The sequence below is a fragment of the Echiichthys vipera genome (assembly GCF_963691815.1).
Source record: "Echiichthys vipera genome assembly, chromosome: 22".
In the NCBI taxonomy this organism is placed as follows: domain Eukaryota; kingdom Metazoa; phylum Chordata; class Actinopteri; order Perciformes; family Trachinidae; genus Echiichthys; species Echiichthys vipera.
Genome location: NC_139847.1, coordinates 21,264,396 through 21,390,109, shown reverse-complemented (window position 1 = coordinate 21,390,109; position 125,714 = coordinate 21,264,396). Strand labels below are relative to the sequence as shown.

The following is a 125,714-nucleotide window of genomic DNA, read 5'->3' as shown; positions in this document are numbered from 1 at the left end:
AGTTACAGTAACAGTGATGCACTATTACTATTCTGACAAACAACTTAACTGTTGTCAAGAGTTATAAAAGTTACCATCTTTTATTTTGAAAATGCTAGTGTTGTGTCTGTCTGAGTTTGTCAGTCATGAAGGATCACTGCCCTCCAGAGGACACAGTGAGGAGCAGCAACACAAGTGTAAACTGATGCTACAACTTTTGGCTGGACTACAAATGCCTCACACTGTCTCTGAGTGAGTGAGTGAGTGAGTCAGTCAGTCAGTTAGTCAGTCAGTAAATCAGTCAGTATTTCCAACCTATGTTATCCTGTTCGGCCATTTTGTTTATTATTGGTGGAAATGCTTTAAGCATTTCAAACTATTGTTATCCTGTTCGGCCATTTTGTTTTTATTATTATTATTATTATCATTATTATTATTATTATTACGTACATGTTCAGCTCTATCGTCTCTTTCTTGGTCATCTTCAACTGTTTTCCTGCCTTTCATACTTTTTCAGATATTCAACTTTTTCCATATTTTTTAATAATGCAAACCAATGGAGATCAGCTTTAAGTCCTTTCATAAATGCCTCTCTTTAAACCTCATCTAGTTCGACATAATTCCACATACAGACTTCATTCCAACTTTAAACGGTTTGCAAGACGTTGACCTATACGGCTATGTCTTTTCACTTTTCATGCAGAGTGAATAGGAACCCTGTGATCTCTCCCCCACTGCAGCTCAAGTGTTCAGTTCACTTTCTGACTAAATATCCTATAGCTTTCACTATGTTCAAATCTCAGATATCATTTCTTGTCTTCTTTCAGAAAATGCGACTTTTGTAGCACTAGGACTTATAGTTTTTGAATTCTGTAGCTCAAACCACCAAGAAGTCCATTTCTGCTCCCATTGACTCCAATGTTAAAGTGTGTTCAACCCAACGATGAGAGAGAGAATAATTTATGATTTTACAACTATGATTTATCAGTAATACAAGTCATATGAGTTAGCTATCTCCCTGTCTGTCTGTCTGTCTGTCTGTCTGTCTGTCTGCCTGCCTATCTCCCCGTCTGTCTGTCTGTCTATCTCACTGTCTGTCTGTTTTCTGTCCGTCTGTTTGCCTATCTGCTTGTCTATCTCCCTGTATGTCTGCCTGTCTGTCTGTCTGCCTAACTCCCTGTCTGTCTGTTTTCTGTGCCTGTCTATCTCCCTGTCTGTCTACCTGTCTGTCTGTCTGTTTTCTGTCTGTCTGTCTGTTTTCTGCCTGTCTGTCTATCTGCCTTTCTATTTCCCAGTCTGTCTGTTTTCTATCTTTGTGTCTGTCTGTCTGCCTGCCTGTCTATCTCCCTGACTTTTTCCACATTTGGCTTCTTTCATTCTTTGCAATTATAAAGTGTTTTATTATTCCAAAAAATAACTCTATTTAGAGTTTTATACATAAATCTTATCTCAACACAGCCTTCAGCTGCTTTTACGTACATATTTACTCTTATTGACAGGATCTCTGGCCTGTCAGGCTCTTCCCTCTTCCTTTTGTGTGAGTTGGTCTCCCTCTATCTGTTTCTCTTGCTTGTGTCCTTCCCTGTGTGTTTGTCCAATACTATCCAGCTGCAGCCCCGGGTAACAGGGTGACGTGAAATTTCAAAATAAAAGTAGTTGGCTGTAGAAAAGGACGATACTTAAAGTCAGTCTAAGAGCACAACAGTCCCGTGACTGCCAATAAAGATGCATCCTCTAGAAAGGTCAAATATAACTGAAAGTATAAAACATCTGATCTGCAACATAACACTAGATAAAAAAAAAAAAATCCTGGCAGGCGATGAACATCCAACCTGAACACCTCATCTCTGCCTGAACAAGTGCATCTCACCGCAACCAGATGTTTACACTGAATACAGAATCATGCAAACCACGCTGCATCCAACACTCACACACACGCATTTATAAAATTGTATTTAAATTACCTAAATCCAGTACATACTGAAGCATAAACACTTAACTGAAATGTGGCGACTATAGAAATTATGGGGACATTTAATTGCTACAGTAGTAATCTCATTAATTCAAATTAAAGAACCAAATTCTGAACCAAATATATATATATATATATATATATATATATACACATGTATATAAATATATATATATATATATATATATATATAGGAATTGACACCTGCTGTATATTTATCCTAGAATTACTCGAATTAACATTATAAATGCCATTGCTGAATTCAATACTGTCTGTGACCAAACAAACCATTACAGAGTGTGCCACCAGAGTGTATAAAATTACAATAAATGTATGGTTTCATACATGGTTTCTACTCGTGAATTTAAAGATATGTAAGTAGTGTGCCACCTACAAGTTGAAAGACACACACACAGAACAGTAGAAAGCTCTGATTGACTAAACATACGTAACAGATGGCCAGTCTGAATGCCAGCTGCTTCAAATTAAAGTTAAACTTATCAATATTTTTATATTAATAATAAATGACTATATGTAATGTGAAAGGTCAGTTAATTTGAAAGAAATCACAAAATGGAAACTGTAAATGTTAAAGCAGACAAATTGTGAGATGGTGCCGAGTTTGATCAGCAGACACATTAGTATGGATTAACAAAGTTTAATTTAATAGCCTTTTAATATTCATTTTGTGGTCCAATTTTAGAATTACATAAAACTGTTATTTTGTCACTATTTTTACTTCGATTTTAATGAGGCAAAGATAATTAACCAGTTTGTAATATCTTTTCTTATTTCATCTATTTAATTGGTAATAATTGAACATCAAAAAAGTCTTTATGGCACACTGAAACCATTCTGGACAGAATTCCTGGACTTTTTGCAGCAGGATGGATCAAACAATGATGCCGTTTGCGTGTTATTTATTAAGGCACTGGCTTTGCAACAAAAGCTTCTAGTTAGCTCGTAGTTAGTAACATTATCAACATAGCAAAGCTTACGTTGTTTTTAAACGTCTCCATCATTTTCCAAACAATTCCTGCATACTTTCTTGTATCATACGTCACTTCCGTGGGGGGCTTGTGCTCCGGGGCTGCAGCTGGATGCTACTCCCCGGAGCACAAGCCCCTCACTTGACACAAGCCCCTGACTTGACACAACCCCCTGACATGAGAGAAGCCCCTGGCTGGTAGGCGTGGTTCCGCCCAGTTGAAGCTCATCCCCTCATCAGCACATACTGGATAAGAAGCCGGATGTGGCTCACGACCGGCGCCAGACAGTTGTTACTATTTCGTCTCTCTCCCTTGGTTGGCTACCATATCTTTAAGATCGTGTTCTATTTCCGCGTTGCGTTGTTCTTTGTTAATCGTTTCTTTGTTTCTTTTGTTTTAGTTTCCAGAGTTCTGTTTTTTCCACCACCCGTTCGTGTTTTGTCTCCTGATCCCCGCATTGGTTCCCCCCGTCTTCACCCGGATCCTGTACCTGTTTCCCCATTCCCTGGTTTTTGTTTGTTTTTTCATTAAATATTTGATTAAACCATTCTCGGTGTCCTTATATATTATTAAAGAGGAACAATACTATTAGTGGTAATATGTTTTAAATCCCATTCATACTAATTAGACCCTTTTCAACATTTCCAACGTATTCATTCTCCATCACTGCTTTTCCATTCACACCAGCAATGCAGTTTAGTGTCAACCTCACTTTGAATACACTTCATGTATTCAAAGTTTTTTTTAAATATAATACATTCATTCATTCATCTTCAACCTCTTGTCCCTGTCGGGGTCGCGGGGGGGCTGGAGCCGATCCCAGCTGACATCGGGCGTGCGGCGGGGTCCACCCTGGACAGGACGCCAGTCTATCACAGGACACATAGAGACGAACAGAGACAGACCTACGGGCAATTTTTTTTTTAGGGTCATCAATTAACCTAGCACGTGCATGTCTTTAGATTGTGGGAGGAAACCGGAGAACCCGGAGGAAACCCACGCAGACACGGGGAGAACATATAATACGAGTATTATAAATCCGCTAAATGCTTTGCATACCAATTAAGCCTGTTCTCACTTTTCCAACTGTTCCTACTTCACCTTCCCCTGAAACATTCAAGCCTGCAAAACTCTTTAGTGGCAGCTTTTAAAATATTTCACACATTTATGGTACTGTTAAAATGTTCAAAGACATGCATACTTATGAAACCCGTTGTCACTCTTTCAACTCTTCCTGCTATTTCAGCTTCTTCTTACACATTTAGGCCACTATTACAGTGTAGCTTCAGCCTTTAAGCACATTTCTGCTTTTATTCAACTTTTTTTCTCCCTTTAATATTCTTTTCAAATATACATCCTTTTATCCTTAATTTGCACATATTCAGCTTATTTAATATTCTTTTAAAATATTCAGTTTTTATATACTTTTCCACACATTCAGCTATTTTATACTTTTGCACATATTCAGCTTTTTTAATATTCTTTTCAAATATTAAGCCTGTGACTGTTCCCTTTGGTCCAGGTCGTCGTTATTCCTAAAGCAATTTCAGTCAAAGCAACTGGACTTGGTTATTTGTCTCGGGAGACGTTTCACCTCTCATCCAAGAGGCTTCATCGGTTCATGAACCAATGGTTCTGGGTTATTCCTTTGAAGGAGTTCAAAGCCTTGTCCTCTACCGCCTCCATTTATGGATTTGCCAAAAAAGGGGATACTGGTGAACCCATGGCACAGTCGTGTTTCTGTTTGTAAAAAGTGCCATTAAACTGGAAATATGTGGTGTTCAGGCACAAATCCAGAAGCTGGGAAATGTGGTCTGGTTTGAGATTTAGCTTTTATTAAATTCTTTTCAAATATCAAACTTTTTAAAAAACTTTTGCAAACATTAAGTTTTCTTACCTTCGTAGGAAATGCATTTTCTTGTTCTGCTTATTCTCCTCCTTCCTCCTACAACTTTGATTCAATTCAAGTCTGAAAGCGTTGCCAGCACATGCACTTAACATACACCATAACATGCGGAATGGTTGGGAATGGTGTGCTATAATTTTTGTCAAAGATTTGTCAAGCTTCTTTGGCCTAAATGGAGAGTTTTCGTTTTGTTAAAATTTCAGGTCGAATGTTCAGACCCAGAGAGCGTGACATCACAGCTAGAGTAAAGAGGAGCTGTAAAATAGTCTGAAAAAAATCTCAACAACTTGCTTTATCTACCACAATGTTCACTCTTCTTACATCAATTTAAGTCAAAACATGGGAAAAACTGTGCTGGTCGCAGACATGTTACTATGGGATTAAACAGGCATATATATCTGACCCTATGAGCCTCAGAGCCACAGAAGTGCCAACCACTTTCCCATTGTGCTGCAATACAAACTGAGAGCAGAAATTGTCTGACTACAGCAGACAGCCAGGTTTTTAACCTGCCATTTTGATGTTTCTGGGGACAAATATGTGTGAAACAGAGCAGGTTACACACATTTGTCCCCCAAAACATCAAAATGATATCAACGTGTTCAGCAGCCTCTTCTTTCTGTTGATAATCATATTTCGGACATTGGACTCATATTTTTTGAATCAAAAGATGTTGTTGGAGAGGTGTAATCTCCATTAAATGAACATAAATTGCTGTCTACCTGTCATCGTGGAAACCAGAGCTGTGACATGTGACTCTGATTGATGGAGACAGTGACCCAATGACTTAACAGTTGTTGGGAAAACAGAAGACAGGACAAATCTAATTTCTCTGATTGGCCCTTTGTATTTTTGCTTGGACTTTGTATTGTATCAAGCCGATGTAAACATTAAAGTCAGCACCTTCACTAAAGCCTCCTGTCGTTCACAGGAAAATAGGTTTTTCAATACAACTTTTGGATTTGAGCCAAGAGAGTATTGTGATGCCTAAGTGCCACAAATGCTACCACATCCTGCGTCCGGACAGTTTTCTTAACTGTTAGTCTGTTACAGGGTGTGTCCAACTCTGCTACTGCGTGTTTAGGTTTCTCCCTGCTCTAACACACCTGAGTCTAATGATCTGCTCCTTATCAAGCTTCAGCTGCTTGATACTATAACAAGCACATTATTAGACTCAAGTGTGTTGGAGCACAGAGAAACCTAAACATGCAGGACAGTAGCTCTCCAGGAGCAGTATTGGACACCTCCGCTCGATCATGTACTACTACAGCCTTTTAACTACTACTACTACTACCAGCCAACTTCTTCTTATAATAATTTTGACCTTTGCATTGGGATGTGCACCAAGTATCAGAACGGGTAAAAGTCAAGCCCACAGTTAAAATTTATTGTGGAATTTTCTAGTTATTATTATTACAGGCTATCGGAGCTAATGCTACCTATGAGGTCACCATCAATATTTTTGGAAGTCTAAGAGTTTTGTAGCAACTTAGAGAGTCTTAAGTCAATGAGATACATAAATACATGTTTGTCATGTTGGGTTTTTAGGGCAAATTCATTTTAAGACGGTTTGTAAGTGTTTGGAAAATATTTTTTGTAATTATTTAAATAATAATAATAATAATATTATAATAATTACAACACTAGTGATAAGATATATATATATATATATTATTATTATTAATAATAATAATTATTATTATTATTAATAATAATAATAATAATAATAATAAGTAGGTAATAAAAATATATGTTTTTATTTTTGATTTGATAAGTAGCAGTATCATTATTATTATTATTATTATTATTATTATTATTATTATTATTATTAGCAGGCTTCATTATTCAGGACACAGGAAGTGCCCTAGCTTTACTCTGGTATGATTGGTTGCTTTCTCAGTCTTTCAAGTCTTGTTCCAGCCAATCATTGACGACCTCCCGTAGCAACGGTACCGCCTCCTGTAGGCGCAATTTGCCCAGAAAACAGCGGCTCGTTTTTATTCTGCGATACTCTGCGTTAACGCTTCTAAACTTTGCGTCTTCCGTGGTCCGCGTGTGCGCGTCCATCTGGACTCCTGACGCGGGTCTGAAACGGCTCTGGGGACGTTTGAAACGGACTGAGTGAAATGCATCCCCGGAGCGTTGAACCTGTTCCGTCCCGCACACAAAGCCTGTGAAGCAGCCTGTGAAGCAGGCCGTGTTTTTCCTCGGAGCGGCAGCGCGCTGATGATGCTCAAACATGTCGGGGAATCATTACAAAGGCAACGAAGTCAGCTGCTGCATCAAATACTTCATCTTCGGATTCAACATCCTGTTCTGGGTAAGAAGCGGTCTGCTTTATCTGTTCTCTCTCTCTGTTCATGAGCCTACCGTTCGGTTATTATCCTGTCCGAAGGCCCCATTAACCATCGCATCTTATCACGGTACCGTTCTCACTCACTTTCACACATTCAGAGTCATATGAACGCATGTGTGGTTCTGTGGGTCCAGTAATGTCCGGGTCCGAGCAGCTGCTGGGGCCGCGTCACAACGAGAGCTAATCGGCTTTTTGGAGTGAACTAATGACAGCTCAGCCCCGGTGTCACTGCAGGCTTATCATTCATATATGTGCTTTAGGCTGCACAATGCACGGGCTCATGACGCAATATGTTTTAACAAGTGATGTCATTCATGTCAAACTGACACCGGAGAAGTGTTCTAATGCCAACACACACACACACACACACACACATATATATATATATGAGACACTTATGACAACATACTGCATATGTAATCTGAGTGCAAGGCACTTTTAAACATGGGGAAGTCAGTTGCTGTTATTCCCATCGGCAGTTCATCCACAGAATAGTCTCCTTTATCATCACACGTTCCCACAGTGTCAGCTGCTGTAAACCCGCAGACGGGAAAGGAAAGCCCTCTAAAGCGGTTCCTTTTAGTGTAGTAGCTTTACTTTAAAAATGACTTCAATGATGATTTGATAAGCAGAACTATGACAGATGAGTTACCCGTTCATCACTAAATCCAATAATTGTTTCAGATTTAATGGAAACACATTTTGATACATATTTCACATAATTAATATGGGGGCATTTTTCCAATTTTGATATTGTCTTTTTTTAAGCTAAAAAAAGCTCATGATGATCTCCCTTATTCATCGATCCTTTTACCATTTTTCAATTTATTGTTTGCTGCGTGCTCTTTAAATCATTAAGAAACAGTGAAACATGTCAGTATCCCAGAGTCCAAGTTCATGTCATCAGATGTGTTGTTCTGACCGGCTGAGAGTTTAAAGCATCAAAAAAATGATGTTTTTTTTGTGTTACTGAATTGAGAAGACAAGAAAGGCAGACACACTTCATATTTGAAAACCATCTGCTGTTTTAATCTGTGCAGCAGCACGAAGTGGAAAAGGGCTGGGTCAAAGGGTGTGATGACATTCATAAACACACTCTCAGCCAATCACATCACTGGTCTAATCACTCTGTAACAGCTGGGCCAATCACAGTGCAGCTCAACAACTGAGCATTGTCTTTTCCAGGAAATCATGTTGTAGCCCGTGAACACAGCAGCACACATCTGCAGCCAGAGGAAGATGTTATTTACACTGTTTATCATATTACATTGATGATAAAAACTGTGGTTACAGAACAGTTTATATGATCGCATCAATCTGACACTTTTTCAGACATCATAATGCTGTGTTTCAGCTTATAATGCTCACATCATATCTTAAAATATGACACAGTGTTTGTGCTGTAACGCATTTATTTGTGTATATAATCGACACATTTAAAAAAATAACCCAAACCACGGAAATTGCACCGGTAATCTGATGGCTCTCAGAAGTGTGTGTGTGTGTGTGTGTGTGTGTGTGTGTGTGTGTGTGTGTGTGTGTGTGTGTGTGTGTGTGTGTGTGTGTGTGTGTGTGTGTGTGTGTGTGTGTGTGTGTGTGTGTGTGTGTGTGTGTGTGTGTGTGTGTGTGTGTGTGTGTGTGTGTGTGTGTGTGTGTGTGTGTGTGTGTGTGTGTGTGTGTGTGTGTGTGTGTGTGTGTGTGTGTGTGTGTGTGTGTGTGTGCAGAAGGCGGCCTCTGTGAAGTGACTCGATTCTTGTAAAGCACATCTGCTGGTGCACGGGACATTTATCTGTTTTTTTAGGCGCATATATTCCAGCTTGTTCCACACATTCTGTGAAGTTTGGACAGACAGCGTTGATGCAACGTGACAGCCTTACACTCACGTGCTGTTAGGACACGGTCATTTCGTTTTGCCACGAATCCTCATGACTGCCTGTAGTTCTCTCTACAGACATACTATGTACATACTACGATCTCTCTGCTTTGGCAGCTCGACAGCACGTTCTGTGTTTGCCCAGCCCCAGATACCACTTCCATGCCTTACAGCCTGAATCTTTATAGATTTCCTCGATGATTCCTGATCAGTTTTTGTGTGGAAAAAAAAATCAGCCTACACAGTTTTCAGTGTGAGCTCAACCGTTTTTAAACCGTCTTAAAGTCAATAGAAAAATCTTTCCTAAAATACCGGAGCTACACGTGGAATTGTTTTACAAGCATAGTCTATGAACAGAAAACTCATACCCTCATATCTCATATAAAAATGCACATTGGAAGTTTTCAGATGTGTAATAATATTCTTAAAAGTAAAAAAAGAATGGTAAAATGTTTCATCTGTCAACTGCAAGTTTCAGGTGTGACGTGGTGAAAATGTTATGTAGAAGAAAAACCCTGTATTGTTATCAGGCTAAACACTGTAAAAAAAATATGCAATATAGTGATGTTATCATTCTGAGATATAAATAAAAGACAACAGGAGGTCAGAGCAACAGGGTCACTGTGTTCACAATGTGACAGACTGCTGTCATGTCATGTTGCATCAACACTTCCCCAGTAATTTGTCTTGACTGTGGTGTTTTGCAGCTGCTGGGCATGGCCTTAGTTGGAATTGGACTGTGGGCATGGAGTGAGAAGGTAAGTACAGACATTGGAGTTATCATTAGTGATACTGCAAAATAGAAATACAGTGTAGTTATTACCATCATTCGTTCTACATTGGGTTTTTTTTCAAAGGCCAAAGTGATAATAAGATTGTCTTGTTTAAAGCTGCACTTATCAATATTATTAGACAGACTATGAGTCAAATGACCCTGTAATGTGAAAGGAGTCGTTTGTGGTGAATGTCGTGTTCTTACTCAAGGAAAGCCATACTACTTCTTAAAGTTTATTATAAAAACAGCAAAGAATAATCTGCTTGGCCAAGGATTTTCTAGGGTCAGAAATGTTTCTGCAACCAATGAGCCAGAAAGAGCACCGAGCCCCCTCCCTTCACAAAGAATTTATACAGCAATAAAGTTCATTGGGTTGTTGTGATTGGTTCAGAATGTTACTGAGGCAGTCAATCACTCCCAGACTGGCTCTCATTTGTTCACAAGTTGAATCCTCTGCCCCCTGGTCACACAGTTCTTCCAATGAACAGCCAGTTCCTGTAGAAAGAACACTCCCTCCTCCTTCCTGGGGCTGATCCCCTCTCATCTCACTGCACGTAGTTTTAACCTGGAGCTTATTTGCAACATCCTTTAATTATGCCATCTGTGTTAAATTGATATCAAATATAATTTTTATTTACCTTCTATATGTGTACAGTGAGTAATAACACAACTTTAATTATATTGTGACAAAAATAAACACGTTTAAAAATCCCCACATGACAAACCCAGTTATTAGCAGCTCTGTACTTCCTCTCAGCTCTCTTCCTTTTCAGCTCATTCTTCTGGTTTTATCATCTGCAAACTTGTTTCTAGCATCCAGCATTTTGGTTGTATTATGTGCGGCTGTAGCGGTTGCATCCTATCTGATGCCACTGTGACCCTTTGTCTTCTGAAAGAGACGCAGCTGTGTATTGTGCTCTGTCTCTCTTCTCCAGGGGGTTCTGTCCAACATCTCGTCCATCACAGACCTGGGGGGGCTGGACCCAGTCTGGCTCTTCATGGTGGTCGGGGGGGTCATGTTCATTCTGGGCTTTGCAGGATGCATTGGAGCATTGCGGGAAAACACGTTTCTACTGAAGTTTGTATGTTCCATGATAAGACCTTTTTGCATTCTGCACTGATGGATGATGGGACAATGGACAGTCATTTCTATCATTTTCTGTCTTTGTACTGCAGTTCTCTGTGTTTCTGGGAATCATCTTTTTCTTGGAGTTGACAACAGGGGTCCTGGCGTTTGTCTTTAAGGACTGGATTAAAGACCAGCTCAACCTGTTCATCAACAATAACATTCGGGCGTACCGGGACGACATCGATTTACAGAACCTCATCGACTTCACACAGGAATATGTACGTGTTTATTTAAACACCAAAGTTTATTCTAGACCTTCTGAAGTACTATTTACTCAAATTCCACGTATTGGCTTTTTCCAGCGCTTCCAACCTTGTCACCCAGTCTTCTTCAGCATATGAGTTGCAATTGGCTGAATCTGCTTTGCACTGTTCAAAACTGTTCGGATTGTACTTGAGTAAAGGGAACCAATCAGGTCCACTTGTGATGGGTCTTACTGCCCTTTGAAAAATATTATTTATAAATTCTGTCTACTAATGGAGGAAATCTGGAATCTCTCAGGTCATTACCCCTCAACGGGGTGTCCAAATAGATAAACCAATCAGAGCAACAAAACGTGACTTTTAACCAATTAGAGCAATGAAACAAGACATGAGCAATCACAAAAAGATTTTAGGAGAGAAATAGGAATCCAATAACAGGGTCTTGATTCATATTTGATCTGTGTTTCCTAGTTTGATGGAGTAAGCCAACTACGTTTTGTAGGCATGTTGCAGCATGATGGTCCTGTCAGTCATTGTCTCAAACCCGCCCCGCCAAAAAATGGCGATTCAGTATTATCACGATCATCAAAATAGAATGTTTATTTTACATAAAATAAACACTTTCGCTTTCTACTTCTTTTAATAGAGAGATGGACTGTAACACAAACGGGAGAGAGTGATGCATTGCATTCTGGGATTAGGCACGGAACTATGGAGACACTGAGTAGTAGAGAGACATTATAACACAAGAGGGTGAGCTTTACCTTTTGTTATCGGAACGCCATTAATGCAGCCAGAACCCGAGGCACTTCCCTAACTCAACAGGGACTATAAATATGTCCACGGAAATTTTTTATTCTTTTGGCAGATATCTTAGTTACAATGAGATTTAGCTAGAAAAGCGGTTTTGTGTTTATATGTGCAGTATTTATTCACTTTAGGAAATCCCACAAGCTCTTTAAAGCTAATGTTAGCTCAAGTTGACTGGCTGACTCAAAAGGGACTAGAAAGCGTCTCTTTAGCTTCATGGAGACCGCTAATGTTAACCTTAGCTGCCGTTCATCTTCTTCATGCTAACACTTGTTACATAATGTTTCATTACAGGTTTTTTCTCTGTTGCTTGAAGTTGGTAGCTAAATCTGTCCATGGGGGGAAAAAAACAATATTTTCAGCAGATATCTTAGTTAAAACAAGATTAGCTAGCTGGTATTTATTCAGTTTGAGTAACCCCATAATCTCTGCAAGCTAATGTTATCTCAAGTGGACTGGCTAAATCAACAGGATTAACCCTGTTAGCATGGTGGCTAACCATCTTACTTCAGTATTTTTATCTGTTGATTTGCATTTGTTGTTGCTGTGCGCTTAAAATTAATGGATAAACTAAGCGGTGTGTCTGGCTACATGGTTGAAATTACCCAGAATGTAATGCACCGTGATGCAGTTAGCCCAGCTCCAAAGGCTACATCAAATAAAAATATGGATTTTCTGTAAAATACAATACATTGAACTGTAACTTAAATGCCAAATGAACATTACCCAAGTAAACTGCAGTCCATTCACCGGACAAGTCACTCTTAGGATATTCATGATTATCCCGATAATGTAAATTCACCACATTCAGCGTATTGTGAGTATTTTATATCGCGATCTGCCCCACATGAGATTTAGAGTTGTGCTTGGTCGGCCAGGGCCCAGGTTGGATGGAGTCTGTCTGAATGTGAGGGCTGCAGACCAAATTAGACATGAGCGTTGCAGATTCATCTGGTTCCCAGGCTAGAGGAAACCGGGATTTCAACAGAAAGAACCTTTAACATTTTTCCTCTCTGTGTGACTTCAGTGGGAGTGCTGCGGTGCGTTTGGAGCAGACGACTGGAACCTGAACATCTATTTTAACTGCACTGATGGAAATCCCAGTCGAGAAAAGTGTGGCGTTCCCTTCTCCTGCTGCACTAAGGACCCAGCGGTACGAGCGTCTCACTCTCCATGCACTTTCACATTTATACACTTCTCCATGCACAGGTGCCAGAAATGACCAGAACACCTCAGGGTTAGGGCTGAAACAATTACTCGATTACGAAATTTCATCTAGAACGTCACCTCCCTGATCAGCCTTTATAGTTTTGTTTGAGTAAATGTGTCAGTGGAGTTTTGTTCGTTGTTTGTTGTTACAGTAAACAGGAAGAGAGCGACTCTCTCTTCCTGATAATATCTATCTCTAATTCATTTATAAATAAATCTATTTGTCTTTGAACCTCTTTTAAACATGTGTGTCACAGAGAATTTTATGCACCACTTTGAATTGTTTAAATAGTAAACTTATTCATGGTAAATTGCGAGTGTATTGCCTTCAACACACACACACATCTCATCTCTCTCTCTTTCTCTCCCTCGATCTCCCCCCCACACACACACACCACACACCAAATAGGCCTACCACATATTATTACTACACATAATATATATATTTGCAAAATAACGCAAATTATAATACATTTTTAGACAAAATCATAATGTTTTTTTTGTCCTATTACTCGAGAAGCCAATGGAATAATCGGTAGAATACTCAATTACAAAAAGATTCGATAGCTGCAGCCCCACTCAGGATAGCACATTAAGCCTGGCTTATTCTGACTTTCTATTTTGTATTTGAACCCACTCACATCTTTTTGATTAGTCATTACCTGCAAAATATCAGCATGTTAGCATTGTCATTGTGAGCATGCTGACATCTGCTTTTAAATAGGTCATTCACTATAAAGTTTAATCTTTCTGTCTCTAGGAAGATGTAATTAACACTCAGTGTGGATACGACATTCGAGCTAAACCAGTAAGTAACATTTCACTCACTTTAACCCTTTCATTTATTCCATTTTGATGCTCCCAAAACTGCTCCTCTACTTTTTATGTCCGTCTCAGTTTGAGCTTTTTTTTTGAGTTTATCACCTTGAAATTACTAGTGGGGTAAATCTCTGATGTGACAGGTGTGATATATTTAATTACATATGATGAAAAGATGCAAATCCAAGAAATCCTTTTGACCTCTGAGTGTCCAGAACAGAGTTTTTATGTTCTGCTTTGGAGTTGTTGGAAGGTAGTTTTTTAACACTTTAACACACAACTGTTCAGATGCTTTGAAGTGTGGTTGTATGATGTACTTAGCCAGTGTATTACCTACAGTAGATGACGTTAGCACGCTGTTTGGAGAAAGAAAAAGGAGTACTGACACAGAAGCTGCTGCAGTGTCAAATTTTAAGAAGAGTTATCTCAGGACACTTTCCATATAGAGTAGATCTAGACCACATTCTTTGATTTACAGAGACCCAACATGTCCCCCATGAGTATACTGAAAGTTATAAGAGCAACATCAAAAACAGCGACAGAGAAGGTTCATCATGGGTTTTAGTCCTCCTTCAGGAAGACAGGAACCTTCAGGGATGGGATGGCACTACACTGTACTGTAGCTGAAGCCTAAAAGATGAAATCTGTTTAGTGTACACTATATTCCTTGTTGTCAAACATCCCAGGGTAACAGCTCTTGGTTAAAGTGAAATTCATCCCAAAATCAGAAATACTTAAAAAATCCCAGGGGGAAATTATTTTAATATCAAACTCTAGCTATACAAACAACATATTTAACAACAACAGTATTATAGAGATAACATATATTTGTAAAAACAGAAATATAAACTATATATACTGTATGTAGAATATCAAAATTACAATGGTAATATATACAGATCAAAAGTACTGTAGTAATTTGCAAAGCACAGATTGTTTATGATTGAGTCCGTATTACAGAGAGGGGGTGACAGACTCTGCAAGGGATGCATTGTATAATTTAATGACCACAGGCAGGAGAGAATTCCTGTGGCACTCTGTGGTGCATCTGGGTGCGAGGAGTCTTCTGCTGAAGGTGCTCCTCTGCTGGGCCAGTGTGTCGTAGAGAGGGTGGGAGACATTGTCCAGGGCAGACCAGAGCCTGGACAGCATCCTTCTCTCTGCCACGGTCGTCAGGTTCTCCAGCTCCTCCCCCACGACATCACTGGCCCTCCTGATCAGTTTGTTCATTCTGTTGGTGTCTGCGACCTTCAGCCCACTGCCCCAGCATGTGACAGCCAAGAAGATCGCACTGGCCACAACAGACTCATAAAACATCCTCAGCATCGCCCGGCAGATGTTAAAGGACCTCAGCCTCCTCAGGAAGAAGAGTCCACTTTTGCCCTTTTTGTAGACAGCCTCTACATTTCTAGTCCAGTTCAGCTTATTATTGAAGCACACCCCCAGGTACTTATACTCCTCTACAGTGTCCACAGGGACCCCCTGGATGGAGACAAGGGTCACAGGTGTTTTCACCTTCCTCAGATCCACTACGAGCTCCTTTGTTTTAGTCACGTTGAGCTGCAGAGGATTCAGCTCACTCCAAGTGACAAAGTTGCCCACAACAGTCCTGTATTCACTTTCATCCCCCTTTCCAATGCAGCCAGCTATTGCTGAGTCATCAGAAAACCTCTGAAAGTGGCAGGACTCAGGGTGCAATAGTTGAAGCCATCTTCTCACCCTATAGCCCCGGCGTTGCTTCCCACCTCTGTGTCCCTGGTGTCTTTTTCTCCAGAGTTCGGGTGGAATATCAGCTGGTCTGGCCGCTATGCCGGCCGTCATTAGGGTGATCAGCTGTTCTCCAGAATAAACAAAGACAGCTTGTCCCGTAGGAAGCGGCATTGATAAAAGCGGCACGAAAAGAAACACGAAAACTAGCGAAAGTAACCTCATTGTAGAGGGCAGAACGGGCAAAGGGAGAATAGAAGTTAAGAAAGTCAATCCAAATGGAAGGAACCCATTGGTGCTTTGTTAGTATTAGTGGTTAAAAAAGACGTTTGAATACCTTCACCGTGCTGCCCCGAGCTAATCAATGTTAGCCACGTCCAGCTGTTAGACTTTCCAGGATTTCTCCATTAATAGTTGATACACGAAAAAACGAAATGTCTCGATGGCTTATTTGATGAGTGTATTTGCTGAAAAAGACCATGGGATGATTTTACGCCAGAATTTCACTTTAACTAAAGTCTCACAATAGTACAAACAAATCAAATTTTTAAAAAAATCTATTTTATGAGTATGAAAATGTAAAGATGATGACAGGACGTTGTGTTGTGTTGCAGGACTCGGAGCAGAAGGACTACATCAACGTGAAAGGCTGTGTACCACAGTTTGAGAAGTGGCTACAGGACAACCTCACCCTGGTGGCCGGGATCTTTATTGGAGTTGCACTACTGCAGGCCAGTTCCAGAACCTTTATAATGTTTCAGATACAAACTAAACAAAAGCTTAATTACTTTTTAAAGTCTAATGTTGCCATCTTATGCTAAGATGTATGTTTTTCTTTTTTCATCCACAGATTTTTGGGATTTGTTTGGCCCAAAACTTAGTGAGTGACATCGAAGCTGTGCAGGCGAGCTGGTGAGAAAAAGCTCTTTACTTCAGTATCTCCTGTACTCATTCAGACAGAGTTTTTCTGTTGTGCTCTTTCTACTGTTTCCATTTCACAACATGAGGCATTTCAGCTCTTTCAAGAAATGTCTCTTGAAGTAATTGCACTGTTTTTATGTCTTCCATAAAAACAAAAAGTCTATTTCTGTGGAGTACACACTGTTCTGCATTTTTTAGGATTTGCTTTATTTAGTTTGGATGACACTAGTCACAACCTGCAATGCTCTAGATAATGTCAGGTATTTTAGCATTGCTTGTTACTCACCTCCCCTGAAAGGACTTCAAAGTTATTTCTTCCCTCAAATATAATAACAAACTTAATACTAGGGATGCTCGATATTGGCTTTTCTGCCGATATCCGATATTCCGATATTGTCCAACCCTTAATTTCCGATACCGATATATGCAGCCTTTTTACACCAAAATTGATCACATATCACCTATTATGGAATTAACACATTATGCCTAATTTTATTGTGATGCCCCACTGGATGCATACATAAATGCAACACGGCTTTTCAAATGTAAACACAGTCTGTACAAAATAAGTTATTGAAAAAAGTGCCATTCATTTATTTGTTTGTGTTTTTAGAGAGAATATTTTGCCTCAAACAAAATTACAGACAACATCACAACAAGGAAGATGCATAGCTTCAGTCCAGAGTAGTAAACAAACATAGTTCTCTTTTTACAGACTGAGTAACGACTGAGCCGTAACTTGGCAAATAATACAATCAATAAATTAGCAGTCAAGCTCAACATGCTGACCTGTAGTGGATCTAACGGATACAGCAGAAATTAACTTCTCGACGTGACTGTAAACAATGCTGTGCAAGTCGGGTCAGCACTGGTCTGAGAAACACTCTGACTGGGCGTTATACAGACATAACGAGGCTCCAGGAACTCCACACGTTTGGTGAATCCGGCATCCTGAGCGATAGAAAAAGTTTGTTTCTCAGTGTCGGCTGTTGCTTCTTTCCATCACTTTGCTGCACAGATGTAGCGTATAACTCCGCATGCTTCTTCTTGAGGTGAGTAATCAAATTTGATGTTTTAAAGGAACATTGTTTCCTCCTCTCATAACCGACGCCTTGTCATTGCAAAGCGCACATTCACTGTTAGTAGGTGACACTTGGAAATCCTTCCAAACCACGGACATCTCATGCACCAGGAGAGCTGAAGCTTGTTAGCCACGGTTAGCAACCTACGAGTGAAGCGTGTTGTTGTTGTTATACGTCATCAAACACGCGCCTGTAAACGGCCTGTGTTGCATTCAGGTACACTTGGAAATGCTGAAGCCTACAGAACTAACATCGGTTGTAAAAACCCGATACCGATAATTCCCGATATTACATTTTGAACTCAATATCGGCCGATAATATCGGTGGGCCGATATTATCGGACATCCCTACTTAATACTGATATTTTTTCATAACCAGCCAGAAACAATGGTCTGAAATATATTGAATTATATTTTTCTAAGATGCCAGGTTTGTCCATACTCTAGGTCTGGAAAGCACAGAGCCCATAAATCAGGGGTGTCCGACCCTGCTCCTGAAGAGCTACTGCTCTCTGTTTCTCTCTGCTCTACCACACCTGAATCTGATGCGCTACTCGTTATCAAGCGGCTAAAGCTTGTCAGGGGTTGGAAAATTGTTAGAATCACGTGTGTTATCTTTTTAGCTCAAGAATATAGTGTGCACACTTCTCCTGAGGGGTGTACTACAAAGCGTGCTGAACATCCCCAGGGTATCTTTGGATAACCTGGATCGACAAAAACGAAACTCTCAATCAGAGTTAAACGGTACCACGAAGCTCACTTAAGAGTTGATTTGTCAAGCCAGGGTTTCTGCTTTAGTTCCATTACGTTCTCATAAAAGGGGCGGTATCGTGTCATTTGACTCAGCCTTTGGATCAAGGGCCGCATATTTCACTCACTCACTGAAGAGGAGCAGATCATTAGAATCATTATAAAGACGTGCTGGCAAAAAAAATAGCAGATGTTGTAAATTCGTCAGTGAAAAGATTCTGCATATTGTCTAAAAATAACTATGCTAAATACAGAATTGAGCTCCATCAATCCCAATAGAGTGATGATGATTTAAAATGCAAAAATGTGCAACCTGCTTTGTTTTATATTCCAGGGAATGCAAAGGTGTAATACACCACACTGGCCATAATTCCATAACCTTTAGTGTATACGTTTTCCATGTGACATAAGAATTGGAACTATACTTAAATGCACAACGAACCCCACACACAGATCACAAGACTGACGCACTGCGTCCACTCTACCACTGTCTCAAAGAGCCTGAGGTTTTCTTTTATCTTAAAGACGATAAAATCCTTCGCTGACAGTTTGAGTGGGCAAAAAGCTCTGAAACTTTACGAGCATATTGTGCAATGAATTGAGCACAGCTACAACTCTGCTGATAGCACCGCACACCGTATTTTTGCTCAGATTTATGGCATCACCAACTGCATGATAATATGTACCTGTGACAAAGAATCACAGTGAAACATTGCCCACATAAGGTCCGACAAGAACGATCAAATAGTGAAAACCCTCTGATGAACCTGTGTCTCTCATAAAGGAGGTCTAGGAAGCTGCTCTGAGCTTTAAGGAGCCAATCTAACACGAAAGTCTACGTCACTTAGCTCTATGTCTAAGCTGAAAACCTCCTCCAGACCAGGTTTGGATGAAAGCACAAGTTACCATGGTGACACAGCCACGCTAAAAGAGAGCGACTGTCACAGATGACCCAGGCTTTGAGCGCAACATACCTCGCTAACTCACTAATCCAGCTTCGTAGTACACCCCAGTAAGCTTGTGCACACAAAAATATTTTTGGACTTCAGGGGCCAAGCCAGGTGCATGATGGTGCAGGTTGAAAATGTAAACAGTATTAAACACGGACAATGATAATAAATTCAAGAAATGAAAGTATGCAATTCTCACGCCGAGGCTCTATGGACCCTTGAAAGATGTCTTCTTTGAAGATAAATAGGATAAATACCTAAAGAACATGTCATGGCATTTTTTAATGCAGAAACAGTAGCTTGAGTTGTGTCAGCAGGAATTCCCTAGCACAGTGACTGAGCTTACCATCACAATGCTAAAACTCACCTCATTCTTCCTCCTCCATGCTTCGTCAGGGTGCCCCCCCCTCTCTCCATGCGTCGACTCCCACCTCACTCCAGCAAGAAAGCATCGGCTTACTACTCATGAGACACACACACATGGTGTATGTGTGTTTTTAGCCGGTGGGTGTGATGGTTCCATTTGGTCATTGTTTGTCTTGAGCACTACTGTGATTGGGTGGATGGTCTCTATTTGGTGTTGTGTTGTGTTGTGTTCCATTTCAGGTCCAAATAGGTCAAATTCATTCTACCCCTACAGTGTGATATGGAGGCAAACATGAGCCAGTTATCAGTGTTAATTACTGAAAACATTTCCATTTCCTGGAAAACATTGCCTCCTCAGTGGTGACCTCATGCTGCACCGATGGGTGTAACTAATGAAATTAAACCAATTAAGTCATCAGAACTATATTAACAACTGCACCTTTCACCCATTCCCTCAAATCTAACCATCTGTTTCGAGATGGAACTTTTTCAAAGTTATTTTGCATTCCGAAAACAAAGTAGAAATGTCGAGAATTTTCAAATTTATTCTCAAAGTTTGACTTCATTCTTAATATTCTGACTTTAGTCTAGACTTATTAACTACCTTATTCTCAAACTGTTATTTCAACTTCATTCTCAGCATTTAGGCTTTATTCTCAGCATTTAGGCACAGTCCACATGCCATACTAGAGGTTGAGAAAAACCACAAATGAAACCTTGCTCCCTCTGCTCTCCATGCATTGTTTACTGTTATTTCAGTATTTGGCAGTGTTAGCCAGCTGTAGGCTCAGTTGTTCACAAGCAAGGATGGGGCGAGGGTCACCACTGTGAACAATTGTGAGTCAATAGTACGACAGTTTAGGAACAAGGTTTCTCATCGTAACTTGCACATCTGTGAAGGCCCCATTAATGCTGAAAGGTTCATACAGGTGTTGGAGCAACATCTGCTGCCATCCAAGCAACGTCTTTTTCAGGGACGTCCCTGCTTATTTCAGCAAGACAATGCCAAGCCTCATTCTGTACGTGTTCCAACAGCGTGACTTCATAGTAAAAGAGTATGGGTACTAGACTGGCCTGCTGCAGTCCACACCTGTCTCCACTGAAAATGTGTGGCATATTATGAAGTGCAAAATACGACAACGTGACTGAGACCCCAAACTAAAGTCGTACATCAAGCAAGAATGGGAAAGAATTCCACCTACAAAGCTTCAACAATTAGTGTCCTCAGTTCCAAAATGCTTATTATTATTGAGTGCTGTTCAAAGGAAAGGTGATGTAAGACAGTGGTAAACTTGCCCCTGTCGCAGCTTTTTTGGAACGTGTTGCAGGCATCAAAATCAAAATGAGTGAATATTTGCAAAAAAACACCAAAGCTTATCAGTTTGAACATAAATATCTTTGTAGTGTATTCAATTGAATATAGGTGAACAGGATTTGCAAATTATTTTATCCTGTTTTTATTACATTTTACACAATGTCCCAACTTCATTGGAATTAAAAAATAAAGCTTTTCTGTACAGTTGGCGCGTGTTGATACTGGGAAATAGTAGAGTTTTGTTTGATCAGGGCTGTGCTGACCTTTCCGGTAGGAGCCAATCGTTGACTGCTGTGTGAACTGAAAGGTGTTTAATAATGTACAGAACTGAACAACAACATACTGACCTCATCAAGACTAGTCAAAAAAACATATTCACTTGGTGGCACCTTTCAGTACAGTGCCACCATGAGATGTGGAGTAGTATATTTCTCTATTTCCCCTCCCCGCTGTAATGTGAATGTGCATAATTTCAAAGCTCAAGGACAGATCCAGCAGGGCACTTTGACGCATAGAATGCCATCTCCCAGTACATTTTCAGTTGTTCTCCAAGGCGGAGTGATTGTCACCTGAAGAAAATCAAGACTTCATTCACATAAAAACCTGAATCTGGCCCTTGTGGAAATTTAGGTTGTGTTGATCGAGTGAACCTAATGAAATACTATTAAAGTGAAATCCCGGCGTAAAATCATCCCAGGGTCTTTTTCGGCAAATACACAGAAAAAATTGTCTTGATGGCTTACTTGATGAGTGTAACAACTATTAACGTAGATATCCTGGAGAGACACTAACAGTCGCTAACAGCTGAACGTGGCTAACACTGATTAGCTCGGAGCAGTACAGTGAAGGCATTCAAACGTCTTTTTTTTAACCACTAATACTGCTCAAAATAACAGCAAACCTCTGCAGCAGCATGAGAAAAGTCCCTACACAGAAAACAAAGCAGCAACAGCGTAGTTAGTGAACCCAGAGTTTATTGAGAGTGTTTTAAAGACTCACCTACTGGCCCCTGTACCAGCTCCTCTCATAGTAAGGTCCATTCAAGTGGATTACCTAAGTCAATCCCAAAGGAAGGAGCCCATTGATGATTTATTCCAGCAAAACGCGCAAACTTTGTGGTTTTGGTGAAATAAAAGTTAATAATAGATGTAAAAGGTTTGGAAAATTCCCAGACAGCAAATTTCCCCGCAGCACCGAGTGGGGGTGCGTGTTGCCGGAAGGAACAGTATTAGTGGTTAAAAAAAAGCTGCTTTAATGCGTTCACCATGCCGCCCCGAGCTAATCGTGTTAGCGACTCTCGCAGATATCTCTATTAACAGTTCATGCACGGAAAAAATTGTCTCGATGAATGTTTTTGCCGGAAAAGACCCTGGGATGATTTTATGCCGGAATTTCACTGTAAGGTACATTTGAATGAGAGAATCTGAAAAAACCCTTTCTAGAGCTACTGCATGTTAATGACCTTCCTACATCAGTCCCCACTGAGCTGCAGAGTTGGGGTGGTTTGCATTAATAAGCCTTGGAGTCCTGTGACTTAGACAACAATCCTTTCTTTCTTTGTGGCCCTTTCTTCCACTCTAACTTTGTCCAACTGCAGACATTTTTCTGTTTGTCTTTTCTCCGCCTCAACATGTCATCCTCAGTCTTCTCTTTCCAGCCTTTAGTTTAGACTGCCGATCCTTTGCAGATGTTGTTTTCCAAGCTTTCCTAACCCTTAACATTTCTGCTTTCTGTTGTCCTCAACTTTTATTTTGAAATTTTTGAACCACACAGAGGCGTTTGAGCTTTAATAAGCAGATGATTTAGAGCTTTCTGATGAATTCAGCCTTCTATCTCCTCTTTTCCAGTTTCTTTACCTGATGCTGATGCAGCATCTCAATTCTAACAGGTAACCTCTTTTTGCAATTAAATTGAATGTGGCTGTACACATTAATCCATTGTTTATCACAATTGAGTAAAAATGGAAAATGTTAATTTGATTTTGTGTCATTGTGTGTGTCAGCTGCAGGTCTTTGAACACACCTCCTTGAACACATCAGGGGGCATTCAGAGGACCTCACCGATCACCGGCACCATTTTGTTCACTGAACCAGCACCTTTTTTCAAGGCACTAATATGTGAAATGCTCTGTATATAACACTGTGTGACTTCTGTAAAAAGACAATTGTTGGAGAGGATGGTTAAACATGCACTACATGCAGGTCGTCACAATGCTCCAGTTTTGATAGCTACGTGTAGAGAGTAGGAGTTTTGATACATCTTTTTGATATTAGATCGGTATTTTCACTGTGGAAATAACGCTCCATTGCTAAACCCATCTTGTAGGACTGTAAAATAGTAATTTAACGGATTAAGGTTGAGTGCTTGCTTAACACTGGAGATCAAAATTAGAGAACAAATTATAAATACTTGATTTATTCTGAAGTTTTTTTTTGTTGTTGTTCAGAATTTGATAGAATATCCTCTGTGAGTTTACCATTGCTGTACTAGCATGTTTTTTTAAATAACCAAGGCACTTCAACAAAAACCTTCGTGAAAAAAAGTGATCAGAATTAGAGAACAGTAACCATTGAGTCAGAAGAGAAGATTTCAACAATGTTTTCTTCGCTAGGATTCAAAAATGAACAGGAAGTGTAGAGGCCACAGCTTAGAATGACTTCAGCACATCTGGACCCACAGGACATCACTAGTTTCTCACACTGCTCTGCTTTGATCTGCGTCCATTCTTCTTCACTCTCTTCCACAGTTCACTAACTGGAGTAGGTTTTGTATACATTACTTTGTTCACATGGATTTTCCAGCGGTTCTCTGTGGGGTTTAGATCTGGACTCTGGACATTTCATTGTTTCAATATTCTTAGCTTCAATTAACTGCTTCACCTGTTTTACAGTGTGACGGGGACAATGTCTTGTATTGTACTGATTGGAGACAGTCGCAGTGGAGGTATTGCATGTTACTGAAGGAGGTTCACATAAACATTTGCATTCACCCTGTCATGTAGCTGTACAAAAGGGCCAACTCCTGCTGCAGAAAACATCCCCCAAACCATGACACTTCCTCCTCCAAATGTAACGGACTTCTTTACACACTTTGGGTTCAGTCTCTCCCTAGTCCTACTGGGCAGAGACTGAACCCAAAATGTGAACTACTACTACTACTACTACTGAACTACAAAATGTTCCCATCAGACCCAAATAAAATGAAGGTCCTCTCATCACTGAAGTCACTCTGGACCAGTTCTCCTCTGTCCACACAACATGCTCCTCAGCAAAGGCAAGTCTAGCCTTTTTATTCTTTCTGCTGATGAGAGGTTTGGTCACTGCAGAGTGAGCTTTCAGTCCAAAAAGTCTTAAACGATGAGAGACTGTGTGCAGAGAGAGACCAGTTGAACCGATTTCCCCATTGAGAGTCTTCTCATAATCCTGTCCTCTCGTGCACTTGTTTTACGTGGACGACCGGCCTTTTTGAGGGACTTAAATGAATCTGTGTACTTTTAAAGGTTCAATCCTCTTGAAACACAGACTGTGAACGCCAAACCTCTCTCTGATGGCTGAGAGGTTCATCCCTTTGGCCTTCCTTTGGTCTCCTTACAGCAGCTCGCCATCTTGCAAAGTTACAAAACTGAAAAAAAACTTTTTTCCTCAAAATAACACATTCAGGATTTGTGTGTTACAGCAGATTCCAGGACTTCTTCAGTTATGTGAATTCCATTTTTTTTTTTACCAATAAGAAGTATTTCTGCTCACTGAATAAGTCCCTCAGATACCTGCATGGGTGCTTCTGCATACTGTCGTGACAGCAGAGATTAGTTAAATATTCTCCAGACACTATCTCTTCCAGCATTAAACAGGACATGACTACAATTATTTAGCATAACTAGCTACTGCTAAATTAATGGACCAGTTAATTTAGTAATGCAGTATACTGATTGGGTATCAACTGAAATTGAGTACCAAAACCTGGCACTGCACGTCAGTTATTTTATCACATAACGTTATCACGTAAGGTTCTTGTGCTCTTGTATGTTACACGTGAGCTGTGGCTTTTTTTTGTTAATTACTTTGTCCACGTGTATCTCAATAGAGAGCTGCAGGGGTGATATGTTTTTGTAGTCCGACCCTGAAGCATCGTCCTGGTTCCCTGGACCAAAGGCCAACAGCATTCTTCCATTGGATTTCGGATTATGGCAGAAAATAAGCTCTGTGGCAGACAAAAGATTTTTATATTTAGACATTTTCTTCAGCATGATATTCTTCACAAATGAGCACAACTTTTGTGATTTTTTTTCAGGCATAAATGCAATCTGCAAATATATAAAGCTATCTTTAGGCTATAAACCAGCTCCACCAACGAGCTTCCAACTGATTTCTCTTGTTCCTTATGTTGTACAACTAAACGTTAAAGTCAAAGTGAAATTCCAGCGTAAAATCAACAGATATATTTTTTTTTTTTACCAAACTACTACCAAAGTCATTCCAAAAGGAAGGAGCCCATTGGTGCTTTGTTTTATGTGTAAGGACTCTTCTCATGCTGCTGCAGAGGTTTGTTGTTATTTTGAGCAGTATAAGTGGTTAAAAAAAGACGTTTTAATGCCTTCACCGTACTGCCCTGAGCTAATCAGAGCTAGCCACATTGGTTGCTCAGTTGTTGCACGAAAAAAATCTCGATGTGTTTTTGCGGACAAAGACCCTGGGATGATTTTATGCTGGAATTTCACTTTAAGCCTGTGATTACCACAGACCTAATTTGAAAACCCATTCGACAAAATCCATTAACATTGAGATGAGGGAACCGGGAAGTGCAAAACAGGGCAAAACAGTTAGTGCTTACTATATTCATATTTTCTCTCTATCCTGACCATAAAGTGTTTGTTTCCTAGCACAAAAATCCACAGTTCACACTCTGTGTAAAAGTGCTATCCACAGTTGGAAGCTCAAGGTAGTATGAGGCTTTAACTGTCACAGTTAGCTGAAGTAGTTATTGTCGTCCCAGCAGCTGCAAAGATCCTAAATGTGGATGATGCTATTGGGATTTGGCTAACAGACTGCTTAAGGCTTTTGTTTGGACCACTTTGGACAGGAAGAATGATGGCATGATCGATAACATAACGAACACGTGGCATGTGCGTATTAAAGTGGGTTTGATAAATTGAAGAATTTGTCAAAAAAGTTTTTATATTTCTCATAGTTAGGATCTCAAAAAGTTCAGTTTTTGCATCTGTACCGAGACTCAAGAATGAAAATCAGTAGTAGCTCAGTCCATCACACTGTATCCATATAAAGACGTCTTGAAACGTAAACCTTTTAATTTCTCTGCGTTTCATATTTTAGTTCTAACCGATGCCAAGGAGGTTGTTTTACTGAGCAGGTTTACACATTGTGGAGGTTTCGACCGTGAGCCAAGGATTCAGCCGTTTGTCTTTGGTGTGGACCTGAGAATTTCTGATAGATGTTAAAATGGGCATTTTGGAATATTTTCAGAATTTTCTTATACACGTCTGTCCTTACTTGAATGAACAAACCTGCCATGTGTATCCCATGATTGTCTTTCACCGTATGTATTTGGACGCACATCTGATCAGTATACACGCTATTGAATGAACAAAATCTTTCAATCCTCAAAGTTCAAACTTGAAAGTGTAAAGATGTTGAGTTTCTCAGTGTTTCTTTTGAGAGTTAAAGTGAGTATTTGCTCAAAGCATGCATCACTTGTTTTGTTCTGCAAAGTATTTTTTTCATTAAAGTATGTTCAGATTGATATTGTGGAACTTGTACACTGAAGTGTTAAGCTACTTACAAAGGTCAATTGTGTTTTTGATACTAAATATTTATTGTACATTTGATTTGGTTTTATAACATCCCAAACTGATTTATTTGATTGGTCGCTACAGTCAGAGCTTATGTGAGGTTGTAAAGTGCTCTAATGAGGTGAACTGGCCTCCCACTCATCACTACCTGTACCACTTCTGGAGATTGTTTAGATGACCACAGTATAACCCACAAACATTGTAATATAACTACCTCCTCTCATTTCCTTGTCTCATGTTGAAAGTGGACTGATTTAATATCAAGTAAAAGTAAGGTGAAAAAAGAACATTGATTTTTGTTTTGAATATTCTTAAGTGATATTTTCTGTCCAGATTTTTGGCCCCAAGAGCTCACTGCTTTACTTATGCATTACACTTCCCAAACATCATCTGTCAGTGGTCCTGGACATCTTTGGTGTCTGTCACTGCTCAAAGAAACTCCTCCAGCTTCTCTTTACTCCAAACAACTGGACTGAGTGATGATGAAGCCAGGTGTAAGGAAGGCTGCCTTCAGATGATAAGAAACGTGTTCTTTGCACAGCATGTTATCTTGTGTGAATAAGTTAAAACCATAAGGTATAAACCTGTGCAAACAACTTATCATAAAGTGTTATGAGATAAATACCTAAAATGCCTTTGGGGACTTTAGGGGCTCTGTACTGTTTGTCTTGTTCTCCACATTTGAAAGGCCTCTCTACTCAGTCCAATAAGTCCCAGTTTCAAAAGATATTCCAGACTGTTCTTTAATGTTAGACCAGTCTTATGGTAATTTTGCTGATAGATTAGCCAAGGCCTTTCAGACGGGAGCGTACCGATGTTCCCCGGTCACATACAAAGCGGGAAACACAAATCAGTGAAGGCAGAGGCTTATGTGACCAGGGAACATTGGAATGACCCTTTCAGACTATTTTATGCCTATAATGTTAGCCACCCTGCGACCAGGCGAACTGTGGACAGTTAGATCTAAGCCACAGTCAAAGTCTAGCTTTATGAATCCCGTTCTGGTGGTGCTCAGAACGGTGTTTAATGCTGTGGAAATTAAACAAATAGTGGGCTCATCTTTCAATACACTGTAGATGTGTGCTGAGTCCAGAGGCTAACTCAGAAAGGTTGGATCTGAAAGGTCCAGTTGTTACCTCTTTGGTTCCGCTTTGAAAGGTCAACAGAAACCAAGGTCAAAGCTGAAGTCACTTAAACTTTGATCTCAGTGGCAGTCTGGAGTGGTGCACCATGCCAAGAGTAGTGCCCACATGAGTTTGTACCCATCCTGTAGCCTATGTAGACCCTAACACTACCCTTCATTTACAACTCCTCTTTCAGAGAGATGAAAGGAAAAAGGAGAAACTGGAGGATAAGAACAGTAAGAACCATAGCTCATACGGGCGTCATCCCTATGTTCCCTGGTCGAATAAGCTTTTGCCTTTGCTGATTTAATTCAGCATTTTGTTACGTTAGGGTCAGGGTTAAGGGGTAGTGTTAGGGTCCAGATAGGTATATATGCCGGGGAATTCGGCACTGAAAAAAAATAACAGACCGGAGAACATCAGACCTTTTTTAAAATTAAGGGTCCCATTTTCCCCGGTCACAAACAAAGCAGGGAACATAGGAAGCTCCCGCTCATAGCGACTTCAATGCTAGCTAGCTACAGCTGATGTATGTATGGCCATTTTGGTCTGGCCATTTTGGTGAATAAACACCGGCTGCAGTAATGTGAAGAAGGTGAAAGTTCAGTTCAGGGTCCATATTAACTTAGCACATACAGAAGAAGACAAGGCTAACCTTAGATGAGGCGATTGCACTTCTTTCTACTGACTTTGTATTCAAACTCACCTGCAGCGGTGTGATGATGCACAAAAAAAATCCTGCGTATCCCCGGGCTTTATGACGAGAGACCAGAGCAAAGGGGAGAGACTGCAGGGAAATAACCAGTATCTGCTGAGCTGAACACAGACACTCCCACACACACACACAGTCCAAGCATCACTGTGACAGTGTAATAAAGACAGGAGCCATTCCCGCTATCATCTTTTAATTATCTGCTGAGTTACAATCCTCCAAATGTACAACTCATGACATTTACAACAAACACTTAAGTTTATAGTATTTTACGCAGTTACTATGGTTACATCTCCACAGGCATGTGTCTTTAGAAGAGCACAGATCTGATAAATAATCATTCATACCTTTAAAAAAGAAAAAAAAAGCATGGGCCCAGACCATGAAACACATCGTGGCATGTTAACAGAGTGTCGGTACAGTGTCGGACGTGCTGACATACACGTAAGCAGAAATCCCTTTGACCAGAAGAACCAACTGTCTAACAGAAAGAAAGACCTGCTAGGGCGTTATGGTGACCGCTCTGCGTCTGCATTCACTTTCCTGATCATCTTGCTCCACAACACACACACACACACACACACATACAAACTGTACACACACGAAGGAATGAGGGTTGCTTTTTTTCATACTCCCTGCTTTTATTACAGTGGACAATAGGGACCCAATGTTGTGATTAGTTGTGGGAACTATTGTGTGTAATTACAGTATAGTCACAGGGAGTGGATCTTGAGCCTCGGCTGTAGTACTCCAGTCTACTTTCTGCCTACTTTGACTTGAACTTTTCTTGATCTTGGCTGCTCCACCATTTCATGCCCATCCAAAAATATTACAAAATAATCTTCTACTGATATTTTCTTTTCCTTGTCCACAGTTATACAAACAAGATATGTATCTGTAGAAATCAGGGTATGCAAAGTGTCAAAGTGATGAGGCAAACTGCTGTGCATTAGAGAGGCAGTCTTTTCTCATCTTACAGGTTGCTAAGAAACAAAGCATGATCACAAACATGATTAAGTCTTTTTTTTTTATTATTCCTGTCAATACAAACCGTGGGAAATCAAAGATTTCGTGCTATCAGATTTTTCATGGCTTGTTTTGACTTTAAGGGAAGAGAAATGTATTGGTCAGACCAAATTGCATTTTTTGGTACTTTGCACCAACCTGACATTGTTTTTCTGGGTCACCAAGGAGATAGGTGAGTTTGTATTTCCAACAGCGTCTAAAATGTCCAACTTTGGGAAGACGGCATGATGACTGTCTTCCTTCGACTGTCATCTAACGCATGTATGGATTCGACTAACTAAGGCAGACTTGACTACAGCCCTGTTCCCTGTTGGGTGGGAGACCTGACGATTCTCGAACGTCACTGTACAGCTGTTGGAGCAAGGGGAATGTGTTTGGACAACTGTGGAATTAAAAATCTGATAAAATCTCTAGATCCAAGAATAAAGAACAAAGTGCAAAAAGGGGGGTACAAGACTGGAGGTGTCAGTGGAGGAGGTTGGGCTGTAATTTGGGTTATGTGAGCGGTTGAGAGGTAAAATGAACACCCACACCTTCAACAGGACTAAAACATGCACAGTTTCTAGTCAGTTTATACTCAAGCTACGTGGGACACGACTGGGCACATTATGGATGGCTGCTTTTCTTAAAAATGAAAGAAAATTCACAACAGGAAGTTTTTTTTATTCTTTTGTGCACATTTTTCACTGGTGGGTTACCGGCGGATGGTATCACAGCTATGGTCGTAAAAGAGTGTCGTCTCTTATCTATTGCGTTAGGCTGTTTATGGCGCCTCAGCTCCTGTGGAGCTACTTGTAGCAGAAGGTGCATGCACAAGTAGAGGTGGGGACCAGGGTTAGACTGATGTAACTGTTTATTTAAATAAAAACATAGCAAATAGAGCAGTATGTCAATGGTGTCCACCTCTAGACAAATGGAATGAAAGATGCCTCACCCTAACTTAAGGACCTGCTAACCCACCTAAATACATCTCATTATTATGGCTTTCAGAGGAGAGCGTTAGTGTCCCACAGTAGTCTTAAAAACAGTTTCAGAGGCTATTTTTTTTTTTTTTTACCTTAGTAAGGATTCCATTCTGGGTGATTTTTTTATTATTCAAAATAAAAATGAAATAAGAAAATGCTCAGATATGATTTGTGTATGAGCACAAATCCAAATTGGCATCAGTCTAACCCTGATGGAGGGTCGGGGGTAGAGACACGACTATGTCAGGCTGGCAGTTAACGCGACATGGTACCTTGGCACATGACGATGGGGCACAGGGGAGAGCAGTCATGAGGAGTCATTGGGTGATCAGGTGGTCAGGCAGGCATTTGGGTTGATGGGTGTGGGTGGGGTTGGACACAGTCATTTAGCTCTGGGCAGTTAATCGCTGCTCTGTGAGCGACGCCTGGTGTGATACCGTTTTGTTTTCGTGGGCCCTCAGCTTGGACACCACGTCGATGAACGCCAGACTCTGGACCTCTTTGTGGAGAGGCTCTAATAAGAGAGGAGAGGGGGAAAGTAGCATTAATTCTCAAATAAAAGCTGGCAATCAAGCAACAGAGTGACGTCACATACACTCATCTGCTGCCCGGAGTCTACCTTTTTTAAAAGAAATGCTTTTTTAAATTCCAATCGTTTCAAGTTTGCCATTTCTTCAGTGTTAAGCCACCATCAATGAAAGTTATTGTCTCACTTACAGCAGTTTAACAATGCTCAAAACAGAAGCCACCGGAAAGAATCAAATGTACATTACACTATTTATCAAGACAACAACAAAAAATGGCAAAGAAAGTGTTGAGTTCGCACTGACAGCAAAGTGTTTAAAAGCAAGACATCTGATAACATATGATCAGCTTTACTTTAAACTTAGAAGCAAAAGGAGCATGAGTCATCAAAAATGAAGAAATATGGTATGGTATTGAAAATGGTATTGAAATGAAGAGACAGTTCCACAGTGTAGCAGTTCAGAAAACAAGGCTTCTTACTAAACTAAGTACTAGAGACCTGTCTCTGATATACAGTGGGGATTGAAATTAGAGAACAAATTATAAATACTTGAATTATTCTGAAATATTGTTATTTTTTATTGTTCATAATTTGATAGAATATCCACTGTGGCTATACCACTGCTGTATATGCATGTTTTTTTAAATAACCAAGGCACTTGGCCTCATTGTGCAGATGATTCACAGTAAGCATGTGGTGATTGATGAGGTTTCCCGTTGATAGTGAAAGAAAACAAACCTCCGACAGTGGAGGAGAAGGGTGAAATTTCTAACTGTAGAGACGAGGAGATTCAAGTCCTTCTGTTAGTAAGGACCACACCAAACTCAAAAGAACAGCAGGAAACTCTTTATGACCAGATTATGAATGGCTCTGTCACCGTAGTGTAATCTGTGCCATATCCTCTGTCCTACACCCTCTACCCAGGTGCCCCCTCGCCTAAACCAAACACAGTATTTCCAGTAAGTGAGAACTCGTCTCAGACGGAAAACCCCTGTTGTGTCCTGCATGTGTGAAAGAGAAACTCTGGACTATGCCTGGACCTGAACCTCCTGACATTCTTCACTTCATGTTATAATTCGAAGTCTTTCAAACTAAGTATTTGTGTGTCTTTTATGAAACAAGCATTACTAACAGTTTAATTCAACAACAACAATAATAATAAGAACAATAACAACGTGTGTATGGGTCTCACCTGAGCCCATAACTGCACAGATGAGGATCATAGAGTTGTACTTGATCTCTGGTGCACTCCTCTCGTCTGACAGCAGCTTATGAAGCACTGACACCAGGTTGGCTCCAACAAAGTCCTTTTCAGCTGCAACTGAAACCCAGTGTGTTAACATGATGAATATGTCCACGTCTTATACAGTACGCACTGCAGAGCACAAGAGCATATTTAAACCGGCTCTGTCAGAAATAATGAATTCTGCTGCCATTCTCTTTACAGTACTGTTGCAGGGCACCCTGCAGACAGGCAGAGGCATGTGCCTTGACTTAGTCAAATAGTGTCATTCACTTTAGTCCTTTATTTACAAATTAAAGGCTGAATATGGAGAATGAGCAGAGCACCATCTAGTGTCTCAAGATCGTAGTCACAACAACAAAAAATAAATCCATCAGTCGGGTTGCCAGGTTCTTTGGCGAGTGTGTCAGCGATCAGCCTGCTCCATGTCAGTCATGAATCATACAGGGTAACCACTAATTTGGACTAATCAGTTAACCTGACAACAGTATTTAATATTAGCCAGTCTTCCTTTGAGGGGAGTGTAATCCATTAGCAGGCTCTAAACTCAAAATGATTCCTTGTTTCTGTAGCAACAACAGACAACCCTGGCAACCTGAAATTCCCAACGCTATTGGCTGGTACAACGTAAACAGCACGTGACTGAAAGGCATTGTCAAACCTGGCCAAAATGTTTTCAAACATTAAATGAAATATGACAAAATAATTTTTTTTTTATAGAAAAGCAATACTTTCATTCTGTACCTCTCAAAGTGCCCCGAGGGTGTATTTTTTCAAAAAAATAGCTTTTGATAAAGATTCTACATATTCAACCTTTAACTGACTTCCATCAGAAATGGTTTCTGGTTTCATCATCATTCAAGAAAAATCATATAAAAGAAAACAGATTTAGCGAACTATAAACACAAATAAATAGGAAGTGAATTTCATTCCTTCTTACCCAAATCCAGCCCTGCTATGAGACCCAAAGCCACCAGTGCTTCATTCTGCATAATCATATGCTCACTAGTTGCCATGGTAACTAAATGCTTGACTCCTCCTCCCTGAATGACAGTTCTGACGACTCCCTGGAAAAAATAAAATGTAAAAAAAAAAAAATTACGAGGGTTAAAGCCAATGCGTAACTTTTGACAGATGAAATAACAATAATTCTTCCCAAATTAACATTTTCACACAGATTTTCAAAACTATCAAAACCACAAACCACGTTTCAAAACGATACAGTATCCTCATGTGATAGTATAGAAAGTTCTGAAGCTATGGAAAAAGCAGATTTTCATTCAGATATTTAACCCAAGGCTGCACAGAGGAAACAAGGGAAGAAAATCATCTGTGTGTTGGTTTGTGTTCAGTGACCTTTTGTGAACCAGCACTGTGTGCATGCACTTCCCCACAGTGAAAACCTGCTCTAAACCAGCCACTGGCAGCACGGTTACTACCTTGGACTTGCTGTGTCGAATGAGGGCCGACAGGAGTCTGTTGGACTCGCCCATCACCCCTGCGTGATCTTTGGCTTCACACCACTCCACTAGTCTCTCAACGAGTTTCCCATTGGTTCCCAGCTGATCTGCAGCTTCAGCTGAAACAATAACATTAGTCATTTAGTCCGGGGTTCACTAAAGTGCACTCAAAAAAGCTTAGTGTTCCTGATCATTTGTGCACAAATATACCTGTTTTCATTTGATTCAAAATCATTTTTTGAAAAAGCTCAAATGAAGTTGGGGTTTTGGATTTGGAGCAGATTTTGATTTCACTCTGATTCTGAAGACTTTCTTTACATGTCCATCCGCCCAGTGTCAGGACTTGAGCAGCAGTTATCATATTTGCATGTCTTCATGACTCTGAAGCTGCTAAGATCTCTTTACTATCATACCAAAGCTTAAATAGAGGGTAGTGAAAAATCCTAACTGTGACTTCAAACTTAAAGTGTAATTCCGGTGCAAAATCACATAGATCTTACATACAGTACATTAAATATGCCATCGATGAAAGTTTTTTTCGTGTGTAGGTGCAACTAGCATCCCACAGATGATTGTTTGTTTCATTTCTGGATTCTGGAGGACACTATCTTGCGTTCTCTCTTTCTTGGAAACTCTTCACTCAACTCTCTCCTGCTGGATCTCGTCTTCAGCCTCTTTTGGACCGGCCGTCCTGGCCTTCCTGAATCCTGGAGCCTCAGTGGCCTGCACAGAGCAGAGCCAAAACAACAGACCGGCAGAGAGGCGAGTGCCTGCAGTTTTATCTGCTGATAACTGGTCACAGAGAACACCTTTACACAACAACCTCTCCTGTATTTGAAGGCAACACAGGAAAGACTTTCAGACAAACTTGTCTTAAGAGCAGCCACAACGTAACTTCGTCCTTCCATTGACTGGGAACTAAACACCAACTGGGCATTATTACATGTTATGAGACTTTATGAACAGCTAAGCCTAGAACTGTAACTTTGTTTAATGACTGAGGTTTAATGATGATTATGTGTGACTGTGTTGGTTCAGTTAACTTACTAACACTCTGTTAACTATAACTCTATCTGAACAGACCTCACACACATATAACTTGGATTAGACCCTTTTTGATCTCTCCAGCTGTGTGATTGAAACATTCACACCTTTTCTGCAGATGTCCAAGCCGCCACATCCCTTCTCCTTTGCGCGCGCGCGCGCACGCACACACACACACACACACACACACACACACACACACACACACACACACACACACACACACACACACACACACACACACACACACACACACACACACACACACACACACACACACACACACACACACACACACACACACACACACACACACACACACACACACACACACACACACACACACACACACACACACACACACACACACACACACACACACACACACACACACACACACACACACACACACACACACACACACACACACACACACACACACACACACACACCTTTAGTTAGTTTATTGTCTTTTGTTTGTGCATTTGTTAATGAGACTTTTATATTAGTCATCACTTCCTTCATAACTGGAAGGTGGTGCCCCGAGGAACTCTGGTTCAACTAGAGTCAGTTTTATTATTTTCTTTGACAATTATTGGTGATAGCTAATATTTAAGTTAGAAGTTAAGAACACTCAATCTCCTTATCTGAATGTAAATCAAGGCCCTACATTTAATTGGTTCTCTGTATGAGGTTTTTAATAAATTAAAGTTATTAATTTGTCTTTATTAATTTTCTTTCTCTTTCATTTGATAGTCACACTTTTGATCCAACTAATCTAGAGTACCTACATGTGTATAAACTATTAACAATTAACAGCTAACAGTCGGACATGGCTAACACTGACTTTGGTAATCCACTTGAATGGACTTTACTATGAGAGGAGCTGGTACAGGGGCCAGTAGGTAAGTCTTTAAAACACTCTCTTAATAAACTCTGGGTTCACTAACTACGCTGTTGGTGCTTTGTTTTCTGTTTAGGGACTCTTCTCATTATGCTGCAGAGGTTTGGTGTTATTTTGAGCAGTATTAGTGGTTAAAAGAGACGTTTAATGCCTTCACTGTGCTTCCCCAAGCTAATCAATGTTAGCCACATCAGGCTGTTAGTGTCTTTCTCAGATTTTCTCTGCTTCTAGCTTATTAAATGCCCAAAAAGACCATGGGATGATTTTTCACCGGAATTACACTTTAATCAGCTCAGGTTTAAAACTTGGTCACCCACCAGGCCTAAGTTGACCCTCCACTATATGCTACATCGTGGCTAACACGTTCTTGTGAACTCAGTATTGTCTCATGAGCTGAGGATCTCGTCACACCCTTAGAATTTGCTGTGATTATTTGGTGGAAAGATAAAATCTTTACCTTGTGTATCGATGAGCATACGTAACGTCCCCAGGAGTTTAAACTGGACTGGAGGCATCTCTGATTGCAAAAACTTCAACACCACATCTGCAACTCCAGCTGACAGCATCTTGGATTTGTTTACCACTGCAGAGAGGAAATGAGGAACATTTAAATCACAGAAGCAACTAAGAAAAGGTCTGTATTGATTACCATACCATTCTTTCTTTGTTCTTTTGTTATGAATCAGGTCCAGACAGTATCTACCGTTTCCCTTTCACACATGCAACAGGAGATCTGCGTCAGACGTGTTCCCACTTACTGAAAATACTCAGTTTGTTTTAAGCCAGGGGTGGCGCCTGGGTAGAGCATGCAGGAGGGAGGACATGATGCAGATTACATCGCGGTCACAAAATCACAAGATTTTAGTCAGAAATAACTTGGTGTTCCTTGAATTTGTCTGATCATTTTAGGGTCATCCTGGATCTTGTGCTCTGTCCAGTTAGACATTTTGATTGATATCTTCATTTAATCACTCTTCACTTTCACCTTCACTTTCAGAGGTTTGGTGTCATCCGAGCCCCATGATAAGGACATCATCAACACCTACTTGCTTGCAGACAATGACCTGGGTCTTCATTTATAAAACTGTACTAAGAAGTTTTAAAACACATTGCGGCACACATTTGCACGCAATCTTTCCTTTATAAATACTGATAAATTCCAACCTGCTGTGAATTGTGCAGGGATGATCTCCACCCAGTGTCATACAATTTTCCTCCCACTATCTTCCATAAATGGCATATGCTAAATAGCTCCTGAATATGGACGCTGTCTTAATGAGGACCTTACATTGACTGACACAAGGAAAATGACACAGAAGAAGGCAGAAAAAGCAAGGTTCTTTGAGGAGGAAATGGAGGTTGAACGCTGCAAAAATGTGTTGTTGCAAGCCTCAGTAGAGGCATTTGAATAAAATACAAACAGAGCGAGTGGCAACATGTATCCGCAGCTGTGAATCAAGGTAACTCCACCGTTATTATTTTCAAAGTTTAGCATATTCATATGTAAAATATCGTGGGCTATTTAAAAAAATGGGAATAATATGGCCGGTCTTAATGTGTTTATATGTATGAGGTGAGAAAATAAATAAAGGATGATATTTCAGAGAATTATTTGCGACACGTGAGATCCACACATCAATCCTTTCTATCTCAGCAGGGTCAAATTTAACTGAAAACAGATTAATGTAATCATTTTCTAAATTTAAAAAAGGATTGTATCTAACCAAATTTACCTTTTCAATCATAATTGTTGGCCATAACTTTGCACGAACACCTGATGACGTAAAATTCAATTAAACATGATATTAAAAACATGTAGACTTGATAATTAATTTAAACTACTTCTTAACTGCGTGCCAACAGTATAGTCCTATATTAGTATAGCCTATCTACAATACAACTAGGCTTTATACAGTGAGAAAAACATTTGCTGCCAGTTATTTTAAAGTAAGGTACTCATGGGTGATAGTTGGCGTAGTAATACACTTCTTCTCCGCTTATATTTTTTCTTTAAATACCAACGTTTGCCACTGCACATTTTACCACACGTTTCTGCCTGTCTACACATGGTTTTTGTGGGCAGCAAGGTTTACAAACGAGGCCCCCTGCTCTATTCAGTAGGGCTGCTGCGATTAGTCAGCACAAACATGTTGGCCTTGAAAATGCGTCAACATCAATATTTTAAACGGATGCATACTTTTTTTACTTTCTCTAAAACTGCCATAGCATGCCCACAGCAGAGCATGTGCATTATAATCAACAGCTGCTGCTCGGACCACAGAAGCCACAGAGCAAAGGAGAGAAGGCTAAGTAGTGAAGGACACAAGTACTGATGGATTGATTTGGAAAAGCATACAGCTCTGCCAGGTCTTGTCATGCCAGTGCATGTGTGAAAGGGCCTGATTGACACAATGAATGGAGACCTAGTGAAGTACAACAGTACCCTAACCCATTAACGACTCACCAGGTATGGCCAGGTTCCGCAGTGCGCTCAGTGCTGCATGCTGAACAGTGACGTTGCCTTCCTCAACATGCCGATCCAACAGCTCCAGAAGCTTCTGCACAATACCAGTGTCCACCATGTGGATGCAATTCCCATCTACACTCAGAAAGAAATGCTCATCACTCTCAGCTGACAAGATAAAAGCTGAAGACTATTTCAACTCCATCTATGGTTAAATGTATATCTGTACGTTTCTTTGTTGTACGGTGTTATTTTGCTGATGCCATGCCCCACTTTCCTAACAGGGATGATAAACATTATGGTTTGGTCAATTTTTCTCTGGGACCTCATCTTGTCACAATGTGATAAAATGTACCGTTGCGAGCAAAATTAGCAATGGCCAGAGCCCCAGCGAGCTGCAGCTGATGGTTATGAGATGGTATCCAGGACAGGACCCTCTGGAAGACGCTGCCCTTCCCTCCCTCAAACAGCTTCTGCATGGACTCATCTACACAACAGAGGGAAGACAGGTTAGTGTACACTGCAAGTTAATATGTCACAGACAACAGGTCAGTAGGTATGGATAAATAACCTCATAGATTACTTTTGGTTATTCTGTGTTATTTGGCAGCAAGGTTTTCACTTCAGAACCAAGCCCCCACCACAACGACTTCCTGGTTGAGCCATAAGGAAGTGCCAAAAACTGCAGTTCTCCGAGTGTCCAGTAGGAGTAGTTTGCACTAGGGCTGCCACAATTACTCGAGTTACTCGATTACAAAAATGCATTGAGGCAAAATATCTGCCTGATTAGAGAGTGAGAGAGTGAGTGTGAGTGAGAGTGACTCACTCTTCCTGATATGTATCTCTAATTCATTTATAAATTACCATATTTTTCGGAGTCGCAGTTTTTTTCATAGTTTGGCCGGGGGTGCAACTTATACTCTGGAGCGACTTATGTGTGAAATTATTAACACATTACCGTAAAATATAAAATAATAGCCTGGGCTATTATTTATCTCAGTCACGTAAGAGACTAGGCTTATATCAGCAATCGTCACACACACACGTCAACCAATCAAAATTCGGCGGGGGTGGGACATGGCAGAAGTGCATTCTGAAAAAAAAGATGCTACCTGCTACTTCCGTACCTATGAGTTGGCAGAGTTGTTCAGAAGTGACACAGAGGAAGAAGAGTTCATTGGATTTAGTGATTAGGAGTGACAGATTGTTTGGTAAACGTAAAGCATGTTCTATATGTTATAGTTCTGTGAATGACTCTTACCGTAATATGTTACGTTAACATACCAGGCACGTTCTCAGTTTGTTGTTTATGCGTCATATAACGTACACTTATTCAGCCTGTTGTTCTCTATTCTATTTTTATTTTAAATTGCCTTTCAAGATGAAATGTCTATTCTTGGTGTTGGATTTTATCAAATAAATTTCCCCAAAAAATGCGACTTATACTCTAGTGCGACTTTTAATCCGAAAAATACAGTAATCTATTTGTCTTTAAACCTGTTTAAACACGTGTGTCATAGAGAATTTTATGCACTACTTTGAATTGTTTAAATAGTAAATTATTCATAATATAATAATAATAAGTCAGAATGTGGTCTATACCTACTCTGTAAAGTGTCCTGAGATAACTTTTGTTATGATTTGGCACCATAAATAAAATTGAATTGAAAATTGAATTACTATTTTTTTATCCAATTACTCGATCAATCAATTACAAAATGATTTGATGGCTGCAGCCCTGGTTTGCACAATAGAGCAGTTTCTCATTGACCTCCATGTTAAACAGGCCGTTTTCACAGCGTCTTAAACCTGTTTAAGGCCTGGTATAAAAAAAACATTCTAGTCTGTATGTTTAGGTCATATCTCCATGACAACACTGAAGGGGTGAATTTTTTTGTACGTGGCTAGTTTTTATTTTATTGGAGGTTAAAGTTTATAATTAATTAGAGGCGTGGTCTCTTGAGTGACTGCTAGCCTCTGGCCCTCACTTCTCCTCAGAGACTAGTTGTCAGGATTAGCATCATTAGCATGCTACCTCTGTGATCTCGACCTGGACTGTGGTCATTCGTGTGGTGGTGTTTCAATAAGTGACGAGATGGTTTGCTCTTCGATCAACTGAAAGAACAGATGGTTTAGGAACACAACGTGTTAACGTTAGCTCTGTTATGCTAATTATATTGTCGCACTTGTACCATGATTTGAATACAGCCTGCTATCTATGACACATACACTAGATGCTAATCTGGAGCAGCGGGAGTATTCGGTCTTTTACAGTCTGTGAGCATGGTACTGTGTTGAATATCAGTTTAAATCATACATCATAAACGCTGCCTGTACGTGACTCTTGTGTGGTGTAATCTCCGCTAGAGACACAGGAAATAAAAAGAAATTAATCCCATTATAACCCCGAAAAAAATCTCAACATTGATTCTCACTCCCATATATCTAGTAAGGTGTTGTGTTAGCCTAGCTACCGGGCAGTGGCGCTAATGTTGCTAATTCAGTATACATTAGGTACACATCAGCCAGACAGACATATCTCTCTCCCCCCAACGTCACACATGCCCTTTTCTGGTAAGAGGAAATGAGGCAAAGTCTGACAAGATGGCGACTCCCATAGGTGAGTACAAGAGAAGGGGCCTCAACCGAGAGGCTATGTGTCTGAGTGTCTGAACATGAACGCTGTCCTGCCACCATAATCAACAGAAGACAAGACAGGAGTCGATAAAAATGTTGATACACTCATCAGAGTCATTAATTGAGTCATCTGAGTCAATAATTACAGTGTACTCAGAGTTATAAACTTGTCGAGCAGCAGAAAGTGCTCTGTTAATTTTTTTTTTTGCCCTGTGCCTCGCCTTTCAGGCTACTTCTGCCCTCTCCTCTTGTGAAGAAAACTGCAGGAACCCTATCTGACACAGTGATCATCTCAATCTGACATAAATATCATGTTATCTGATCCAGGCATATGATTATGGCCAAATGGCTGTCTGCACAGGAATAAAGAGGACAGAAAGAATTTTGTCCACCATCTTCCAGTCCATTTGTTAAGCATCAGTGGACCATGCGTAATAATTATTGTTTAATTGCTCATTAGATGTGTTAACTGTGGCGTAGCGCTGCTTTAACATACAAGAATCAAAAGCATGAACACCGTCATGTGAACTGATGGGCCTAATAAGACTAGCAGCAGAGTCCAATATGTACATTTATAACACCATATTCAGGTCTGTTCCACTGCAATAAAATATTAAATAAGGGCTGAATTATTAATACTCAACATCAGCGCTGGACAGAAGCCTGTGTGCACTTATATTTATGGTCATATGTGTGTGTAGGTTACTGGAACATGTGGCTGCAGAATTTGTGCTGCAACAGTAATCTAACAGTTTGAAGGCATTGTTTAAATTACTGTTAAAACAAGGTTTTTTTTATGTTCATGTTTTTGGAGGGAATTTGAATATGACAACACATCAACCCAAGCAAGTTTGTGGTATAATTGGCAGGGGTGTGCATCTCTCCCTTACAATCTGATACATATCTAGATGCATAGGCTAAGATACTATATAGATTTTAATATGGAACAAATCCGTTCGATTTGATTTGATATTTAATCGATTTGGTGCGATACGATTCGATTTGATAGATACAGTTAATATTCGTTTAATGTAACATATAATACAGTATAATAATAATAGTAATGTAATAACACATTAATTTTGCTTTATAAATTATACGCCAAGGAAGGATACGTGTTTATATATAACGATATTGTGCAATTCTAGGCAATCTGATACAGTTCTCAACATTGGTTTAATAAAGATTCATTCTCTATAATGAATTAAAAGAAGCCAATTCTAAAATAGTTGTTCAAAGTGTCAATGCTGCTTATCTTACATAAGATTTATTTCATATAGTCTTTTTGTTCCCTTACATTATGGCATGGGAAGAAAATGGAAGACAATTATATCAGAATAACATGTCATTGTGTTAATGACACAGGTAGACAAAAAGACTAAAGAGGCCTGCACATGATAAGCTTTATGCGTTGGGCTTGTAAACTGCCTATTCACAGACCTGGTGTGACTGCTTCTAAACCTCCATCATTACGTTTTCTTCCCAGATCGTGATACAACATTAATCCGGGAAGCTCTCACAAACAATAAGTTTCCCCCCATCTTTCTAGCCGACTTCATGTCGCTCTCTGGTTGCCTAGGAAAAGTCACACACACTTTTTTTTTATCTCATTGGCTGTGCTTTTGAAGGTCAGTGGCAGAGAGGCGATTTGAGCGGTGCACGCCGCTACCTTGGGCACTGCCACCTCTTCCATAAGAAATGAATAAAACGGCCGGTGCAAAGTGTTTTACCGAGTATCATAGGGGACTTTAGCCTACTGTGTGAACAAACAACCTAATGTTACCGTGTGACCCACGACAGGGCTTTAACTCCACTGTAAAGTCTCAGGTCCTGAGCATTAAAACGGGCTATAGATGGCGTGACCTCAGACCTCACCCAGTTGTGTCTGGAAACACTTTTTGTCTTTGTGTTCTTGCTTGTGTTAGCTGTAACATTACTAGCACCCAGAGTTCCGTCGTCACCCGTAGAGCTTTCCCTGTGTCGTCTCACCAGGTGAGTTTTAAGATTCCTCTTCATCAGGACTTTAGAGCTGTTCCACAGAGCTTACAAGTTGCCAATTTTTTGTCGAGTATTCCTTTCTTCTTATAGAATCCATATATCTTCAAAACTTTAGATTTGATGCTGCGCTGTAAACCGTGTCGACCATGTTGTTCTTCCTCACAAGCAACCATAGCAATGCTCAAAGCTGGTCTATACTTTCATCAATGAGAGTCACTTGAGTCTAGCCTTGTTCTTTTACCTTTTACAAGAGTGGCACAGACTTAGCTCAGTGGAGATGCTGTGTAGAAGCAGCAAAGCTTCAGTCAACTGAACATAAATTCATAATCGGGCCATCAGCAGTTCGTGGTTCATTTTGGCTAGACAACGGTTCCATGTATCATTGTAGTAGCATCTTTAACGTTAAAAAACAGTTTCCGATTCGTATCTGTGAATCCTTACACCCCTAGTGAATGTCCTGAGGTGTTTACCTCCCAGCAGCAGGAGAACCATGAGATCTGAGGCAGTCTTGAGCTGGGCGATGTCCTCCTCCCTCTCTCCATCTACAGTGTGAGCCACCACCTCCAGAAGACACTCCACCAAGCCTGCTTCCACCAGCTGGAGCTTTATCACATCTGGCAGGGAAAGGAGGATGAGACATTGAGAATGGACCTCTACTGCTGCATTGCATTGCGGATCATTTGATATGCATCATATATGTTTCATATGGCACAGTCCACTACCACTATGCAAATTTAAGGCGGTTGAGTGGATTAAGATAAACACACTCTCCAGTAACGTACAAAAAAAACATTGCAGAAAAAGAGGGTAAAATGGGATTACATCATTAAAAGAGCTCCAGTCAAACCTCAAACTGTGGAAAACATGAAATATGCAAATATAGCATTTCTGTTTATTTCATGTATTGATTACAGGTAACGTCTCCTCATTCACACAGATCTGATGTGTTATCCATTTTTCGTCTTGTGAATTGTGTATGTTTCCATTGCACCTAGTCACATTTTGCTTTCACTGTTTTCCATCCAGCTGCCTTTATGCATACTTTGAAAACCCCATCAAATATCAATTAGTGGTTCAAGGGTAGTGGAAACAGCATGAGCAGAATAGCCATACAATCAGAAGTGGTGAAAAGTAACTCAGTATGTTTAGGACAGGGCTAAACAGCTATAGTTACTTTCAGATTAAGGTTTATAATGCAAGACATATGATCATTTCACAATATCTGATGCATTGTCATAGATGAACCTACCCAACTGTATATGAAGCTCCACCTCGACTGTCTGCAAAATTAAAGGACCACTTACATGTTGCTGACTTTTACTTTTACTTATGATACTGTAAGTTTATTTTAATTTTTAATTCTGCACTGTATCTGAATCTTAGAGTTGCATTTAGGGCATGGAATGGAGTAGAAACACCAAAGGTGTGTGCTCTTGAGAGCTTAGAACAAGCTTTAATGTAACAGAGAGATGTGAAGGTAACCTGGAGAAGGCCTGATTTACAACAGCATACAAGACTGGACTTTGCAATATTCAGCTGGACAATAACTTAATAGCTGAAGAGTAAATATTCAGAGGCCTAACACTGATCCTCGTGGGACCTCTTTATCAACCCTATGGGGACTTGCTATGAAACAATCATCAGCAACTTTTAAAATGGAAAAACTTCAAATATGATACACAGGTATTTTAAAATATGTATGTATTTCTGATGTATATGATATTTATAAATAAATAGATAAAAGAGAGAGAGAGAGAGAGAGAGAGAGAGAGAGAGAGAGAGAGAGAGAGAGAGAGAGAGAGAGAGAGAGAGAGAGAGAGAGAGAGAGAGAGAGAGAGAGAGAGAGAGAGAGAGAGAGAGAGAGAGAGAGAGAGAGAGAGAGAGACACACACACACACACACACACACACACACACACACACACACACACACACACACACACACACACACACACACACACACACACACACACACACACACACACACACACACACACACACACACACACACACACACACACACACACACACACACACACACACACACACACACACACACACACACACACACACACACACACACACACACACACACACACACACACAGGAGCTGTCTGCCATGACTGTGCAGTTAGCAGCTAGCCTGGAAAGCATGACTCACACTGAGAGGATAATATCATTTACTCTACCTCTTATAGAGTAGATGGAAATGATTTTCATCTAAAGGCATGGAGAGAACACTGCAGTCCCTCATTATTGTGTTCAAATTTCTTCACTTCACATAGAGTGGATATGTCTTTTGTAGGAATTAATAATGATATAAAAAGTGATCAAAGCAAAATCACATTACCATTTTCAGCAAGTGGAGCCAGAACCTCAAAGATCATTTCCTTCTTCTCGTGCTCTGTCTGCTTCTGGAAAAGACGCACCAGCTCCTCAGCAATATTGGTGGAGGCAAACTGCTCTTTGCTCGACTCTGAAAATACCATAGAGGCTTGTGATGAAAGAAAAGAAATCCTCTTCCCTACATGGACATATAATATGCATTCCATTTATATTAATGATATGTTTAGTGCATAGGAGAGAAGGTATATCTAGGCCCTGCAGGAGGAACTGTGACCCAAACCAAGTCCAAATGAAATCACAATTAGTCAACAGCTTCCAAAGGCAGTCAAAATTCAAAGAAAAAAAAAAAATTCTAAAGAAAGACAATAAAGATTTGGAATGATATATATAACAGTAGTTCACAGCATATACATGTTAATAGATCTGGGTGAGACATTCATGATACTTTTCACCACTTTGGAATGGTTGGTAGGTTTGTTAGCTGGGTTAAACAGTTAATAAGGTATACTCACCGAGCTCTGCCAAATTCCCAAAAGCAATTAGACACATTTCTGTCAGGGCTGTGTTGTGGGAATGGATGCCTAGCAGCTTCACCAGAGTGGGAATCACACCCATATTGATCAGCTGAGCTTGTAAGGAATCTACAGAAAACAACGATACAGAAAGGCAGGCAGTCGATCTGTGGTTCTAAACATGATGTAGAGCTGAGGAATTCAAGAGAAAATTGTGCATCATTAGATTTATGCTTGAGAGGATTTGCTATTACTTAAATAAACAGTGACTATTAGTATGAATCTGATTTTCAAACATAATTTTCAAACACACATAAGGTTGTAAAACAATGTCATTATGGGACTATGGTACTTCTAAAAGGAATAACACATTTTTCCTCTTAAAATTGAAAGCTATATAAATAACCAATAAGACCTTGGGTCAATGCACTAAACTAAAGGATTTTGTTTCTACAGCCACATCAGGTCACACTAGAAAGTTGTACAGCAAAATGATTCTGGCAAACTCGCTGTGTTCTCTCTAATGCTCTGTTTAATCTGTCGAATTAATCAAAGTTATTGAAGAGGGAAAACAAGTTTGTTAGCTTAGCTTGGTTGCTAGCATGACAATGAGGATCACACAGTTTATTGACAAGACGTATCTGTACATTGACTCCTGTCTCTGCAAACCATTCCTCTTATGTGGAGAAGTTTATACTCCTGACAAAGGAGGTTAAATAAATGTGAATGGTGGCAGGTAAAAAGCTACAATAGACATTTTGGACTTCCCAACTCCTCAAAGGTGAGCACCGCAAGACTGCAGTGAGTGAATTTACGCTGAAAGTCACCAAAGTTAAAAAATAGGGCTGCCCCCAAATAGACGACCAAGCACTGGTCGACCAAAAATATCATTAGCAGACCAAAATTTCATTGGTCAATTGGTCACAGGGAAAAAACAAAAAACATTTGGAGTGTCTTTTCAAAATTAAGTGAAAATCTGTGTGACTGGTGGCTGGTATTGGGCCTAAAAGCCTGGAGGGCTTAGTCGACGAATCACCCTAAATGACGACCACTGGTTGACCAAGAAAATCCTTGGTCGGGGGCAGCCCTAGTTAAAATGTTGCTAAAATTTGCAGATGTACTTTGTGTGAATTTGCTGCAAAATATCATGCTGTTTAAAATGTGCTTAGTGTGGTATAACCCCTAGCTTATGGTGGTTAACGTTAGCAAACAGATGTTCGTGTGTAACAGATGCCAGTGTGTCTGCTTGTTTTCTAGTGCTACTGCTACTGTGTTTGGCATTAAACATTTCCACACATCATTGCTATTTGTAAAGCCAGAAATGACATACAGTAGGCGCACTTAAACTGTGCATTCACACTGTAATTATTAAGTCACCAAAAGCCTTCCTCCCTTAGGTACAGTTGAAACCAGAAGTTTACATACACACTGTGCAAAAAGACACATAACTCTTTTTCTCACTGTCTGAAGTTAAGCCAGACTAAACCTCTTCTGTTTCAGGTCAGTTGGGATTATCAAAATTATTTCATTTTGCTAAATGCCACAATAATGAGAGAGAGTATATTTTAGATAATGTTTTATTACTTTCTTCAAGGTCATAAGTTTACATACAATTACCTTAGTATTTAGTAGCATTGCCCTTGAACTGTATAACTTGGGTCAAACGTTTTTGGTAACCTTCCACAAGCTTCTGACAGTACTCTGCTGGAATTCTGGCCCATTCCTCTGACAGAACTGGTGTAATGGAGCCAGGTTTGTCGGTTTCCTTGTTCGCACACGCCTCTTCAAATCTGCCCACAAATGTTTGATGGGATTCAGATCAGGGCTTTGTGATGGCCACTCCAAGACATTGATTTTGTTGTCCTCAAGCCACTTTAACTATTTTGGCAGTGTGCTTAGGGTCATTGTACATTTGGAAGACCCATTTGCGCCCAAGTTTTAACTTCCACGCTGAAGTTCCTGTCTTGAGATGTTGCCTTAATATTTCCACCTAATGTTCTTTATTCATGATGCCATCTATTTTAGGAAGAGCTCCAGTTCCTGCTGCAGCAAAACAGCCCCACAACATGATGCTACCACCTCCATGCTTCACAGTTGGTACGGTGTTCTCAGGTCGACAAGCTTCCTCCTTTTTCATCCAAATGTAACGGTGGTCATTATGGCCCAACAGCTCCACTTTAGTTTCATCAGACCATAGGACAAGGTCTCCAGAAGTTGAAATCCTTGCCTTGGTGTCTTTTTGCAAACTGTAATCTGGCTTTTTTTTATGTTTCTTCAGGAGTAACGGCTTCTTTCTTGCTGAGTAGCCTTTCAGCCCATGTCGTTGCAGGACTCTTACTAGCTTCAGCCAGCTTCTTCACAAGCTCTTTAGCTTTTGTTCTGGGGTTGATTCGCAGCTTTCGGACCAAAACACGTTCATATCTGGGACACATAGCCCGTCATCTTCCTGAGCGGTGTGATGGCTGGACGTTCCCATGATGTTTATACTTGTCTATAATTGTTTGAACAGATGAACGTGGCACCTTCAAGCATCTGGAAATTGCGCCCAAGGATGAACCAGACTTGTGGGGTTCCACAATTCTCTCCCTGATTTCGTTTGATTTGTCGATGATTTCAAACAAGAAAGCAGAGTGTTTGAGGTGTGGCCTTAAAATAAATCCCCAGGTGTGCCTTTAATTAACTCACATGTTGTCAGTTAACTAGAATCAGAAGCTTCCAAAGCCATAACATCATCATCTCGGCTTCCCCATGTTGTTTAAAGACATAGTACTTTTTGTGTGTAAACTTTTGACCTCAAAGAAAGTAACATGAAAATCTCTAAGAAAATCTCACACTCATTATTGTGGCATTTACCAAAATGAAAAAGTTTTGGTAATTCTAAATGAACTGAAACAGGAGAGATTTAGTCTGATTTAACTTCGGATGGTGAGAAAAAATGTGTTATGTGTCGTTTTGCATAGTGTATGTAAACTTCTGGTTTTAACTGTACATTTTGGGAAATCACAATAAAACCTAAAATAAAAATATTAATAGTTTTTCAGGCTCATGAAATTCAGACCAAACTGTCAAACTAGACAGCGCTGATCAAATATGACAAGATACTCTGTTACCGTCTTGCATATTCCTCATAAAAATGTTTCAGAAACACATTGCACAATGTACTGTTTAGCTGTAATTTGATGAAGTCTGTGAATCCAGTCACCACTGTTTTCCACTGAGCAAGCACCACCGCTTTGTTGATGCGATTGGTTGTAGGTCTAACCGATTAAGTCTAGAAGCATTTTTCTTTGCACCGTTGATAAGGCCCCTTTGAAATTGAAAATGAACTGAGAACTGTCTGGTGATGCCAGGCTAGCATTAAATAGTATTTCACCCAAGGCCTTCTAAATCTGAAGACAAGAAATGGTAGAGCTATTAGACTGGCCTGGAGAGCAAAAAGAAAGTATTAAGATTTAGTTCTTATTTAAAAAACAGAGTGAATGAATCAATGGTGGAGAAAGAAAAGAGTGGATAGATGAGCAGAACAGAAGAGATGAGAAAAATGCCCAGTTAAAGACTTGAGCAATATTCAAAAAGATCTTTACTAAATGTCAATAGAACTTATAGCAACGGGGCACACTACACTTTAAAGTAACAGAGAAGAAGTAAAACATGACACAAATACAGATGCTACATGTATTTGAACATCAATAATGGGAATATGGAATTCAGGTGGCGAAAAGACAGAAAAACAATAAAGAGGCCACTACATGATGTTCTTATCATTACATCTTATGTTATTGCACTTTTTGTCCTGTAGTTTGATTATAATCCCACTGCTGTACTTTGTATTTGTTTTTCCTGTCCGGTGAGCATTGAGATATTCTACTGTATATGCTAATGGGCGATGCAAGTACACTTGACTTGAGAAGACCACAAAAACAAGGGAAAGGGCAAAAGCATGAGCATTCTGAGAAATGCTACCAGTTCATCATACCACTGAGATGTGATTCCATCATATAAAGCATTTAAAGTTTGAATGATATGTAAAAACAAATGATTAACAGTAATTCAAGATCAAGATACTCATATTTCATAGATACTCGTAAACATTAAAACATTCGTATGGGCATATATGGCATTTATAAGTACTGTAAAACAACCAACTTACTAGATCATCACAATCCTTTTAAAAAAACAAGTCAGCCAATTCTGTTTAAAAAAAATAAAATGTTAAAATAGAAATTGCAAGCAATATACTTTTAATACTCTGCCATATCTATTTCTGTCTTTGCTTCAATAAAGAATTTGTCTTAGTTCAGTCATTTTATGAAAAAAGGTTGAACAAATTGCAACAGAAGAAAACTCAAATGATTTTCTATACTCAATATGTCCTAATTAGGGGAAAAGAGCCCTGAAGAATCCCAATAGGGGAAAGTTTTGTAAAAGACCCAAATATAACATGTGCATTCGCCTATATTCTCACAATGCGGGGGGAAAAATAAATAAAAATGACCTTCAATAATCATAATAATAATTAATATTATTATTAGAATTACCCCTTACTTAGGACATATTGAGGATACAAAATCATTTGAGTTTGCTTCTGTCGCAATTTGTTCAATGTTGACCCTTATTCTGGCTTAAAATGACTGGACTATCTGGCTCTACTCTAGCTTATATGTCTTATATGCATGTCTTTCTTGAGAGATTCTTCCAAGGTTATTAAGTATTAGTAGGTGGGGAGTTGCCTCAACATTAGATAGATATGAAGAGTCAGTGAGATGCTGAAAGCTGCAGAAAAGACAACTCATCCATTCTGTTACTCAAAAGCATAACTCCTGGCATCGTTCAGCCAAACAGATCCAACCATCGTCCAGTGCCAAAGACACTTGGCATGAGAACTCAGTCTGTCAGATCACATACTTGCTCCTGTCAACAAGCATAGTTGTCACAAAGATACAAACTGTAGCAAAGTCCAGAAAGAATCTGTATGCAGGGATACAGTGGAGGGGAAATTCACCTCTCACTTTTAAACTGTCAAAAGAAGTGGCTCATGTAAATTCAGGGTAAATGTCACAGTATGCCCCCCATAGAAGGTCATGCAGATACATTGTGAAGATAGAGACATAACACAAGTATCTACAGTAGATAGATATGCAGAGTCAGTGAGATGCTGAAAGCTGCAGAGAATCCCCAAAGCATTTACAATTCACCCTGAAGGGAGCATGAATGTGTGAATCCAATAGTGCTTACTTCATATAGAGATGTTTCACTTAAAACCACAAATGTCAGCCTCATGGCAGAGGATACAAAATCTGGGAACCAGAAATGATTGTGCAAACGTGTGCCAGTTAGTGATGAACGAGTTGACCAACAACCAGCAGGTGTGAAACTATTAGAAAATATTGCTGATTAAGGCAGACGTGTCAGAAGCTTCACTCTCTATCAACACTATCTCTCCAGCTTTCCCTATAGATGTGGAGTGTGTAGTAGAGGGGGGAGATGGTCTCACTCAGAGAACCAAGGTTCAAATGTAACCTTGTAAGTGTAACCTTGTAAATGTAAGAGTGTTCTCCATCATATCTCTTATATCTCCACCACTGAGTCAAGTGCACCAGACTTGACATAGTGGCCAAACGGTGGAATTACAACTTCTGTATCAGTCATGTTATATTACTATTGTAAATTTGATATTTTATATAAATATATAGTTATATCCTTATCAGGGCCGCGGGGGGGCTGGAGCTGATCCCAGCTGACATTGGGCATGAGGCGGGGTCCACCCTGGACAGGAAGCCAGTCTATCACAGGGCACATAGAGACAAACAAACAGACATTCACACTCAGACTCACACCTACGGGCAATTTAGAGTCATCAATGAACCGAACACCTGCAGGTGCTGTGGGAGGAAGCCGGAGAACCCTGAGAAAACCGACACAGACATGGGGAGAACATGCAAACTCCACACAGAAGGGCCCCAGCCGGGATTCGATTCTGTATAGCTGGAGTTTGCAACAAAATGAATTTCCCCCTGGGATTATTAGAGCATTTCTGATTCTGATCTGATTCTGATGTGATATCATTGGGCCCCGAAAGACTTTTTCCTATTGACTCACATGATAAACGAGAAGTCTGTAAATCAGTGGATACATTTTCCACTCACAGCCTCAGTGAAACGACTCGTGTTAAAGTAAAAATTTGATCCATTCAGTCCGATAACATTTGGAAGGTCTCAAAGAGCCAGATCAAATAATTTCATCCTGATTTAAGTTAGCAGGAGCGCTCAACTGAAAGTAGTCGGCTCAGTCTGGAGAAGCCTTTAGAGCACCTTCTCTATGGGCCTAGTAGTGCAGAAACAGTGCTGGTCATCCGGGTATTTTTAGATGTAGTAGTTGAACATTTTTAGCTTCAATGAACGCTGTATCCAGCTCTCTAAATACATCCATGATCTCCACTCCATTATATGTTCCATGCAGGGAAGGCTCTATTCACTCAGATCAGGTCGGGTTTGGGTGGTTCATTAAAGCATATTTTTGTGGTTTGGCACGAACATTTCATGGCAATCCACCCAACAGTTGTTGCGATGTTTCAGTCTGGAGCAAAGTGGTGGACCGACAGACGGACACTGCCATCCCAGAGCCACTTTTCTAGCATGGCTAAAGGCAGGGAGTGGGAACTGGCTAATGAATCTGTTCTACCTGCTCTATATTTACAATATAAACTTACAGGAACAAAGAAGAGGAGGGAAGGGTACTGCTGCTATGGAAGCTCACTCAGCAAATCGTAAAAAACTGCAGATTACCTCAGAGGTGAAATTGGAAGAGCAACAGACAGCATGGTAGAAAGATCAGGAGAGAGGTCATTCCAAAAACGGAAAGCACAGAATGTTCAGGTCAAACAGACCGTCTTAAGACAAAACATTATGCGACATCATCTGTGTATAAGAAAGAGAACATCCGCTGATTAGTTGAGATTAGTTAACAGTTGTTCTTTGGGGAAGATGGTCATTACCATTATCATTGCTATAGTTCATCAGCATGCCACAAAAGACAGTCAAGAGCTTCTCATTTTCCGGCTCAGTATTTTGGTAGAGGGATTTAATGTGTTCAGCTACTATCTGTGCCCCTTCTGCCAGGTCAACTGCACTCCTGCCCTCATCTGCAAAACAAAGAGGCCAGGACACAAATCAACCACAAAGCAAAGGGAGAAAAAGTAAAGAAAAAATACCACAACCTGAAAAATACATATGAAAATAATGTTAAGCAGAAGCACAAAACATACAAATCAATGCAAACTAAGAATATAAAACAGTCAACTCAATAAAATAAGTGTAGATAGAAAATAATTGCGTCCAACAAATGTATAACATAAAGCAAACGGCACATTAGTCCTCCTGAAAAAGGCTTTTTTTAAATTCAAATCCATAAAGACCATTAGTATTAAGTTGGATTTGGTCTCTCTCATTATTGATAGCAAATTTAATTTTGTTTTTTAATTAAAAAACAAAAATGAAAATTAAATACCTATCCAACGAAAGAATATTTGAATATTCATGATATTGTCTCTTTCTGTTCTGTTCACTGCTGTTGAGGCTAACTCATGTTACACTGTAATGGCACTGGAAAGAAAAACAGATACTGAAGTAACTCGCACAAATCAAGAGGTGCCCAGGGGGACGTTATAGTGTCTGGTATTAGGATGTGTTAGCTTTCAAGGCTAGTCCTTAGCTATTGCAAAGGTATTAGCTAACGGGATCTCAGCCTACAAGGATGGGAATTGTGGTATTAATCAATATTAAATCTACCTAAACATCGTTATGTGCATGGAGTATAAGACCCTGGGGAAAGTGAACCAGAGAACTATGTATTTGGTATCCATATATTGTATGTATTACATTACAGAAATGTTTGTGATCATTCACAAACACAGTCACCATTACCTCATCTGTTCACCACAGAGAATTACATTCAACTATCAAACGTCCCGCTGAGTACATATCGGAAATGCAATTATCAAATAACCAAGTTCAAGGATACTTATATAATAAAACATGTTTGCTAATGATATGTAGTTTATTTTGCACTGCCCAAATACTCAGTATCCAACTAAAAAAATCCATTATCGTTTGGGCTTTCATCTCCCACCAGACCAACATTGGCATTCACTGGTTCCTTCCTTACATGCAAGTAGTTTTTATTATGTTATTTTGCACTTGGAGTTAATTCACTAATAGTTGTTTATTTCTTTGAGAAAAAGAGTACTGTTATTTGATCAGTTAATTGTTTTAATGAAGTTTTGAATCAAGTTTTGTTTTATCCATCCAGTCTACATGTGCTTTGTAGACTCTCTGTGCCTCTCAGGGTGGCTAATGACAGCTCTGCAGGAATGTGGAGTGCCAGAGCTGTTTATGCAACCGATCCAATACTTGTATGACCAAAGCAACAGTTGGGTTCGCTTTCTCTGAAGTATGTCAAACAGTTTCTTGGTTGTAGGGCTCTGCAAAGAACAACATTGTATCTACAGACAGCCAATGAGTGTCAAGTCCTCCTTTTTTAGTTGAACTGGCTTTATCAACCTGTGAACTCCAGGGTGCAGTGTGACAGATTAAGTGTGAAGCACAAGAACGCGTTATCCTATAAACGCACATTTTTAATACTGGTTAGGCCGACCATCACAGAACGCCCCCCGTGGCGTTGTCGTCTGGACGGCGAAGACGCATACTTTGTTAACGATGCCGTCATCTCCACACCTCAGACCTCTAACCCCTGCGGTGTCACATAACAACAACAGCGCTGCTGCGTGGAGAGAGACACGGACCCACAGACTGAACTGTACTCTCAGCCACATGCGTGGGAATGAATTAGGCCAATCATATTTTTCTCCCTTTTCCCTGATGGTCTGAATAAGGAGCTAAATTGGTCGCTAGTAGCTTTTTATAAATTAAGTTGCCAAGAAGGTCGCAAAAAGTAGCGAGACATTGCCCACCTGTGAGTGTTTTGGGACGGGGAAGGTGCTTACAGCAGCACCCTCTGCTCGTTGAGGACACTAAATGCAGAGTGCTTCGTGCATTAGAGTCCAAAACAGCACAAAAGTCTCCACACCAGAAACAGGGACACATTTCTCTCTAGGATGGAGGAGGATTTGGGAAAGTCTCCAGATTTGGAGAGAAACTCTCCAGTTTTTGTATTATGATTCTACACAACAGCGGGGCTCCGTCTCTTCTTCTCTGTGTTGGTGTATTTCTGTGGAAGTTACAGCGCCACACCTAGGCCCGGCATGTGTTATTACAGCGTTTTCAGCTGGTTTCACTGGTTTTGTGTGGACGCAGATATTTCTTGAGCAGAGTCCATGTGGACGGAAAACTTTTCAAAAATGGATGGGGGCAAAAAAGGTTGTTTTTGATCGTGTGGACACACCCTGAGGCCATGCTACTATGTCACAAAACAGTGGATTGCTTGCTCCAATTTAGGAACAGGTTAATGTACAATGATGTAGCGTGAGGTCAAGAGGCGGATCTGTGTAGCACTGGCAGTAATGGAGGCATGACACTGGTACTGGATCATCATGGTAAAGAGTAGGGTTTCTGTTCCACGTTTCTTGGATGATTTCAATGTCCCGGACAAATGGGAGAAATCCCAGCAAAATAAATATCTTATCTTTCTTTTGTCTGCCGTTATGGTGGTTAGGCTGGCTACGGCATGTAATCAGAGCGTGTGCGCTTGAAACAACAATGAAACAAATCGGGTTTGTAGGTTGAATGAGCATCTGCAGGTCTCTAGTGAATGAAATGTCTGTATCCTCACTGTGCTGCATTTTCCTAGACGCAGCACAGATAACCTGGTCATGATGGTGAGGTTTGTTTGATGTCAGTAATATCTGCTGACTCTGCTTGCTTGACAGAGCAGCTTTGGCGGTCAGAGGCACAGTAGCCCTCAGTGGTGTTGTTGAGCTATCACTCAGGACGTGTAACCAGTCAGATTATGCTGTGGGTGGGACATTGAGACTACAGAGACATGTTGCTGCATCAAAGCCAACGTAGCACATTTTTTAATTAATAGCAGCGACAGTGACGCTGGTAATTCTTTCACCTTGTGGTGAAGGTGGTCCTGGAGGAACTACCTCAGAGGTGGATCTAAGTATTTTTCAGGTTTAAACTGTTTGCAGCCAGTATTTGTCACCACAACTAGAGCAAAATGCCTTCACAAAACTTTTTGTTAAATGTGGACCCATATTTCTTAAATGCATCAAGAATGTTCTTCTCTGTGCGACAATAACTTTTGTAGGAATTCAGGGCAACATTTGGTAAGGAATAGATATACTTGTACAAATGGTCATTTTGAGGGTAAAGTATTCCTTTAATGAATAATATTTAATATGAATATACATGAATATATTGAAAATCCAGACTTCTTCAGACAACATACTTTGTTACATAAATATACTTTTTTCTTTTCTTTGTTTTGATATTTTCTTATGTCATTAAATGTTAAAAAATGAAATAAAAAACTTTTTTTTTTAAATGTGATGTTTTCGAAAATGTCACGGGTTACATCTCTTAACATTGAGGGTTCATGTGAGGGTATTATATAGATAGTAGCGGTGCAGTTGAACCCCTTTTCAGCATGTTGTACTTAATGATTAATAAGTTTTATCTGTTTTACCGAAGCAACTTAAGCAAAGTCTCCCATGTTAGAGTGCGTGTTTCTTTAAGGTAAGCAGCTGCTTCTCCACACTGCAATGTGTCTATCATAAAACCATGCCAGCTTACTAATACCTCTCCACTCAAACAAATGTCACATCACACCAGATTCCAGAGATAGTCAGCTTTTCAGCAAGAGGAGAAACTATGCAGCACAACTGACAGCTGTGATTAAAGCCTCTAAAGCTGGCTGTAAAATCAGGCTTAAACTCTGCTACTCCTCTCTGAGGACATTACTCCAATACGCCACTGGTACATTTACTAATGAAATTTCTCAGAGCAGACATCTCAAAGGTGTCACATGTAGCATTTTCAAATCATGTTATTGTCAGATAAACTGTTATATCCTATGTGGTAGTTTAGAGGTATAGTTTATGGGTGGGATCTTCATGGTTGAATGCACTTCACTGCACTGCACTGCACTGCAAATTGCTTGTGCTTCTAAAACAGTGTAGTATAAAATAATCAATTTTGGAACCCATTGGCTATCTGTCTGATGACAAATTAACCTCTTGGTGCAACGGCTAATATTTCGTGCTTTCCGGCGTAGTCAGTGGATATCCGGGACAAGACTTCCTCTTCCGAGCAGCGGTCAGTTTTTATGGTCCAATTAGAGCCACGAGAATGGAGTTAGAGTTGAGAGACGGTGTCTCTTTAAATACATATGCATATGAATGCCCATAAATAATAACAAAACGCTAATGAAAAGTTCCATCTTTGTCAGACAATAGCAGATGGTTTCCGTGATTGCATGACGGCCAATGCATTCCGTCTCTTTTGCTCTCTGTTTACCTGCACTGTTTACTGTAATTGGCTACATTGACTTAGGCTCGGGCGATATGACAAGATTATTGTTCTAATAATGGTTGGCTACCATAATGGTCCTCACATGCACATAACGGAACGATATTTGATTAAGCAACGGCAGTTATGAATTTTGTGCTATATTCCGTCTCTCACTTCAGTGTTTCCCCTATATTCATTCTGCAGCAACACACTGCCATTACTCCATGAATGAGTCAGTGTTAGTTCAAGTATCATAATGTGAACTAATGTATGTGATGTAATATTCGTAGGACAGTTGAGTGTCCATTAAAAGTCAGTTGAACAGGTGAAGTGAAGAAAACGTTGCTGGTAGTATACCTACAGCTTCAGTAACATTGTGCTAACGAGTTCTTAGTTGAGCTAGACCACAGAATATTCCATTAAATCATTAAAATCGCAGATTCTGTTTTGTCCTCGCTGTTCTCCATGACGTTTGCTGGATGTGATATAGGTTATTTAATGTCGGTGCCTGGTGTCTTTTACTGTGGAGTGAGCAACAGTATTTTAACTGTCATTTGTGGATGCAGCAGTGAACTGTGTTCACAGACAATGGTTTATGGAAGTGTACCTGAGACCATGCACTGATGTCCACTACACAATCTGTCTGTTTTGAATGAACATCAACATACAATATTGGTGCAATTTTATGTTGAGAAAAAACTCCTCCCCATCTTTACTTCAGACTCAGCCTCTCAGCTGACCAATGACTGGAGCCAAAATGACTGATGTTATTAAGCAGCTATTATGATGTGATATTGAGAGAAAAACATTTGCTTTAATGAAGTGAATTAGAAAATTTGTTGGTTTAAAAAATTGACATTGGTGCGGTCATAAATTATGCAGACGAACCGCAGCAGCCATAGTTTTGTCATTCTAATTTGTTAAGCTTATTTCTACATGAGTGTCTGTTGCATGCTGTATTGCCATCGTTGTAATTGTGAGTTGTGTCTAAGTGCTGTCGATTTGTATTGTATAATAACTATGAATATTTTCATATGGACTGCAGTAATACAGCTGCTAATGTGGTTCCAAACAAACAATTTGCCTCAAAGTCAAAGGAAATGAAACCGATATGTTGAAACCTAACAGACAGTAAGGCAACAACTGTAGTGCCCTCTATGCAAATGCAATAAATGGGGTCTGGTTAAGTAGAGCTCAACTAAATTTCCCTGCATGCAACCATGTTAAAGGTTTGTGTGACTGAAACGCAGAATGTAACATTTGTCGACTGTAGTCGAAAAGCAGAATCATTTTTATGACTTTTATTCTATCAGTGGTGTGATGGTGATGACATGGCTCAAGACTGTTCCCTAAGCAAAGCAAACTCCTACTTACGGCTATCATAACAGATGTTGCCAAGAGCTCGGCCAGTCTGCAGTAAAACCTCCTGGTCGGTGGAGTTTAACAGCTGAATAAGAGGAGGGATGAGGCCGGCTTCCACACAGGGACTCCTCATGAACTCTGAAAGAGGGAAAAGTGTTGGAGAACAGGTAAGCATACAGCAGTCCTACAGCTTTACTGATAGTATATGTAGAACAAAATTTACACTGATCCAAAGCTAATGCTATCTATTAGTACATTGATCCGGACTATCCTTATTTTGAGCTTACAGGAACATTAAGAAGATACTGGCAGCTCAAATCTACTCCATAATCACAAGAAGTTAACATTTTTGTTCATCTTCATCAAAGATGAAACTGGTGTTTGGTTGGTAACCTTATATTATATCAGAATAGTCAATATATGAAAATAATAATATGGATAAAATCTGCCATTGCTGTGACATATTTACCCCATAATCCTCAACATCATGTCAAAGTACAGTTCATATAAACTGTGTTCAAAACTGTTCCCTATCATAGGCTGCACTGCCTAATGTACCTTTTCCTCCTGCTTAAGTTTATTTGCTGTTGAAAATCACAAGTTACAGAACACTTTTTATAACAAACATTTTAATATTTGGGCTTGGGAGTCACGAGTAATCAGCCAGTTAATTTGCATTTTGATTTTGTCGTCAGATTTATGACTCAAGTCTGGCCTGAATTATAACGCCACTCCACAACTGCTATCGAAGATTGACCTTCACCTTGGCCAATGGACAGTCTTGGCCAGTTTAAATCGCTAAAATAAAAGCCTTTATTGTTATTAAGTGCCTCATTTATCACTATGATGCAAAAAAATAACAGCAAAATGTGAGTAGATTCACTGCAAAGCCCACAACTCACCTAAATCCACATCCTGCTGGTTACACAGTGGCTAGTAGTGAGATACTCATCAGCCTACCCAACACCTAATGCTGATTCTCAATCAAAACAGTCACAGTTCCCCTTTAAGGATTGATTTTTCACAACCACAACTTTAAAACATTGTTTCCTTATAAAAATGTGATTAAATCCTTGTTCTCATTCTGTTAATGATCAGTCAGCTGTGGAGAACAGGTGCTCCTCTGGCACAGAGGTGGCCGGTTTCAGTAGCTGCTGCCAGACACAACGCTCAGTTTTTTGTCCCGGTGCCTGTTGGACTTCCACTACTGCAGTGGGTTTTTCTAAGGACTAATGCATGGCTCAGTGAAACAAGCTTCTAGCTCGTTGACATCAACATTTCAAACTAGTCCTCCTGAAGAGGGTGTCCATTGCCTCGATGCTGCGGCCCTGAACGTCACTTCTTTCCCCCATCCGTATAATCTGGGCCTTGCACAGTAACCCAGTCATGTAGGTCACACAACTTCTCTGATGGTGAGACGAAGAGCCGGTTCCAAAAACCGAATGTGTTTGTGTCTCAGGTCAAACGCAGAAAGAAGAGGTTCTGCGCGCTCTTACAAAAAAAACCTTGTTTACCTTGTTTCACTCATGCCCATCCCTACTATCTACCCAGATCATTCATGACACTTTAAGACAAAGGTTACATAATGGATGAGAGAGACAAAGAATGAGGTGATGTCTCACTTGACTCACTGACAAAGAGACAGTTTACAGTTCCCACAAGCTCAGAATCACCATGCTCTGTATGTGAAGAGGATTCCTCACCAGTCACCGTACTGTGATCAGATTTCCTGTGGGAAAGCATGTTGGATCATCTGGGTTTAATGGGGGCATGAGACACTATTGTCTGTGTTGTTGTGTTGATTTGTGCTAATTAGCCAGATATGTTTTTACAGTAAATGTTGCTTAATGCAGCTTTAAACAATCATGTCAGTTCAAACTGTCAGACAGAAAGAGAGTTGTCTTTAGCCCAGCAGTTACTTGGCTGCTTGCAGACATTTCCGGAAGCTGTGACAGATAAATGCCAGCGGGTTGTTGCCAAGCTTGGCAAACTGCTGGGGAGTGATCATTAGCTGCCATCTTGCAAGCTGCTGAAAACCTATTCATTATCCTAACCTTTTATTGCCCAAAGTTCTATTCATGTCTGCCTTTTCTACTTTAAAAGCTTCTCCTGTGCTCACACAGAGGCTTGATGGAAAACTGAAGCTCTCTGACACTGCACTCATGCAACCTCACAATCAGTGATGCCTTAGCTCTGAAATACCAAGGAGGATTTTTAAACTAGACTTAAGGATACATGACTAAAACGGTTGCTCCCCTGTCCCACCAAATAATGTATTCATGAAGAAAATGGATGAGAGCTGGGGAGGTATAAAAATGTTATACTGATGAATGGAGGAACAGAGTCAGGCTGTTGCTGGATGGATTAACCTAGAAACTGAACCTCACCATTTTTGGCCACCTCAGCTATGATGTTGGCTACTTTAGGAGTGCAGGAGGACTGAGGGTTTAACAGGGTGGGGAGCAGGGGAAGAACACCCATCTCCTGGATCTTCATACTGGCCTCAGTGTCTGCAAGGGGGAAAGAAAGAATGAACTATTAATGCATTTAATACAAAAATAGTTACACTAAGTGATAAGCTAAGCTAGCTCCTATAGCCATAGCACTCACAGCAAGTAAGTAAAATCAAAAACAATGTACCCAAAGTAATTTGTATCACTGATACTCGCTCGGGTCTGTCTGCTGATCACAGATACTATCATTCACTGAAGGGAAAATGCTCCTGCAATTTCATTTGAGTATCACAGAGTAACATAACGGCAAATGTAATCACTTGATTGGAAAACATGACTGACAAACAAAAGGTTTCATCTCAGACAATATACAGATTCCCAGACAGTTATTATCCGTTAGATCGGCTACATTACCTTCATTAAAGAAACAGCATAAACATAAGTTGCTTTATCAACAGTAACACCATTACAATGCATTCTGTTTTTCATTAGTTTGCTCTGTAAAATTACATACAGTGATCTTAACATAAAGGGACAGTTGTGTTTGTTTTATTCATGAAGACACCTTTCATTTATTTGATCAATAATGTTTTAGTTTAAGAAAATAAGCAATGCATTTAAATAAAGGCATGTTTGCCTATATTTCATCTTAATGTGATAACCAGATAACCAAAAATATTTTGAACGAATGTTGAGAAAACCAGACTAAAGTAAGATTGTGTTAAATGACTAATTTGCATTTTCATCTAAAAGACTATGACTAAATTTAAAATGGATAAAGATGAACACCGGATGATATGGGTCACTCATAACCAAATCACGTTTTAATTTCCAGATGAGTAATTGTGCACAAAAGAAGGCTACTGTCTGTACTGAGGTACAAAGAACCCTTCCCAGCAGGGCGCCCTTTGCTGGCTCACATGTTTTTTTTCTTGCACGCGTGTTTCACTCCGCGGCTACAACTCCACTGAGGGGTAACACTGAAGTGTCACAGGAATCATGTTCCGTCGTCCATGCCGCTGTTAGCTAAAGTTAGTGATTTTGGTGGAAAACCCACAACTACATTTTTCCTGTGCAGCCCTCAATCATATGCTGGCTCCCCAATTTGGCACAATTTGAGCACCCCTGTTCCATAGGAACAGGAATTCTAACCCATATACTGTATGTACTGATTAGGATATTTTTATAGTGTGAAAATAAATTTGTTTGATTCTATACACTGCAGAAACAGTGATCTTGCAGGTTTTCTGGATGTACACTGCAAGATGGGTCTAATAAAATCTAGGTCACAATCTGTTTCTGACTGCATAATTTCAATTTTAATGCATGTCAGAGTGTGCAATAAATGCATGAATAACAGGGGTGCAATGTAAATAGAAAAAAAGCGGACCTAAATATTTGAACGCTTTGGCCATAGTGCTGGCACTTCCTTTAGCCATGCTAGTGGCTTGGCTCTTGGGAAGGCATTGCTGGGCTCTCTGTCAGCTTACGACTTTGGTCCAGACTGAAAGAATTGCCGTGAAATTTGGTTCAGACATTCATGTCCTCCTCAGCATGGATTCTAATAACTTGGGTATGACATTTCCTCTTTCCTCTTGTGTTTGTCCATATGATCAAATACAAAGTAAAAACACAGATATTCCCTTCAGCCTCAGCTGTACTTTGTGGACAGATATATAGACAGAGGTGCACATAACTTTTTTTGTGAGCTACTCAGATAAGTACCAGGGGATAGTGTTTGGTACTCACCCCTGCGGCGCGCGGTCCTCATAAGTGCAGTCTTCCTCACTATCGTCCTCAGTCCCCACCACCCCCCGCCCTTTGCTTCAGCTCTCTGCGTGGTGGATGATGAAGATTCATCTCACTGTCTCTGATTGAGCCTCCGAGCAGCTGTCTCCAACCAGAGGTCAACAGCTAGCTTTGGGTCAAATGTCTCTGTGGTCTTTTTTGACAGGTGACAGACGAGATCTGTACTTGGTTTTTATGATGTTGAGATGTGAGAATCCCCTCTCCCAAGCTGCACTGCTTAAAAGGCAGTATAAGCGACAGTTTAACCAACTTGTTGATGGGCACTTGTATTCACTATTTGAACCAATTCATACACAGAGGAGGCTCCCAAGCATTGTCCTGCCTGCTTTAAGCTCATCCATTCTCTCACAGTGACATCTCTATCAAGTTTCAAGGTGGTTGCAGATTTCTGAAGAATGCTGCCAACTGTTGTGATGCCAAAATGGTGGAGTTCTTGCATTTCTTGAGGCCATGTTGAAGGATCTAATACTAAGAAATGATCACATGACTTGAGGGAGTCAAATCTGATTTCAAACTGTTCAATTAATCCCCTGAGTAAGTTTGACTTGTCTCTGTCAGCATCAGCATTAAAAACAGATTGAGTGCTGCTGTGGTGGCCTTGCCTATCAAGCAGAAGTGTGAACTGTCCAATAGCCACCGTGAGTTCATCCTTACATTCTCCAATTGTAAGCTTTTCCTTCTGAAGCCAAATGGATGTGGTCCTCAAAATGTTGGTAATATCCAGCATGTTGGCCAGAAAACACTGAAAACACTCTGTGCAGACATGCTGCAGTTCACTGTTATCACTCGTGGCCAGTTGCATTTTAATGGCTGGCAATAGTCTTGATATTTTTGACAGTGTTTCATGTCTCCATGCAGACCATCTGATATTATCAAACTTGCCCAGTTTCACAAAGGAGATGCCATTTTCTTCCCATAATTGCTTAAACGCTGCAGCGTGTTTTGCTCCTCCTTTTTGTAAATAAAACTGCAGCAGCTTGACCACAGAGCGATTAAATGTCTCACAGTAAGGAACGTTGCGATCAGCTGATTTTGCGCAGTTCTTCAATGTGCACAGAATATGCACAAGAGAGTTTCCTACCGCCACAAGTTGACGTAGTTTTGGCACAACACAGTTGTACGTGCTGTTGTTGACAGCAGCCCCGTACCGACGTTAACAGCGGCACCGTCTGTGCACACAGCGACCAACTTGACCAGCCTGCGTCGTGGAAAAGCCTCACAAGTCCATCTGTTATAGCCTGCGAGGGTCAGTCAGTACCCAGTTCAATCACTCTATAACAGTCCGATGTGAATATCCCGTTGCTGGACACAGACACCATGTAAACGATTTCCTGCTTGGTTTTTGTGATGTCCTCAGATCTGCCAAAAAGCAGCCCTTTTCTCTTTTCTCTTAACTCCCTGCTGATAGTGTGTGCAATGGTCTGCATTATGCCTGTGCCTCCTGCACGTGAATGATAAACACCTCCGACATTCACTTTGAGCCGTTTCAGTAATGTAATATCCTCAGAATAGGAAGACATAGCCTTATGAAAGGCCAGGAGAAAAAGATTACACAGGGCTTGCCATTGTTCTTCATTTAGCCTGTCTCCCCATTTGGCAAGTGGACGAGTGGAGATTTCTTCTGGACTAGCTTGTTTATTGCTCTTTTTGTGTTTATCAAATAAAGAATGACTGAAATTTTTTGAGCCCGTATAAAACGCACCGTTTTTGTCTGCTAGCTGTGGATACGAGCAGCAAATCTTGCTCCACATTTCAGTGCGCTCCTCATTAACATCAAGCCACTGCACATCTTGGAGCCACTTTTCAGAAAAAACCCTTTTCTTCGGCCCTGGCTTGGTTTGGTGGTGGCGAAACCCAAAAAAAAGCTGATCAATGTCAGTTAATGTTAGCTTCGTCTAGACAAGGTCTCTGATGTTGGTAAGTGTCGGGTACGCAAATGCACCGTAGCGTCATGCGTGATGTTATGTATTTCTCATTTCCTCCACGCATGCGTACTTGCTTACCAGTTATGTGCACCCCTGTATATAGGATTAGAGGCAGCAGTCAGGCTTTAGCTGCGTCTCAGCTGCCGCCCTTTTTGCTCTGGGGTTCTGACCCATTCTGAACATAGATTGTATGTAAAGACTCAAAAAGCCAACGATGCTTTTGGATGTTCTTACAAAAGAAATACCAAAACTAAGCAACATTAAATCACATTTCAGAATTGAGAAGTTGTTTTACAATATTTTACTCTTACAAATCTTTCTATGTGCCTTGATACTAGATTAATTAAACACCAGTTCATGTCAGGTCAAAAAAGCCATCAAAGAAGTTACGATCAAAAATCCTCCCAGGGTCTTTTTCGGCTAACACACTTTACACTTTACTAATACACTTCGCTTAGAGTCGCTAACAGCCAAATGCGGCTAACTCGAGGCAGCAAGGTGAACGCATTAAAATCCCATTGTTTATACATGCAAAAAATTGTCTCGATGGCTTATTTGATGACCAAATTTGCGAAAAAGACCCTGGGATAATTTTATGCCAGAATTACGTTTTAAGACTATGTGACTGAATTTGAACAAACCAAATTGCTTGAAAAACAGTTGTAAAAAATGCATTATGAGCTTTTCAGATGGGTAGCGTTAGACATGCCAAGTAATACATTTTAAATCAGCGAGAAGGTATAGAGGTGCAGGCAACCTGACAAGTGTAGCAACAAGTGTGCACAATCCTGTAAAATGTCACGGCCGTGCTTGTCGCATGCACACGCCCAACCGTTTCCAGAGTAGAATTTTGTTGAACTTTTTCTATGTGATCTGCAGTGCAATTAATGGAGGAGAGATTGATCTCTGCTGTTTGTGAGTTCCCTGAAATATAGAACTGCTGTCTAAACCGTTATTAGAACATAAACAGGAGGGCAGAGCATCATGGCAAGACTGGATGTATCAAGTAACGTTATGTTCTGATTTAACTTGTACCGGCAGCAAGGATACGGCTGTGCACAGAACCTGTTTTAGTGGTTAACTTTTAAGCTTCAATACCCAAGAGCACCTGGGACTGATGACTGAAGTGTAGAAAATATTATAGAAATGTTATTAGGTTCAGCATAGGCAGACTGTCTGAGGCTTTTATGGACTTTACACTAGGTGTAAATGAGGCTCTACTCACTGTTGTTGGTGAGAGCTTTCAGCATGCAGTCCAGGCAGCTCTCCACGCTGTCAGTGGCACTGTCTGTAGACGCTAGCTTCAGCTTCTCCAGGGCTTCACTTAGGTTGTCTAAAAACAGAAACACTTAATGAACAAATGTCGGAAGAGACAAAGCCATGAACATGCAGCAAGTGGCCACAGGTGGGAATCGAACCCTTGCCGCTGCGTTGAGGACTTAATCCTCTGTATATGGGGCGCCCACTCTAACCACTGATCCACTTGACGCCCCATACACTACTTTTTTATGTGGCAAGTATTGTATAGATGTCTATGTCACATTTCAATGGTTTCCTCTCAACTCACTGGTTCTTCAGATTTTACTCCGGTAGTACTGATGTAATTCGCTAGTGATTCACGTTAAATCAATCTGTGCAAAATATTGGTCGATAAATCAATCCTGCTTCCCGGGTTTTGTCTTCTCCATGTTTACCTAAACAAATTGGGATTTGTTCATCTCCAAAGGCCAACTTAATCTAACTCATGCATTAGGTTATGTATCTATACAAGGGCATTTGGATGAGAATTAATATAAGGACTTCCTTTGCTATCTATCTTACTGTTTAAGGCAGCACTAAAGTCACCTACTATAATGATGGCCCCTTAAATATCTTGCAGTTTGTTAAATATTTCATTGAAAAAATTGGAATCATCTGTATTCGGGGCATACAGGTTCAGAATACACAACTTTTCTCGTTGAAAAACAACATTTAAACGTAACCACCTTTCTACTTGATCTGTACATGAGGAAACCAACGCAAAATCTAATATCTTCTAAAAAAGAATCATAACACCTTTTAGGGGTTAAAAGGAACAGAGTAAGCTACAAATTCTGCCAATGCTTATATTTATGTTTGGATATGATACATCCATCTTCAACCGCTTGATGCAGTTTGTTTAAATTATCCCCAATTTCCAGTTCCCATAAGACCCAGAAATTCCCATAGTTTGGTATATTTCCAAAATTCCCCTGCTTACCTTCCCATGGAAAGTTTCCAGAAATTGACCACCCCTTTGCAACCCTACTCTTCACCCCTCGCTATTTTCTCTCTCTTCCTCCACCTTGAAATCTAAACCACCAGGTCTTCTTAACAGCATGTGTCCAGCCTGGACGTGGTGTCCACATCCAAAGCAAAGAAGTTATAACCTATTTTCCATAAGTAAACCTGCTGTGCAACCATATCAATCATCAGTGCAGAATCACAGTGCACTGTATATTTACATTACATTAAATAAGTAATCAAAGTTTCAAGGCAAAAAATTTTGGTAATCTGAGTTGCTCGAGGAATCGTTTCAGCTAAAGTGTGACAATTCTGTCTGAAACGAGGCAGAAAAAACCTCGGTTATTTTGAAGAGAAAAAAAATGTGATTTTTGGAAGTTCTGAATCGATTCTTATCTTTGACTAACAATATATGCATCGCGTTTCTTATCTGAATCTGTTGTTTTTCAACATCCGTATTCATAACTGCTTCACCTCAATCCCATGCTGTGCCAAACATAATTTTTTATCATTCATTCTCTTTATTTTAATCAATCAATGTAGGTAACAAGGGCCTATAGGTGTACTAAATACAGTACATGTTTTAGGCTACATGAGCTAGAGTGATGCTTATTCACTAGGTATACACCTCTGTTTTTGGATGCATATTTACTCACAGCCTACAGCCTAGACAAGAATGACCTGTCGGGTTTCAGCCCGAATGCCCTCTAACTACTCTAGAGGCTGACACACTACTTTATCATCTATTTTATTGATCATCGAGAGAGAATATCATTCATCTTTATAATCTGAAATACTTGTTGCATGAATTGCTGCAACAATATTGGACCTTTGCTTCAACTGTTATGCCAGCAAACCAGGTAGGGATATGTTGCATAAGGATTGCAGACACTGCTTCAGTGACCTGGTTGTTGTTGTCAGTTGCTTGTGCACTTCACAACCCACACATCCATCCCCCATGATTGAAACGATAACAAGAGTGATCCAGTCTGGGATTAGACCTTATGAAATACCTCATAAACTGTCAAATAAATATTGCTCCAGATTCCATTCAGGGATGCCACGGTCTCATATAGTAACATGTTTTGAAATGTGACTGATACAGAGGTAGTATCTGGGGAATATACAACATGATTTTAAAGTAAATATGTATTAATTTTGATTAAAATATATGACTATTATAGTAGTTATCAGGCCTGAGCTCGAAAACGCCAGTAACCAGTGTGTGTCCACCACCAATAAGCAGTTTAAACAGCAACATTAGAAAGAGCAGTGCAGTATAAACAGCAGCTCGAAGTAGGCTGCTGGATCCTATTGCATAACAGCTGTGGGGATGGAGGAGTGCCATCTAAACCAGTAACGGCAATGCCATTTCGGGGGGATGTAAATCCAGCTGGCAATTGGGACCTTAGAGACATTTCAAGTCCCAGCTGTATAACATTGAGGAATGGCTAAAGCAATGCGAATATATCATACTTTCAGCGCTACCGCTGCTAAAAGGTAGGAAACAGAAGCACTACCCAGAGCTGATAGTGGATGGAGAGAGTCAGGGAAGCTACCCCACCCGAGTACTGAGGCAGGCACGCGCGCGCGCGCACACACACGATTTAGCAACAATCAGCTTTTCATATGACTAACTAACGTTAACATTAGGGTAATAAAGCAGAAATCTATAGAAGGAAGCACGGTGCTATAGTGGCATTATCGTATGATACATAACATCAACCATAAAACATACGTGGCTACTTGCATGCGTTAAAATAACAACCGTTTTATGGTTTATTAACGTGAATAAGGTGGTAAAAACCATTCTTGTGAGCTAACTCGGCTCAGAGAGCTGGTTGCTAGCTGTCTAACATTACTCACCCATTTCAACAGGATGTTGCTCCGGAAAATAAAGCGGGGTGTCACGCTCTCCAGGGCAGCTGTAAACCGAGTCGTACTAGCCAGAGGCCCCGCTTTCCCCACACTGTTCGTCCCTTAAACCGCCTTAACCTGGTGAAGTTATCGGGTTGAGCTCAGCTAGCTAGCTAGACAGTTAGGTAGCGACAGCAGCCACCGGGTCGGTCGGGCAGTCCTGCTCAGATGGATGCTGCTGTGGCCTGTAACGTTAAACCGGGTGACTACCAGGTTAACACATCTGACTTCCTCTCATATCCTCACCAATAGTCGGGACCTGATGGCTGGCGCTGCCCTGGACGAATGGCTCAGTGTGACATGCTACTGCCAAGTCAAGTAGAAGGGATTAAGAGTACGACTTCCGGTTACCACCTTCAAAACAAAAGCTTTCGAAGGAACGAGGTGCTTTTGGACACATATAAGGCAGTCAATTCTCCTTTCAATTAACATTACAATCTTAAATTATGATGACGTGACATAAGTAAGAGTAATTAAATACACCACAAAATAAAAAGGAAGAAAATAAAAATAAATAAAGCAAAAATAGATACATACAAAGAAATTAAATAAAAAAAGTCAATACTATCCAGCTGCAGCCACGGAGCACAAGCCCCTCACTTGGCTTGACGGAAGTGACGCAATAGTTGTTTTTTTAACTTTATTGAAAAAGTACAAAACATAGCAGCAGTTGAAGGAAATCATTTTATTAATGGCCTTTTTTTCAAAAATAACTATTTGTTTTTTTGAAAAAGAACATAGAATTCCCCTCAGTCAGGTCTCAGTCTTTCACACATACACACAGTTACTGTATATTCATCAGTTAGTGTATTTTACTGTTCATTTACAGTCCATAATATTGTAACGGACTGTAGTGACTTTTAATGTTAATGTAATAATGTGTCACTGTTCGAGTGAATCACTGAGACCACAGGTCAGTGAAGTGACATGTTGTTTTGTTAGAAAGGCTGGAAGCCTGTAGTTAAAAAAAACCGAGAGTTAGAAGTTAGAAGGTTGTTCTTTGTTGGCGTCGGCTGCGGCCCACAGTAGCCATGTTCAGTTAGAAAATAAAGCGCAACAAACTGGATAAAGCCTCACCGCATTGAGGGACGTTACACTGGTGTCAGAAGTTAAAGGCGAATAGCATTAAGGACGTCACCACAGGGCTTCCGACGGCCGCGGTCTCGTCCCTGACGAGCTAACGGGGTGCTAACTACTGTGACCACTCCACGGAGGAGATGCGACGGGGGAGTTACTCGAAGATCAAGCGGGAGAAAGGAGCTGATGAGCAGGATTATGACAGCTCTGCCGGGGCTCGGAGCGCGGCGGATCTTGCCAACGACATAAAGGGGCTGGTCCGTCGCACCTACGCACATATGCCCCCCGCCATCCAGAGCCAATTAGCCCGAGACCACTTCCTCCAGGCGTTGTTGCCTACCGACCTGCATTTCCAGACGCTGCTGGCCCACCCCAAGTCGCTCTTGGAGGCTTTGGAGCTGGCTTCAGAGAGAGAGATCAGAATCAGAATCAGAATCAGAATCAGAAAACCTTTAATGTCCCGCAGACGGGGAAATTCTTTTGTCACAGCAGCAACAGAATATGACAAAATAAGATAAAAAATGGCAAAAATAAGCAATAAAGTTAAATTTTAAAGGGGAAGAAATGGAAATAGACATATATACATATTCACATGATATAGTGCAGTTTTTTCTGATTTGTTTGTTTGTAATAATATAATATGGAGTGAATAAATATGATTAAATATGTCCAAATAGCGCAAAAAAAACAGAAGTGCCCATAGTACAGGCATATTGCACAGTGCAGGGTACAGGGTACAGGATGAGGTCAGTAGTCTATTGGGAGCAGTGCTGATTGTAAAGTCTGACAGCAGCAGGAAGGAAGGACCTGCGATACCTCTCCTTCGCACACTTGAATCAGTCTATTGCTGAAGGAGCTGCCCAGTGCTGTGAGAGTGACCTGCAGGGGGTGGGACTCCTGCACCAGCAGGGATGACAGCTTGTCCAGCATCCTGCTCTCTCCCACCACCTGCACTGAGTCCACAGGGCATCCAAGGATGGAGCCGGCCTTCTTGATAAGTTTATCAAGTCTCCTCCTGTCTGCTGCTGATATGCTTCTGCTCCAGCAGACTACTCCATAGAAAATGGCTGATGCCACCACAGAGTCATAGAAGGAGGTCAGGAGTGCCCCTTGCACTCCAAAGGACCTGAGCTTCCTCAGAAGGTACAGTCTGCTCTGACCTCTCTTATATGTTGCTGCAGTGTGGTCAGACCAGTCCAATTTATTGTTCAGGTGAACTCCCAGGTACTTGTAAGATGTCACCATCTCAATGTCCGTTCCCTGGATGTTCACCTGTGTGCAGGGTTGTTTGTGCCTGCGGAAATCCACCACCAGCTCTTTGGTCTTCCCGGCGTTGAGCTGGAGGTGGTTACGCCGGTACCAGTCCACAAAGACCTGAATAAGTTCTCTTTAGGCTCCGTCGTCTCCGTCCCTGATGAGGCCGACGATAGCAGAGTCGTCAGAGAACTTTTGTAGATGGCAGTGAGTAGATTGGTGGTAGAAGTCTGCGGTGTACAGGGTGAACAGGAAAGGAGCCGTTCCCTGTGGGGCCCCCGTACCGCAGATGATTGTGTCCGACACGTAGTCCCAAGTCCTCACATACTGTGGCCGGTTAGTGAGGTAATCCAGGATGTGAGGTGTTGGTTCACCCCTGCCAGCTCCAGCTTGTCCCCCAGAAGTGCAGGCTGGATGGCGTTAAAGGCACTGGAGAAATCAAAGAACATAATCCTCACAGTGTTTCCAGCCTTCTCCAGATGGGACAGTGATCTGTCCAGGAGGAAGATGATGGCGTCATCCATTCCGATGCTGGGTTGATATGCGAACTGGAGAGGGTCCAAAAAGGGGCTTACAGAGGGCGGAGATGGATGAGGACCAGCCGCTCCAGGGTCTTCATCAGGTGTGAAGTGAGAGCAACTGGTCTGTAGCTGTTGAAGTATTTTGGGTGAGGGGTCGTTGGTACAGGTACCACGCAGGAGGTTTTCCATAGCAGTGGCACTTTTCCCAGCTTCAGGCTCATGTTAAAGATGTGCTCTACAATCCTGCACAGCTGGTCTGCACAGGACTTGAGCAGCCTGGAGCTGATCCCATCTGGACCCGTAGCCTTCTTCACCTTCATCTTCCTAAGCTCATTCCTCACCTGGAGAGACGAGAGGGACAGGGTGGAGCAGGGGGGCTTAGTGTCGGGTATGGGGGGAGGGTGAATATCAGGGGGGGCGGTGGGAGAAGTCTGTGGCATGAGAGCCGTGGAGAGGGATAGAGGTGATAACGGGCTGTTGAAAAACAGGTTCATGTTGTTCACCCACGTCTAATCCCCCGCAGCCTGGGAGCCTGGTGTCCTCTGCCCTGAGATAGTTTTTAGGCTTTTCCAGACTCCACTGACGTTTCTCTGCTGCAGCTGGTTTTCCATCTTCCTCCTGTATCTGTTCTTCCCCTCTCTGATGTTCTTCCTCAGCTCCCTCTGCACAGCCTTCCGTTCCTCCTTGTTTCCTGACCTAAAGGCCTTCCTTTTCTCCTTAAGAAGGGCCTTTATGTCAGGATTAATCCAGGGCTTGCTGTTTGAAAAACACCGTACAGTCTTGGTGGGTACAGTGTTATCAACACAAAAGTTTATGTAGTCCATTATGCAGTCTGTTAAGCTGTCGAAGTCCTCCCCATGAGAAACACACAGTTCTTCCCACACAGTTTAGTCAAAGCAGTCCCTCAGAGCCTCCTCAGACTCTTTAGTTCATGCTTTAACTGTGCGGACTTCCACTGGTTGCCTATTTACGAGGGGCTTGTACACAGGCAGAAGATGCACTAGGTTGTGGTCAGATCTTCCCAGGGGAGGGAGGGGGGATGAGTTCTATGCCTCCTTGATGTTGACGTACAATAAGTCCAGCATTTTATTGTCTCTGGTGTGGCAGGTGACATACTGTGTGAATGTGGGCAGAGTAGAGGACAGAGAGGCATGATTAAAGTCCCCAGAGATGAGGAAGAGGGCCTGTGGGTGCTTTGTCTGCAGTGAGCTTGAGACTGAATGAAGAACATCACAAGCTGCATCAGCGTTAGCAGAGGGGGGGATGTACACAGCTAGCACAATCACCTGTGTGTCATTAACAAACACAGCCAGCCCTCCTCCTTTCCTCTTACCGCTCTCTGCCGTCCTGTCTGCCTGCCGTAATTGAAACCCGTCCAGGTTAGCGTCCGTGTCGGGGGTCAGCTCCGTTAGCCACGTCTCAGTGAGCACTATGATGCTCTGATGCCGGGTCAGCACCTTTAGCTCGTCCATCTTGTTGGGAAGAGATCTTACATTCCCCATGATGACAGATGGGAGGACGGGTCTGTAGCGTGTCCTCCTGCGATGGCACCCACGTCTCCTCCTCCTCAGCTCGCGGGGGACATCAGGCCGCTCGTGCGGCTGCACAGCAGCGCTACTGAGGGCCAACAGCTGATCCCTACTTTAAACAACAGGGCTGCGTACAGGCTCCCCGGACACAACGGAAAAAGTTGAAAAAATAAGTATTGAGACCAGAACGAAGTACGCTGTTAAGAAAGAATAGTTAAAAAAAAGTGCAAAAGAAATATAAAAAGAGGAAAAAGCTCAAAAGTGAGCGAGAGCTGCTGTAACAGGCTGCCACTCACGCAGCGCCATCTTGATCTAGATTCTGTGTGCTGGACCCCTGGGGGCCACAATGAACAATTTGCCTAAGTTGAGGGCTGTGAGGGAGGCAGAGTTGGACGCAGCAAGGCCTGTCTGGGTGGAAGAACTAAAGCAGCTGGTGCGGGCTGCCATGCTGCGTGAAGAGCAGCGCCCCAGGGACAGGGCGCCTGCACAGGTGGGGATATGGTGCAGCTTGACCTGGTGGGGGCGTTGCGACCGGCAGATGATGTGGATGGCCATCTGGAGCGAAGTGTGATGCTGGGCCGAACCTGGGTAGGAGACTGCTGGTACGCCCCAGGGACTGTTGGAGGGATATGCTGCTCTGCACTGGTGGATACAGGCTCCTCAGCAACCCTAGTGAAACCAGATGTTGGAAAGAACGGAAAAACAGTTATCCCCACCATAGGGAAGTTGCAGACAGTCACAGGAGAACTGGCCCCCATGGTCAGAGAGGCACTAGTGACTCTGGGGTTGGGAAGACAGACTATACACTGCCCGGTGTGGGTCGCGGAACTGGAGGACTGCATACTGGGGCTGGATGTTCTTGGGACATTGGGCTGTGTCATTGACATCAGGAGAGGAATGCTCACTTTTCCAGATGGAAACGTCATCCAGTTGGCTAGACATCCACTCAAGCCTGGCTGTACCGCTGCCCACACACCATAGTTGTGCTAGCGGCCGAGACAACAACCGTCATAGCTGCCTGCTACCCTTCCCCAACAGACAACGTGCACCACTCCCCCAACACCCTACGGCCGGTTTCTACACATGACAAATGCACCCCCACCGACACGCGACCTGCACCACCTTCCATTCCACCAGCTGCTAATCCACACCCTGTGGACACTACATTGCCTAGCAGGGGAGAGAGAGTCCTGGCGGTGAAGGAGGTCTGGCTGAAAAACTGTGATGGACTGAATATCAGTGAACAGATCCTGTTGTGGCAGCTCCTATTGGAGTTCAAAGACTGTTTGTCAGAGGACGACGTTGGCCGGACAGGTCTCATCCAACATGAAATCGACACAGGAGATGCACCGCCCATCAGAATGAGACCTTGACGCCTTCCGCTGGCAAGGCAGGAAGCAGCTGACAAAGCGCTGCGTGAGATGCAACTGGCTGGACTCATCGAGCCTTCCACCAGCCCGTGGGCCTCACCAGTAGTCATGGTCCCCAAAAAGACAAAGGATGACTGGCGATTCTGTGTGGATTTCAGACCCCTCAACAAAGTGACTACAAAAGACCCTTACCCACTCTCGCGCATCGATGAGGCCCTGGACACAGGTTCCTGGTTCTCTTCTTTGGACATGCGCAGCGGATACTGGCAGGTTCCCCTCACCCCAGCTGCCAAACCAAAAACTGCCTTTATCACCAGCGGGGGGTTGTGGCAGTTTAAGGTCCTCCCATTCGGCCTCTGCAATGCCCCTGCTACGTTTGAAAGACTGATGGACAGGGTGCTCGCTGACATCTCCCGCCAAGAGTGTGTCATGTATCTGGATGACATACTTGTCCATGGTGACTCCTTCGAATAAGCCCTCAGAGCCCTTAGTTGGAGAGGGTGGTGGCAGCAGGGTTGAAACTGCACCCTCAGAAGTTCTGCTTTATGAGACGGGAGGTTGTGTTTCTGGGTCACAGCCTCGGAGGTGGCAGCGTCAGCACCGTGGATGACAAGGTACAAGCTGTGAAGAACTGGCCTACCCCGAACTCTGTACATGACCTGAAGAGCTTTCTGGGACTGTGCTCCTACTACAGGAGGCCCGTGAGGGGGTTCTTCTGTATAGCTGCACCCCTCTTCCGGCTGCTGCGAAAGGGGGAGGCGTTTGTGTGGACGGAGGAGTGTCGTACAGCATTTTCCTCTCTACAGACAGCCCTCGTGGAGGCCCCGGTCCTGTCCCCACCCAATCTATCCCTGCCTTTCTTGCTTGACACTGATGCCAGTAGTGTCGGCGCCCGGGCTTTGTTGACTCAGGTGACACCAGGGGGAGAGAGGGTGGTAGCCTATCACAGTAAGACATTGAACAACGCTGGACGCCGCTACTGTGTCACCAGACGGGAGCTGCTCGCCATTGTCAGCGCCAGCCGACACTTCAAATATTACCTCGGGGGTCTCCACTTCACTGTCAGGACTGACCACTCCGCCCTGCAGTGGCTAATGTCATTCAAGGAGCCAGAGGGCCAGCTGGCCCGCTGGATTGAGGAGCTGCAGGCATATGACTTCACTGTGGTTTACAGACCAGGGACACAACACGGAAATGTAGATGCACTGTCCCGGCGGCCCTGCATCGCAGATGATTGCTGCTATTGTGAGAAAAGGGAGATCCTGGAGGGCAAGCAGCTGCAAACAGAGGTGAAATGTGCAGTGGGGCGGCCAGAGGGGCTGGCGGCAGGCCAAGGGCTAACAGCTGTGGAGGTGGCGGAGTGGGGACACAAGCAGGGGGAGGACGATGACATCAGGCCAGTGCTCACATGGGTGACATCGCAGCGCCGACCCACATGGGACGAGGTCAGCATGTGCTCTCGAGCTACAAAAGGACTCTGGTCCATGTTCGACACCCTGCGTCTGTGTGAAGGGGTGTTAGAGAGGGGCTGGAAGGAACCAGCTGTCGGGGAGACACGGTGGCAGGTGGTGGTGCCAAGGAGCCTGCGGGAGAGGGTGCTCCAGGCAGTGCACAGGGCCCCTGGGTCTGGCCACTTTGGGGTCAGAAAGACACTTCGGCTGCTCCGTCTGAGATTTTACTGGGGCCACCACAAGCACAGACAGGTCTCATGCCCAACTCCAAAAGCTCCAAACAGGGTGTCCTATGGCGAGAGTGGGTATTGATGTCCTTGGGCCGTTCCCCCGTACAGAGAGAGGTAACCGCTACATCCTCACTACCATGGACTACTTCACTAAATGGCCCGAGGCATACTGTTTGCCAGATCAAGAGGCAGTGACGGTAGTGGATGCGCTGGTGGAAGGAATGTTCAGCAGACTTGGGGGGCCCAAAGTCATTCACACTGACCAGGGCAGGAACTTTGAGTCCAGTGTGTTTGCTGTCATGTGCGAAAAGCTGGGCTCCCTCAAGACCTGCACCACACTCCTCCACCCTCAGAGTGATGGTCTGGTCGAGAGATTTAACCATACACTGGCACAACAGCTGGCCATAGTGACAGCAAAACATCAACAAGACTGGGACAGCCATGTGCCCCTTGTTCTGCTGGCGTGTCGGTCTCCTGTGCAGAACTCTACCTCTTGCTCCCCTGCTCTTCTCATGCTAGGAAGGGAGATCAGGACTCCAGGCGAGATGATGGTGGACAGACCACCTGATGACCCAGGTGTTCCGCCAGGCCCCGACTATGCCAGGAAGCTCCAGGACTGCTTGGAGTCAGCACACGACTTTGCTAGGAACCATCTGCGGAGTGCTGGGGCAAGACAGAAGCGGAACTATGACGTACACACCAGATGTCGTCATTTCAAAGCTGGGGAGTTGGTCTGGGTTCACAGTCCACAGAGAAAAAAAGGCAGGTGCCCAAAGCTGGACAGTGTATGGGTGAGACCTTGCAGGCTCATGGAGAGACTGGGTGAAGTCGTGTACAGGGTCCAGCTACCACCGAGAGGGAGAAAAGTTGTGCTACATCGGGACAGACTGGCCCCTTACCGGCGTACAGCCAGCCCTGCAGACACACTTGGGATTCCAGACACTGCTCAGACTCCCTCCCAGCGACTTGAATTACTCTTCCGACCCCCCTCAAGATGGCCCTTTTGCCGTTTCCCCTGTGTCTGCCTCTGCCCCCCCTTCACCTCTCCCTTCTCCTTCCCCAGTTCACGCACGGCCTCGGAGGAACCGCAGGCCTCCTGCCCACCTGACAGACCTTGTCTGTCCCCTCGGGGACGAGGGGGGTAGTCTAACGGACTGTAGTGACTGTTAATGTTAATGTTAGAATGTGTCACTGTTCACTGAATCACTGAGATGTCCCACAGGTCAGTGAAGTGACATGTTGTTTTGTTAGAGAGGCTGGAAGCCTGTAGTTAAAAAAAAAAAAAAACGAGAGTTAGAAGTTAGAAGGTTGTTGTTTGTTGGTGTCGGCTGCGGCCCACAGTAGCCATGTTCAGTTAGAAAATAAAGTGCAACAAACTGGATAAAGCCTCACCGTCTGATCATTGAGGGACGTTACAATATTGTGACATTACAAAAATAAAATTTAAAATCAAATATTACAATGTGGATGTTTTAGTGAGATAAACATCTGCAAAGTTTTAATGGAAACGAAAATGAAATGCAACAGGGTGACGTGAAATTTCAAAATAAAAGTAGTTGGCTGTAGAAAAGGACGAAACTTAAAGTCAGTCCAAGAGCACAACAGTCCTGTGACTGCCAATAAAGATGCATCCTCTATGTCAAATATAACTGAAAGCATAAAACATCTGATCTGCAAAATAACACTAGATTAAAAAAATAATAATAATAATTCCTGGCAGGCAATGAACATCCAACCCGAACACCGCATCTCTGCCTGAACAAATGCATCTCACCGCAACGAGATGTTTAAACTGAATACAGAATCATGCAAACCATGCTGCATCCAACACTCACACACACGCATTTATAAAATTGTATTTAAATTACCTAAATCCAGTACATACTGAAGCATAAACACTAAACTGAAATATGGCGACTCTAGAAATTATGGGGACATTTAATTGCTACAGTCGTAATCTCATTAATTCAGATTAAAGAACCAAATTCAGAAACAAATATTTATATATATATAGGAATTGACACCTGCTGCATATTTATCCTAGAATTACTCAAATTAACATTATAAATGCCACTGCTGAATTCAATACTGTCTGTGACTAAACAAACCATTACAGAGTGTGCCACCAGAGTGTATAAAATTACAATAAATGTATGGTTTCATACATGGTTTCTACTCGTGAATTTAAAGAGATGTAAGTAGTGTGCCGGCTACAAGTTGAAAGATGTCCAACCCACAGAACAGTAGAAAGCTCTGATTGACTAAACATACGTAACAGATGGCCATCTGAATGCCAGCTGCTTCAAATTAAAGTTAAACTTATCAATATTTTTATATTAATAATAAATTACTATATGTAATGTGAAAGGTCAGTTAATTTGAAAGAAATCACAAAATGGAAACTGTTAATGTTAAAGCAGACAAATTGTGAGATGGTGCCGAGTTTGATCAGCAGACACATTAGTATGGATTAACAAAGTTTAATTTAATAGCCTTTTAATATTCATTTTGTGGTCCAATTTTAGAATTACATAAAACTGTTATTTTGTCACTATTTTTACTTCGATTTTAATGAGGCAAAGATAATTAACCAGTTTGTAATATCTTTTCTTATTTCATCTATTTAATTGGTAATAATTAAACATCAAAAAAGTCTTTATGGCACACTGAAACCATTCTGGACAGAATTCCGGGAATTTTTGCAGCAGGATGGATCAAACAATGATGCCAGTTGCGTGTTATTTATTAAGGCACTGGCTTTGCAACAAAAGCTGCTAGTTAGCTCGTAGTTAGTAACATTATCAACATAGCAAAGCTTACGTTGTTTTTAAACGTCTCCATCATTTTCCAAACAGTGACAGTGAGTGTCAAATTCCTGCATAGTTTCTGGTAGGATACGTCACTTCCGTCAAACCAGGGGCTTGTCTCAAGTGAGGGGTAGTAGGCTATATTATTATATTTCCTTAAAGTATAAGCGGTATAAGTACAATTCTTATTATTAATGGTTTGGATAGACTCAAAATAATAAAGAAATTCAATTTTGGATGCAAGGCAAGGCAAGTTTATTTTTATAGCACAATTCAACAACAAGGCAATTCAAAGTGCTTCACAAAAAACATTAAAAGCATTGGGAGAAATAACAAAAATAAAAAAATAAATAAAACATATAAAAGATTTAAAACGCATAAAAGTTCATTTTTTAAAACATAAAATATTGTTACAGTTACAGAAGTTACAGAGCAGTTTATTGAAAAGCAGCGGCAAGTCTTGATTTAAAATAATTGAGAGTTGCAGCAGACCTTCAGTTTTCTGGAAGTTTGTTCCAGATTTGTGGAGCATAAAAACTGAACACTTCCTCTCCATGTTTAGTTCTGACTCTGGGGACACAGAGCAGACCTGTCCCATGTTTAGTCCTGACTCTGGGACACAGAGCAGACCTGTCCCATGTTTAGTCCTGACTCTGGGGACACAGAGCAGACCTGTCCCATATTTAGTCCTGACTCTGGGGACACAGAGCAGACCTGTCCCATGTTTAGTCCTGACTCTGGGACACAGAACAGACCTGTCCCATGTTTAGTCCTGGCTCTGGGGACACAGAGCAGACCTGTCCCATGTTTAGTCCTGACTCTGGGGACACAGAGCAGACCTGTCCCATGTTTAGTCCTGACTCTGGGGACACAGAGCAGACCTGTCCCATGTTTAGTCCTGACTCTGGGGACACAGAGCAGACCTGCCCCATGTTTAGTTCTGACTCTGGGGACAAAGAGCAGACCTGTTCCATGTTTAATCCTGACTCATGGTGAAACAGAGTAGACCTTTTCCCAGAGGATCTGAGAGGTCTGGATGGTTTGTAGCTGAGCAGAACATCAGATATGTATTTTGGTCCTAAACCTTTCAGTATTTTAAAATCAATTCTTTGACAAACAGGAAGACAGACTTTTTTGGTCTTAGCGATGACTCGAGCAGCAGCGTTCTGGATTAACTGCAGCTGTCTAATGGACTTTTTAGGGAGATACTGTTACAGTAGTCGAGCCTGCTGAAGATAAATGCATGGACAAGTTTTTCTAAGTCCTGCTGACGCATAAGATCTTTAATCCTTGATATATTCTTTGGGTAATAGTAGGCTGACTTTGTAATTGTTTTAATGTGGCTGTTGAAGTTCAGGTCTGAGTCCATGATTACACCTAGGTTTCTGGCTTGGTTTGTGGTTTTTAGCATTACTGTTTGAAGGGGTGCTGACTTTTGATCGTTCTTCCTTGGCTCCAAAATTGGAGAAAATTCTGCTCCATCCAATTGTTGATTTGCTTGATGCATCTGCTTAGTGCTTGTATTGGAAAATAGTCACCTGGTGATATAGTTAGGTAGATTTGTGTGTCATCTGCATAGCTGTGATAACATATGTTGTTGTATTTTATGAACTGAGCCAGTGGCAGCATGTAGATATTAAACAGAAGAGGCCCCAGAATGGAGCCTTGGGGAACGCCAAATGTAATTTTAGCCAGCTCAGATGTGTATTTACCTATAGACAGAAAGTAGTGCTTGTCCTTCAAGTAGGATTCAAACCATTTTAATGCTGTGCCAGAAAGTCCCACACAGTTTTCCAGATGGCCTAGTAATATGTTGTGATCGACTGTGTCAAATGCAGCACTGAGATCCTAAGACTGAAATTTTACCATTGTCCCTGTTTATATGAATATCATTGAAGACGTCTCGGTGCTGTGGTGTGGTCTAAAACCTGACTGGAAGACATGAAGTTGTTCAGCTGCTTAAAAACAGCTTTTTCAATGATTTTGCTGAGGAATGGGAGGTTTGATATTGGTCTATAATCGTTCATTAGGGAAGTGTCTAAGTTGTTCTTTTTTAAGAGAGGCTTGATAACAGCAGTTTTCAGGGCCTCTGGGAAGACACTTGAAGGAAGAGACGTTTTTACAATCTGTAGAAGATCTGAGGCCATGCAGTTTGTTACATCTTTGAAAAGGTGGGAGAATATCGAGGCAGCAAGAGGAGGATTTCAGATGTTGTATAATGTCCTCCAAGGTCCTATGGTTAATCACGTGAAATTGTGCCATGGTATTTGAGATAGCGTTAGGTGGATACATGGACAGCACATGTCCTGCACCTGATGTGGAGGCACCGGCTCTTTGCCTAAATTTTCAAATTTTGTCATTGAAAAAGGAGACAAATTCATTGCAGGCCCTGGTGGAAAGCAGTTCAGGTGCTACTGACAAGGGAGGGTTTGTTTGAGAAAACAAGGCACGTGCATTATTATTGTTTTTGGCAATGAAGTCTAAGAATAAGGATTGCCTTGCATTTTAAAGCTTTAAGTTGTAGATTCGAAGTCTTTCTTTATGGACGCTCTTTTTTGTATTCTTACCAACGTGGCATTTCTCCATGGAGACTTTTTTTGCCAGAGACCACTTTCACCTTAGTGGGTGCAATGGTATCAATAATATTTGTAATTTTCAGATCACAAAGACTCAATGGACAAACGAGGAAGAGGAAGAGAGACCCTGCCCGGAGGAAGCCTGGTGCCCCTGTCTGGAGCCAGGCCCAGACGGAGTGCTCGCCGGCGAGCACCTGGTGGCCGTGTTTGCCACGGAGCCCGGCCTGGCACAGCCCGAACAAGTGACGTGGCACCTCCCTCCTCTGCATCCTGTGGGCCCACAGATCGCAGGAAGAACCACTTGGGTCGGGTGCGCTGCTCTGGGGACTTGGAATGTCACCTCTTTGTCGGGGAAGGAGCCGGAGCTTGTGCGGGAGGTGGAGCGCTATCACTTAGATCTGGTGGGGCTTACCTCCACACACAGTCTCGGTTCTCGAATCGTACTCCTGGATAGGGGTTGGACCCTATTCTTCTCTGGAGTTGCCCAGGGTGTGAGGCGCCGGGCGGGTGTGGGGATACTCACAAACCCCCGGCTGAGCGCCCCGGTATTGGAGTTCACCCCGGTGGACGAGAGGGTCGCCTCCTTACGCCTGCGGGTGGTAGGGGGGAAAACTCTGACTGTTGTTTGTGCATATGCACCGAACAGCAGTTCAGAGTATTCTGCCTTCTTGGAGACCCTGAATGGAGTCCTGCATGGGGCTCCAGTAGGGGACTCCATAGTTCTGCTGGGAGACTTCAACGCCCACGTGGGCAATGATGGAGACACCTGGAGAGGCGTGATTGGGAGGAACTGCCTCCCTGATCTAAATCTGAGGCGGTCGTCAGTTATTAGACTTCTGTGCTAGTCACGGATAGTCTATAACTAACACCATGTTCGAACATAGGGATGCTCATAAGTGAACGTGGTACCAGAACACCCTAGGCCAAAGGTCGATGATCGATTTTGTGATCGTATCATCTGATCTGAGGCCGTATGTTTTGGACACTCGAGTGAAGAGAGGGGCAGAGCTGTCAATTGATCACCATCTGGTGATGAGTTGGGTCAGAGGATGGGGGAAGATTCTGGACGGACCAGGTAAGCCCAAACGAGTAGTGCGGGTGAACTGGGAACGCCCCTGTCAGAGAGATCTTCAACTCACACCTCGGGGCAGAGCTTTTCTGGCATCCCTGTGGAGGTTGGGGGCATTGAACCGGAGTGGGCAATGTTCAAAGCTTCCATTGCTGAAGCTGCAGCGGTGACCTGTGGCCTCAAGGTCTTAGGTGCCTCAAGGTGCGGTAACCCTCGAACACCGTGGTGGACACCGGTGGTCAGGGAAGCTGTCCGACTGAAGAAGGAGGCCTTCCGGGATATGTTATCCCAGAAGACTCCGGAGGCAGTTGCAAGGTACCGACAGGCCAGAAGGGCTGCAGCCTCTGCTGTGTCAGAGGCAAAGCAGCGGGTGTGGGAGGAGTTCGGAGAAGTCATGGAGAAGGACTTTCGGGCGGCACCAAGGTGCTTCTGGAAAACCATTCGACATCTCAGGAGGGGGAAACGGGGAACCGTCCAAGCTGTTTACAGTAAGGATGGGACGCTGGTGACCTCAGCTGATGAGGTAGTCGGCGGTGGAAGGAGCACTTTGAGGAACTCCTTAATCCGACTAACACGCCCTCTTTTGTAGAGGCAGAGCTGGAGGCTGATGGGGAATCATTGTCAATATCCCTGGTGGAAGTCACTGAGGTAGTCAAACAACTCCACAGTGGCAAAGCCCCAGGGATTGATGAGATTCGTTCAGAAATGCTGAAAGCTTTGGGTTTGGAGGTGCTGTCTTGGTTGACACGTCTCTTCAACATTGTATGGAAGTCTGGGACAGTGCCAAGGGAGTGGCAGACTTGGGTGGTGGTTCCTCTGTTTAAAAAGGGGGACCAGAGGGTGTGTGCCAATTACAGGGGTATCACACTACTTAGCCTCCCTGGTAAAGTCTATTCCAAGGTGCTGGGAAGGAGGGTTCGTCCTATAGTCAAACCTCAGATTGAAGAGGAAATATGTGGATTCCGTCCTGGACGTGGAACAATGGACCAGCTCTTCAAGCTCGCAAGGATCCTTGAGGGGGCTTGGGAGTATGCCCATCCAGTCTACATGTGTTTTGTGGATCTGGAGGAGGCATATGACCGGGTCCCTCGGGAGATACTGTGGGAGGTGCTGCGGGAGTATGGGGTGAGGGGGTCACTTCTGTGGGCCATCCAATCTCTGTACACCCAAAGCGAGAGCTGTGTCCGGATCCTCGGCAGTAAGTCGGATCCGTTCCCGGTGGGGGTTGGCCTCCGCCAGGGGTACGCTTTGTCACCAATATCGAGGCGTAGTCGTGGTGGGGAGGGGTTGCAGTTCGGTGGACTGAGGATCTCGTCTCTGCTTTTTGCAGACGATGTGGTCCTGATGGCATCGTCGATCAGTGACCTTCAGCACTCACTGGATCGATTCGCAGCCGAGTGTGAAGCAGCTGGGATGAGGATCAGGCCTTCTAAATCTGAGGCCATGGCTCTCAGTAGGAAACCGGTGGATTGCTTACTCCAGGTAGGGAATGAGTCCTTACCCCAAGTGAAGGAGTTCAAGTACCTTGGGATCATGTTCACGAGTGAGGGGACGATGGAGCGTGAGTTTGGCCGGAGAATCGGAGCAGCGGGGGCGGTGTTGCAGTCGCTCTACTGCACCGTTATGACGAAAAGAGAGCTGAGCCGGAAGGCAAAGCTCTCGATCTACCGGTCAATCTTCGTTCCTACCCTCACCTATGGTCATAAAAAAGCTGGGTCATGACCGAAAGAAAGAGGTCGCGGGTACAAGCGGCCATATGGGTTTTCTCAGAGATAGGGTGAGAAGTTCAGCCATCCGTGAGGAACTCGGAGTAGAGCCGCTGCTCCTTTGCGTTCAAAGGAGCCAGTTGAGGTGGTTTGGGCATCTAGTAAGGATGCCCCCTGGGCACCTCCCTAGGGAGGTGTTCAAGGCACGTCCAACTGGGAGGAGACCTCAGGGAAGACCCAGGACTAGGCGGAGAGATTATATCTCCACACTGGCCTGGGAACGCCTCGGGATCCCCCAGTTAGAGCTGGGTGGCCCGGGAAAGGGAAGTTTGGGGTCCCCTGCTAAAGCTGCTGCCCCCGCGACCCGACCCTGGATAAGCTGATGAAGATGAGATGAGATGAGACATTGAATGATCAACAAGCTCATTTACTGGGGCCCAGGGAAGGATTGGTGTGGAGGAGAAATCCTGAAAAAATTGTTCCACACGTGTTTTCAGTGTACCCAAGGGTAATGTGGCCTCTGAAGCTGTGTGAAGTTACTTCGTCAGCTGTAAGCAAGATGGAAGCAAGAGCCAGCTCATTCGTCCGCTAGTGGCTAGGGCTCCCAAGGTGCCACTCATCGGCCAGCCTGTACGGGAAGAACACGCTCCAGCTCCCTCTGAAATTGATCACCGTAGGATACAGGCAGGAGAAGGCAAGGCTGGTGATGGAGCTGAGGGACTCTTCAGATGAGACGGTGAGGGACATGGAAGCCTGTGTGGCAACCGGAAGGAAATGGAAGGCTGAAGAGGAGGTGCAGAAAGCAGTGGGCAGGCTGCAGCACCAAGAGGTGGTGGGCAGAGTCCAGACGGGGCGTGCTGGCCTTGGGTGGGGAGACCTGCCCAAGATGTGGTCCAGGGCTAACAGAAAGGAGAGGAAGGACCTTGTGGTCGCTGAATTGACGAAGATGGCTGAGGAAGAGTACAGGGTCAAGGCAGTGGCACAAGGGCAGCAAGGTCGCTGGACGACGTGGGAGGGGGTTGTTGGTCGGGTGGTAAGCTGGGCGGACATTTGGAAGCTGCCGCAGGCTCGACTCAGCTTCCTCCTCAGGGCAACTTTTGACACTCTGCCCTCCCCTCAAAACCTCCAACAGTGGCTGGACACAGAGCAGACCTGCGACCTCTGTGGGACCATCAGTGCTACCTTACAACACACCCTGGCAGGATGCAAGACCGCGCTATCTCAGGGCAGGTACAGATGGCAGCACGATCAGGTGCTGAGGAAGCTGGCGGAGGTGGTGGAGAAGAGAAGGCAAGAGGCGAGCAACGGGAGCCAAAAGGGCATGCAGTGGTGGACCCAGTTCCTGAGGGAGGGGGAAGCGGGGAAACTGTCCCTAGGAGACCTGCACCCACCCTTCTGTTGCCAGGTGGGGAGTGGAGAATGGAGGTGGACTTGGGCAGGCAGCTCCATTTCCCAGGAGAGATCTGCAGCACCACACTTCGGCCAGATATGGTGCTGTGGACCAAGGCAGGGAGGTCGGTGCTGCTAGTGGAGCTGACGGTGCCATGGGAGGAGGGGATGGATGGAGCCTACGAGAGGAAGAGAGCAAAGTACACCGATCTAGTTGCTGAATGCAGGGGAACGGTTGGAGGACATGACTCTTCCCAGTGGAGGTGGGCCCCAGGGGCTTTGTGGGAGACTCAACAACTCGACTACTGAAAGATCTAGGGCTCAGGGGTAAGGAGCTACACAAAACCACCAAAAACCTGGCTGAGGAAGCAGAGAAGGCAAGCTTCTGGCTTCGGCTGAGGAGGCGGGACAAGGTGTGGGGAGTGAGCAACTCCTGAGGAAAGCTAGCTGAGGGGGGTGACTGGGAGATGTCCCTGTTCACTGCCCCGCCACCAGGAGATGTTCTGGTTAAGGGGCGAAACATCAGTGAATGGTGGTCCCCAGCTGTTGACACCGCAGCTAGCGGAAAGGGCACCGGTGGAGGTGCGGCAGGCCTAGAGCCTAGCAGGTGAAAACACCTACCTGTTCAAACAAGATGTGATGACTTTTCTTTGAACATCACTCTGCACAGAGATAGCACTGTCAAAGAAAACACAGGAATGATCAGAAAGAGCAACATCAATCACAGCAACCTTAGAAATGCTCACACCCTTTGTTGACATTTCTAAGTCCAGAGTGTGACCGTTGTTGTGTGTGGGCTCGGTTACATGCTGAATAAATCCATGGTTATCAATGACACAATGAAGTTCTGTTGTCCCTTTGTCATGGAGTTTGTCAACATGAATGTTAAAATCACCAACAATAACTACACAGTCAAAGTAAATACAGATCATAGACCGCAGTTCAGAAAATTCTCCAAAAAAGACTGCACAATATTTAGGTGGCCTGTTGACATTTAGAAACATAACTCGGGAGGAAGAATTCCACTTAAGAGCTACATATTCAAAGGAGGCAAAGTTTCCATAAGATATCTGCTTGCATTGGAGGGAATCATTAAACAGGACGGCCACTCCTCCTCCTTTCTTATGAACTCTGGCTTCACTTTTAAAACTGATGTTGGGAGGAGCTGATTCAATAAGAACAGCACCACTGTTATCCTGTTTTAACCGGGTTTCAGTTAAAAATAAACAATCAAGATTGTGCTTGATAATGAAATCCTTGATTAAAAATGTTTTTCCTGCCAAAGATCTGATATTTAATAAGGCTAGATTTAGTGTGTTAGCAACATTATTATCTGCCCCATGTTTTAGGATTGGCTGTGACTGACGAGGGAAGGATGCTAGATTTTATAAATTTGCGCAATGAGCTGTTTTTTTTTGCTTAGCCTTTTTCGATTACTTATCAAGACTTGAACTGAGGAAGCTATCGACTTGGACCCTGACTTCTCCTGGAAAAAGCCATGAGTACAGTTCGTCCTGTAGTCTGAGTCCAGCACATATCAGTTGGAGCTTGCTGTATTTTGTACACTCTCAAGTCACTGAACATGCTGTACTGTCAGGCTGAGACAGAGGATGATTCTGTCGTTGAGGTGGGGGTGGTGCATAATGTAGCTTTGGTGATTTGTCCAGAACTGGACTTAGAGCGAGTGATGGGAGAGGGGTCAGTGGGGGAGGATGCAGAGAGTCATTTGAGAGATGGAATCTAGGAATCGGGTGGGGTGTGAATTTCATGTGATCAGTGAATTCGAAGAGCGGGGAGGAGGGGGACAGAGTGGGTGTAGAGAAGGTGGAGCTGGATAGTGTTTGGGGTTGGGGCGTAGGGGCTGGGGGGCAGGGGACTTTTTCTCCTTGCTGATCATGCTCAAAGCTCTCTTCGTGTTGAGGCTTTGTTTTGGCTTCCTCATGTTTGATTCCTCCTGTTTCGTCTCCTTGGCAGAGGGAAGAGATGAGTGACGTAGGAGATAAAATAAGTTGGACATGAAAAGCCTTATTCCCATCCTGTTTAGGTATAATCCATCTTTTTTAAAAAGGTGTCTGAGGTCCCAAAAAAAGTTGCAATTGTCATTAAAAAGAACTGAGTGGACCTCACATGCAGGTGAAAGCCATGTGTTAGGACTCATAAATCTTGATAACTTCTCAACTCCTTTTCCAACGTGCGGCAGCGGCCCACCGATGGACACTTGCTTCAGTACCTCAGACTGCTGTTTCCCAACATCATTTGACCCTATGTGCAATACAATGCGTGTCACCCTTTGGTGCTCCTTCACGATAGCCATGATTTTCTCGTTCATGTCAGATACCATGTCCTTAGGAAAACAAAGGACTTTGGTGTTCTTACTGCCAAAGCTTCTCATATCTTTCAAGGCAGAGTCACCCACAATCAGAGTTTCAGGCCCAGGCATTAGCTTTCTCTGTAGCCTTTCTGAGTTTCTCTTTGCTCTTACCTCGTTGTGAGCAGATGAAAAATGATCCAGCTCAGATGGGGATCCAGAAGCAGTGGAGCAAATCTGTTCTCCAGTTGTACACATTGTTGTTGGTGAGGTTTGCTGTTATTCCTCCCTTTGACAGCTGTCCGGGGCTTTGTCCTGCTAGGAGCAGGGGTTGATGAGGCACTATGCCGGGATGGTAGAGCAGGCCAGCCGGTCGCATCACAAATCTTGATGTGCTGGGCTCTGCCTGTTAGTCTCCCACGCATTCCCCAGGGATATGATTTACAAGAGAGTTCCAGCGAGAACTCGAGAGCGAGATTTATTACCTTGTACACAGTCCTCCTGTTTCTTCGTAGTGCTAACTAGCCGTATGTTAGCATTTTCTTGTCCACTGTTTTGGGGCCATGGTAAAGTTGTATCGTTCCCACATTGTCCATTCACTTCCACATTAACTTCTAACCTGTGGATTTTGGTTTCCAGTACTGCAGTCTTCTGGAGAAGTTGGTGGTAGTCGCCTTCAGAAAAGGGAGGCATCTTGCTGCTAATTAGCTTTGGCTCTGTCTCACTGCAGGCTTTTGCTATGGGTAGTACTCAGGTCGCAAAAATATTTAATTATGGCAGTAGTCTTCTATCCACAAAAAGTGTATAGTCAAAGTGATTTATAGGTATCCAGGAGCCACTTTTCGTAATTTATCTTAGAAGAAGGCATGAAAATCAGCACAGAATTGCAAGCAGAGGCAAGAGCAGAGAGAAAAGGCGTCTACACTGCAAGAAAGCAGGAAGAAGGGATTAAAGTTTAGGCCGAGATTTGGAAAATTCAGTTCTATGGATATGAAATTTTCCTTGTAGAAATAGTAAGTTGACAATCCACTGTATTGGTCTGTTTTTGTTTTCACAGCAGGTAATGACATATTTTGCTTCCAATTGAATTAAGGTTTCGGACTGAATGTTAAAAAAGCTCTAAATTTTTTTCCCAGAACTCCAAAGTTTACTGAAACTCCCAGAATAATGCATAATAGTTTATTCTTCAATCTTACAAAATTCACATTTGTTGTCCACTTAAATCTGGAGCTAGAAAGCTATGTCCTAACTCTCCTGTTGCTTATTCAGGGAGTTTGGCTAGCAGCCATTTCTCCCGGTTGAGATTGGAAAGAAGGTCCAGGATAAACCAGACCGGCACTGAGATTCTCAGGAGGAGCCTCTGGACACTAGGATCCTAAGTTAGGACACAGCCTAAGACTGCCCATCATTCCCTGCTTCCCTGCCTCGAGGAGAACTCACATTTCAGGTGATCATCCACATGTATAGGTACACACAGAGTACACCCCCAGAGCAGCAGAAAATAACTGCATGGCTGAAATATAAACAGAGAAAAGTAGGGCAAATATACAGCATGTCTGTAACCCATGCCCACAAAGACCCATCCATGCATTTTTTTCATTCTAATTGGAATACAGTTTTCAGAGCCTAGAGTTAATTTTAACAGAAGCTGCTAAAGGGAAAGAAGAAAGAGGAAAATGTTTGAAACCAGCACTCTGCATTCTAGCCAAATCATAGTTCAATATCAAATTATTTTTTCCCTTTCGTTATCTTTCTTCTTCAGCAATTTAAAGCCAACTGCTGAAGAACATCGTTGGATACGATTGAAAGCTCCAGCGGAGTTGCTGCGTAAATGGAGGTGAGATTGTTTAATTAGTCAAGGTGCCTCAATGTTCCAGGACTCTCAAGTGTCACGCATTGAGCGTGACAGTCATGCATTGAGCGTATATCATAAATAAAACAAAACATTGAAGTACATAAATCATTACAGATCAAATTCATTACAGATGTCTTTGGTTTTCACAGTGGGCAGTTGGTGCATTACTTAAGTGTGTCCATGTAGGAGTTAAAGTAAGAAATGAAAACAATTAAATTAGGTTTCAACTGTGATGTGACAAAAGGAGCAGAGAGGATCAATATTTAACATAATTGTTACAATAACAGAATTAACAGGATAACATCACAGCAACATCCTCAACATTCAGAGACACATCTTGCACCATATTTGAGAAAAGAATTCCTTGATATTAACCATGTTTTTTCACATTCTATATCAAAATACGGATTACTCCAAAATATATAGAAGCAGGTTTACTAATTGTGAATCTTTGTATTAATTGCCTTATACATCTATTATTAGTTTTCTATTCAAAAATTATCTGAGTTTCATATATAAAGCTCTGGTAGAGAGGTTTGCTGGATAGTATCTCTGATTATAGATGAAAGTAAACTTTTAATACCTGAAGGAACTGCATCAAAGACAAGGAAGGAAGCACAGGAATGTTATTCTCTGATCAAAAATCATTATATGTAACCAAATGACCCTCCTTTTTAAGCGGTTCACAGACAAGAAGCATGCCATTATCAATCTTTAAAAACAATAACTTGCATTAAGGACATACATCTTGGTTATTCCAAATGTTACATTTTTGAGGGGAAAGTTATGTTTATACACAAGGGACCAGCCTAAAAGTAACTTTATTGGTCGACAGGATAACGGGTGACTGAAGCAAAAAAGCAAAGGAGTACATAAGGAGCGAAGGTTCACAACTCACTACTGCTCTGCTAATGAAACAATTTGGCACTGAATGATCTCTAGGTCCATCCTTATAAACAGGAAGGGAGGTGATTAGTGCCAATGAGTTCCACCTGGATCAGCCTGCCCAGGAAACCACGCCTCCAGCTCACAACAGACAAACACAGAGAGGGGAGACACATACAGGGAAACAGACAGAGGGAGACAAAACACAGAAACAAAAGGGTTTAGAAGGGCTGCCATAATGAAATCATGACATTTGTGGGAATCAGAAACTTTTATGGGGAGCTTTTCTATCTTATAATTACATCTTAATAAAAAAAATTGAATCCTCAAAGCTTCAAATATATATGCTGAAATAAAATTCCATAATGAGGTTGGATTAGTTAAATATCTTTTTAACCACTCTATCAGAGTATGAAGATCTAAAACATTGAATCCACCATTGCTTAGTTTGTTAATCATAACATTTTTCATTCATAAAATAACCTTTTCCCCCAGTGATAAAGTTCCTAAAGGAAACACTTTAAAGTTCATATATATACATAGTTATATATATTTATTCTGTTGTTCTTATATATGTTTTCTGTATATTATTTGTTGTTATACATAGTTATATATATTTATTCTGTTGTTCTTAAATATGTTTTCTGTATATCATTTGTTGTTATACATAGTTATATATATTTATTCTGTTGTTCTTATATATGTTTTCTGTATATCATTTGATGTTATATCTGGAGTTTTGCAACAAAAATAATTTCCCCCTGGGATTATTAAAGTATTTCTGATTCTAATTCTGATTCTGACATGTAAAATAAATTGGGGTTGTAGCTGGCTAATGTTAGCTTATGTTAGCTTGCCTGCTAATGTGGATGGGGAGTGTACCTATGTTCCCCAGGTCCTATGTTCTTTGTATGTGAGCGGGAAACATCTGACCCTTTTTTAAGAAAAAGGTGGATGTTCCCCGCTTGTTACAAAAAGGGTCCTTTGTTCCCCAGTCTGTTATTTTTTCCACAATCAGTGCCGAATCCCTGGGAAACAGGCATACAGTATGTACCTCTAACCCTGACAAAATGCAGAATTAAATCAGCAAGGCATAGGCTTATGAACATAGGACCCTTTTGGGGGAAAAGTGTCCTAGGACCCAGGGAACATAGGACCTGGGGAATATAGGGATGGCCCCTGTGGTTGTATTGCTAGCTAGCTGACACTGTAAAGTACTGCATTGAGTGGATAATTTTGGTGAATTTATCCAGACTGTATTTGAAAATTACTTTATCAGCTATCATTGTGAAGCAGTAAACACCAGATCCATGCAGTGTAGCTAAATACAGCTAATGTTAGCTTGCTTGCTAAGTTAGCTCACTGTAACCTACGCTAAGGTTGGCCAGTTGGCTGTGGTTCGTCTGCGCAGCATGAATCTGACGTTCGTTGCTTTGTGGCATTGGCTGAGAAATTTGCAAACTGCAAGCTAGCGTTATACTAAATATTGACTAGATATTTTCCATAATTCTTTCAACATGATACCATTCAGTCATGTTCAGTCTCACTGTTTAGGCCGATATTCGCTAATGCCTAGGGAGTGGGAGCACACAAGCGTAAGCAACTGGATGCTGAATCTTCTAATTAAAAAAAGAACTCAAGTGTTGGTAATCCAAAAATGATATGGTTAGTATAGTTAGTATCTAGTATGTTTTTTTACATTTGCGCACGTACAGTCGACAGACCAATTGTTGAAAAATGTGTGCTAAAGTGCTCCCTGGAAGTCAAAACGTGCATTAAAGTTCCCTCTTTGAAGCCAAAACTCATTCTCACTCACTCGTTAGCTTTGTTTCACCTGTTAAGGCGAGACAAAGTACAACTTTATCATTCTTATTGAAGATGAATGAATGAATAATTCCCCGCCCAACTTCAACCCAAGCAGAGGTCTAATCAGCCAGAAGAACTGAAAACACCTGTGTGGGTGTTCAGGGGCTTTAAGTGCCCTCTAGAAGCCAACACGCATGCTAAAGTTCTCTCATGGGAGCCAAAACGTGTGTTAAAGTGGTGAGGACCAGCTATATGTGCCCTTTTTATAATTTTCGCCCCTTGCCCTTTAAAAAGTCTGTGCACGCCACTATAGCAGAATGTATTTGTGAGGTAGCCAGACCATACTCCAGCATTTAAGTGAGGTGTGACAAAGTGAGATTAACTTACTTTTTGTTCCACAACAAATTTCTCTTTCATGAAACAGCTTAGTGGAATTAGATGTACATTTCTGGTTTGCTTTAGAGGATAGATTTAAGTTTCTGAACTCTATCTTAAAAGCATATTCAATTGCCATATGTGCACTGAAAAAGGCATTGATCACATAATTATTACTCCTTCAGTGGCCATAGCGACCTTTGTAGAGTGATGATTCTGAGGGAAAATCTCCAGTAATTGTTTAGCGCAAATTGCAAATGTTTGGCCATAGTGACATAATATAGCAGATATAATATGTTCATTGTGCATGAGTCAGTGGACTTCCAGAGAAATATGAAGGAGGCATTCACTTGTGACACCAGAGACCATATTGAACATAGACTATACAACCATGTGACTGTTGGTCATGTAATGATAGCTGAGCCACTTTTATTTGCTGAAAGAAGAATGTGAAATGTGGTTAACAGCTCAGCAGCATCCTTCATAATAATGCCCACACTATAATTCCTTAGGGTATACTCCACAGTGGATTGGATGCAGGAAGCAGTGTGCCTTTTCTATACCCAGGCATGGATGTGAAGGTCAGGGAGGTAGATGGAGATGTGGAGAAACAGGAGTTTGATTTTCATCATAGATCTGCAATTCACGTTTGCAATGCCGCTAATAGTGATAACGATCTTTCCCTTAATGTAACCAAATGTTACTGACTTTACCAGGCAATTATGTTGTGCAGATTAGGAAAACACTTCAAGCACTGCCATTGTGTTTTAGGTTTTGCATAATTATCCTTTATGAATGATTTAGATGGTAGGGTTGGGTTGAATGCTCAACAGATAGAAAGTAGACCTTGATTTGGGATTATTTGTCATACATACTAGTACCAAAGTGGGCCAGTAGATGGCAGCTTAGTCACATAGAAGATGTATAAGGAGACCTGTAAGCAGAGGTGCTATGTTGAATAATCAAGCACCCAGTGGCCCAACATCTTTATGTATATATATATATATTTTATTTTTTATTGTTCCGGATTTGATAGATATCAGCTGTGGCTATAGCACTGCTGTTCTAGCATGTTTTTTTAAATAACCAAGGCAATTCGCCAAAAACCTTTATTTAGTGAAAAAAACAGAGAGCGAAACACTTTTAGATCCCTCCCAGTTGTTGGTGTTTATCTGCACCTGGTGACAATTGACGTCATTGTTGTACACACCCTATTTATCTGCAGCTCTCCTGGTTACTTTACAAGATGGCGAGCTGCTCTAAGGAGACTGAGACCCTGTGACAGCAGGTTGTCCAGATGAAGGCCAAAGGGATGACCCTCTGAGCCATCAGAGAGAGGTTGGGCGTTCACACTCTGTGATTTAAAGAAGATTGGAACTTTACAAGGACACAGATTCATTTAAAAATGCAATTTTCATACAAGACAATGTCCCCTGTCACACTGCAAAACAGGTGAAGCAGTTCACTGAAGCTAAGAACATTAAAACAATGAAATGTCCAGATCTAAACCCCATAGAGAATCTCTGGAAAATCCTTGGTGACAAAGTAATGTCTCAGAAACCCACTCCAGTTAGTGAACTGTGGAAGAGACTGAGTCAGAATGGACCAAGATCAAACCAGAGCAGTGTGAGAAACTAGTGATGTCCTGTGGGAGCAGATGTGCTGAAGTCATTCAAAGCTGTGGCCTCTACACTTCCTGTTCATTTCTGAATCCTAGAGAAGAAAACATTGTTGAAATCTTCTCTTCTGACACAGTGAACACTGTTCTCTCATTTTGATCACTGTTTTTTTCACTAAATAAAGGTTTTTGTTGAAGTTCCTTGGTTATTTAAAGAAACATGCTAGGACAGCATTGGTATAGCCACAGAGGATATTCTATCAGATTATGAACAACAAAAAATAACAGAATTTTGAAATAAATCAAGTATTAATAATTTGTTCTCTAACTTTGATCTCCACTAGCTGTGGCTCAGGAGGTAGATCGGCTCATCCACTATGAGGACGACTCCTGCCGTCCCCATGTCGAATGATTAGATCAGATCCTGATCTGTGAGGGAAATAAACCAAGTTTTATAACTCAGACTGTATTAACATTTAACAAACCCATGTATTAACAGCAGTCAGTTTGGGAATGACAGCAGATTCCATCCTGTGCTTTCAGTTTTAATACAGGTCCACCTTATATTCTGGTATACTGGTCTACTTGATTCTGTTAGTCATTTTAAATTATTGTATTAATGCACTACTCCACTTTATTCTGTCTATCAGGTCCTATATTGTATCAATCACAGCACTATGGTCACTTTATTCTTCAGTATTCATCTGTTACACAGAGCTAGCATATACTTAGACTGCTGTTTTCCTGCCATGCACCACTATCACTTTATTATTTAGCTTATAGTTATATATTATATTTATACTCTATTACTGCACTATAGTTCTGTTTACGTCTGCTCTTTACACACATGTATCATGTCTGACCTCATCTGAATCCGATCACTGTCCACTTATATCTTGAGTGGTATAAGTGGTACTTGCACTACAGTTCTGTTCATACCTGTTTCAACAGTCTACTGCATGTTTACATTGTTTACATCATATACACCCGTTCACATGTCTGCCTACATCTGATACACACATGTCTTTCTACATCTCACGCCGACGATGTTCTCTGTATCTAACCTGTACTAACACACTAACATCCGGACACTTATTCTACCTGTACTAACACACTAACATCCTGACACTTACTCTTCTCTTACACTTTATTCTTGTGTTAGGTTAAAATGTTTTTGTATAGTTGCACTGTCGTTATTTGCTGCTCTGTGTGCCCTGAATTGCCCCCCGGGGACAAATAAAGTTTTTTGAATTTTGAATTTTGAATTCCAAATGTATACTTTTGAGTCTGAGATAGTATACTTTTAAGTCTGAGATGTATTATTGTTGCAACGGACTGGGACTGGAATGGAATTCACCATTGTCTTATTCTAAAAAAAGTTTCCAAGTCTTGTTCAGTTGACTATTGTTATGAAATACAGTTATATAGTGTGGGGGCCAGAGTAGGATGGTGTTTCACTGTTGCCCTGTGAAATGAAGAGGTGAAAACCTGTAGTGGGAGTAATGTTCTATAATGTTGTTAAAGCTTCACACAGTCAATGCATTTTCGGGACAGAAGAGGGCTGAAATGTGCTGAGAGTTTCTTAAATGTCCCTTGAACCCTAACAACCACCACAGAGCCTGTGTTCACAGCTGTTTAGTTATCTGTACAGGCACGCCGGTGGAGTACAAGGCTGCACATATGGGCTCTAAATGTTTGGGCTTTTACTGTCGGTAACTGTTTATTTAGCCGAGCAATAAAAGATGTTATAATTATAAGATCGCTTTGTTGCTGTTTTTGTTGTTTCTTTTCTGTGTTGTTTGTTTGTTTGCTTCCCTTCTCCATTTCTGTCTTTCAGCAGCTTCTACAAATGATATAACAATCTTACATTTACGGTGATACATTTAATGAGCATAACAAACAAGGTATGGAAAATGAATATGATCCAGAAAATAATTTCGACAATTTCTGCTACACAGATGAACAGTTCAACGTGAAGGTTAAGTAAGATCAAGAAATATCAAGTATCCAGTATATACAACATGCATACAACTGTGCCCTATAGAGTTGGAATCATTTTGTGTCAGACACATTCCTCCTTTAATTGTATTGATATGTGATTTCATTTTCACTGTGATAGGTTTGGAAGAGATTGATCAAAACAGTTTTGAGAAGATATCCACCTTATATATCAAGAATAAAACACAATGTCACAATCATTTCATTAGAAGAGGCGAAAAAATATATATTCTATTCTATTCTAGTAACTATCTATTCAACTTTATGGGCAGGAGACACAAAAGTGATTTTTCTTTTGCCCGTATGCAACTCATCATATCATTCAAAAAGTTATATTGGTAAATCATCATTTTACTGAACTGTTATATTAGTAAATCATTATTTTAAATGTTATATTAGTAAATCATAATTTTACTGAACTGTTATATTAGTAAATCATCATTTTACTGAACTGTTGTATTAGTAAATCACCATTTTACTGAACTTTTATATTAGTAAATCACCATTTTACTGAACTGTTATATTAGTAAATCATCATTTTACTGAACTGTTATATTAGTAAATCACCATTTTACTGAACTGTTATATTAGTAAATCATCATTTTACTGAACTGTTATATTAGTAAATCACCATTTTACTGAACTGTTATATTAGTAAATCACCATTTTACTGAACTGTTATATTAGTAAATCATCATTTTACTGAACTGTTATATTAGTAAATCATCATTTTACTGAACTGTTATATTAGTAAATCACCATTTTACTGAACTGTTATATTAGTAAATCATCATTTTACTGAACTGTTATATTAGTAAATCATCATTTTACTGAACTGTTATATAAGTAAATCATCATTTTAACTGTTATATTAGTTTATCATCATTTTAACTGTTATATTAGTAAATCATCATTTTAACTGTTATATTAGTAAATCATCATTTTAAATGTTATATTAGTAAATCATCATTTTAACTGTTATATTAGTTAATCATCATTTTAACTGTTATATTAGTAAATCATCATTTTAACTGTTATATTAGTAAATCATCATTTTAACTGTTATATTAGTAAATCATCATTTTACTGAACTGTTATATTAGTAAATCATCATTTTAACTGTTATATTAGTAAATCATCCTTTAAACTGTTATATTAGTTAATCATCATTTTAACTGTTATATTAGTAAATCATCATTTTAACTGTTATATTAGAAAATCATCATTTACTGAACTGTTATATTAGTAAATCATCATTTTAACTGTTATATTAGTTAATCATCATTTTAACTGTTATATTAGTAAATCATCATTTTAACTGTTATATTAGTTTATCATCATTTTAACTGTTATATTAGTAAATCATCATTTTAACTGTTATATTAGTTAATCATCATTTTAACTGTTATATTAGTAAATCATCATTTTAACTGTTATATTAGTTTATCATCATTTTAACTGTTATATTAGTAAATCATCATTTTAACTGTTATATTAGTAAATCATCATTTACTGAACTGTTATATTAGTAAATCATAATTTTACTGAACTGTCTCATCTCATCTCATCTTCATCCGCTTATCCGGGGTCGGGTCGTGGGGGCAGCAGCTTTAGCAGAGGACCCCAAACTTCCCTTTCCCGGGCCACATTAACCAGCTCTAACTGGGGGATCCTGAGGCGTTCCCAGGCCAGTGTCGAGATAATCTCTCCACCTAGTCCTGGATCTTCCCTGAGGCCTCCTCCCAGCTGGACGTGCCTGGAACACCTCCAACCTGAGGACCGAACCGTCTCAACTCAACCTCAAACCGTCTCAACTCCCTAGGGAGAGAGACGGTTCGGGCATCCTTACTAGATGCCCGAACCGTCTCAACTGGCTCTTTTCAACGAAAAGGAGCAGCGGCTCTACTCTGAGTTCCTCATGGATGGCTGAACTTCTCACCCTATCTCTAAGGGAGACTCCAGCCACCCTCCTGAGAAAACCCATTTCGGCTGCTTGTACCCGCGACCTCGTTCTTTCGGTCATGACCCAGCTTTCATGACCATAGGTGAGGGTAGGAACAAAGATTGACCGGTAGATCGAGAGCTTTGCCTTCCGGCTCAGCTCTCTTTTGGTCACTGCAACACCGCCCCCGCTGCTCCGATTCTCCGGCCAAACTCTCTCTCCATCGTCCCCTCACTCGTGAACATGATCCCGAGGTACTTGAACTCCTTCACTTCCAGCAGAAGTCTTCCAGCAGAACTATACAGTCCCATGTCCATGCAGGACTCCATTCAGGGTCTCCAAGAAGGCCGAATACTCTGAACTGCTGTTCGGTGCATATGCACAAACAACAGTCAGAGTTTTTTACTGAACTGTTATATTAGTAAATCATCATTTTACTGAACTGTTATATTAGTAAATCATCATTTTACTGAACTGTTATATTAGTAAATAATAATTTACTGAACTGTTATATTACTAAATCATCATTTACTGAACTGTTATATTAGTAAATCATAATTTTACTGAACTGTTATATTAGTAAATCATAATCTTAAGTGTTGTATTAGTAAATCATAATTTTACTGAACTGTTATATTAGTAAATCATAATTTACTGAACTGTTATATTAGTAAATTATCATTTTACTGAACTGTTATATTAGTAAATCATAATTTTAAGGGTCTTGTAAAGTCTCCTCAGCCCCAGTTCTTCTCACCATCTTCCAACATCTGGTCAGTTTCCAAACAGCACAAATCATGTATAGAGCAACAAACAACTCGTTACCAGTAAATATTCAAGCATGTTTTTTTCCGAGAGAACGGGGTTATAATCCGAGGGTGGAACTGAATCTAAAACATCTGTTTGCACGCTCAACTTTAAAAACTTTTTGCATTTCAATATGTGGAGTGAAACTGTGGAACAGACTAGCGGAGGAGCTCAGACAATGTCCAACCATGAGCAAATTCAAACAACAGTACAAATGGATGGTGTTTACAAGGTACAGGGAAGAAGAGGGGTCTGACAAACACTAAGGTTCTCACTTTTTGCCATACTTGTCATTTATTTATTTATACACAAGCGGTTATTGTGTTGTTTGTTGGTTATTGTTGGTGTTGTTGAGCGTATTAAAAAAATAAAATAAAATAAATACATTTAAAAAAAAATGTAAAAAAAATAATAATAAAAGAAACAGGATACACAGGAAGTAAGAAAACCTATAGTATAGATACTAAGTGGAGAAGGGTAGGAATTAATAAGCTAATGCTTCTTCCTGCTCCTTTTCAAACATACAAAGGGTTTTTAATGACTCGTGTTTCAAGTGTAATTTTTTTTTTCATATGTTTGAATTAAAGCATTCATTCGTTCATTCATCATCTGCTTCTGTGTAAGAAACTCCCTGTTCATGTGTTTTGTGGTGGAGCAGAGCAGAGATGGATGTCAAGTCAAAAATAAATTTGTCAAACATAATTTTTTCCACCATTTCAATCATTTATTAGCATTTAGGAGCACCTTCAGCCAGAGACTGATTGCTCCTAAATGCACCACTGAGCGCCACAGGAGGTCATTCTTACCTGTGGCCATTAAACTGTACAACTTATCTCTTTAATTATCGGACTCTTGACTACTTCAAAACAAAACAAAACAAAATATAAATATCTGTTCTCATTTCATTTCATTTGCCATAACAACCTAATTGTACAGTGTATATATCTCAGATTGTATTTTCACACCCACTTCAGATTGTTTACTTGATTGTTTATTATTTATTTGTACTGTATTTTATTGGCTATTTATTAGCTACTTAGATTTATTTTAATTGTATTTTATTTGAGTCTTTACTTTATTTTATTTCTACTTTATTCATCTTTATGGCTTGTTTCTACTGTGCACGGAGCATTCGAACAAAAGAATTTCCCCCCGGGGATCAATAAAGTATTCTGATTCTGATTCTGATTCTGATTTCTGTTTAGATGGGAATCTTGAATTTTCATGTCCCCCTGTCGCCCCTGGGATCTTCACCAATGTTTATGGGCAACAGTTTAAGTCAAGTGATGAAACTATTCAATATAACAGCTTTATCATATTAGTCATATCAGGATCTCTCCTTTCTAATTCCTCTAATTATGATAAAGACTGGTGTCAGTGGTCCAAATGGACAAAATGTCAAGCACCTTGTGTGGGGGAAGGGCGGAGACTATCTCTCTCTCTCTCTCTCTCTCTCTCTCACACACACACACACACACATTGTCTCTCTCCCTCCCTCCCTCTCTCTTCCTCTCGCTCTCTCTCTCTCACACACACACACACACAAAACACACACTGTCTCTCTCCCTCCCTCTTCCTCTCCCTTCCTCCCCCTCTCTCTTTCTCTCCCTCTCTCTCTCCCTCTCCCTCCCTCTCTCTCCCTCCCTCTCTCTCTCTCTCTCACACACACACATAAACACACACTGTCTCTCTACCTCCCTCTCTCTCTTCCGCTCTCTCTCTCTCTCCCTCTCTCTCTCTCTCTCTTCCTCTCCCTCTCTCTCTCTCTCTCTCTCTCTTCCTCTCCCTCCCTCTCTCTCCCTCAATCTCTCTTTCATCGCCTCACAGCGTCTCTGTCCATCGGCACCGTGCGTCGGCCTCATCCGTTGCTGTAGCATCGCGTCTTCGTCCTCCTCTGCGTCGTCTGAAGCTGACATCCATCCCGACCGCAGGAGTCTGTCGTGTCTCCACGGGGGCCATTGTCAGCACCATGGACATGATGGGCAACAAAGAGCGAAGAGGCAGGAATTTCAAGCGCGTGCTGAAGAGAAACTGGCTCCTGATTGCCACGGTTTTATCAGTGCTGCTCGGTACGTGCCTGCTCATGGATCTGCATGCTTATTACTTTGTGTGTGTGTGTGTGTGTGTGTGTGTGTGTGTGTGTGTGTGTGTGTCTTTGTGTGAGAGCTCGGGCTTGCTCTAAGCTGCGGCCACTGCTTGACTCAACAGCAACAGTAAATGCTGGTTCTGCGTTAAGGATCATTATAGTGTTCATGCCTAATGAGCTGTTGGTGGGTGGGGAGGCTGCTGAGGGACACAGCTCGTGTCCTCCAGAGGCAGAGAGCAGTGTCTGGACCAGTCTCAGTTAAACGTGACCAGACTGAAGTGACAGCTGATGCTGGCTGTGCTGAGTCCCAAACAGAACAGTGCACACATCATATACAGTGCAAGCTGCATGTCCACTGCTGGACTCATCCAGACACAGTTAGCCCAATCTGCTTACATTACTAAGCACACTTAGATTGGATGTACATTAAAGGAATAGTTCGACAATTTGGCATAAATGCTTTCTTTCTAAGAGTGAGCTGAGAGGCTAAATATCAGTCTGTGTTAAGTACCAGACGCTATGCCCCCCTCTTACCTATGTATAAAACATACCAGGCTTTCAACTGACAATGTAAAATTATAGACATTGAGATTACATGTTCAGAGCAGGTGCTTCGGATGTCAGGTGACACTGTAGTATAACATGCCTCCAACTCCACTTAGGGAGGAGGTCGGGGTGGATGGTATCTTTTCCTAAACCCCACCAGATAGTTGTGTTGCCTAAACCTAACCATTTAGTTTGTATGCCTAAACATAACCAATTAGTTGTGTTGCCTAAAACTAAAGATGTCATTTTGATACCTTAACCTAACCAAGTAGTTTCCATATCTAAACCTAACCATGTAGTTTAGTTGTCTAAACCTAACCATGTAGTTTAGTTGTCTAAACCTAACCATGTAGTTTAGTTGTCTAAACCTAACCATGTAGTTTTGTTGTCTAAACCTAACCAAGTAGTTTCCATATCTAAACCTAACCATGTAGTTTAGTTGTCTAAACCTAACCATGTAGTTTTGTTGTCTAAACCTAACCATGTAGTTTTGTTGTCTAAACCTAACCATGTAGTTTTGTTGTCTAAACCTAACCATGTAGTTTAGTTGTCTAAACGTAACCATGTAGTTTTGTAGTCTAAACCTAACCATGTAGTTTTGTTGTCTAAACCTAACCATGTAGTTTTGATGCCTAAATCTATCCATAACTATGTCCATGTCCCAGAAGTACTAAGCTAAAGCACAACCATTTTTCTAATGTTAACCAACATGCCTAGACTTAACCACCATCTATGTTTGTTTAAACTTAACCATAGCAGTCATGTACCAGTCGTTTCATAGCGTTTCATAGAATGCCATGTCAGTGTAATTTTATTAATTGCAATTTGCAATTGCAATTAATGTATATGGAGTAAGTATATGGACAGCAGAAGTTTAAGGACATTAAGTGGCAGTGGAAGGGGGATAAATGATGATGTAGGACTAAAAGAAAGCAATCAGGAAAGAGGGATATCCAAAGAAAAGACAAGATGCAACCTAATCCGATTACAGTTGTGTCTTGATTTCATTGGGTTAAACAACTCAATAAAAAGGGGGAAGTTAATAGAAAAGTAAAAAAAAAAAAGGATAAATCACAGGTTAATTATCTAAAGAAACACACCTCAGAGCATGAACATGAAAAGTTCAAAATACAGTCTAAAGCTCCTATAAAGGGGGAAGTAAGAGGAGAGTTGCAGTTGTTATTTCAAATACAACAAAGTTTGAGCCGTGAAAGAAATAAGTGACAAAGAGGGAAGATCCATTCTGGTAAAAGGGAAAAAGGAAGATCATATGGTGGTGATTCATGTTCATGCACCCCCAGAAAGTGATAAAGTAAAGAATCTATTAGATGGCATTGCTTTAGAAACAGAGGGGATATTGATATGTGGGGGAGACTTTAACATCATGCTTAATCATAATGTGGATACAACTAGTACAAAGAAAAATAGTAAAGTACAATTCTCTCCATATGTAAATGTTACATTGACCGAATGGAGACTTATCGACACCGTTTAGGAGATATTTGAAATGGAATGACTCACAGCAATCATGCACTATTGTTATTAAATCGTAAAAAAATCCACATTGGCCCACATTTGGTTTTGCTCCTCCCGTCAACGAAGGCAGCGCAGATAGCTTCACATCTTCCGATCTTACCTTTCACAATAAAAGCTGTAGACACACACTAATCAGTTAACTGGAACTCAAAGTCATTCAGAGCATTTCACTAAAAGGAATGTCAGTGATAGCTTTTTGTGCTTCAGCTTCCTGACTGTTGTCAAGACTAGTACAAAGAGGCTCCAAAAGAGAGACACCAAAGAGTCACCAAACAAAATTCAATTCAATTCAATTCAATTCAATTTTATTTATAGTGTCAAATCATAACAAAAGTTATCTCAGGACACTTTACAGAGTAGGTAAAGACCACACTCAATGACTTATTTATGATTTACATAGACCCAACAATTCCTCTGTAGAGTACGGTGGCAACGAAAACCTTCCCTATAACAGGCAGGAACGTCAGACAGACCCAGCTCTGTGGAGGACGGCCATCTGTCTTGACCGGTTGGGGAGGAAGAAAAGGAGAGAGAAAGAGAGAAAAGACACACAGATGGACAGAGAGAGACAGACACACTTCCAGAGATGCAAGCAAAGCCTAACAGTAACTATAATATTTATAGTAATGTGAATACAACGTATATGTTAAGGCAGTTAATACAACAGAATAGTAGAAACAAGCACAGCTGAGGTGACAGAATATGAAAATGATAATAATTATGGTGGCAAACATGATCAATGATGAGTAGTGGCAATAGCAGCTACGATACAGCTACAAATTGTATAGTTTATTAAACTAGTGATAGTATATATGAGTAACAGTGACAATAGCAGCAGGAAGCGTCATGTAGGACCACGGCAGCAAGCACCACCACGATCAGCAGAGACCTGCGAGACGACAAAGCACAAACAGCTCCGGGGAAGAAGCTGAATCAGTAACATGCATTGATGGGACATGAATGATTCAGACAGAGAGGAGAGAAGCTCAGAGTATCAGGAAAAGTATTATCCCCCGGCAGACTAGGCCTATAGCAGCATAATTAAGCAGAATAAAGTCTCATCGTAAGCCCTAGCTGTAAGCTTTATCAAAAAGGAAAGTTTTAAGTTTACTTTTAAATAAGGGGACAGTGTCTGCCTCCCGAATAACATTTGGGAGTTTGTTCCACAGGAGAGGAGCTTGGTAGCTGAAGGCTCTGCCTCCCATTCTACTTTTGGAGACTCTAGGAACGACGAGTAGCCCTGCATTCTCAGAGCGCAGAGATCTAGTTGGGTGATGCGGTACTATGAGCTCTTTAAGATACGACGGAGCCTGACCAATAAGAGCTTTGTACGTAAGGAGAAGGATTTTAAATTCTATTCTAGATTTTACAGGTAGTCAGTGCAGAGAAGCTAATACAGGAGAAATATGTTCTCTTCTATTTGTTTTAGTTAGTACACGAGCTGCAGCATTTTGGACCAACTGGAGACTCTTAACAGACTTATTGGAGCAGCCTGATTATAAGGAGTTGCAATAGTCCAGCCTAGAAGTAACAAATGCATGAACAAGTTTCTCTGCATCTTTCTGAGACACAATGTTCCTAATTTTTGCAATATTACGCAGGTGAAAATATGCAGTCCTTGTTGTTAGTTTTATGTGAGAATCGAAGGACATATCCTGATCAAAAATAACACCCAGATTCCTCACTGTGGTGCTGGAGGACAACACAACATCATCCAGAGTAACAATGTCTTTAGCTATTGAGTTTCGGAGGCCTTTGGGGCCAAGTACAATAATTTCAGTTTTGTCTGAGTTTAACATCAGGAAATTGCAGGTCATCCAGCTTTTTTCGGTCCAAGGACAGAACCCTGTGGGACTCCGTGACTAACTTTAGTGTGCATGGAGGATTTGTCATTAACATGTACAAACTGAGATCTATCTGATAAATATGACTTAAACCAGCTCAGTGTGGTTCCTTTAATGCCGATCAGATGCTCTAGTCTGTGTAGCAGGATGTGATGGTCAATAGTGTCGAAGGCAGCACTAAGATCTAGTAAGACAAGTACAGAGACAAGTCCTTTGTCTGAAGCTATTAGAAGGTCATTAGTAATTTTCACCAGTGCTGTCTCAGTGCTATGATTTGCTCTAAATCCTGACTGGAAATCCTCAAATAACTCATTATTATGTAAAAAGTCACACAACTGATTGGCAACTAATTTCTCGAGGATCTTAGAGAGAAAAGGAAGGTTAGATATAGGTCTATAGTTGCCATCTGTCTTGACCGGTTGGGGAGGAAGAAAAGGAGAGAGAAAGAGAGAAAAGACACACAGATGGACAGAGAGAGACAGACACACTTCCAGAGATGCAAGCAAAGCCTAACAGTAACTATAATATTTATAGTAATGTGAATACAACGTATATGTTAAGGCAGTTAATACAACAGAATAGTAGAAACAAGCACAGCTGAGGTGACAGAATATGAAAATGATAATAATTATGGTGGCAAACATGATCAATGATGAGTAGTGGCAATAGCAGCTACGATACAGCTACAAATTGTATAGTTTATTAAACTAGTGATAGTATATATGAGTAACAGTGACAATAGCAGCAGGAAGCGTCATGTAGGACCACGGCAGCAAGCACCACCACGATCAGCAGAGACCTGCGAGACGACAAAGCACAAACAGCTCCGGGGAAGAAGCTGAATCAGTAACATGCATTGATGGGACATGAATGATTCAGACAGAGAGGAGAGAAGCTCAGAGTATCAGGAAAAGTATTATCCCCCGGCAGACTAGGCCTATAGCAGCATAATTAAGCAGAATAAAGTCTCATCGTAAGCCCTAGCTGTAAGCTTTATCAAAAAGGAAAGTTTTAAGTTTACTTTTAAATAAGGGGACAGTGTCTGCCTCCCGAATAACATTTGGGAGTTTGTTCCACAGGAGAGGAGCTTGGTAGCTGAAGGCTCTGCCTCCCATTCTACTTTTGGAGACTCTAGGAACGACGAGTAGCCCTGCATTCTCAGAGCGCAGAGATCTAGTTGGGTGATGCGGTACTATGAGCTCTTTAAGATACGACGGAGCCTGACCAATAAGAGCTTTGTACGTAAGGAGAAGGATTTTAAATTCTATTCTAGATTTTACAGGTAGTCAGTGCAGAGAAGCTAATACAGGAGAAATATGTTCTCTTCTATTTGTTTTAGTTAGTACACGAGCTGCAGCATTTTGGACCAACTGGAGACTCTTAACAGACTTATTGGAGCAGCCTGATTATAAGGAGTTGCAATAGTCCAGCCTAGAAGTAACAAATGCATGAACAAGTTTCTCTGCATCTTTCTGAGACACAATGTTCCTAATTTTTGCAATATTACGCAGGTGAAAATATGCAGTCCTTGTTGTTAGTTTTATGTGAGAATCGAAGGACATATCCTGATCAAAAATAACACCCAGATTCCTCACTGTGGTGCTGGAGGACAACACAACATCATCCAGAGTAACAATGTCTTTAGCTATTGAGTTTCGGAGGCCTTTGGGGCCAAGTACAATAATTTCAGTTTTGTCTGAGTTTAACATCAGGAAATTGCAGGTCATCCAGCTTTTTTCGGTCCAAGGACAGAACCCTGTGGGACTCCGTGACTAACTTTAGTGTGCATGGAGGATTTGTCATTAACATGTACAAACTGAGATCTATCTGATAAATATGACTTAAACCAGCTCAGTGTGGTTCCTTTAATGCCGATCAGATGCTCTAGTCTGTGTAGCAGGATGTGATGGTCAATAGTGTCGAAGGCAGCACTAAGATCTAGTAAGACAAGTACAGAGACAAGTCCTTTGTCTGAAGCTATTAGAAGGTCATTAGTAATTTTCACCAGTGCTGTCTCAGTGCTATGATTTGCTCTAAATCCTGACTGGAAATCCTCAAATAACTCATTATTATGTAAAAAGTCACACAACTGATTGGCAACTAATTTCTCGAGGATCTTAGAGAGAAAAGGAAGGTTAGATATAGGTCTATAGTTGCCATCTGTCTTGACCGGTTGGGGAGGAAGAAAAGGAGAGAGAAAGAGAGAAAAGACACACAGATGGACAGAGAGAGACAGACACACTTCCAGAGATGCAAGCAGAGCCTAACAGTAACTATAATATTTATAGTAATGTGAGTACAACGTATATGTTAAGGCAGTTAATACAACAGAATAGTAGAAACAAGCACAGCTGAGGTGACAGAATATGAAAATGATAATAATTATGGTGGCAAACATGATCAATGATGAGTAGTGGCAATAGCAGCTACGATACAGCTACAAATTGTATAGTTTATTAAACTAGTGATAGTATATATGAGTAACAGTGACAATAGCAGCAGGAAGCGTCATGTAGGACCACGGCAGCAAGCACCACCACGATCAGCAGAGACCTGCGAGACGACAAAGCACAAACAGCTCCGGGGAAGAAGCTGAATCAGTAACATGCATTGATGGGACATGAATGATTCAGACAGAGAGGAGAGAAGCTCAGAGTATCAGGAAAAGTATTATCCCCCGGCAGACTAGGCCTATAGCAGCATAATTAAGCAGAATAAAGTCTCATCGTAAGCCCTAGCTGTAAGCTTTATCAAAAAGGAAAGTTTTAAGTTTACTTTTAAATAAGGGGACAGTGTCTGCCTCCCGAATAACATTTGGGAGTTTGTTCCACAGGAGAGGAGCTTGGTAGCTGAAGGCTCTGCCTCCCATTCTACTTTTGGAGACTCTAGGAACGACGAGTAGCCCTGCATTCTCAGAGCGCAGAGATCTAGTTGGGTGATGCGGTACTATGAGCTCTTTAAGATACGACGGAGCCTGACCAATAAGAGCTTTGTACGTAAGGAGAAGGATTTTAAATTCTATTCTAGATTTTACAGGTAGTCAGTGCAGAGAAGCTAATACAGGAGAAATATGTTCTCTTCTATTTGTTTTAGTTAGTACACGAGCTGCAGCATTTTGGACCAACTGGAGACTCTTAACAGACTTATTGGAGCAGCCTGATTATAAGGAGTTGCAATAGTCCAGCCTAGAAGTAACAAATGCATGAACAAGTTTCTCTGCATCTTTCTGAGACACAATGTTCCTAATTTTTGCAATATTACGCAGGTGAAAATATGCAGTCCTTGTTGTTAGTTTTATGTGAGAATCGAAGGACATATCCTGATCAAAAATAACACCCAGATTCCTCACTGTGGTGCTGGAGGACAACACAACATCATCCAGAGTAACAATGTCTTTAGCTATTGAGTTTCGGAGGCCTTTGGGGCCAAGTACAATAATTTCAGTTTTGTCTGAGTTTAACATCAGGAAATTGCAGGTCATCCAGCTTTTTTCGGTCCAAGGACAGAACCCTGTGGGACTCCGTGACTAACTTTAGTGTGCATGGAGGATTTGTCATTAACATGTACAAACTGAGATCTATCTGATAAATATGACTTAAACCAGCTCAGTGCGGTTCCTTTAATGCCGATCAGATGCTCTAGTCTGTGTAGCAGGATGTGATGGTCAATAGTGTCGAAGGCAGCACTAAGATCTAGTAAGACAAGTACAGAGACAAGTCCTTTGTCTGAAGCTATTAGAAGGTCGTTAGTAATTTTCACCAGTGCTGTCTCAGTGCTATGATTTGCTCTAAATCCTGACTGGAAATCCTCAAATAACTCATTATTATGTAAAAAGTCACACAACTGATTGGCAACTAATTTCTCGAGGATCTTAGAGAGAAAAGGAAGGTTAGATATAGGTCTATAGTTGGCTAGTACCTCAGGATCAAGACTGGGCTTTTTAAGAAGAGGTTTAATTACAGCTACTTTAAAAGACTGTGGTACATAACCTGCTGATAAAGACATGTTAATCATATCTAATACAGGAGTGCTAATTAAAGGTAACACTTCTTTAAGTAACCTAGTTGGAATAGAGTCTAGGAGACAAGTAGAAGGTTTTGATGCAGAAATAGTAGAGGTTAATATGTTAAGGTCGACTGTAGAAAAGCAGTCCAAGAATATATCAGGTTGTACAGTTGTTTCTAAGGTTCTGGGGTTAGAAGAAAAATTGGTGCCAAGCGAGTTGATTTTGTCTCTAATTGTTATAATTTTGTCATTAAAGAAGGTCATGAAGTCGTTACTACTGAGGGTTATAGGAATACATGGCTCAATAGAGCTGTGGCTCTCTGTCAGCCTGGCTACAGTGCTGAAAAGAAATCTAGGATTGTTCTTATTCTCCTCTTTAAAGATGAGTAATAGGCTGCTCTGGCATTACGGAGGTCCTTCCTATAGGTTTTAAGACTTTCTTGCCAAACTAAGTGAGATTCCTCCAGTTTAGTGGAGCGCCATTTACTTTCCAACTTTCGCGATATTTGTTTTAATTCACGGGTTTGTGAGTTATACCACGGAGCTAACTTCCTCTGTTTCATTATCTTCTTTTTTAAAGGAGCAACAGAGTCAAGTGTTGTTCTTAGAGAGCCTGCAACACTTTCAACAAGGTGATCAATTTCAGAGAAACTAACGTTAGTGCAGGAGTCTTGAATATTAGGATAAGGCATTAAAGTAAATGCAGATGGAATCGCTTCCTTAAATTTAGTTACAGCACTATCAGATAAACATCTGGTGTAGACACTTTTACCCAGTGGTGAGTAGTCCTGTACTATGAATTCAAAAGTTATTAAATAATGGTCTGATAAAATAGGATTCTGTGGAAAGACTATTAAGTCATTGATTTCCACACCATAAACCAAAACAAGGTCAAGGGTGTGATTAAAACAGTGGCGCTTTTAAAATGGCGGCGCTTTGGCGGTATGACACATGCGCAGTAAAATCTGGTCTGCAATTGCCTCCATACAAAGAGAAGAAGAAACAGCCCAAGCACATCCAAACAACTGCTGAGCGGAAACCATCGCTTTAATTCTAGCGCCATCAACTGGAACCATCGAACAGCGTCGCTCCAGTTCCACTGCACATGCATCAAAGCCCCAAAGCGCCGCCATCTTTAATTGCTGTCCTAGCTTCCATAGCTTTGACAGTGGTCAGAAATGCCAGGATGACACCCTTTATTTTGCCCTCTGGTCAGAGTCTCCAGAGCTAACCTCTGTCACTGCCCTCAGCAGCAGAAAAAACACACGGGACTGTAGCTGCTGTACATTCACTGATATACATATCTTGATAAACTTTATTTCTCCTCTGCTCTGATTGCTCTCTCTCATCTGCTCACAACACTTCTCCTTTCAACCGCTCTTCTCTCTTAAGCAGCGTCCTGAAGGACTTCTGTCCTAAACAGGCTGCCGTAGATCAGCTGCTGCCAATATTCAAACCTTTTATGTCGCAGACTCACATCGCTGCAGGTGCGAATAGTAGTGATGCAAAATATTTGCTGTTATTTATTTGTCACGGCCACGGTGTGTAATGGCCTCTACTGCTGTTAACACCTCATTCACTGTGAATAGGTTTCCATCTTCTTGCTACCATGTCAACACTGATATGTCCAGTAGTTTATTTTGGTGATTCAAATTAGGTTTTTAAATAGTATGTTCTGCACAGTTTGTTTAGTAGGCTACGCTAAAAGTTAGCCTATGTTTATGCTCCATGATTACAACAAACCTAAGTGTCCCTGATTCACAACAGCATCAACTACTGTATTGAAGTCTGTCTGTTTTTGTTCTGCATGTAATGTTAATGTGTATATTCCTGTGTTTTCTGTGTCTATATGTCTGGCCATGATTGGTCAGTGTGTGTTTGTCTTTTTCTTACATTAGCTGTGTGAGTGTGTCTCAATGTGTGGTCATGTCTGTCACAGTGTGTGGTATGTCTGAGTGACTGTGAGACTGCCTACATGGACACCTCTTTGTGAGTTCTACTTTCAAAGACAGGCTTCATTTGGGCATATATGGGCTCATTGGGCTAACTCTTCCATAGTATAGTTATGCTAAAATACAATTCCTATTAACACACGCTCACTTACACAGAGGTGGCATTCATTCTGTCTACTCAAGTCATTTACACAATTATCTGAAGTTAAGAAGGTTTGCTGAATCTGAAGTGGCACACTCATTGGACTCACCGTATGAAAAAAGTAAGGGAAAGTAAAGATAAGAATACAAAAATGTTCTTGCATGAGGCATTGATCCATTACCTGACCTTTGCAAGGTAGAAACTATGGCCCTGACCATGGCTCTGAAATATCAGTAGCCTAACTGTTGCCTGATATCAGAGAGAATTGTCAACTAGGCACTCTTTGTTTACATCTTCAGTCTGACATTGGCTTCACTTAATTTCAATGGGGGAGGGGGATTCAAAATATGCAGCTTACAAAATTGGAAAGATGGAGTGAGTTTCATCAGGTATGGGTCATTTTCTGATAGCTCTGTGAAGTTGTTGCATGTACAGATTGCCATGTCATTGCAGTGTTTTACAAGCGTCTTTAATGGTGGTCTGTTCTGTGTGATAACACAGATGGTGGTTATGAGTGCATCAATAAAATAAATTAGGGTGCATGTTAAGGTTTTTGCTGGAAAATATAATGTGTTGTGCCACATGAGTTCCAAGTGATGAAACCTCACTGACCTGTGAAATAATGTGACAGTTGCTTACTCAGAGAACATTTCAATTATTTAAACAATATAATACCAATTTCACTGTGCTTGTCTGTCTCGTTGACCCATGTATAAAAATGCAGCCAAGGACTTTTTTCTTCAGCTGAGACCAATAATTCTTCCTTATGCGATTCTGTCTTTTTCCTGATCAGGGATCAGTTTGGGTGTTGTGGTCAGAGAGTATGCGTCCCTCTCCCATCTCCACAAGCAGTATTTTGGCTTCCCAGGAGAGATCCTCATGCGAATGCTGAAGCTTGTCATCCTCCCGCTCATCATCTCAAGCATGATAACAGGTAATTTGAACATGATTATTTCTGGTTGTTGGTCATAGTGATGTACTGCAATGACCAACCGCTGTCAGCAGCATCACTAACATGGCGGCTTATTTCCATCTAGAGTGAATGTCTCCACAGACACACAGATGTGAATACTCAGCAAAGAGACAAGTGCTTTCATTAGTGGGTCACATGATCAATCACCATTGTTTTGATTCACTCTGTGATAGAGAGGAACCAGAGACAATTAACTAGATGGAAATCTTACAGGTTATACAGTCCTGTGAAAAGGTACTTGACAACAGGCCCTTACAGATTTCTTCTGCTCTTGCTTTTTTTTTTGTCACATTTACATGTTTCAGATCATGAAACACATTTAAATATCAGACAAAGATAACCTGAATAAATACAAAATGCCGGTTTTAAATTATGATTTAATTTATTAAGGGAAAAACCAACCTTGCCCTATGTGAAGAAGTAATTGTTGTTAAATCATGAATTATCTGTGATAAACAAAGTCATTGACATCTATCAGTCTGGAAAGTGTTACAAAGCCATTTCTGAGGCTTTGGGACTCCAGTGAACCCCAGTGAGAGCCATTATCCACAAAAGGAGAAAACCTGGAACAGTGGTGAACCTTCCCAGGAGTGACTGTCCGACCGAAACTACTCCAAGAGTGTATCAACGACTCATCCAGGAGGATACAAAAGAACCCAGAACAACATCTAAAGCACTGCATCTGCCTCAGTTTGGTCAGTGGTCATGATTCAACAAGAAGAAAGAGACAGGGCAAAAAATGTCATCATCACTGCTGCCTGTCTTACAACATCTTAATGATCCCTGAGACTTTTGGGAAGATATTCTGTGGACCAAAGCCCAGTTCAGACCAAAGATTCGCAACGCAACTGTTATTGAATGTCGCAGGTGAAAGTTGCAGCGGTGTGAACTGACCTGTCTCGTCTGGACTCAAACCGTCTGATGTCGTCGCCAGCGATTCAGCTCGTCAAATCTCCAGCAGCTGGTTTTAGAACATAAAACACGTCACCTGTTTCAACAGCCAATCAAGTCTTAGCAAAGTCCGCTGGTCAAGTCACTGACAAACTGTCAGCTGGTTAAAAAGGACATTTTGGACAGAGACTCAACAAGCGTGTGTGTGTGTGTGTGAGAGAGAGAGAGAGAGAGAGAGAGAGAGACAGAGAGACAGAGAGAGAGAGAGGGTTGAGCGAGCAATACAATGAACAAGGACCCGAACAAAGCAGTGAATCAGGGTATTTTTCGCCGTTTTATCACAACTAGAAATGCAGCTGTAGCGAGTATCTCATTATCTCTGTCCTCATTTATATTTTATAATGCTACAAATTAAATCCAGCTACAAGAAAAACAGAGGTCAGAACCTCAGGACGGAAGTACAGAGAGGCGTTGCTTTGGAGCTGATACACTGTCTCCCCTCGTCTCACTGGTGTGAACTGGCAGGTTTCAGAACTGAAAGTTGCAAGTTTCTCATCTCGTTGTGAATCTTTGGCCTGGTCAAAAGTGGAACTTTTTGGAAAGTGTGCGTCCTGTTACATCTGGAGTAAAACTAACACAGAGTTTCAGAAAAAGAACTTTAGTGTAATTTTGGGCACTGGGGGGATTTTCTGACAATGTCTAAACAATTCATCATAGAGGTTAACCATTAACCATTAACATTGTGCATGGTTGAACTTGTTTGCACTTTCTAGCTAGCTATGTCAAGATAAAATAATATTGAAAGATAAAGAGAAATGGAGCTGCAGATTAAGGCAGCTACATACAGTAATCTCTGCAAATGAGATGCAATCAGAGTGTGTAAGGCTGCGTGCACTTCATTTGCTTGCAATAGTTTGTGTGCTGTGAGGGTAAGACAAAACATCTATTATGTCCCTGTCCTGCTGTCCAGAGACAAAAAATGGGAGTAACAGGATAAGGGACTAATCCCTTCACCTCATCCACAGCAGCATATCAACAATCCCAGCTGAGACTAGCTTAGAGCCAGTCCATTCTTACAGCTGCGAATTGAAGCAGTTATGTGGAATATTTCACAAAAGCTTCAGATGGATCTTGCTCATGAAGCATATATGTGAGGTCTTGATTGTGTTCTGCATTGTTTGTCCATGATGGCAGTTTCTGAATTGGTTGTTGATGAGGATTTGTTTTTTCCACCTGCATTTCCCTGGAGTTTTCCCTACCTGCGAACCTCACTCACTGTGCCATAACTTACTCAGAAATACATGAAGGCCTGTTGTAGTTATAAGTATCTGGCTTGGTGCCCTCCCTTTCCTGCTCAAACAAGCATGAGGAAGATTATTGCTCTCTCTGGTGCAATATTCTGATTATGGATAAGGTGGATGAACTGACTCGTCAAATGGTTTGTTAGACAGAACCATCTGAGAATGCGTCATAGGAAACTGGGAAAGGGCAACGCTTTGCAGAGAACTTTATATTGATGTTGTCGATGTTTTTAAGGGTTTTGGATGGTAGGGAGCCAGCATATTTTTAAGGCTTCAGATATACGTACACTGTGTAGGTGATATAAGGTTAATAATCAAAGTGAAATTATGGCGTAGCATGGAGAAAAGCATTAAAGCGTCTTTTTTAACCACTAATACAACTCAAAATAACACCAAACCTCTGCAGCAGCATGAGAAGACTCCCTACACAGAGAACAAAGCACCAACAATGTAGTTAGTGAACCCAGAGTTTATTAAAGAGTGTTTTAAAGACTTACCTACTGGCCCCTGTACCAGCTCCTCTCATAGTAAAGTCCATTCAAGTGGATTACCAAAGTCAATCCAAAAGGAAGGAGCTCATTGGTGCTACAATTTCTTTCCAAACGCTGCATGATGAAAGCTTTTGCAGCTGATGCTCATGGGGAGATTGTTGGGTGTGTTTCAGACCTACTCTATACAGAAAGTGTCCTGAAATAATTTCTGCTATGATTTGACACTCTGAACTGACTGACATCAAACTTAAAGGAATATAACAAGGTTTTGAGATCATCCCATTGAGAAACATAACTAACTAGCTATTAGCAATTAGCTATAAGTGTCAAGAACAAAGTCATTGTGGTATTTATCTATGACATTAAATGCGAGGCTTATCTAAATGTAATTATTTTTTAGCTTTACATCTGTTTCTTTCATTTAGAAATTTTTATGGTACGCCCACTGGCCTCATATCACAGTGTTTCATTTAGGCTTAAATGTTGTGTCCTGCTGTCATTATTTTAAGTTAGTGCTCGATCAGAACAGCCTTCAAAACATCCAGTCTTGCCTTGATACCTGGTTGGAAGAGCTTTTGGTTTAGATTTCTGTATAATTGTTTTTTTTTGTCCACAGGTGTTGCAGCCCTGGACTCTGAGGTATCAGGAAAGATAGGTCTGCGAGCTGTTATTTATTACTTCTCAACAACCATCATTGCAGTTATTCTTGGTGAGATGAGATTTTCTCCACTTCTCTAGTTCTCAGGAGCACTGTATTTAACTTCTCCTGTTTATTTCAGTGAATTTACAGTAAAGTCACTCAAATGTTGTTATGTAAAAGTGGTGGTTGAAACCTACGCAGCATACTGAGCAGTGTCAACCTTTACAGGGATTATTTTGGTAATGACTATCAAACCTGGAGTCTCTCAGACAGCTGATCACATTGACAGAGCCGGGACCACGCCCAACGTCACTACAGTTGACACACTCTTGGACCTCCTCAGGTGACCTCCCATCTATATGATCCAAATCTCTCATAACCTAGTTTGTTCAACCTCATCCAAAGCAAAAAAACTTGATACTTGATACTTGATACTGTGACTTGATACAATATAGGACTGAATGTCCTATATTGTTTGGAAATTCTTGATGTGATGAAGTGGTTTTGGACAGTTTCTCCTCAAAAGTATTCTTGCTTGTACACTAAGTTCTACAATTGAAAAAACAGATGTAAAAAAGAAGAGAGAGCTTGAGTGAGAAGTTTGAAACTTCTCTTACTTTTACAACTCCACACATCTGACCAGCAACTCCTTAAAAGTGTTCTTGATCATTGGATTAGAACTCAAAAACAACTCGAAAAATTACCTCAACATGGAAAGTTGATTTAGTTGTCAGAAAGAGTCTTGCAGCTGCTGTTAGCTGATCCCAAATGTACTTTGTTTGTAGCATACTGTGGCCTTTAATTCCATTTTATTTTAAATTACTGTACAGCATGTACTGAAAATCAAATTCCCCCAATTTACCTCACTTGCCTCAATAGCAGTTTGCCACATTTAAATACTCAAATCTAACTTTGATTTAACTAGAGCCATTGCACTGACCAGGGTGATCAGATGAGAATAAGTTAAATTTTGGACGAGGATGTTAGGGCTGTACTTGGTCACAAGACCACATGAGAACGTCAAGACTCAACCATTTACCATTTTCATAAATTAACATGAAGGCAACTGTCATTAGTTGAAAAAGAAATATAACATATGTAACAGTGTGACGTCTGCCTCCCCTACGTGCGGAATGCCAAATTCTTTCCTGCAGAACTTTCTAACCACTTTGTTTGCAACTTGTGAGACAGCAATGATACCTGGTTATTTCCCTCTCCACTCTTCCCAGTACCGAGTACTACTTCCCTCTTGGCTGGACGTTCACTAGGTCCCGGGAAAAATAGTTGCGCTACATAGACGACTACATAATTGTACTACAAAGTTGCACTACAAAGTTGCACTACAAATTTGCACTACCAAGTTGCTACATAGTTGTGCTACATAGTTGTGCTACATAGTTGTGCTACATAGTACAAAATGGCATAGTTGTTTAATTATTCATGACACTACTGTGCACATGGCTAAAAAAAAAACTGCAACAGTCATAATTCATGCAGGCTATGGACATAACAGTGTGTGAGCAACAACAAAATAATGCTTCCAAACCATCAGTACTTAACTAAAACTAATCAAAACTCAGGTTTAGTCTAAGTTTCAGCAGAAACAGGACAAGATTTGGGACAACTGCTCATAATTCAGAACTGTCCTGAATTTGTCGGGACCTCTGATCACCCTAGCAATAACCCATCTGTCACCCCCAATCTTGTTTTTTTCCCATCAACAGAAACATGTTCCCTGAGAACCTGGTGCAGGCTTGTTTTCAGCAGGTAAGAGGCTTTGCACATCCATCATTCATTGCTGTACCACTTTCTACTCATGTTTAAAGTGTCATTTTTACCTACACCAGGGTCTGGTGAACAGGCTTTATAGTAACCATGTGAAAGTAATTCTGATTTTGTGATATGTAACCAATTATATTCTAGTACAAGACCAAGCGTAAAGAGCTGGAGCCTCCGAAAGTTTCAACCAACACCACTACAATTCCACCTCTCACAACTGCTATCATGTCGGCGGTAGAGGTAGGTGTGCTTATTACTGTATTCTGGTCACCTAGAGCAGGCAGCGCCATAATGCTTTTGATGCACTGCCAAAGCTACACAGGCACAGAGTTCACCTGTGTCTTCTGTTGGGAACATCCATTACTGTTGAGGTTTTGATCTTTACATGACATTTTGTCCTTACTGATCCATCTGCTGCACTTCACGTTTCATGTTTCTGCACCTGACAACCAGCGTCTGATCTAAATGCATCAGAAGACCCAATACTGAGTCATAAGTAGCCATGGCTCACTGAGCTTGATCCTGTTGAAAACATTTGCACAGCTCATCAATGGGTCTTGAGAGTAAGCTGATGTGGTTGTGAAAGCAGCTTCCTGAGCAGTCTTGGCTAGCTGAATGAAACACCTCCTTTTTTCCTCTCTTGGCAGAACATAACCAAGGACTATAAAATCATCGGGACATATTCAGATGGAATCAACGTATTGGGGCTTATCGTGTTCTGTGTGGCTTTCGGCCTTGTTATTGGGAAGATGGGGGAAAAGGGTCGTATCCTTCTGGAATTTTTTGATGCGCTGAATGAAGCAACTATGAAACTGGTCCAGATCATTATGTGGTATGTATGAAAGATGTATCTACTGGTATGGGCTTTTAAATTAACACTTAAACGTTTAAAAACTACATGGTGAACTTGTGATCATACCTTCAGTTATTCAATTATGACTAGTTATTGAGTTTTTTTGAAAAATGAATCCTTAAAGTAATACAAAATGATAATTTGTATATCAATGATTCACCGAGTGTTGCCTTAGATCAGGGGTGTAGAACTGATCCAGTAAAGGGCCGCCTGCCTGTTGCTGCAGGTTTTCATTCCAACCAAGCAAGAACACACCTGACTAGACTTATTCAGTCACCTGAATCGCCTTCACACAGTTGATTTGTTGGACCAGGTGTGTTCTTGCTTGGTTGGAATGAAAACCTGCAGCCACAGCGGCCTTTTACTAGCTCAGTTTGAAACCCCTGCCTTAGATTCATGAAGAAAACATTGTTATTGCATGCCTCAACGGTAAACGGATAAGTCTAGATGCATCAAACTAATAGGTGTCCATGTTTAACAACAGCAAAACCAGGCGCAGACTGCCATCGGGAAGTTATGGACTTCACTAGCCACGATTTCATATATTAAATTCTGATAGCTGTATTCTCAATAATCTACAAGAAGCACCACTAAAAAGTTGTGACACCTGTTAGCATGGTGGCTAACCATCCCGCTTTCGTGGAGAGTCCTCAGTGTTTCTCAAATCATGTCTTTACTATATACTGTATGCATAACAGGAGAGATGTCAATCTCTGCCTGTCTCCAAGTCACTTCAACATTTATACAGTTACATCCAAGCACCTTACAAACACAAGGACATCAAAGTAACAAAAACACACTACCCAATGTTTATAACCCCAGTGGATGTTATCAGTGTCTTACGACCACCAAATGTCACCATTTGCAACCCATGTGACTCCTATCCGCAATCCCCCCAGCACTCATTCACAGCTTGAATGTTGTGTTAATCAACATACAGGGATTTACATCAAAGATGAATAAAGAGTTACAAAGAAAGCAGGAAAACTTTGGTTATTTCCCACAGACTGCCCTTCAGTTGTCACAGAGTCAGCTTTAACTTAATTAGCTTCTAATAGCTGTATTCTCTTTATGAAAATCTGAAAAAAACAGTTATATTAATCTTTATTGGAAAAATAGTGACCCCATCAGCTGGCGTGGTTATCAATGCTTCTTGCATGGTGGCTAACCACCCTACTCCATTATGACATATTGTTGTGGCCACCAACGAGCACCTACCCAGAATCAGCATGAAGAAGTAGCCCCAGCTCTATTTGCAATGCTATGTCTCACTTTTCTTCTTCTCACTGGGGTACCTACTTGCAACACATTTGGATTTGGCACAGTCAACAGAAAAAGGAGAAACTTCAAGGATAACATTTGAAAATGCCAAAACCCAATCCAACTTCGAAGATTGATAAAATAAGTGCAATAAAACAGCCCAATACAAGGTTGTGTAGCAGTCTTTGGATCTTAGCTGTAATATTCAAATATCAATGTCATCCAACCAACTAACCCAAAGATGTGAATTTGACTATCATAGAAGATTAAGAAAACCAGCAAATATTCGTATATGAGAAGCTAGCTTTTGCTTTATAAAATGACTCAAATTATTTCTCAGTTATTCAAATTGTTGTTGATAATTGTATCTTACTTTTGCTAATAACTCATTTAATAATCAACTTAGCACTTCAGCTGTTGTCCAAATGCATATTTGCTATAATATAAACTTTTAGTGTATACCCCAAATGAATCCAACTTTATGTTTTTTTTTCAGCTACATGCCAATAGGGATCCTGTTCCTAATTGCTGCTAAGATCATCGAGGTGGAAGATTGGGAGATCTTCAGGAAGATGGGTCTTTATATGGTGACGGTGCTGAGTGGGTAAGGTGCCTCATTACTCTGTATCCGCCTGTTCCAGACATGGGGATTTATGGTTGACATTTTGGCCGATTCTCCCTCCTGTGATACAGTAAAAGCTGAGCTCTGGTTAGGCACTGATAAGGGCCAAGGACATTTAAAACTGCTCAACCTGCAGATGCAGTAATGAAAGCTTCACTCATGCTACTAAATCTAAGTGACACCATTAGAGACTGTACAGTAAATCCTCTCCAGTTAGCTCGCAGGGTAGGTCCAAGGCTCCGAGTGCTCTTGTGACACCATGTGCAAGCAGGGGGTAGTAGCTACTGGCTAAAGATTTGCGGATTAGCTCCGACGCAATCAAATCTGTGTGTAATAAAGTAATTCACCCGCCACCTCCCCAAATTAATTATTTTCTACATTTCACAGACACGCACCAACATGGATTTTCCACTTTCCCTCTACCCGTCCCTGTATGAATTGCGGACGTCCGTTTTGCGTAGTCCTCCTTGTGTTATTGTCACTGAAGGAAGCCAAACCCCTTTCATCTGTTTATGTGAACTTTCACAGTTTTGCTCTGCAGAGCGCTCCATGCAAAGTATGCAGAGTAAGCTTAAGTAAGCTTCTCCTGGTTTGTAAATGCACACACCCCATCTCCTTTAATGGGAACGCCGACACAAGCCTATAATATTTTCCCTAATGATGTATTATTTCACAAACCCGCAACTCATCCGCTGTTGATCTGATCAGAATGTTATTTTTTTTTAACTCTACGGGTGCAACGGCCCTGTTTGCATGCAATGTTCACACTTTGTTGTAATTCTTCTGAATTCTTTCTGAATGCAGCTTTCAGAGCCTATAAAAATAACTACATATTAAAAATTGTACATGCATTATTGCTTTACAACTATGAATGTTGCTTTAACAATTGCTCCATTTGACTGTTAGAGTAGAGTGGTAAGTTTCTTAAAGCTAAAGCTATTTTTCTTACAGTCTCATGTTGTGCTTGTAATACAGATATAGAATATTGTTTTATATTGTCTCTTTTCCCCTCAGTCTAGCTATCCATGCCACCATCTGTCTGCCACTGATCTTCTTTGTCATTGTGAGGAAGAATCCCTATACATTTACGTTGGGAATGGCTCAGGCCCTGGTGACAGCACTCATGATCTCCTCCAGGTCAGAATCCACTGAGCTCCTCACTCTGCTTGTAAAGCCTAATCATAATCTGTTTATTATAAGACTAAGGATTTACATTGCCTTATAATCAACCAATCAACATATACATATTAGTGTAATAGCAGTTATGCATTTAATGTTAGGGCAGCAAGAAATTATGCATTTTTATATTGTAAATCAAAACCATTGTGTGCCAACCACTGAATGTCTTCCAGCTCTGCCACGCTGCCCGTCACCTTCCGATGTGCTGAGGAGAACAATCGCATCGACAAGCGTATCACCCGTTTCGTCCTCCCAGTAGGTGCCACCATTAACATGGATGGGACGGCGCTCTATGAGGCGGTGGCAGCTATCTTCATTGCCCAGCTGAATGACTACACTCTAGATGTGGGCCAGATTGTTACTATAAGGTACATGATAGGTACTAACAGGCACTTCTAACTCCAGGACTATAAAATACAATGATACAACTAATTGTTGACCAAGGTCTTAAGGGTTACAGGTTAGCTTTTTTGGAACTTTTAACCCCATCACCATCAGCAACATGTGGTCCAATCTCATGAATATTCATCATCTTAAGTAAAGGTGCAATTACTAGCAAGTCAGGGCTCTCAACTTCATCTCATGGTCATCATCAACATGATTGCTGCTGAGCTTAAACGGCCTTGGCCCAGCTGGAGCTGCTGCGCCAGACTACTGTGAAGTGTGACCGCCTGTGAGTTTGAGTGATCGTGACGGGGGGAAAAGCTCCACAGCTGCCGCTGCTCGTTGGGGAAAGAAACCGCAGAGTGACAGAACAGAGTCTGCAAACACAACGCTAGTCATTTTTAATAAAGACAAAGTCTCTGGGGATCGGTAAAGTCTCCGGATAAGTTCTCGCTGATCGCTGATTTGTTCATTTAGCTGTCAATCAAAAAAGAATTCCGAGAAGGATTCATCCAATCATCATGCAGAAGCCGAGCGTCCGGGCCAGCCCACTGTTCCATAGACCCCCAGAGACGCTGAGTGTCCAATGGGCGGGACAAAGCCCAGCATTTATCCAATGAGCGTCTAGTTTGGCTGCAGTGGAACAACCCGCTCTTTCCCATTGAAGTCAGTAGAAGCTGAGCGTCCGACTGTGTAAAGCGCTGTGGAGCTGTGGGATGAATGAGAAGGAAGTTGGGCCGGTTACCTGTGATAAGTAGCTGATTCTGAACAAAAGATGAAGGCTTTCCAGCGCGTATTTAGTCAATGAAATGTTCACACAGCAGTACATATTTCACCGCTTTCTTTTTTTTGGTGACATTTTAGGGGCAGCTCAGCTTCCCTTGCAGCCTTAGAGCACTCACCACTGTAAGAACCTATGTCTGGTGCATACTTCATATTTAAGTAGCAACAGTTAAGTACTGTAGTAACAGTTAGTTTTGCTCAAATTAAATTTACTGTTGGTTTTTAGAATTTCAAATAGTTACCGCTCACTGCCATTTGGGGCCACCAATGTTCAAATATGGCACATTTCATTTCTGCATGAAAAATATTTACAGTGTTGTGTCTCTGTGTTGCAGTATAACAGCAACAGTTGCCAGTATTGGAGCAGCAGGAGTCCCTAACGCTGGGCTTGTCACCATGGTAATAGTCTTAACAGCTGTTGGATTACCTGCAACTGATGTCACTCTGATAGTCGCTGTGGATTGGCTGCTGTAAGTTCTATCTGGCTCCTACCTTTCCTACTAAAACATTTATATTGTAACTCAAGAGCAATTCTGCGGATTGACTTTGAGTGGTGTGTTTCAGGGACCGGTTCCGTACTATGATCAACGTTCTTGGTGATGCTTATGGAGCTGGTATTGTCCAGAAACTATCCAAGAGGGAACTGGAGAGGATGGATCTGACATCAGATGTGGACGTTGCCAACCCCTTTGCTCTGGAAGCCAGTTTGGATGATGAAGAGTGCGAGAAGAAGTCCTACGTCAACGGAGGCTTCACCGTCGACAAGACAGATGCGATCTCCTTTACTGAAACCTCTCAGTTTTAGCCTATGGCTGGCTCAGAGGAGCAGAGAAAGTGCCATGCTGCTATGGATGTCAAACGGAAAACCTTCCATCATGTATCAGCCTCATGACGAGAGAGGAAAACTATACAACCAGACTCATCCAAGCTCAGACATCCGCAATAGCAGCCTCTATTAAGCTTATCCAAGATGATCACCTTTCATGTCGGACATATACAACCACGACTAAATTAAAGTGCTTCCTTCTTACACTAATAATGTGCCAAGATTAAGAAATTCAGTTTTCTTTTTAATTCTTTCTTAAGTGTGTCCTTTTTTTTCAAAGACTCAAAACAAAAGCTATTAGTCTGTGTGTGTGTGTGTGTGTGTGTGTGTGTGTGTGTGTGTGTGTGTGTGTGTGTGTGTGTGTGTGTGTGTGTGTGTGTGTGTGTGTATGAGGACATTCTTTTTGAATGTATCTGAAGTGTGTATGTATTTGGCAAGAAAAGAAAATTTAACGAAAGTAAAAACAAAACAATCTGAATTGGAATCTTCAATCCTACTTGTTTTGCTCCTTTATTAGACAATAATTATCTGAAAAAGTCTTATTAAATCTTATTTTGTTTGGCTGTTGTTGAATGTTGATGTCCCATAATGCACTGCTTGTCTATCTGTATATCTAAACTGTGCCAAACATATAAAGAGGTTTTTCACCAATTTGCATGAAGCTATACGTTCAAGAAATGCTATTCGCTGGCTGCAGTCTCATTTTTTATAGAGACTTCACAGAGTGGAGATGGTTAACAAAGGCTTATGAAGTTAATGAACACTGTGAATTTTTTTCCAGAGCCAAATCACTAACATTCATTGATTTATTCTAAGGTATAATGAGTATGAATACCAGTAGTGGCTCTGTTTAGGCAACATGAGGGAAATCCCAAAATGTTCATTCTCAAACAAAATTATTATTTCAATAATTACTTTTATTTTGTTTTAGGTAATCAATGTGTGTTTTAAACAGAGCTGCAGTACTATGCTTTCACTGTGGTATAGGGTTGAAATATGTCCAAATGCTCTCAAACCAATGGCTCAGCTAAGATATAGATGTGTAGTAAGCTTCCATCCAGTAAACTACATTTGCATGTTATAAGCATTTTAGAAGATGAAAACCCCTGGGCACAATTGGTCAGTTAGGAATAATTTGACAGTTTAGGAAAGATGCTTCTATGCCTTTGACTCTGCGTTAAGTGTGGAGCTAGGAGGAGGTTAGCTTGGGTTATCATAAAGACTGGGCGCAGGGGGAAAAGGCTACCCTGGCGCATTCCAAAGCTCAAATGTACAATTAAGGTCACAAACTGCTTTTTTAAGTAAGCAATTTAATGGTTAATTCATAGACATTGGAAATGTATCAATATTCTCATCTCACTCACACACAAGAAAGCAAATAAGTGCATTTCAGAAAATATAATAAATTCCTTTGATACAAGCCGCAAAAAAGTAGGCACAGCAGTAAGGAAGTACAGCACCCTAACAACTGGCTATAAAAGCATTTTCTTCTATGTTTTATTTCCCAAGGCAACGGCTACATTATAAGACCAGAAGGGTACTCAGAGAAGGCAAAACCTCCACCAAGGCATCCATTGTCTCACAATGTTAGTGCAGTCAGGAACTCATTCTTCTGCTTCTTCCAGCACCACATGATTGCAGCACAAATGCCCTAACTCACAATGTCAACAAAAGTGAAAAATGATTTGTATATCCGTCCCATGATTTGGATCAAAATTTAATGTGTTCTTCCTTGGCCCATGCTACACCCTTCCACCAAGTTTCATGGGAATCTGGCCAGTAGTTTTTCCTTAATTCGAAAACATGACTTCCTTGGCAGAGATTATCAAATGCCAACAAGGATGGGTACATTTAGAGCAGTGGTGTCATTTATAACAGCCCTAGCCGTTGACAACATCCAGTTTGTAGCCAATGCTATAGAGCTATACACAATTACCGCACCTAGGAACCTTTGCCACCACGCTACGTGGAAAGGA

General features: G+C 41.4%; 3 protein-coding genes across 5 annotated transcripts; 2 read left to right on the top strand and 1 right to left on the bottom strand.

Moving 5' to 3' along the window:
• Nucleotides 1-6,806: 6,806 nt before the first annotated feature.
• Nucleotides 6,807-23,932, top strand: tspan5a (tetraspanin 5a; the record flags this gene model as incomplete). 2 transcript variants are annotated; one of them, XM_083936680.1, is made up of 10 exons in its annotated part: nt 6,807-7,166; nt 9,783-9,833; nt 10,786-10,932; nt 11,027-11,197; nt 13,020-13,145; nt 13,962-14,009; nt 16,342-16,458; nt 16,578-16,639; nt 22,958-22,998; nt 23,113-23,932. In XM_083936680.1, exons 1-9 carry the CDS (start codon nt 7,086-7,088, stop codon nt 22,968-22,970), a joined length of 816 nt encoding a protein of 271 aa, XP_083792806.1. In that variant the 5' UTR covers nt 6,807-7,085. The 2 variants fall into 2 exon arrangements, with proteins under 2 accessions (XP_083792806.1, XP_083792805.1); XM_083936679.1 differs by lacking the exons at nt 22,958-22,998; nt 23,113-23,932 and adding an exon at nt 19,826-19,898.
• A 5,005-nt stretch (nt 23,933-28,937) lies between these two features.
• On the bottom strand, nt 28,938-69,366 carry rap1gds1 (RAP1, GTP-GDP dissociation stimulator 1). 2 transcript variants are annotated; one of them, XM_083936755.1, is made up of 15 exons: nt 69,022-69,366; nt 66,119-66,226; nt 61,094-61,216; nt 58,719-58,844; nt 52,871-53,017; nt 45,877-46,005; nt 45,369-45,494; nt 43,490-43,633; nt 38,740-38,871; nt 38,385-38,519; nt 36,378-36,503; nt 33,952-34,091; nt 33,453-33,579; nt 32,462-32,590; nt 28,938-31,257 (listed from the first exon to the last, which is right to left on the bottom strand). In XM_083936755.1, the coding sequence occupies exons 1-15, from the start codon at nt 69,023-69,025 to the stop codon at nt 31,130-31,132; spliced, it is 1,824 nt and encodes a 607-aa protein (XP_083792881.1). In that variant the 5' UTR covers nt 69,026-69,366; the 3' UTR covers nt 28,938-31,129. The 2 variants fall into 2 exon arrangements, with proteins under 2 accessions (XP_083792881.1, XP_083792882.1); XM_083936756.1 differs by lacking the exon at nt 52,871-53,017.
• A 32,198-nt stretch (nt 69,367-101,564) lies between these two features.
• slc1a1 (solute carrier family 1 member 1) lies at nt 101,565-123,954 on the top strand. The gene is made up of 12 exons (XM_083937561.1): nt 101,565-101,714; nt 112,550-112,690; nt 116,029-116,121; nt 116,281-116,395; nt 117,777-117,819; nt 117,976-118,071; nt 118,479-118,663; nt 120,441-120,548; nt 121,581-121,703; nt 121,919-122,113; nt 123,248-123,382; nt 123,477-123,954. The coding sequence occupies exons 1-12, from the start codon at nt 101,615-101,617 to the stop codon at nt 123,715-123,717; spliced, it is 1,575 nt and encodes a 524-aa protein (XP_083793687.1). The 5' UTR covers nt 101,565-101,614; the 3' UTR covers nt 123,718-123,954.
• Nucleotides 123,955-125,714: the final 1,760 nt, after the last annotated feature.

Bases quoted from the DNA above. Each gene is read 5' to 3' on its own strand.
- rap1gds1 (XM_083936755.1), bottom strand. The intron at 38,520-38,739 runs GTACATTTTATC...TTCTGAGTGTAG, and splicing joins TGCTAATTTTGCTCGCAACG to ATGGGAATTGCATCCACATG. The intron at 31,258-32,461 runs GTGAGACCCATA...CTCTCTTATTAG, and splicing joins CTGTGCAGTTATGGGCTCAG to AGCCTCTCCACAAAGAGGTC.
- slc1a1 (XM_083937561.1), top strand. From the start codon at position 101,615: ATGGACATGATGGGCAACAAAGAGCGAAGAGGCAGGAATTTCAAGCGC. The intron at 118,664-120,440 runs GTATGTATGAAA...TTTTTTTTTCAG, and splicing joins CTGGTCCAGATCATTATGTG to CTACATGCCAATAGGGATCC. The intron at 121,704-121,918 runs GTCAGAATCCAC...AATGTCTTCCAG, and splicing joins GCACTCATGATCTCCTCCAG to CTCTGCCACGCTGCCCGTCA.